A 124384-nucleotide genomic window follows, 5' to 3' on the forward strand; every position below is an offset into this window, starting at 1 on the left:
AAGCTGCAACCCAGTCTACCTAAACTATCAAAAGTTGTTATCCCCCACCTTTTACAAATGTATCAAAAAAAAAAAAAAACTCCTCTATTAAACTTTCATAAAAAAATGGATGGAAATTGGATGTATGAATCATGTGGCCTATTATTTAAAAAAGAAAAAACTCATGCTGTATTGGATTGGATCCCTACTTCCTTTTTTGCCACAAAAAAGTAGTGGCCTATTAAATTTTTTGAAATACCTAAGTTATCTGTATAAGTGCATTGGCCCTTATCTTATTTATTTGACATTTCAAAAGGAGAAAAATCTTTTCTACTCTATTCAACTATTTCTTTTACTTCTTGGCAACCATAGGTTTTTTTATTTGAAATAAATAAACTTAGGTTGTGTTTGGTTTGAAAGAGGTAGGGAAAGCACGGGAATCCTACCTTTTGTTTGAAAGAAATAGCCTTATGTTATTTCATTCAGTTTTTTTTTTTTTGGTAGAAACACATTGATCACTCTCGAAGATAGGTGGTAATAACGGGACTCAAATCTGCTATATGTGTATGCTTCCCTACCTATGGTGTATAGGTTTCCCTACATATATATGTGTATGTTTCCCTACCTTTTGTTTAAAAGAAATAGCCTTAGGCTCTTACATTTTATTATTTTATTTGAGAACAAAATCTTACCACATGTATGAAACAAATAGGGTTAATTTGATCATTTTACTTGATGTATGCTTTGAATGCATTCATAAATGTAGTGCTTGAAAGATGCTTGCATCCTTCATGGGATGAACCATATTGTTTTTATGTTTTAGTGGGAAATTGCAAGGGACTTCAACAACTGTGGTATGGCCATGGCATGGCTTTGACCACAATGCCCTATTGTGTGCATCTAGATCTACTATCCACAAGTTGCTCCCACGTATATACCTACCCGCAGAGCACCATCATGTATTGGAAACACCCATCCATGAATGACAAGGGAGATATTCTCATTGCACAGTTGTAATGTTTTGTGGGTAGATATGTGGAAATAACTCATTAGGTAGCAAAACTGAGTCTCTCTTGTGTTGTGGTTTAGACTATATATAGTTTAAAGCACATTATATCTCCTAGTCATTTTTGTTACATTTTTATGAATGAGATTATTCATACGACAAAATTTGTACCAACATGGTATCAATATGATTTGTGTCTACATATCTCACCGTGTGACTATCATGAGAATGGGACCCATCATACATGCGATGTACGTACACAAATCATGGTGGAAGGGGTTAGAAAAAATTTGTTATTTTTTGGAACTTCTAGAACATTGTTTTGAAATCATAGTAAGAATAAACAAATTTGCAATAAATAAAATATTTTAAAAGAAAAACGATAGGCTTTAAAACATGCCACACTCTCAAATGGACATCCAATGGATATCGCTTGCTTTTAAACCAATAGATCCACAAAAATTTCATTAGTCTTGAACACTACTTCAATATTTTAAAACCCAAACTAGTATTCACTGGTTCAATAATTTAGGTTATATAAATCAAACCATGACATCATCAATTATCAAGCCCTAGCATGTAGCTACAAGGGGCTCTTTGATAATAGTTGGAATGGCTATACTGAAAAGTTTATTCCTTTGTCTTTTTAATTAATGAATAAGGTTTTAAGGAGTATGCCCTTCTGAAGTTGTTCACTTGTTCAGTCTATCAACTTATCAAACTATTCATTTTGGAACAATTGAATAAATGCAATCCTTGAGGTTAAGTTATATAGGTTTTTAAATGAAACAACCAAGTACGGGTTTCAAGGCTTCTTGAAATTATACGGGTCTCAATATGAGACATTAAGATGGACTTATTGGAAAGGCAATTCAGCCGTTCAGGTCATCTTTTGCCATTTTTTAGACTACAACTTTTACACAATCAAGGTTTATGTTAAAAAAATATATTTTACTACAACCATACATGGTTCTACATGGTCTAAAGAATGTAAAGAATGTAAGACTTTCATGCATGGTTTGGATAGACTTTTATAAATTACTTTTGTAATTTTGAAAGTATAAAAAACACCAAAAGCACAAAGTCAGCTTTCCATATATACTTCGTGCTTTTGGTAAAATAATGCTTCTATTTTGTGCAAACAGTGGGTCACGTGTGACCACTATTTGAAAAAACTCTTGACCTACATATGTTCGTTGTTGCTGGAGTTGGATCATTGTCGTCAGTCTTAGACCACCAAATCATCAGAAACTATCACTAGAAGCATGAATGGACATGTATTTGTTAGATATAAAATGGTACTTTTGTTTTGGAAAACATAATTTTCAAAATATGTTATCCAAATGGTTTTTAAAGCAAAAACACCAAAGCAATTTATGTACTTTGTACTTTGGTATTTTTAAAAGTATAAAATTAGAAGTCTATCCAAACAATGCCTTAATGTTAACTAAGTGTTTTTGTATGGGTCTATGAATCATTTAAAAAAATAAAATAAAATTAGTGAAGTGGGCGAAGGAAAAGAAGTTTATAGAATAATATTTAAAATGTGAGAAGGCAAAGGAATTTAAAAACAATGAACTTGGGAAAGGAAAAGAAGAGAGGACCAAAGTGGAGATAATTTATCTATTGTAGATTCCAACCCAAGGTTCAAAATGTGAGACCCAAGAAAGAATGTTGTTTGTATACAAGTGTTTATTAATTTATTGCAAACCCTATATTGTTGGGCGTTAAAGGGCCAATCACAACCTATTTTTAATGGTTTACATCTAATAATTATATAGAAGAAATGGCAGTAGTAATTGACCATTAATGACAAACAACTACAAATATAGCATGAGCATGATATTAGGCTATAGTGGCGTTCGCCATTAACATTAAGTGACAATAATGGAAATGATGGCAACAAAAGAAGATCTCTGCTCTCCTAGTTCCACCGACGACTGAAATTGTTAAAGCGGATGAGGAGGATTCCTCGTCAATAGATGAAGGGCAGAGATCGTTAATATTCCGTGTTCTTACAGATCGCTCCATCAGCATTGCAGGTCTAAAAGAAGTAATCTGTAATTCTTGGTGACTAGAAGAAGCAACCATTCTTGACTTTGGTCCGAAGTCTTTCTTAGTCCGCTTTCCAACAAGTTTCGATCGGGATCAAGTTGTTGGCAAAGGACCCTGGCTTTTCGACAATGATCTTATTGTCACTCAAAAGGTTGAAGCACATACAAAACCAGAGAACTAGTCGCTTCACCTTGTACAGTTTTGAATCCACCTCATCGGACTACCAGTTGCTTATCTATATGTAAGTGCAGTCAAACACATTGCATTGCAGATAGGAAAGCCATTTGAACCTGATGCATGGAGTCCATTGAACTGGGGCAAATTTGCGAGAATCAAAATCCTTCTAGACGTCACTCTCCCATTGAAACAGATTGTTCCCTATACTCTTCTGAATGGAGAGACGATCCAAGCGAAAATACAGTATGAGAGATTTCCTCGTTACTGCACTTTTTGTGGCCTCATCGGACATGAATCACCTTCTTGTAGAACAAAACATAAACTGTTAACATCCATACAGAACTGCTCTACAGAGGAGGATAAAAACAAAATTTGAAGCTGTCTTCGAGACCGAATCACTGAAAACATTAGAATTGAATCAACTCTCAAAGATCCTCAAAGACCCAAGTCTGGTTTCAAAAAAACAAATCATCAACAGCACTCTTCGGCTTCACCGAATCTACGACCACCATTAGTTACTGAGCCGGCGAACTGCCATGTCGTTCCATCTTTGGAAGGCGGGGTTACACCCAAAATTCTCGGGGGTAACACCGCCAAATCAGGCAAGTTACCTGACTACTCCGCAACTTCTATCAATTCCTGTTTAAATTTGAATTCTAACGTCTCTGTTAATATGTCCACCAATAACTTGACTGTGTCGGCAAGCCAAGATGGAAAATTACTGCATGAGGCGCCATCTTATTCTCCAATTTTAACTCCAGTATTGGACAAGTTTGTACAAGGGTCCACCGTGGTTTAATCCACGCATTTGAACACAACACCTCTATGCCCCAAAGAATCCAGGTCAACACCATCTATTTTCGAAGCTTTAGATTCTGACAGCTCTTCCAAAATGGATGGCGGGATTCCTTTCCTCAACTTTGAAAGTTTTCCTGCCAAATCAGGTGTGTTACTCTAAGCTTTGAATCCAAGCTCAAACCCGTTAAAATCTGTATTAACTCAGAGTCATTCTTTGTCAAGTAGCAGAAGCGATCCCCAACCAGTGCTCATTGATTTAGAGCCATTTGATAGAAATAAACACTCCAACAAGCGAAAGAGGAGCTTTCAAGAATTCCATTTGAAGGATATTGAAAACGACCCCCAATTTACTAATGGAATCCATCCTCCAACAGCAAATAGTAGCCAAACCAGATTAAAGAAGCAAGCTCGTATCAGATCTCTTGATGTTGTTGCTCAACTGACTTCCACGGCTGAGGCAGCAAGGCCTAAACTGTCCCACCAGGAGCCATGAAAATCGTATCTTGGAACTATCAAGGTGGGGGGAGCCCCTTGACAGTGTCTCGTTTGACAAGGCTCCTCTCCATGCACAAACCTGATATTTTCTTTATTTCTGAGACAAAAAGTGGCTTGGAAAAATCACAGTGTATTCTAAAAAATCTTTCTAGATATCATATTGAAATAATTCATTCTGTTGGGAGATCGGGAGGCATTTGGTTCGGCTGGAATTCTACCCTCTATCTTGAGTTTCTGAAAATTGTTGATAATGTTGTCTACTGCACTGTTAAGAATAAACCTCATTACCAGGAGTGGGATCTCCTTTGTTTCTATGTCCCACCAACCTATGGTGATCGAAGTAACTTATTGATGAATTGAGGGACTTTTATGCTAATGCCAGTGATGTTTATTCCCAGTCAAACAACTTCCTTTCCATGGCGATGGCTGATTGCAATCTTCTTGATCTTGGTTTCTCGGGCCCCCGCTTTACTTGGTCAAACAACAAAGGTCCTGACGAACTTATATGTCAATAGCTTGATAGATTCCTGGCATCAACTGATTGGATTGGTTTGTTCCCTTCAGCTTATGTGCAACATCTTGCTCGCTATGGTAGTGACCATCACCCAATTCTCTTGCAATCAAAGAAGTGTTGGAATGCTCACCATATTACTATTCGTTCAGAACAATTGTGGATTCATGAATAAGATTTCAGTAGTGTATTCACAAATATGTGGGAATCCAACCTTAATCCTCTACATTCCAAGATCCATTCTGTGTTATCCGATTTGAAGAAATGGAGCAATTTATCATGTTGCCAGTAGACCTGTTCGTGGGCCGGGCCGGGTTTTTACTGTGTATTAACAAATTTTTTAAGGCCCGAGCCCGAGCCTGGCCCGACCATCGGGCCTACAATTTGGGCCCGAGCCTGGCCCTCATAAAAAGCCCGAAGCCCGAGCCTGGGCCCGGGCCCGAAATTTAGCCTATATTATTATTATTATTATTATTATTATTATTAATGTTGAAGCAGCTAAATAAAGAGAGAGATAGATTGAAATTATAAAGAAAAGAATAAAATATATATATATATATATTAAATTATAAATATATATTTTAATAAATTATATTATTTATATATTTTATATAATATAAAATACATATTATATATTTTATAAAATATATAATACTGAGTCGGGCCGAGCTTTTTTGACAAATCCCGATCTCGGCCCGAAACACAGTCGGGCTTACTGTGTTAAGCCCGAGGTCAGGCCCACGGGCCTAATTATATGACCAAGCCCGGCCGGGGTGCGGGCCGGGCCGGGCTGGGCCGTCGGGCTACCCAGCCCATGAACAGGTCTAGTTGCCAGATGCAACATACAATCAACCATCTTGAATCTGAATTGCTTCAGCTCTCCCTGCTTCTCCAGAAACACTTCAGGACATTTCCAGAATTCAAAATGACCTTGAATGTTGGTTGAAGTGAAAAGAACTGTATTGGAAGCAGCATGCCAAGGCTGATTGGACTTTACATGCTGAAAGATGCACTAAATTCTTTCATATCTCGGCTACCAACAGAAGAAGAAATAATGGAATTTACTGTTTTAAAAATTCTGTTGGAAATTGGACCACCAACGATGCTGAAATCTCTAAAACTTTGGTTTCATACTTTAAGGATCTCTTTACTTCTTTTATCCCAGATTTATCAAATGCCCAAGTTCCAAACGTAGGCAGTACTTTCTCTCCTGAAGAGAATGATTGGCTGTCTCGCATTCCCTCTGCTGAGGAGGTAAAGACTGCATTATTTGGGATCGACCCTTGGAAATCACCAGGGCTTGATGGAATGCATGCAGGCATCTTACAACAGCATTGGTCAGTAGTGGGCAACGACATCACAGATTGGGTTCAACATATTTTTAGAGATCCAGAGGACATTAAACATGTGAACTCCACTTATATTTGCTTGATCCCAAAGACGGAAACAGTTGAAAGTGCAAAAGACTTCAGATATTGGCTTGAGCAATGTTCTTTACAAGATTGTTGCTAAGGTAGTTTGTAATCGTCTAAAATTGATTCTCCCCAAACTGATCTCCCCATTCTAATGTGCCTTCACTCCTGGGCGAAATATAACTGACAACACAATAATCACTCAGGAGGTCCTTCACAGCATGAAGAAGCAAAAATGTAGAGTTGGAAACTTTCTTCTTAAACTCGATTTGTCTAAAGCTTATGACAACATGGAATGGTCCTTTTTGCGATTTTTTCTTCATCACTTTGGTTTCTCAGCTGAAATTAGTAACATAATTTATCAATGTGTCTCTACAACCCAATTTGCGGTACTTGTAAATGGCAAACCAAGTACTCATTTCTGTCCAAGTAGAGGATTGCGACAAGGGTGCCCACTATCGCCCTACCTCTTTATTTTGTGTATGGAAATGTTGTCCAGGCTTTTCGAATCTAAGCTTCATGAAAGGGAAATTCATGGCTTCAACTTCACCAGAATTGGTATCCATATCTCTCACTTGATGTTTATAGATGATCTTCTTCTCTTCGAAAAATGCAGCTATACTGAGGCAAATCGCTTTCTGGGTGTGTTGCAAATGTTTTGTAACTGGTCTGGTCAAGAGATTAATTTTGACAAATCAGCCATTTACTTCAGTACCAACACTCATAAAAGAATACGAATCCACATAGATAGCATTTTTGGTGTGCCTTCATGAAACAAGGAGAAAAATATTTGGGTGGACCTCTCTTCTTAGGAAGAGCTAAGAATGTTGAATGGAATTATTTGGTAAATCGGCTAAAATTGAAGTTGTCGGCTAAAATTATTTGGTAAATCGGCTAAAATTGAAGAAGTGTGCTCATAAATTCTACTCTTCACGCATTACCCCAATATGCAAACGTATCTATTGCCGACATCAATTTGTAATGAGCTGAATAGTATTTGCTGTAACTTTTGGTGGTTGAACTTAAGCTCCAATTCCTTACATCTTTGAAACTGGTCTTCGTTTATGTTTCCAAATGATTTTGGTGGCATTGGCTTCCGTGATGCAAATTTGAAGAATGCGGCTCTCATTATTAAGTTAGGTTGGTATTTATTGAGAGTCCCCAATGCTTTGTGGGCAAAAATTCTCTATGCTAAATATGTCAAGAACTCAAACTTTTGGAGACTCAAAATTAATAGTGGTTCTTCTTATATCTGGAAGGGAATTCTAAAATGCAGTCAATACCTTCTCAAGGGTTGTCATTGGTTAGTGGCTAATGGCTGGAACATTAACATCACTAATGATCCATGGTTACCTATTGGTGTCCATCTAAACTCTTCTTTAATCCAACACATGCCTTTAAAGGTGGTGGGCTTAGTTGACCATTCAACAATGACTTGGCAACGAGATCTAGTGAATCTCCTCTTTAACTCTACAATATCCAATCAAATTTTCAATATTGCTCTCCCATTCCCAAATGCAGAGATGCAAGACACTTTGATTTGGACCCTTACTTCGCACATGAAATATACAACAATCTCGGGGTACAAGCTCTTATTATCTAAAAAACTGTTACAATCCTCCGCTCATCTCTTAGGTAACGGGATCTCGTGGCATTATTTTTGGAGTCTGAAATTCATTCCTCCTAAACTATAGATTTTTATTTGGAGGATTATGCATGATGCTCTTCCTGTTAAAAGAAGACTAAAAGTGGCACTAAAACATTTACCAATTTCTTGCTCTTTTTGTGACAATGAAGAAGAATCACTTGAACACTTATTTCTCAATTGCCCTTTTGCTAAGCAAGTTTGGTTCGGTGCGTATATTTCTATCCGTTTTGACCTAAACTCTGAAAGGAGTTTGGTGGATTGGATCACATCTTGGTTTAAGCTCTTTAAATCAAGGTGCATCACTGATGTTGACTTACTGAAAAATAATTTCTCTTTTGGAATATTTGGCTTGCAAGGAATGCGCTCATCTTTAAGAACAGGCTCAAGGCTCCTTAGTTTATTGTTCATCATGCCACCAACTTAGCTCTTCACAACTTTTTGATCTTCTCTAATTATCATGATAACTTTATGGATCATGCAAGCAATAGATTCCCCCATCGGCTTTTTAAAAATCAACTTTGATAGCGCTAATTCCACTCAAAAGTCAGGTGTGGGTTTTATTGTGAGAGACCACACGAGTTCCTTCATTTTTGCACGAGCCATTCTGATCAATCTCTCTCCTCCAGTTGTGTTTGAAGCCACTGCTCTTTTGGAAAGTATCAAGTTCGCCATTTCAATGGGTTTTTCTAATACCATCTTTGAAGGTGATAATGAATCAATTATCAAACTCTTGTTGGAGGAAAACTCTAGTCCTCCTTGGAGTATCCTCACTCTCTTATCAAGTTGCAAGAGTCTCCTTAATCACCTTGATGGTTCCTCAGTTACTTTTACTTTGAGATCCAGTAGCCAAGTAGCTCACCACATAGCCAAATTTGCTCTTGTCTCTCTACTCAAACCTTGTCCTCTGCTCCTGAGTTTATTTCTATTGTATTGATCAAGGATGTAATTGAGATTGAAAGTTGAATGAAGTTGTCTAAGGGCTTTAAAAAAAAAACGAAGATCATTAATTGTTGATCATATCTGCTATCTATTGTATCTCATTTCTCTCACCCACACCCACCAAACATATCTCTTGTGCTTTATATTCCAATTAGGTTTCCATCGTCAGTAGAAATCATAAGTTACCTTTCTCTTGATCACTTTTCTTTCTATCAAATTAAAGATAAAAAAATAAAGGATTTTTGGCTTTGACAACCCTAAACTTTGCAAAAAGGCCAGTTTTGATCCTAAAGAATTTACCCCAAACTTTGGAGAAAAGGTCAACCATATGCAAAAAAAGCGACATTTGAAATGGCATTGGCAAATAATTAAATAATGAATAAAATAATAACAAAATGCTAATGTAACACTCTTCAAGTAAAAAAACTAATAAATTACAAATGGGTCCTACTTAAAACTATAGCACATTAAATCTCACACAAGAATAAAATAAAAAAATATTTAATATAATAAATATTGAAAAGAATGTATAAATGGATCCCGCTTGAGATTCCCATCTCTCTCTTCCTTTCCATCTCCTTCTCCTTCTTCTTCCTCCTCCTCCCATACTCTCTCCTCCAACGTAACCACCCACTAGAATTTGGACATACCCAATCAACATATCGTATACAAACTAGAGAAATGTGACTCTGTCACACTCTTGATTAAGGGAGTGTGACTCTTTGACTTTGATTATTCATCTTCAACCTCTCAACAACAATGAACGAGATGGAGATCTCTCTCCCTCTCAACAACAATGAACGAGGAATCTCAAGTAAGACCCAATTATATATTCTTTTTAATATTTATTAATTTATATCTTAAATATTTTTATTTTATTCTTGTGTGAGATCTAACATGCTATAGTTTTGAGTGGGATCCACCTGTAATTTATCAGTTTTTTTACTTGAATAGTGCCACATCAATATTTTTTAATATTTTATTCGTTATTTAATGAATTTGTCAACACCATTTCAAACATCGTATGTTTTTGCCTATGATTGGCCTTTTCTCCGAAGTCTGGGGTAAAAAATGGCCCTTTAAATTCTTTAGGGTTGAAATTAGCCTTTTGACAAAGTATATGTTTGGCATCAATGCTGCAGTTGTAGCACCGTTTTCTCTGCTAATGTGTGGCTTGGAGCATTGTTTTCTCATAAAACGGTGCCTTTATTTTTATTTGGAATCATTGCTACCAGACGTTTCCTGGAGCAACAACAACAACATCACTACCATGTTGGCAGCAATGAGCTGTAGCTTCAAGAAATACGAAATTTGATGTTGCTCCAAGCCCATGGCTTCTCGATATCTGAGGCATGGCTTGGAGCACCATTTTTTTATCGAAAAACGGTTCCAAACAAATGCCCATTTCTTGGAGAACCGTTTTTTCTGATGTGGCACTTTTGCTCCAAGAAATGGCAACGATGCCAAACAGCCCCAAAGTTTAAGGGTTTCCAAAGCCAAAAGACCAAAAATAAAGATATAAGTATTAGCTTTATATGATATGATACTTTGATTTAACTTTTATGATGATGTGTACCAAAATTAAGGTAAGTTTCGGCATCATGTAGTATACAATATAGATGTCTTAAATCCTATTATAGCAAAGGTTCAAAGTATTGAAATGCACAGCACAAAAATTACCTATCATGAGATTAAGAGGGGCAATTCACTTTGTTTGAAAAATTTTCAAGCTTCAAGAGTTGAGCCAAGACATCTCTAGGAAAGGTATATTATTATATTACCCTCCAAAAGTGGCCACATGTCCTAGCTTCCAATGCTTAGCAATTTGGTAGATTCAAAAACCAATACATATCTACACCAAGACGTTTGTTTGTACTTTTCTCTTATGTTATTTAGATTGAAATTTAGTTCTTGAGTGCCATAATCCAAATCAATCAGTGATTAATTAAATAAACATTAATAGTAAAAGAAAATCATAAACATATTTCAGAGTTGGAACATTTGACTTCAACTAGTAACTGGGCACATGCGTTGCAAGTAAGAATTTCAAATTACAAATACAATTATTATTATTATTATTATTATTATTATTATTATTATTATTATTATTATTATTATTGTTGTTGTTGTTGTTGTTATTTACCACACATTTTTCTTAGAGTAACAAATATATAATATGAAAAAATGAAGATGTGTCCAAACTTTCTATACATTTTTTATAATTTTTGTATTTTATATATTCTATTTTCTTTCTACAATTGAATTATAATATTATGGATTGACTTATTTGACATGAATGTTTAAATCACTTACCTAGTACCCACCACCCTAACAAAAAGGTGGTCTAATTTTTGGTCGATTTTAATTTTTTTATTTCATTTTCATTATTAATAAAAACAAGTTTTGTAAACCCTTTAATTGGTTGAGAGAATATTAATTAGGATCATAGTAACACATAGGTTATGTTTGTGTCCATATACCTCTAATAAAAGAGAATTTTACGCTCTATCTTTTCGTACATGATGTAATTTTTTGTTTTTCAATTTTGCCCTTATAAATTTCTAAAAGTTGTTATCTATACATCTATATAATGTGTCATTGAATTTCTAATTATTTACAACAATGCCATCATTTAAGATAAATGTAATCATGATACTTTCTCCCCCTTTTATATTTGTTACATGTAATTCTTTTAGTCGATGATGTAATTTTTGTTTTCCAAATTTGCCCGTATAAATTTCTAAAATTTCTTATATATACATCTATGTATCTATATAATGTGTCATTAAATTTTAATTGTGTACAATAATGCCATCATATAAAGTAAAATACAAATAATGCTTGCCCAATTCATTATTACATTTTATTTTTACTTTATTATAACACTATTTTTTTAATGTAAAGAAGGTGATTATCCACTCTTTACATTTTGTTATTTTTGTTATAATAATATTTGTACATTAATATTATGAACAAATTAATTGTTCACAATGTGACTTTTCTTCTTGATTTTATTTTAACAAATTATCTTTCATAATAATAAATTTTACTATTATATATATTTTCACATTAGATATATCATACACATGCGTAGCACTTGCCCATGCCCTTCTGCTAGTTGATAGAAAAATAAGAGAGAACAAGAAGTTGAAAAAGGAAAGTTCTAGAAAACTTGTGAAATTCCTTTAAGTTTCCTTTAATTTTCTTTTCTTAATCTCTCTTGTTTGATATCTCAAACCAAATACAACCATGAAATCACATAATTAATGTATCGTATAAACTAATATCAGACGACTTATAAATTCACAAGCAGAAAAAGTCAAGGTTGATTAACAACTGAACATATAATACTGTAGTTATAAAATACCTCCACCATCATACCAGTTCAGAAAACCTCTTATGCCATTGAGTGGAAGTCTTCATCCACTTGGGCCCCATAATTGATTATACTAACTATAAATATTGATTTTATGTGTAGAAATAAATAATGCCCACGGCCCTGTCCATATTTGAGTTAAATACTTGGCCCAGATGAAGAAGTGAAGAACTTTCCATGATGGAACATTTTGTTTATTTCCTAAATTTTGCTTCAACTGACCTTTAAGTCTCTCTGAAGTTAAGTGATCAGTCCCATCCCCATAATTAAAGATTCAACCCCCCAAGATGGAGCTCGGATCTCCTGTCCACGGAAACCATGTTCACGTTTATTGCAGCTATACATGAAGGACATCTCATCTTCTGCATAATATTATGGAGTGTGAGATCTTTTCAATTCATGGGGGTAATCTATTGTGAATAGGTATGGGCAGGAGATCTGGAGTCGCATAGACCTTATTATGCTTGGGTTCTTCTACCATGATTAGACCTGTTCATGGGCTGGGTAGCCTGATGGCCGGCCCGGCCCGACCTGCACCCCGGTCGGGCTTGGTCATGTAATTAGGCCCGTGGGCCTAACACAATAAGCCCGATTGTATTACGGGCCGGGCTTGGGATTTGTCAAAAAAGCCCGACCCAAGCCCGGCCTAGCCCGATTCAGCATTATATATTTTATAAAATATATAAAATGTATTTTATATATTATCTAAAATATATAATTAATATAATATTTATTGAAATATATATATTTATATTTTAATATACACATATTTTTTTATTTTTTTCTTTATAATTTCTCTTTCATTCTCTCATTCTCTCTATTCAGCCACTTCAACAGTAGTAACAACATGGGCTAAATTTCGGACTCGGGCCTAGACTCGGGTTTCGGGCTTTTTATGAGGGCCAGGCTCGGGCTCGGGCCTTAGAAAAATCTATTAATACAGAGCAAAAGTCCGGCCCAAACCCGGCCCATGAACAGGACTAACCATAATAGGTTTGACTTGACCCACGCGCTTGGGTTAAGAAGTTGGTCCAAATCAAAAAGAGAAGAATTCTCCAATTTCCACGATGCTTCTTTGCATGATGCGTCAACCGACCCTGCTGTCCCAGCCCATCACCCATCATCCAACAGAAACTACGAGGAGAAAAACTGGGCTTAAATCGGACTGCATGAATTTTAGTGGGCTGGGTTTTTCGACAACCCTACGTTTGACTTGACCTACGCGGTTGCACACTTACACCTCAGCCATGGTCAAGGTAACACAAGGGCTTGTTTGGGAGTAACCGAAATGACTGATAATGGTAGATTTGAGTTCTCTGGATGTTTCAAACATTTGAAAAACTAGAAGCTGATGTGCCTCAACCCTCCCAAACAGGCAATAGCTGTTCGGATCTGATCCACCACCCGATCCATCTGGGCCAACCCAAAACAAAATTAATGATTTTTTTTCACAATGATCTATGTTAATTTTAGCCGTTGGGAAATCCAAAGCCCAAAGGGTTAAGATCCACAAACCACCCCATAGATGAGCGGTTCGTGTTACGAGTTCGGATCCAATCTCTTCCCAACAAGGCGACAACATACGTGCAGTCCAACATATCCAGCTCGGATCTGTGGGCCGTGGGGTGCGTTCTATGGGCAGCTGATCCAAAAACCCACCAAGCCCTCCCCATTGGTACCGAGATTATATTGGCGCCCCATACTTAAGAATTGGGATTTTTCCTCTCACAGGGTGCCTCATACCCACCTTACAGGTACATCCTACCATGCAACAGGAACATCTCTATCATGCTTGAGATCAATTTGTAAGGAGCAGATTCGGTTTTTATACTTAATTAGTTATGGGAAATATTCCCAATACATGGGTGTGAGGTGATTTGGGGTGCGAATGTAATGATTACCCATGCGGCCATGCCTCGCTACAGTTCTCAATGCATACCAGTAATATCACGTAGGTGGGAAATCTGAATTGATTTATATCTCAGTTAAACTTCTCATACATGACGGGTTTTAATTTTAGGTCAGATTCCTACCAACGAAGCACTCCCAATAGCGTGTTGGTACTTGGTAGTATTTGATGAAGTTGAAAGGATAGTCGAACTTGGAACGCGTTTATTACTTGGCTGGACTCTGGAGATCCCAACTCTTGTGACTTATCAAGCACATCGTGGGATATCTGGTATGGCCAGAATATATTCCAATCCAACGACACATAATCACTCTTCAAATGAAGGAAAAGGAACCAATTAGTCATAATAAAAAATTTTCTCATTTATTTTTAATTTACCAAGAAAGTGTTAAAACCTGCAATTCCATGGAAAAGATAATCAAAGGTAATTAGCATTGATTAAATCAGTATTATCACAAAACATACACCTGAGAAGCTGGTTTAGACGTAGCAGACGTAACTGGGTTGGCTTTCTTTTTGGTTTCTGGTTCGCTTCAGGATAAACCCAGTCAACACCGACGGTGACTTACATCCCATCTCCTTCACCTTCCCTCCACCTCTGGTCTGCAATTATTCTCTCCAATAAAAAACCCTAAATCCTGAAATTCCAGCATAGCGAGTCAAATTAATTAAAAAACCGAAGAATGCGTGTTCTGGATTCCAAATAGTTTTGAACGCTTCTGATCGTCGACACTCGAGAGTTCTCGAAGAGATGGTGTCCGAGATCGAGGTCGTCGACGAAGGAAATAGCCGAAACCGCGAGACGAGTAACAGTGACGGTGATTCGGCGGAGACGAACGGCGTTGGCGGAGGTGATGAGAGCCTTAGGAACGATGTGTACACGGCTGCGGCGTATGGTGATATGGAGAAGTTGCATAGGTTGGTCAAGTATGAGGGATGCTCGGTTTCTGAACCTGACGGACTTGGGTATTATGCGTTGCAGTGGGCGGCTTTGAACAATCGGACCGTGGCTGCACAATATATAATCGAGGTTTGGATGCATTCCTTTTTTTTCATTGTTGGAATTTTTGGTGAGGATTTTTAGTTGGTTGTATGGCTAAGGTTTTAAGTTGTAGGCGAGGTTATCAGAAAAAAAAGTTCCTAATTAACCTTTTTATTGGAGAATTTGAATAAGTTGATTTCTTACTTCTCTGTACGCTTGCTGATGGGAATGGAATATTTATATGATTTTAGTTGGACTATGAATGTGGGCACTGTCAGTCGATTTGTTCTTGCATAACAGACATTAACAGCATGGATGAGATGGGGTTTATTTGTAATCAAATGGATGAGCTTTAAATTGTCCTTTTACTGTATTTGATTGGGTTTGTCATTGAAGCATAGGTGAAGGAAAGTTAGTGCTAAATCGATGGTTTTTTATTTATTTGCCAGCATGGAGGGGATGTGAATGTAGCCGATCACACTGGACAGACAGCACTGCATTGGAGTGCTGTAAGGGGTGCAATCCAGGTTGCTGAGCTCTTACTCCAGGAGGGTGCTCGGGTCAATGCTGCTGATTTGTATGGTTATCAGGTCTGTAAAATTGGCAAACAAACTAAGAGTCTTTTGAAAGTACATCTATAGGGACTTGGGAATGTAGAACTAAATGCATTGATCAGATGCACTCAAAACTAATTCAATGTCGATTTGTTTAGTAGTGAACTTGTCAGCATGTTTACATCCATGAACATCGATTATTTGGAAAATGTTGCCATGTGAAGGATGCTGATGTTCAATTAGGAGAATTATGACATTCAATTCTGGGGGCAGCCCTTTCAAAATTTAGGCTGCTTTTTAACATAAAGTGGTTATCCCATTCCTCAGTAAACTGAGGAGTGTGGAATAGTTCATGGTAAATTCAGTGAGGTAGGATGGCATATCGATTGAGTTGGGGGGGGGGGGCTTCCATATTCTGTTAAGAGTGGTCATAAAAGTTATCTTACACTCATTAAGGTCTACTTTCTTAAAACCCCAAACTCTGTGTGTTATACTCAATTTGTTCCTGGATGGTTATATTGTATTTTAAAGTAATAATGACTTGTCTGCCCCCATTTTCACTAATTGTTGCTTGTTGGTATAAGTTATAATTAGAGAACCACAGGGACATCTTTCATTCCACTGCTCTCTTTAGATTCAATTTTATGCGAGTGGCTTATAGAAGAACACATTATTAGCAAATGTTAGGCCATGCATGATAGTACTTTGGGGGTCATTTGACCTCAATCAACCCCATAATGCATGTCTCTTATGATTCTAATGGCCAGCTGGTAAATTTCTTTTGATTTCTTAGTTGCCTTTTATAGGTTTGATTTTGATCTCCTAGCTGTCCATGTTTGACAACCTGTGTTGTCCATATGCTCTCTCCACGTGACATGTTAGTCCATACAGCCATGTCTTTAGTACTATCACTAAAAGTTTTCCCTATTAGATGGCTTATCTGGTACTTACAACCAAAGTAGAAAGGGAGCTACTACCTTAAATCCAATGGCCATTACATGAATGAAAAAACAGAACAAGAAACTAAGGAAAATAAGGACAAAACACAAAAGAGGGAGCTGATGGAAAAGACAAAAAACCTAAATCAAGGGATGATGGGACAAAATCTCTCTACAACTCAAATCCACCATCTTTATTTTTTTTTGATAAATTTCAGTCATTATTCTTGTTTTTGCATTGAGAAAATTTACTACCAAGTGCCAGGCAGTCAGCAACCATCTAAAATTTCACCTGATTGCAGACAGCTCATGTTGCAGCACAATATGGTCAGACAGCATTCCTTTATCATATAGTTACAAAATGGAATGCAGATCCTGATGTTCCTGATAATGATGGAAGAAGCCCTCTACATTGGTATATCAAAACTGTAACTTTACCTATTTCTTTTGACTTATAGTGTAAGATTATTTCTATTATTCACAATTCTGTCCACAGATTATATATGTTAAATGTCCAAATACATAGAAAGTAATTTTTCACATTACATTTCAATCCACAACCACCACACACGTATTTATTAATATTTACCATTTGCAACAGAAGCATAAGATAACATAATAAAGTTTAACTTTTTAAAGCCAATTAGTTGACATAAAATTTCTCATTAACCAAGATACGATGGGAAATATTCTAAAGAAGTGCTTAAATGTCTTTTAGACAAGCCAAGTTAATCTTATTCTGATTAAAGATTTTAAAACAAAAAAACACCTTGAAAAAGTAACAGAAAACAGAAATGACAAGGAACAAAGTCCCAGTCAGTGCTGTTAATCTTGAGAGGTGATGCTAGTTGTTTTGACCTGACTAGGCAATGTGGTGACTATTTGGTGCTTATGCATTTACTAGTTCACCTCAAAAGATTCATAACTGTTGAATTCTTTTTTTCCTCTTTTTTGATAGGAAATGGTAAATGTCATAAAATGTATGATCAATGCCATTCAGCCATTATAAGTTGATATAAACTGTATTATGCAACAAAAAATGATATAAAACATTTAGCACATACTCTTCATTTTGCACATGCAAAAAGAAAGGCTGGGTGGGCTGAGATGGAAGTATCAGTTTTTGTTTTCTAAAAGAACGAGCCCAACCTTGGCTGTCTGATTTGATCTCCTTGTTTTGACTCTATTGTCTATATGAACACACCACCACTCAGAACATAATTACTTAGTTTGTAGGTCATTTTGTTTTTATTTGGGTTCATAGCTTGTAAGTTACCATCCTTTAGTTAACCAGGTTTGCTTTGCTAGGGTTAGGATTTTATTTTATTTTATTTATTTTGCTAAACTATTTTAGTTGGTTCAGTGTTTTAAAAGCGCAAGGGGCAATTTGTGCCTGAGGCGCAAGGCGAGGTGCACCTTTTTGAAACAAGGCACAAAAATACAAAAAAAAAAAAAACCACAATCTCCTTTTTTCCTCAATTGCATTACTTCAAGTATCTAATGGATGCCAAGGAACTTGTCAATTTAGGTGGGATAGGTAAGGAGATCTGCCAACAGTTTGGCAGATAGCTTAGCAAAGCAAGGGGTTCACAAAATAGATATGTTTTGGGCACATTTGTAATTCTTTACTGGGTCAGCTTACTATGCTGATTTCTTTTGTAACTATTGCTGTATCCTAAAGTATTTTAATCAACAAAAGTTTCAAAGTTGTTGATCAAAAAAAAAAAAAAAATTCTATGAGCAGCCTTTGTACCACGCCCCTCAAGGCAAGCCCAAACAAGTCCATGTTAGGGTCTTAAGTTCTTAATTCTCTCATAAAAATAATGATATTATAATTTTAATTTCCTTTTAAGAAGATATTTTATTAAATTGAATGAATGAACAACATTAGCAAATAAGGGGTTCTTGGAAAGGGCTGGTGCACCTTTTGAAAGAGCTGGGCAAGGTGCATACCCTAAAATGTGCCTTGTCTATGTGCCTGGGTGCGCCTGAGGCACAATCACTGAGTTGTCTAATATAAATCTCCTTATACAATGTTTTATTTGATAGAGAGACACAAGTAAATTTATTTTTGCACATGTTTTAAAATGGAAGAGATACACAATTAGATTCTTTGACCTTATGTTATCAGGTCTCTAATTAGTTATATTAGGTGTTATTACATTCATGTTTTTAGGTTACCAGTTTTTTTCTCTTTGTTTAATTGTATCAAACACTTTGAGGTTCACTTATTTATATAGTTTATCTCTATAAAGCCGCTGATTTATTACTGTAGTCCTTTTTTTGATCAATAATAGAAAATTTTATTAAGAACTTAAAAGATGATACAAGAGAAAAGGGGAGGGATAAGCTCTCTTAACCCTCCCCAACAAAATATACAAGCTTACAACAAAGCCCAAAACAAGTTTCCCCTTCCCACCCTTTGTTTATCAAGTACATCAGAAAAGGAGTTAGCACTTCTCTTCACCCATTTAAATCTCACTTCCATATCCTGGGCAGTGATTTAAAAGGAGTTAGAACCCCTTGTTGAGCAAGTACTGATGTGCCTCACATAGCCCCCAGGTGCAACACTTTCAAAAGGAATGCGCCTGGTGCACCTTGCGCTTCAAAAGGTGGTTCGTAGAATTAGGAATGCATAATGTTTAACATCACATTAGCTATTTGAAGTTATGCAATTGGAAAAAAAAATAAAGAGATTGAGAGCTTTACATGCTTGAATATGTTTTATATGTTATGCTTGATTTTATTTTTAAACTTTCATTTTAAATATGTTTTGCATGTTATGCTTATGTATCTTAATTTGGCTTAATAGTTTTTTTAAATATTTATTTTAAAATTTAAGTTTACATTTTTAATTAGTATTATGTTCAATCGTTTTTATTTTTTTATTGTTTTTTGAATTTTTTGCACTTTGCTTCGAAAAGGCGCATGCCTCGCACCTCAGGCGCATAATGCCCCTTGCACTTTTTTTGTGCCTTGTGCTTTTAAAATACTGATTTTGGGTCTGCCATTTAAACCTTCTTATTTCATTTACACAATGCAAGAACCCATATTCCTCTTTTTGTAGCCAATTAATCACCAGCATAGAGTCGCCTTAAGCAATCAATCTTCTAATATTTAGCTCTTTTTCCCTTTGTACTCCTTCCAATACAGCCATAATCTCAGCTCTAAGTTAGTCGCCTGTACCAATTGGTCCTGAGAATAATGCAATAATTTTTCATTTATCTCTGAAGACACCCTTAATACCTGAAGAACCTGGTTACCTTCACTACTCCCATCAAAGTTCAGCTTAATGAAACCTTCAACTGGTGGGGATCAAAAAAGGCCTGATTTCAGCCATAGATGCAGCTGAGTCAGCCACTTCCAATTGCTAAGTAGAGTATCTGTAGAAATATCCTCGAAAATTTCCAAGGATTTCACCCACTGCAGCACTCTGATAGTAATAACTTTAATAATTAATGCTTCCCTGCTTCCCTCCTTTTTAGAGAATATTTCAGATTTCTTTCTTCCCAGATTGTCAACAGACAGCCGTTCTAGTGCATCTCCAAAGAATTGTAGTCTTTCTCTTCCAAAGTATAAGTATCACAGTTGCAATTTGGTTTGAGTTTAACCAATATCCACAAAATTGGTATGTAATATGATTTGGGTAACTGTGAATTGGAAGATGACCTAGAAGAACTGCTTTTCCATTATCCCTTTATTGTTGCCTTCTTTCTGTTTTATGTACTCTCACTCAACAACATGCATTTAAAATGCTTAAAGCAACTGGCATACATAAAACAAAATTAAGGCATAATATATATTATCTTAAGAATTATAAAAAATATAACATTATCTTAAATGGTTAAAGATTACCATAAAATCTCGGGCTGACAGGTTTTTGTTGATCAATAACAGAAATTTTAATAAGATCAACAATTACAGATTTTATGGTCTTCAACCATAAAATCTCTTAGCCCTCCCCAAGGACAACAACCAAACAAAAATTACAAACAAGCCCACAGAGATTGAATGCTTCCCACCCCCTGTTTGGCTAAGGCATTAGCAAAGGAGTTAGCACTCCTTTTAACACACTGAAATCTCACTTCCATGCCTTGGGCTGACAAGTTTGAGAATGCAGGTTTGAGTTAAAGAGTGATAACTTTGTGCTAAAAAAATGCCAAAGATTAGGTCTTTAACCATAAACAAGTTAGATAAGGGTAATATAAGTATAATATTATATCAAATAGTTGGTAAAAGAAAGAAACACAAATAAATGTAGCTCAACAATTAAGTTGTGGTTGCATCTTGTGCGCTTGTAACTGCTTTAATCCTTTGTCAATAAAACCTATTTATTTATAAAAAAAAACAATTAATTTGTGGTTAATGAGGGTGGTATTTGGTACTTTCGTGTTGCCTTTCCCATTTTGACTCCATGTAAGCACCACATAGGCAGTTTGACTTTAACATAGCAAAAACGAATTTAGTTGGGCAGATTTAACTTAGAACAGGGACACCACATTTGCATGAGTTATATGTGCAGTTGGGGGGTTTGTTTGGGATGGGTCCCGTTAAGAAGATGAAGGGACCAGAGAAGATTATTAAGAAAAGTAACGAGGGTTTGGTCCAAGTTATTGGATCAAATGGGCAAAGGGGTTTGGGGATTTTCTTTATCAAAAGGGCTGAGAGGTTTGTTGTAACAGGGTAGTGTTTCTTTGGGTTGAAGGTTAAAAAGTTTTTGGGTGAAGGTTTTGGTTTCTTTTTATCTTTATGTATTTTAAGGTTTGTTGGTGGGGTTGGCTGGAGCTTGTCTTGGGTTTTTTTAATTGATTTTGGTGGCTTTATATCACCTTTCTTGTAATTCTCTTTTTTCTTCAAGTAAAATTTCTTTTATATTTGTTTTAAAAAAAGTGCAGTTGGGGGAAACGTCAAAAAGATGTTTCTTGTATCTGGGGGGGCGTTACCACTCCAGTTGTCCCGTGTGGCACCTAATGGCACCTACATGTTTGAAACTATATTAAGCTATTGAGAATCGTGTTTTGTCTTTTGTGCTAAAACATCTCACTTTCGCTATTCCACAATTTCATGATTCAAGCTGAAATGTTCAAGATTGAAACATCATAGTACCAAACACCATGTAGTTAATTAAGGCAAGGTTTAAAGTATTTTTTTTTGATAATTGAAAATGATTTCATTAATCAAGAGAAATAAAACTTTCCAAGAATCCCATGGAGAGGCACGAGATGCAGCCTCCCCTAAACATTACAAGAGATCAGAAATAAAGATTACAATGCTGCCCAAAATAAACGATCCCTAGTAGACCCCTGTTTAGGAAGATAATCAGCCAAGGCATTTGCCTCCCTACCCACCCACTGATATCTACATGTTATGTGCCTTGTTAAACATTTAACTATTTTTTATAAGATCCATATAACTCCAAACAAGTGAGTCTGGATTTGACAGCCAGGCCACAATTACCTTAGAAATTAGAATCTCCTTCAATTAATAGGTTCTCCACTCCTAGTTGATTAGCAATCTGAATTCCTTGTACTGCAGCCAATATCTTTACTCTTGTAGAGTCCCCTATCCCTACTGGGCCTGAGAATAAGGATACGATGTTGCCATTCTCATTCCTCAATACTTCTCCAATGCCAGATGGTCCTGGGTTTCCATGACTACTTCCGTCAAAATTCAGTTAAAAAAATCCTTCTGGAGGACTTATCCAAACTGTAGTGGCTCTAGTTTTCCTAACCAAAGTGTGTGCAACTGTGGCCCAATTCCTCCAAATGTCATCAAATGAAAAGGAACTGAAAGTAGCCAAGGATTTGAGCCAATGAATAGCCCTGGTTAAGATACATTCCTTCACTTCTGTAAAGGACCTCTCTTTATGTTGGAAGATTCTAGCATTTCTTTCTTCCCAAGTTGTCCATAAGGTGGCTGCTCTGGAACATCTCCACATACTCCCCCCTCTTTTTGTTGGGCAAGCAAAGGTAGTTGGTGAGAACAATAATTTTACCCCTACTGGTTGATTCCACATACATCTAAACAAAACAATAATCCAGTAAAGTGGTAACAATCCTCACAATGAGATTTACACAACACACACCAGTATTGACACAATACACCCCGCGTCGGGTGTATCGTATTAAGGGGTGGTTTGGATTTTGGGGTGTTTCAGGGACATGCATAATACTGACTTCCTGAAGCAATTTTGCCAAAAAAAAAAAAAAAACTAAAAGTTATTAATCATCGAAACACCCAATACTTTAAACCATGAACTAAGGAGGTGTTTGGTGTGGTTGGCATTTGTGCTGGTGCATTTTTTCTCAATCAGCAATGCAACATCATAGACATTTTGGCAATGCTTCTAGTAGAAACCTTTTTGGTCAAGATAACGATGTTATGGGGTTTTAGTGTTTAAGAGAAGATTAAGAAACTTAAAAAGGTATCTCTCTTTTAGTCTTTTAGCCATCGTTTCTTTTTTATTTATGTTATTGCTTGCATTTTGGCATTTTGTCTTTTTTGTTACTTGTCATTTATATACCTTTTTTGTAACTCCACAGTTTGGTTAGATTGAGAATCCACTTTTGTAGTTGTGTGCATTTTTCTTTTTCTTTTGAATTATAGTGACTTGGTAAGTAAGTCATATTGGAATTATAAATTGATCATCCAATCACCAAATCCCCTTTCGTTCTTCTAGGAAAAGATTTTTTAAAAAACTATGGTGATTTTAATAAAATATCAGGAAGTTTCTAATAATGTTCTAAAATTTTAAACCTTAAATGTATATAGTCTAGCATTGAAATTTGAAATAGTGCAAACATATGGGCAAAATATCAGAGATATTAGGAACAAAAATTCTTGGAGAATTTTGTATCGCCCCCTAACAAAATGGAGAGATTTCTGAGATTTTTTTTTTTTGTGGTTTCTTTTGAAGGGCTAGGGCTACACAACGGGGGGTAGCCCATCCCCCAACCCGCTGGTTGGTACCTTGCCTTTTCACCAAATCACATTGATATGGCGAACTGTGATTTAGATCATGTATTGTGTCTTGTAAGATTTTTACAACAGTGGTGATAGGTTTTAAAACTTCAATTGCTAGATCTAATCATATTATGAAATATTTCTGAAATAAAATAGAAAAAAAGAAAAATAGATGGAGGTCAGGGGAATGCTAGGATTAGGAAGGTCACTTTCAAAAAGAGAATATTAAAGCAAATGTATCCATGAATTATGGGCATTGCTGCATGGTCTTAGGCTGGTCACATCACTCCACATCAAAGATATACATGATAAGAGAAATATCAGAACTGTCTTTGGAAATTGAAGTCTAATATGGGTGGACTTCAAGGTCAGCTAACTGCCTAGCTGATGGTTTGGCAAAAAAAGGGCCGGGGTATATAGAAACTAAATGTAATGGGGTATTATACCAAGTGGAAGAAATGTGTGTGTGTGTGTGTTGGGGGGGGGGGGGGTGTTAGCCAAGGCTAACTAACTAAAAGGGGTTCAAGGCACTTAGACTTAGTAACCAAAATCTTGTTTTTTTAAGAAAGCAATAGAATTATGTTGTTACTGGTAAAAAAAGTATCTACATCCTCTAGGACATCTCTTAAGAACGGAGCAAAGTTGGTAAGAACCCTGAGCACTTATTTGAAAGTTGCAAATCTGGAAAGAAAACCAACTGCACAATCAGTTTCTAGTGAAACAGCACCCAGCCCAGACAATGGGGTAAAGGTGCTCAATATCTCTAAAGAGGAAAATAGGATTTCAAACTTATTGAACCTTAACTGTAATGACAATCTACCAGACACCACACCGTTTCTGTTGCCTTGCAAACTATATATTTCCTTTTAATGATCCAATTCAGAATCAATGGGCTGTAGAAGGGAACTCCAGAGTAGTATTGGTCTGGTTGAAGGAAGATGGTCAAGGATCTTGGTCCTACCAGAGTTTAATGAAGGGGTTAAAAGCAGTGGAAAAAGGAGGTAAACATAATGTACTCATAGATTCGTAGATCAGCAATGGGTTCGACAGACACACTCTCCAAGCAGGGGGATCAATAGATCTGAATTATTTTGTTGACTACTGGAGCATGAAATGTAGTGCTAATTTGGAGCAAATAGGTTTGGGAGTTAGGGAGATGATGGTTTAATCTAGGAAGAGTGAAGAGAAGAAGCAGGAAAAAGAAGGGTAAGGATTTGAAAAGGCCTAAAGTAGGGAGCAAACAAAAAAAGGCCTAAAGTAGGGAGCAAACAAAAAAAGGGGGATTTGTTGAGAGAAGAATAATGAAGATTATAAGTTGGAATGTGAGAGGTTAGGGTAGTGCAAGAAAAAGAAGGGTAAGGATTTTGCTTAGGAGAGGGAGTCTGGAAATTGTAATGCTCCAAGAAACAAAATTAGCAGAGGTGGATAGGAAGTGAGTTAGGAGTTTTTGGAAGGAAAGAGGAGTTAGATGGATGTTCATTCCCTCATGGCCTCATGGAGGGCTTCTGGAGGCTTAGTCACCTTATGGAGGGATGATGCGGTGGAATCGGTTGAGGAGCTGGTTGGCAGATTCTCTATATTGATAAAATATAAAAACAAGGGAAATGGACTTATTTGGGTGCTATCTAATGTGTATGGACCTAATAGCTATAGGGAAAGGAATGAGATATGGGAGGAACTATATGCAATAAGAGGTTTGTGGGATGGAGCCTGGTGCTTCGGAGGGGACTTTAATGTGATTAGGTTTTTTGATTAATCTAGTAATGTCCAACAATAGATTTCAACTAGCATGATGAAGTTTAATGATTTCATATATTCTTGTGAGCTAAAAGAGCTCCCTTGGTGCAAGCTAGGTTTACATGGTCCAACATTCGAGAAAACCCTTTGTGTTTGAAATTGGATAAATTTCTCTTTAATGTAGAATGGGAAGAACTTTGACAAGGGTTGATTGCAAGAGCTTTGCCCAAGGTTACCTCAGATCACTGTCCTATCAGATTATGCCCTGAAACTTTCCTTAGTGGTAACTCACTTGTATTTTGTACAAAAAGTGGAAAATTGGTGGAATGGGGAGTGAGAGGAGTTAAATGGAAGGGAGTGAGATTTCATAAGAAGTTGAAGAAATTGAGGTAAGGATAAAAGCAGTGCTTCTTGATATCATCAGTCAAGCTCAAGAGGCCTTTGTAAAAGGAAGACAAAACATTGATCAAATTCTGATAGCAAATGAATGTTAGACGAGATGAGAAGGTCTAGGCAGGAAGGTTTTGTGTGTAAATTGGATCTTGAGAATGCTTATGATTTGGTGGATTGGTCCTTCATTTTAGAAGTTTTGAGTAACTTTGGGTTTGGAGGGAGGTAGTGTAGGTGGGTGAATGGTTGTCTTGGTTCTTGTCACTATTCCATTTTAGTAAATGGAGTGGTAAGCGACTTTTTCCTAGCTTGTAGAGGACTTCTACAAGGCGACCCTCTATCTCCCTTCCTCTTTACTCTTGTAGTGGATGTGCTTAGTAGATTAATATAAAAGACTGATGACGAAGGCTCATTAAGAGGTTGGAGAGTTGCCAGAAATGAGGTTATATTCATCTTTAATTTGCAGGTGATGTTATAGTTTTTTGTGGGGGGGGGATTTGAGAAAGGCTAGGAATCTCTAATTTGAAGATTAATTTTGAAAAATGCTGCATTGCATGTGTTAATTTGAAGGAGAAGGATTTAGAATCATTAGCAGCTTGTTTAGAATGTCCCACTTCTTCTTGGCCGTTGAACTACTTAGGTCTTCTCCTAGGTGCCAATCTTAAGGAAAACAGCTTTTGGAATCCAATCTTGGAGAAGGCTGGCAAAAGGTTGGCTGCGTGGAAAAAGAACTATATTTCCCTGGGAGGCAGAATTACTTTGATAAAGGCTACTCTTGCCAACTTTCCAGTGTATTTCCTCTCTGTCTTTAGAATCCGTTCTAGGGAAGCAAAGAAGTTAGAGAAATTAATGAGGGATTTCCTGTGGGAACCAGGGAAAAGTAAGAAGGACCATCTGATCAATTGGGAGATGGTATGTATGAGCAAGGAGGGTGGGTTAGGGTTAGGGAGTGTGGTTCAAAAGAATGCTGCCTTATTAGGAAAATGGTTATGGAGATGGCCTTTAGAGAGGGGAAGATTGTGGCATGATGTGGTGGCAAGTATCCATGGTCGACTAGCTAATGGATAGGGTGCAGGTGTTTCTCAGTGGGCTAATTTTGCAACTCCCCGGAAGGCAATTCACAGCTTGCTTCCTCACTTTCTCAGGTTTGTCAGGTATGGTATTTGCTCAGGGAATTCTATTTGTTTTGGGAAGATGTATGGGTGGGTAACTCAGCTCTTAAAGATGTCTTTCCTTCCTTGTACTCTATTTCCTCGTATAAAGAAGAGGTAGTTTAAAAATTCCTTAACCCTCTTGTTAATCCCTTGAGTCTGAATTGGGATTTTGGCCTCCGTAGAGGATTAAGGGAGGAAGAATACTGAACTCTTGCTTTCTATTGATAATATCTGTTTGGACCCCCCTTTTCCCAGACAGATGGGTGTGGTCTCCTAACCCTATGGGTTTCTTTTCGTGTGCTTCCTTTTCAAGTCTCTTTGTCACTTCCCTAACCCTCAAGCTTTTCCTGTCATGGAAGTTTGGTGCAGGTCTATTCCCCCTAAAGTTAATGCTTTCTGTTGGAAAGTTTTCTATGGGAAGGTAAGCACCTTCAATAATCTGCAAAAACGGGCTCAATCATTGCTGATCCCTGTACTGGTGCACTCTCTGCAAATCTAATGGTGATGATTGCTATCACCTATTTATTTCCTGCTCTTTTTCTGCTGAACTGTGGGATTGGTTTCTCTCTTTGTTTGGGTGTAGGTGGAATCTCCCTTCAGAGTTACGTTTGTTATTTGACCCATCTACCTTTGTGTGGGCCAAAAAAAGAGGAAGAATAATATGGAGGTTTACAAAAACGGCTTTGATTTGGTCTCTTTGGGAAGAGAGAAATGCAAGATTTTTTTCAGGAAAAGGAAAGAAGTGTATTAGTGTACAAGAAATCAAGGAGTGTGTGATAACCAAGGTGATATATTGGTTAAAAACTATGGACTGTTTTCATCAGTTTTCCTTTGCTGACTTTTTGAGAAACTGGAGGGAGATTGCAAATAGAAGTTCTCAGAAGGTTAGAACACATTTAAATTGGACACCACCTCCAGAGGAGTGCTTAAAGCTGAGTTTTGATGGAAGCAGTCAAGGAAATCCAGACCAGTCTGGTGTAGGTGGGGTGGTGAGGAGCAAGGATGGGAACATTTTGGGGCTTTTATCGGGAACGGTGGGGGAAGGAGATTCTTCTAGAGCAGAACTGCTTGCTGCATTACAAGGAATTCAGATTGCTCACCAACTTAGCATAGTAAATTTGATAATAGAAGGAGATTCCAAGGTGGTGGTGGGAATTGGGATGGCTACAAAAACCGGATTTTGTTCCCTGGCACTACGGAGATGAAACTAAAAAAATTAAATGGTATATGAGGGACATGAATGTAAGAATACACTGGGTCAGAAGATGAACAAATTCTTTGGCTGATTGTCTTGCTAAATAAGGTACAAACAAGGATACTTGTTTGTCAGATTGGTCACCCGACTCACCCCTTCTAGAAGATTTTGTCAGATTGAACTTTGATGTAAGCAGTCAGGGCAATTCATGCCCTTCTGGAATTGGGGGAGTTTTGAGGAATAAGGAAGGACATATCATTGCCATTTTTTCTGGTCTAGTAGAAGTGGAAGATTCCATTAGAGCTGAGTTGCTTGCAGTTTTACAGGGAATGCAAATTGCATGTGAGTTAAACTTGGAGATGGTGGTAATTGAAAGTGATTCTAAGGTGGTGGTGATGGAGTGGTTAAAGGAACTGGAAGTTGTGATTTGGGGCTATAAGAATGAGATGAAGAAATTTAAATGGTTGACTAGAAACATGACTTTGAGCAGGGGCGGAGCCAAGGGGTGGTGGAGGGGAGCCATGGCCCCCCCCTATGCCTTCAAAATTCCCATAACACCCATTTAAATTCCACTTATATTTTGACTCTCTTACCCATGTTTCTTAGCTTTTGGCCCCCCTCAAGAAAAATTTCTTGCTCCGCCCCTAACTTTGAGAATTCAATGAGTGAGGACAACCAATGCCTTTGCCGATACTCTAACTATTCAAGGTGCTACAAGGGAACAACTGTATTGGGCTCGGTTGTAATTGTTTTTGTTATTTTGCTGGTTGAGAGAGGCCACACCTTGCGTCTCTCTTTGGGAAGCTTGTATTATATATATTTGTACTATTCACTCACTACTTATTCTCTTTAATAAAATTTGTACTATTCACTCACTACTTATTCTCTTTAATAAAATTTGTACTATTCACTTTATATAAAATTCTATCTAATGAAATTTGTACTTATATTTGTACTATTCACTCACTACTTATTCTCTTTAATAAAATTCTATTATCTATTCACTTATCAAAAAAAAAAAAAAACCATAGAGGATTGGGTAAATCTATTCACTTGCAAGGTTTTAAAATGCTAAAGGTGTGGTTGAGGTGTAATGGCCTAAAAAGGTGAGGTGTAAGCCCTGATGCGTTGTTAGGCCTTTTAAAAATCAATAAAAAGAAAAGAAATCCATTAGGAAGAGAACTGAGAAAAATAATAAATTTGGGATGTTAGATTTAGAATAATAAGAATGAAATCATACTTGATTTAATCAAGAGAAACTAAGAATTTGATTGGACCTTTTTTGGCATTCCTAAAACACTAAGAGAAACTAATAGAACTTGATTTGCCCTATTGGCTTTTTATTTTTACTCTTTTTATTTAGCCCAAAATTTCCAAAGTTCCATTCTCATATATTTTGAACTATAAAAATACGTAAAATATATTTTATTTGTATTAAATTACTAACTTGCCCTATTTATAAAAAAATACTAAATAGCCCTCGATTCTTGAGGCTTACACTGTTTTACACCTTAAACTATGCTTCTTTCTGACAAGGACCTAAGCCTCATATCAAAGTTGTGAGGTTTAAGCCTTGAGGCAAAATCTGTATGCTTCGCCTCAAGGCATATGCCTCCTCATGCCTCAAGGCTTAAGCCTTTTAAAACATTGTTCACTCAAACCAAATTTAGTACGAAGGCATTATCAATTACGGGCAAGACACCATCTGCATATTGGTACAGAAAGCGATGCCCTTAGCTGCTTCTGTGAAAAAGTTTATATTTTGACTCAGCTGCTAGTGTATTCATGCTTGTCATATGTGGACATACAATAGTTTGTATGGTATGCTTTCAAATTTTTCTCAACTTTACAGTACTTGTTTTTTTAAAATGTTTCTTTCTGAGGCATATGTTTAATATCAATTGGAAACTACTTGTAAGCGTTTGTAGATACTAATTTCTTCTGGCATTTGCTTCATGGTCAATAGCCCTGATGCTAGGTAAAATGTTTAGACTTGTTTTTTTGATTTTTTAGCAGGAAAGATAATTATTTATTCTTCTTTGATCTTTGTAGGGCTGCTTACAAAGGTTTTGCTGATTGTATACGCCTTCTTCTATTTTTGGATGCATATAGAGGACGGCAGGATAAAGAAGGTAATCTAGCATTATCTATTCATTGTCTGATTACTTTTGAGCACTCACTCATATATTTTGCAGTGAGTTGGATTCTAATCTTTATATTCATGAAAATATCTTGCGTGAATGTTATTTTTCATTACCTGTGTCTCTACCCTTTTCTCAGGTTGTACTCCCCTACATTGGGCTGCTATTAGAGGTAACTTAGAGGTATGCACAGTGCTAGTGCAAGCAGGGAAGAAAGAAGACTTGATGGTGACTGATAACACTGGCTTTACACCAGCACAACTTGCTTCTGATAAGAATCATAGACAAGTTGCTTTTTTCCTTGTAGGTATTCCATGACTGGAGAGCTTACTCTTTCTTTATAGTGAATGCAAAAAATATTAAGAAGAAATCCATAAAACATACCTAATCCACCTCCCCTTGGAGACCCCCCCTCCCCCCCAATATCAATCATGAAAAAATAAATACTACCCAATTAATACCCTCACCCTCACAATAAAGACCAATGAAGCAAATACAAAGACAAAAAAAGACCCCTTCCAGTCTCATTTCCAACCAAATCCTGATCCAGTAAACAGTGAGAATTTGTTATGTTGGTTCTATATGTTTCTTGCGATATTTATCAATGGTCTGATACTTTTCTTTTCATAGACATTTTTTTGTCTTAGGACCATTTTGAGTTATTTTTCCCCCTGAGCAATGCAGTTCTTTTCTGATCTTTGTTATATGAAACTGGAAGAATATCTTTAGCCTAATAACTAACAAGAAAACCCATAAAAAGAATAAACTAGCAAAAGAAAAAAACTCCATAGGGAGAGACATGTCCTTTTAGGTACCTCTCAGTGGTTCCAGACTTTTGAAATTGCTTTCAATCTGTTAAAGTTTATTCATAATGAAAATCTTTTGTTGAAGAATGAATATTTAAGTTTCCTGTACATTACTGAATTTATCATTAGAATGTCTCATTTGTCTATGTAATTAAGAACCATAGATTTTATATGCTTATAGTAGAAGTTGAGATAATACCATAAAAATTTGTACGTATTGGCATCTCAACATTCAACTTAGGCCAGTTCAGATGATGTATTATTGTAATTGGATTCAGATGTTGCAATCTATAACTGATTAATAATCGGATTTGGATTTGACCCCATTGGATCCAATTAAAATCTGAATCCAATTAATTTATAAAAAAATCTGGATCCAATTATATTATAATAATTGTTGATTTTAATATATAAAATTTATATATTATATTTAAAATTATAAAAATTATATTCTATATATTATATTATATATAAACTTATGTATATAATAAATTCAATATGTTATATTTACATTAATTTATTATATATAGAAGTTGAAAAATAATTAAAATTTTAATTTTTTCTGGTATTTAAAAAATTAAAGCACAGTTGGATTAAATCCGAATCCGAGGTCTTCAAATCTGATTGGATTTCGGACCGGATTCGGAAGCAGATTTTGCTGAATCCGATCTATTCATTTGTTGCGGGCCCGGGAATAGGATCTCGTCACGGGTCGGTCCACGGGGAAAACCTCCTGTTTTCCCTTGTTCCTTCCTGCTCATGATGAACCTATCTTGGCACCTTCGGTGATTTGTCCAAGAGATCACCAACTCTCCTAACTCATTCTTGACTGAATAATTTGATATCTCATTCAATAATGGGGTCTCCTTAAATAGGAGATTACAAGAGTCCTAATCAAAGGGAGTCTCCTTGCTGAATAGGGAGACTTCCAGTTTTATCTTGCTAAGGATAAGATAAGCTAATCCTAATCTGATAAGCTACTAACAAGATAAGATAAGATAAGCTAAGCTAATCCTAATCTGATAAGATAAGCTAATCCTAATCTGATAAGATAAGCTAATCCTAATCTGATAAGCTACTAACAAGATAAGATAAGCTAAGCTAATCCTAATCTGATAAGCTATTAACAAGATAAGATAAGAGATAAGAACAATAAGATAAGAACAAGCAAAATGAGCTAATCTAATCTAGATAAGGCTGCTGTTGCCGAACTGGGTAGGATGAGCATCACTGAATCCTTGCTGCTGCTAGCGGTGGGCCCGGGGCCTGTTGTTGCCGGCGGCGATGGTACGTCTTCCCGAGGAAGGCGTCCATAACATTACTCCCCTCCTGGACTACGAGCTTGTCCTCAAGCTCGAAAGCTGGATATGTGGCTTGGAACTCTACCAATGGGATCCATGTGGCTTCTGTTGGTGGTAGATCACACCATTCCACCAAGACTTCAAAGATTCCACAATTAAAACGAGAGCGGGTGACAGTTTTAGGCTGGGGGACCAGTTTGCCATCTTTCAAGGGTGGCAGGGAGGGAACTTGGTCCGGGGGAACACCCGTAAATGGTTTCAGCAAGGAGATGTGGAAGACATCATGAATTCGGCTAGTCTCTGGCAATTCCAGCTGGTAGGCCACACTGCCAATCCGTCGCAGAACCTTGTAGGGCCCATAGTACTTAGGGGCCAGCTTCGGGGCAGCCTTGTGGCGCAAGGAGCGCTGCCGGTAGGGCTGGAGCTTCAACCAAACAAATTGTCCTGGATCGAACGATAGTTCCCGGTGGTGCTTATCATAGTGGAGCTTCATGCGAAGCTGGGCCTGCTGTAAGCGAATGTGGACGTCGGCGAGGAGGGCGTCGCGGTCCTGTAAGGAGTGATCGATTGCGTCCAAGCGAGTAGATCCAGGCTCGTAGGACAGCAAGCGGGGAGGATCCCTGCCGTAAACGACGCGAAAGGGAGTCATGCCGAGGGAGGAATGGTAGGCTGTGTTGTAGCAGTACTCGGCCCAAGGAAGCCATTCCAACCACCGTCGAGGTTGATCACCTACGAAACAGCGGAGATACATCTCGATAGTGCGGTTAACCACTTCCGTCTGACCGTCGGTTTGTGGCCGGTAAGCTGATGAGTAGGCTAGGGTGGTGCCGTGTAGTCAAAATAACTCTTTCCAGAAGGCACTAGTGAAGACCGGGTCTCTATCGCCGATGATGGATTCCGGCAACCCATGTAAGCGGAAGATATGTGTAAAGAAGGCGAGGGAAACCGAAGTGGCACTGTACGGATGTGATAGAGGAATGAAGTGCGCGTATTTAGAGAAGCGGTCGACTACCACAAAGAGAACTGATTTGCCCCCTACCTTGGGAAGTCCCTCAATGAAGTCCATGGAGATGTCGGCCCAGATCTGCGATGGGATGGAAAGGGGCTGAAGGAGGCCTGCCGGGTGTAGGTTTTCCCATTTGTGCTGTTGGCATGTGGAGCAATTCTGGACAAAATCTCGAATAGAAGTCTTCATACCTCGCCAATGGAAATCAGTCCGGACGCGGTATAGTGTTTTTTGAATGCCCTCGTGGGTGGAGTTATGGATGCTGGTGATGATGGTGGGAATCAACGGGCAATCTGCTGGAAGATGGACTCGTCCCTTATACAGTACCAACCCGTCGTGAAGTGACCAATCGGGGTCGGCCGTGCCGGTCTGGATCTTCTGCAGTAAGAGCGACCATTCTGGGGACTGTGGTGCTGCCTTCTTAATGTCATCAAACAGAGAGATCCGAGGTTGGGAAATGCTACATAGAACCATCACGTCTTCTTCTCGCCTAGACAAGGCATCAGTTGCGCGATTAGAGGATCCCGCCTTATATTCCACCCGGAAGTCAAACCCGAGCAGTTTGCTAACCTAATGCTGCTGAGGGGAAGTGGTGAGACGCTGCTCTAACAGGTATTTGAGGCTGTAATGATCAGTTTTGACGATGAACGACCGCCCCCACAAATACGGCCTCCAGTGCTGGATGGCTCGGGCAAGGCCGATTAGTTCGCGCTCATAGGCTGGAAGCTTCAGATGCCGGTCAGCCAATCTGCTGCTGAAGAAAGCGATCGGGTGCCCTTGCTGCTGTAGTACGGCCCCGATACCCACTCCGGAAGCATCGCACTCGACTGTAAATTCGAGGGCGAAATTAGGTAATTGCAGGACAGGGGTTGAAGACAGTGCATTTCGCAGTGACAGAAAAGCTTCATCAGCTACGTCGTCCCACCGGAAGGAGTTTCTCTTCAACAGGTTGGTTAACGGGGCTGCCAACACTCCATAGTTCTGTACAAATTTGCGGTAGTAACCCGTTAAACTGAGGAACCCGCGTAAGGCCTTGGCGGATTGAGGTTTGGGCCATTCTGTTATAGCCTGAATCTTGGAACTATCAACTGTTACACCCTGCCCATGGATGATGTGGCCGAGGTAAAGAACCTGTCGCTCCCCGAAGGAGCACTTGGACCGTTTTAGGAATAAGCTGTGTTGGCGTAGGAGTACGAAAACGGTCCTCAGATGGTGGACATGCTCTACCCATGATTTGCTGTAAACGAGGATATCATCAAAGAAAACTAAAACAAATTTGCGCAGATGGGGCTGGAATACCTCGTTCATTAGTGACTGAAATATAGATGGTGCATTGGAGAGTCCGAATGGCATGACTAAAAATTCGAAGTGGCCATGGTGGGTGCGAAAAGCAGTCTTCTTCACGTCACTGGGAGCCATGCGAACTTGGAAATATCCGGACCTGAGGTCCAACTTAGAGAAATACTGGGCACCATGCAACTCGTCCAGCAGTTCGTCAACAACGGGAATAGGGAACTTATCTTTGATCGTCCGGTCATTGAGTTCTCTATAGTCAACACAGAACCTCCACGTTCCATCCTGCTTCGCCACCAACAGAACCGGCGAAGAGAAGGGGGAGTGACTTTTGCGTATGATCCCTTGGTTCAGCATCGCTGTACATTGTTTTTCTATCTCATCCTTCTGTAAGTGAGGGTAGCGATAAGGCCTGACAACGACTGGTGCTGAACCCGCCACCAAAGGAATACGATGGTCGCAAGCTCGGGAAGGGGGAAGGCCCTTCGGTTCCTGGAACAGATCTGAAAACTCGGCGAGAAGTTTTTCCATGGCTGCCGGTTCTGTCTGGAGTGCATGAACCTGCGGTGTCTTTTCTTTAACCTTGCAACCATGCCATGAAACTTGCTTGCCATTCAGGTGGAAGGTCATGGTGAGTGCGCTGAAGTCCCACAAAATCGGGCCTAGGGTAATTAACCATTTGACCCCAAGAACAATATCAAACCCATCCAATGAGAGTACAAATAAATCAACAAGAATTAGTTCAGAATTGACCTGTACTGGGACGTCCTTACAAATCCCTGGACTGTGAACTTTTTCACCATTTGCGACGGCTACCTGTAGTCGCGGCCGGAGTTCCATTGGTAGTTTTAACTGCAGAGCTGCATGTTCACTTATGAAGTTGTGTGTGCTCCCTGAATCGACGAGAATGCACACCGGCTGACCTGTGATCTGTGCCTGTAACTGCATGGTTTGAGAGGTTTTAATACCGGTGATCGCATGGAGAGAGATCTCTGGTTCGAATGTGACGGGTTCCCCTTCCTCCTCCTCTTGCTCATCTATGAGAAGGCAAAAAAGCCTCTTGCATCTATGTCCTGCCGAGTAGAGGTCATCACAGTTGAAACATTGACCTCTCGCTCGGCGCTCTGCCATTTCTGCCCTGGTCAAGCGCTTGATGGGAGGAGTGACCATGTTACTGCCTGTACTTGTCACTACTCTAGAGGTGGTGGTCGTGGGAGGCTTCATTTCCCGGCTGGTAGCAGAAGAGGGGGTCGTTGCTGCTGGTCTTGGGGGCACCCACGAGTTCGGTGGACGACCCACATTAAAAATTCCGCGGCTGAGCTGCAGCTTGCGCTCAAATGCGCGGGCTAAGTTCATGGCTGTGACCAAATTTGGGGGATTCTGCATCTCGACATCAACTCGCAGGGGTTCTGCTAACCCTGCTGTGAACATATCGACTTGCTGGTCTGGTCGCACGGAGGATGCCCTCGCGAGGAGGGTTTGGAACTGTCGCTGGTATTCAGCAACTGTTCCGGTCTGTTTAAGGTTAATTAGCTCGCCCAGTGGGTTGCTGGTCAATGGGGGTCCGAACCGAAGAAGGCAATAGGATTTAAACTGGGGCCAACTGAGCCCGGGTTCTTCTTGCTCTAACCGATAAAACCAAAGCTGTGCTTCTTCTGTTAAATGAAAGGCGGCTAGGCTTACCTTGTCCTGGTCATTTGTCCGTTGATTCCGGAAGAACTGCTTGCAGCGATACAGCCAGCCTAGGGGGTCTCCGTTGCCGTTGTACGATGGGAACTCCAGCCTGCTGTACTTGGGGATGATGGTTGCTCCATGGCCGACGGACTGCTGTTCGCCGGAAGACTCTGGCAGATTTGGCCGGCGGTCGTTAGCTGCTGTTCCTCCGTCAGAGTTCCTTTCCCTGCTGGAAAGAAACATCTCCATTAGTCGTCGCAGTTCTCGCACTTCACCTTTGATCTCACGAACTTCGGAGCTGGTCTCCACGAGTTGGTGCTCGAGGTCGTGGACCCTGAAAGGTAGCTGCTCCAGATCTCCCATGACGCCTTGCTCTGATACCAAGTTGTTGCGGGCCCGGGAATAGGATCTCGTCACGGGTCGGTCCACGGGGAAAACCTCCTGTTTTCCCTTGTTCCTTCCTGCTCGTGATGAACCTATCTTGGCACCTTCGGTGATTTGTCCAAGAGATCACCAACTCTCCTAACTCACTCTTGACTGAATAATTTGATATCTCATTCAATAATGGGGTCTCCTTAAATAGGAGATTACAAGAGTCCTAATCAAAGGGAGTCTCCTTGCTGAATAGGGAGACTTCCAGTTTTATCTTGCTAAGGATAAGATAAGCTAATCCTAATCTGATAAGCTACTAACAAGATAAGATAAGATAAGCTAAGCTAATCCTAATCTGATAAGATAAGCTAATCCTAATCTGATAAGCTACTAACAAGATAAGATAAGCTAAGCTAATCCTAATCTGATAAGCTATTAACAAGATAAGATAAGAGATAAGAACAAGCAAAATGAGCTAATCTAATCTAGATAAGGCTGCTGTTGCCGAACTGGGTAGGATGAGCATCACTGAATCCTTGCTGCTGCTGGCGGTGGGCCTGGGGCCTGTTGCTGCCGGCGGCGATGGTACGTCTTCCCGAGGAAGGCGTCCATAACATCATTCCTCCTTTGAGTCATACTCATGTGTGATTGGAATATGTTTATTCTTCTCTCCTAGTAATATATGTGTTGAAGATCTCTTTGGTTGCATTTTATTTTCTCAGTTTGAAGATCTCAGTTTTATGATGCAAAACCATCATCGAAAGAGCCAAACTGTGGATACCTCAGAATGACTATTCGTTTCTGGCATTTTCCTTGCCATATCAAGGATGATTTGGCCAAGTTGAGGGATTTTTTTGTGTAGCAGTGATATGATATCAATATAAAGCTATTTGCATGGATCCACCTTTTCTTTTTGTGCTTTCTGTCATAATTCTTATACTTCTCTTTTTTTCCGATACAAATAATGCATTATTTACTAAAAGAGAGAACAGATGTTAGCAACATACATTTTTTTCCCAACAGTAGGATGTAAGCAACAAAGTCACTGGAAGATATTAATGATCCTTCTCAAGTTCTTTGTTTTTGTTGGATAAGTAAAAAATCTGATTATATTAATGTTGTCAATCTCCTGAGCACCCGAATAATGGGTGACAAAGTAAGCTTTACCATTCAATGGAGTCATCTTACAGTTTACTTGATTTTGGTTACTTATTTATAATATACAACTTCCAGCCAACCATACCCAGGCATTGGTTGAGGAATCAAGATCAGAGTATGGTTTGTCATGGGGATATATTGAACTTATAAGCCTTTGCATGGGAAGGAGTCCATGAAATCTTGAGAACAAAATTGGAGAATCTAAGAAAAGAGGTCCATTTAAGCAGTGGGAGGATAATGGGTTTGAAAATTACCGGAGATGTGATACCCCCGGGATTGTAGTCCTCTTCCATCTTACTGAAAAAAACATGGTCAGTGACCTAGAGGAGATGGTGTGGCCTGTGGGAAGTTTTGGGCCCTTTGGCATTTTGACAATCAGCTATTTTCGAGGACTGTTTTATGATGTACAAATAAGGGAAAGGATATACACAATCTGATTTATGTTAAAAGTTATAGAAATAGGGTTTGACCGTGGTCACTTTTCGGGTTGCTTGGCAGTTGTACATACTCATACTTCTCTTAATCATTGAATAAGTTATCAATGCTCCTGGGTGACTGGGTCATCATAACGTGTGAAATAAGGTGTTAATGCCCTTGATAGTTTGGTTAGAACTGAGCTTTGATTTATTTATTTATTTATTTTTTGATTTCTTTTGAAGGGCTAACAACAGGGGTAGCACATCCCCCAACCCATAACCCCCCAACCCAGGTGCAGGTGGGATTGGATCTGAAGTCTTCGCTACGACCAGCAGGAGACCTTACCAACCCACTGGTTGGCACCTTGCAGCTTTAATTTCTTTATTTCTTTCTGTTTCTTTTTCTTTTCTATTTTTTATAGCAAGGGGAAAAACATTCATCCCTCTTCAAAGAGGTTATGTCTTCCTCAAGGCTACAAGAGGATTCTCATTGAGGAAGACTTGGCTATCACCTTAGTCTTGACTCTTGATCATGTTTCCTATAAAAAAAATTAGTCGTCCCCTTAGAGAGTTGATATTTGGTACAGACTGATCGTTTCTTTTTTTCCTTTTTTTTATTTCTTTTGGGTTCTGGGATGTGTGAACTTGGTTGCAGATAATCTTGCTCAAGAGGGTGCAAGTAGAAAGGTTTGTACTATGTACTAGGGGTCTATCTTTCTGGTGTAGGTGATTTTTCTGTATATTTGTATGGCATACCACTTCAATGTTTCAGGCTTTTGTGGCCCTATGTTCTTTTTACTCTACTGGTTTGTATCTTTGTTTGTCCCTTTACCAATAAAATAGTTTTATTAGCTATTGTATGAGACATATCAAGAATATTAAATATAAACTAATCATCTCCTAACAATTGCAAGCTACTTCCAAACCAAGATTTTAGGTGAAAATATCTTATTAATTACTATCAATATGCCATTGAGGAGTTCTCTTAATCTTTCTTCTAGATTGTAAATGCACAGTTTTTCAATTACTTCTGGAACATAATATTAGTTTCCATGTTGGTGTTAGCTTATTTCTCAATGCAATTACTGGGACTATTTATTGTCTTTGTTGCAACCGATCTCCTGTAGTGTCTTTTATATTTTCTGACATATATGATTCTGCAGGGAAATGCAAGAAGGTTGCTTGATAAACGATGTGATGGCAACACTCGCCTTGGAAAACTTTCAAAGCTAGGGCTTGCACCTGTTCTTTGGTGTATAATCCTTATATTAATCATCACCTATCTTCATTCAGTCATTATGGGTATATTACTGTGGTCCTTGCATATAAATGTTATACTTTCTCTCTAACGTGAATGTCTTATGCTTATTTCTGTTGTTTCTTTTTGACTGCAGCATCAAATCTACCAAAGTTAACAGCTGCTTTTGGCCTTTTTGCCTGGTTGGGAGTTTTCCTCGCAACTTCTGGACTGGTATTGTTTTATAGGTGTAGCAGGTATGCTGTTTGGACCTTTTCTTGATATAGGACTTTAGAAACACTGATGAAAAAAAATAGAACTTCAGAAACTAAATTAGTTTAACAATGGAAATACATAGAGAGTGCAGGTTCTATTTTGTTTTTGATTTTGTGTAGTTAAAAGTAACTCATCTTCTAGCAGTATGAGCTGGAAAAATTCCTTTGTTTTAGATGTTAGAGTAACAAAGGGACACACCCTCAGTTTTAACCATCTTATAGTAGTAAGAATCAAGGTTTTCGAACTCTTGTTGACCTGGATGGTTGGATTGTTCAGCCCGGAAACCGGTCAGGATACCAGTTCCATTTTAACCTCAAACTGTTATTTTCTCAAAAACCGTTGAAGTGGTCAGTGACCCACTGACCTGGGCAGTCAAACTGTTGACTAGACAACAGTTTTCGGGCCAAATTTTATTGTAATTATTTTTTTTTATCTTTTTAAAACATCATGGGCTGATCAGTTTGGACGAATGATCGAACCATTGGCCTGGAAACTGGTGGCCAAAGTGGTTCCAGTTCTTGGTTGGTTTTTAAAACATTGGTAAGAATTACTGATGTCTTCAATCTGAAGTTGTCTGACTTCTGAAAGCTGTCTACATAGGTTGAACTTGATCCTGTTTAAAAGGCAATTGGTGTCCAGTAACTATGTGATCTTATAGTTAACTATGCACCAGTTTATACCTATTAACCATGTGGGTTGTTAATATTATAATGATACAATAGACCTTGTCCTTGTAGGGAAAAAAGAAAAAAGAAAAGAAAACAAAAAAGTATGGTGTTTTGAGTAAGAATTTCAATATATAATCTTTCAGTAGGTGTTATCCATTCTAGCTTAAGAACCACCAAGTTATTAACATCTCTATGACACCATGGCAGGAAGCTTTAATCTCACATTTCTGTTGCTTGGTTGGACCTAAATGTTCTCTTGTTTGTAAATTTTAATTTATTGTTGCTGTTCTTGATCTTTGGGATTGTTATATTATCTCACATGCTGCTTTACAGTTTCTTTTTTATTTGTTTTTGGTTACATACCTTTTTTATTGCATGGGAATTTCAAAATAGGTATCATACCCATGTCAGACACATGTGGACACTGAAACTAGCATGAAACTTGGGGGGGGGGGGTCTCTTCTCGTTTTTATATTTGTAATATGTCACTGAAGAACCTTGATCTTTTATAGTATAACTTTTGACATGAATAGTGAATCTATTAAGTTTGTTATTTAGTATTATCAGTTTTTGTTTGCTTAACCTTATACCATGTCCTATTCTGACGGTTATGCTTTCATCCATGTAATGTAGCTCAGAAAATGTTATTGTGATCTCTACCTTGATGATATGCTAGATTGAATAAGGTGGGGCTGAGTAGGGGATTAGTGGCTGTTTTCATACCTGTAAATAATTGCAGAGATATGCAATGCAGGGGAACAAGAGATATCATTTTTTGAACATCTATACAATAAATTACTTTGTTGACACTAAGATAAAATTTTGGAATGAAAATGTTTTGACTTCTTTTCTATTTGGGCCTCATATTTGTTTATCTTTTTCTCTCACAGCAAGGATCCGGGTTACATCAGAATGAATATGCATGATTCTCAAGGTCAGAAAGATGATGTAAGTTGCATTCATAACAACCAATGTTTATCCCCATCATTTTTGTCCCCCTCCCCCCCCCCCCCAAAAAAAAAAAAAAAGAAGAATCACGACACATTTCACCTCTAATCTTTTTGTAGGAACCATTATTGAAGACTGAGTTAAACCATCCTGCTTTGATGGCTGGGAATTGGTCTCAGCTCTGTGCAACATGCAAGGTGGCATCCACTTCTGGTTCTCATTCCTGTGTATGCAGTTGGTTTCTTTGAACAGCAGTTAATTAACTTTGATAAATCTGATGTATTTTCAATTTTCTTTTCTTTTTAGATCGTCAGGCCTCTTCGTGCAAAGCATTGTTCCACATGTGATCGTTGTGTTGAACAGTTTGACCATCACTGCCCTTGGGTGTCAAATTGTATTGGCAAGGTGCTTCCTACTGACCATTTGCCTGTTCAGGTTCTTCTGAAACTTTAAGAATAGATGAAAGACAACTGTCAGGTAGGCTATCATGAAATAGATCAAAGATGGTCTGCCAAGGTCTTAAACAGCAATATGGCATGAAATGGATTTCACAAAGGTCACATCCACCCTAAAGCTAAAGTTGGCCTGTATGCAAAAAAAAGAAATCTCTTCATATTTTGGACTGGGTATAGATTATTTCTGCCTCTTTACATTTTTCCTTTTAGGATCCAACCCATAATCAGTTGTGAATGTATACGTGCGTTGGGTATGGATTTAACCTATGAGATCTGACCATGATCTGGAATCTCTGCCCCCCATTAGATATGACATTTGGCTGGTCTTCCAAATATTGGCATATTCAGAAGGTTGGACTTGTTGAAGACAATAGTAATTCCTACGTGGGATTCATTGGGTCATTATTCCTTTTATACTGAATATACATAATATGTAGGGATGGTTGGGGCGCACTGCTGAAAATCCAACTGGTAGTTCACTTTTCCTCTCTTGAGAATGAACAATAACCATCTATTTATTTGTGATGCAGAAAAACAAATGGGATTTCTTCATGTTTCTTATTCTAGAAATTTCTGCAATGCTGATTACTGGTGCAGTTGCTTTTTTAAGTATGTGTCCTACTTTAATTGATTTAGTTGGGCAACATTATTACTTATTAGCTTCATCTTCTGGGAAGAAATAAAGACTTTTCCGTGAATATGTTTCTGGCAATGAAAGAATTGTCTTAAATGCAGGAGTATTGAAGGATCCAACTGCTCCATCTTCTTTTGGAGCATGGATGAGCTACGTCAGCACTCAACATATTGGGGCTATGTCATTTCTCATTGTGGATTTCTTCCTCTTCTTTGGTGTGGCTGTGTTGACTATTGTACAAGCTTCTCAGGTATGTGCATATACGGATATACCATCTAAGGTAGTATTTTATATTTGTGGCTTTCGACACAATTGAAGTCACTGTCTTTAGTTGCATAATTCAATTCAGTTTTCATCAAGATGCAACACCAAGCAGGGTGAACTTGGGAAAATCAAATAATCATGGTGTTTAGTTAATCTATACTGAAACGGTCTTAGGCATCTATTTTATTTCATGTGATTCTTGATGCCTCTGCTTTGCAAGTCTTGTGCTAATATACAATCACTTCTGAATGGTTGCAGATATCTCGCAACATCACAACAAACGAAATGGCAAATGCGATGCGGTATGGCTATCTTAGAGGCCCAAGTGGTCATTTCAGAAACCCATATGATCGTGGCGTCAAGAAAAACTGTTCAGATTTCTTGATCAATGGATATAATGAGGACGTGGAGTTTGTTGAAGAATCAAACCATTCTGAAGAGACTGGGATGATACAAATGACAAGGTGTTCAAATTTGCAAGAGGGAGGGAATCATTCTCATCATGTCAACACCAACGGCCATGTCTCCACTGATGTGGATCCGAAGAACACTAGACCAAATAATGGCCGCATAAACTCTTCTCAGCACAATCACAATAGTCATGGGAAGGGAAATGGTTTCCCACTAGGGTTAGGTATTGGCCTTGGAAGGAACAGCGCTCTGTTGTAGTATCATGATATTAAAATTTTTTGTACACCGATAAAATCCCTATTCCATAGGAGGTGAGTTGTAGTCTTTTGCAACTGTAATTGTTTGTGTGCATACACCGATTAGTTCCCTCAGTCTTTTAGAGGTTTCATGCTTTGTGAAATTTTACTTTTTCCGTTCATAAAATTGTCTTTAGTTGTTGTAAACTTGTAATATATTCCTCAAATTGAAAAAAAAAGGCATCTCTGATCAGTGGTTGATTTATAGCCATGGGAGGATTCGTGCTAATAGAGGGCCTGGTTTGGGGGGTTGGTTTCATAGGGCCGGCCGTTATTGGGTTTCACCTCACACAACGCCCTACGTTTGCAACCAGTGCTTCATGCTTGTCCAGTAGGGATGCAAATTGGGCTGGGTTATTTCTGCTTGAAACCAAGCCTAACTTGACTTGAGTTATTGAACCCCTAACCCAAAGTTCTAAATATCAACATGGGCCTGTGTTGGTGTTTTTTTATGTTTTATTTATTTATTTATTTTTTTCAAAATTGGTTCAGAGGGGTCTGTTTAAGTTTTGACTATCTTCTGTGAAGGGATGAGAGATCTATCATATACATGATTGAACCTTGTAGAAAAGTTGGGCGAAATTTCAAAAATTTATCTCTCCTGTTTGAGAATCACATTCCCTAATTTAGAAAACTGTATTTTCAAGGATAATTCTTGAAACAAAATTGGATCAGATCTGAAACCAAAGGGAAGAGAGGGATATACCTGATACAAAGTAGTAGTAACTCTCAATGAAAGTGTTCACGCCCAAGGATGAACCAAAACCTGCTTCCACTGAAGATGACACAATGCGTAGTGAAGCAGGATCAGTAGGACGGTTCTTCAGTAAGAACTGAATTCTTCAGCAAGAACTGAATTCTTCAACAAGAATGGAGTAAATGGTTGGTGAGCACGACTTAAGATCGTTTCTTTAGTCAATAAACAATATCAAGAATTCTTCTTGATCAGTTCCACAGGTGGAGATCAAACTGGGTAGAAATAGTAAGAACAAAGGGAGAATTCTATAGATTGCTGTATGTAAAACTAAGGAATTCGCCCCCTATTTATAGTTTTCTTTGGATCTGCCTCCTAATATAATTAGAAGAGAGTTTCTTGATCCAAATCTGATATTTGGATTTGGACTCTTAAATAGATAAGACTTATCTTTCAACTAATCCTAATCAGATTATAAATCAGATTTAGCCCCTTTTAATTAACTGACTTAAGCCCAGTTCAAATTGGGCTTTAGGCCCATTAAGCCTATGTGCTCACTTTCACCTTTAACCTGCTACCAAATGAGTTTTCTTTGTATGGCGTGGGACCTTTACATCGATCTACACATCAGCCACATGGGTTCAACCCAGCCTTTGTTACAAGGACTGGCTGAATTCATTATAGGAGACAATGAACCCCTGAGTCCATTACCATGAGCTTTTAATGAGCCCAACATTTACACTAAATGGTCCTTTGGTCCAGCCACCTTATAAAAACTTAAGGACTGTGGGTAGATGCAAGATTATCCCATCAAGTATTATCCTCAATGGTCTTACACTTAACCTCTCAATTCATAATGATCAAATATTACCTAACAAAAGAGGACATCTCCTTCGGCTGCAAGGAACAATGTTGCACTCTCTACTCACATGGATCCCGGGAATTAAAACATTTTGCAAACATTTTGAAACCATAATATATATATGTATATCTCTATATAAATATATTTTGCAAAAACAAATTTCAACATTTGAAATCAATTGCTAGCAGCTTAGGTTTCCATTAGAGAGAGTGCATCCTCAATCGTTCACTTTGTCTAACAAAGGGATTGGTCATGTCACTATGATCACCCACTCAGATGAATTCTCGGACTGTCCCAACATACCCAGGTTTTGACCCTTTCTAAGGATCTCACTGATCGGCATATCAAATATAGCCCAATCCGACACCTAGTGCAGTACCATAATCAAGTGTAGGGGTCAGGTGTAACATTTCAGTTTTGCCCATCTATCTCTAAGGTATAGGGCAATACTAGAATTTCAGTTCGGCTTAGGGTTTAAAGAAAACCCACACTGCATGCACCTCAGGTCTCACCCTAGCAGTTGAGACAAGCCACTCAACCAACTTGGCATCACATCAATGTTAGTCTTGGCAGGATAAATCTCCCCAGATCTATTCAATGGCTGTGAAAATTCTAAACTAACACGAGTCTCATAAGTCACGAGTCTCATAAGTGTCCAGTTTAAGGATATTACACAGAAACATGCCAAAACACATGAATTAATTATGTACTTTTATTCATTTACAATAAATGCCATCAAGTACATCAATCTGATTGGAGCTAAGGGCATACATTGTCTAACATTCTGAACCATGGTCTGACCCGGTACAACCCCTATGAGGGCATATCTGGAAGCCATTGGCATGATACGTATTGGCCGATACGGGTTGATACGTGTCGATACTTTGAACCTTGCCCCAATCTAAACTTATGGCTTATCAATCCTAACTCAACCTGATTGGTTCTGTATTTTTTCTATTCCTAGTCTCAAAAAGATTAGGTCAATTCAGTTTTAACATTGTTATAGATAAAAGGATTTATATACATAAATACATGTTCATGGGTTAGACTTGGGCTTAGTTTTTGTCAAATTTTTAATGGGACAAGCACAAAGCTTGTGTCTGAAGTAGTGTAAAATGTTCATAGACAGAGTCCAAAGAGTGTCCCTTGAACAGGTCTAATGACTATATAATATTTATGGGAAATTTTATGATGCCGGAAAGACATGATATCAGAAAGACTTTGACCAATCAAACCCTTGGGAATTTGGATGAAAGCCCATAGTTACTTCTATAATTCCAGTTGATGGGTTATTACTTATAAGTTTTTCTAGTGTCATGTCTTTTCATCTCATAGTCTAACCCAATATTTATACATATATACATACAAATAAGAATTTGGGTTTGGGTTAGTTGGGACTTCAATCTTAATACAATATGAAGTTGGCTTCATGCTTTTCAACCCTAATTCAAACATCAATCCGGCCCAATCCAATCCAACCTTTTTTTTGTGTGTGTTGGGTGCGGGTTAACCTGGCCCAAGTTGCAGCCCATTGTTTGATAGATAAAGTTTGACTCAGATTCAGACAAGGCAAAAAATTGCCGCTGGTTCAACCATCTAATCTGGTCCACGTCTAACAGCACTGCTAAAAAACCACATGTTGCACCTTCGATCATTGATGAAGCAAATCTTATAACAAGGTAACAACGGTTTGTATCAAGAGGTGGAATATGTATGCAAATTATAAAAACAATAAATTTAATTTAATACACAATAAAGAATAAAAATCTATTGAGGGACTTCACCTAATAGCTTAATTTTTTAGGTTGAATGATTTTTGAGATGGTATCAGAGCCTCAAATGTTCTAGTGTTCAATTCTTATCGTCCTCATTATAGTTAATTAAATTTAAGCACCAAGTATGAATGGGCCTATATTTGTCTACACCTTAAACTTGATGGACTTTCACGTGATATGCTAGAGAATAAAAAGCTATTGAAGAAGAAGAATATAGGTAAGCCATTGGAACTGAATCTTTTACCTCAAGTGATGAGGGTCTGCTATCTCAGACAGGGAGACGGGGTCTATCTGTTCCATCCCTAATAATCATTGCTGTGGCCCTGGCCTGCTAGCTCTTTCATGCTGCGAGATACAGGGCATGCATTATTTTTGCCTTTGTTTGGTGGGAAGGATACAAATATCTGACAAACTTAACCCATATATCTTATTCTTGAGTCTCAAATACTTTATCAGTCTTGCAATAATGAATTTGATGAATCAACAGACCTACCAATCTTTCAACATATACAATATACAACTTGCAAATTGTTTTCTGTCGTCACATTCTTTATTCACTCTTTTATCATTATATTAAAGGAATGGTGGTACAGTACTTTTTGTTCTCAAATGTGAAAGACTTTAGTCACGAAATCACTAAAATATCTTGAGGTTTCTAGATATTTTCTCCGTCCAGTTGGAGGGTTTGTTGTGACAAATCCAAACAATTCCTCAAATGGGGAATTTTAACTTCTACTGATCAGAGTCCTCCATATAAGCTCTCTATAGAACTATGTTAAGGGGTGAATTTGGACCCCCTAAAAAGGCCATTTCCAATGCTGGCCCCCGGCTATCTCGGGTCTAGGGAGGGATAGATTGGATATGATTCTAACTTTGAATTTTTTTTGTACAAAGTAGACACTCTTGGATTTGAACCCGCATTCTCATGCTTATCAGTGGGGGCCATATGAGCCCATGAATGGAGCACCTCCTTAGGTGTCTTAATATGATCTAGATTCCATTAAGAAAAAAAGGTAAAGAATACCTTTCAAAGCATTGACCATGGCTGCTGCTTATTCTCTCATTCTATCTGCAGATCATTCCTTTCAAGGATGGGTCTTCCTTAAACTATATTTACATTTTCAAAGAAATCTCTGAACCATCATCCAATTCCCAAAGGCATGCTTTTGAAACATGGGACCACCATGAAGCTCTGATCAGGTCATACCAAGCTGGTATTTTTCATCATCCCCATTGAATCCACTTTAGCTTTTCTATTTGTTTAATTACAGAAAACAAACTTAACGGAGCTCACTTAAAAAAAAAAAAAAAAAAGCTTAACAGAGCTTGTTGATAGTTCTTTTTGGCCATGCAGAGTTGGGGTGGAGAGGATGAAGGCTGGAAACCATCTCAATTCTAGTCAGTGGGAACTAAAATCACCAGCATTACCAGCTGGGTAGGATTCCTTCTCCTAATTTGGATACAAATTTGAGTCCAATTTGTTTAAAAAGAGCAAATACTTATGACAGGTAGAGGAAGTAAAAGTCATGACTTTGGGATTTCATGGAAATTTTTGAAAACACTTGTAACCCCAAAAAAGACAATTATACAGAAGCACATTTTATCCATTGTTGGAAGAAAAGCACAACAGACAAGTGAGTTATGTACAATCTGAATCGCCTTTAAGCTTGGTTCTTGACTTCCTGTTCAAGTTTAGATTTTCTAAACCTAAGACAAACTTTGCCTAACTTTTCCCTACTTTTTGTACCATTGAAAAAACTAATTTTTCTAATTTGCTTAATTGATTAATAGAACTTCGATTAGAAGTCTGGTTTGAAACAAGCAAAGGACTCGGGGTCAGGGCATTAGAGGGTCCCTTTTTGTCAAAGTCTTAATTGAATATGAATCCACCCATATCTAATCCAATATTATTTTAAATATATATATATATATATATATATAGTTATACCTACTTAACTTAAAAAAATATGTATTATATCAATTAATAAAGCTGGCTTGAATATAATGTTGTATCTTCAGTTCTTCACTGAACAGTCACGGGTCCATGTTCTACAAATTAAAATCAATTTCAGTTTATTTTATTAATACATTGAAGTTGAATCTATTAACGATGTCCGGTTCAATATGAGTAAATGAAATTCTTTTGAAATCAAATATTAATTTAACCGTTCTATTCCATTTGCAGCGTTAAAATTTCCAACTTTCATCTAAGCCGGATAAACCCTAAATCAAACAAGCTTTATTTTTATTAAAACCACTCGAATGTGCTACAATCAATATCTATTATATCACTGACGTGTTCACTCTTGATTGGTTTTATAGCCTGTTGTAGATATTTATTTATAGCGGATCCCACGTGTTTTGCCAAGTGGGCAAGGGCAAAAAATAATCGTGGTTTTGATTTTTGAACTTTGATGATGTGTGAAAGGTGGAGAAGAAAAGTTCATAAGCCTCTTTTGAAGGTAAAAAATAAAGCCCAAATATGCTGATTTCGTGTGTAGATCTTTTAATGGGACCTTCGACTGTAATGGTCACCATCTTCTTAATATCAAACACGTGGCTAATTCCGTGGGGCCCATATCTCGAATATGCATTCCATGATCCCAGTCAGGCCACCAAACTCGCGACTCGTCCAAGTCATCATAATCAACAATTTAATTATTTAAAATAAAAAGCACGTATGAAACTTTGCGTCCCTGATCTTCCAAAGCATCACTGGGGGCGCGTTCCGCTATTAGTAATTGGAGAAAGCAAATAAAAATAATAATAAAAGCGATGTGGGACCTATTCCTCTCTCCGTTGGGCCTTATCTGATCTTCTCCCGAAGCATCAACCTGACGAACCTCTTCACTTATTAAAATCAACACGTGTCGAATATCGGATGACTCGGAGTTCGCTTCGGTTTTCCTGCTCAGCTACTTTTGCACTTTGTGACTTTCCGCTCTTCTTTTATTGTTCTCTTCCTCTCCCTCTCCCTCTCCCTCTCCCTCGGTCCCTCCCTCCTTTTCGTGCAACTTCAGCTTTCTTTCTGGGCCCAAACCACGAATTCGAATTGAAGGGAGGAATGAATTCTTTCGACCTCTCTGTTTTCATCCTCGAACAACCAATTAGAATTAGATGATTAAATGAGGCTTTTTTGGTTTTCTCCCTGTTTTTTCAGGTATTTTTCCCATCCCCTCTTCCGATTGTCTCCATTAACATAATAAACTGTATTTGATCGGGAAATGCTTTCGGATTCATTCGTTTTAGGATGTTTTTTTCTCGACGATCATCGGGTTTTCTGGTTCTGTTTTATCTTTGTTTCTCTTCCCCTGCATCTTCGTTTGTAAGTCCCTGTTAAGCATTCATCATGTGTTATGTTTTTATTTCCTATATATGTTTATTTATTTCTGGAGTAGTAACATTTCATTTGCTTTTTGTTTGGTGTTGATCGTCGGACCGTAGTGTAGTTTCTTTGTTGGTGTCTGTTGTAGAAGATTATAAGCTCAATTTTTTTATTCTGTTTTGTTATTTCGTTTGATACTGATCAGTCGGACAGTCCTAGTTCGAAACTGTATTTGTTAAGTAATAAAGAGCCTCCTTTAACTTTAAGTATTACCTTAGCTGAGGTTCTTTATGGTTTTAATAATTGCAAGTCTGTAAGTTTGGTCACTGTTCCCTTCAAATATAGAAAGGGTAGCGAATGCGTTCTGGATGGTAAAACGGATACTTTTTTTTACTCTAATGAGTAATTTTGGCAACCCATAAGCCTGAACGAAGTACAAACTACGGTCGGGATGATTTTGCAGCCGAGCTGTTGATTAGAATCTGCAATACCTGGTCCACTGGGTTTCACCTGATACGGCTATCAGCTTTGATTTTTTTTCCTAATTTCTCTTTGTTTATTATTTTTGGAAAAAAATCTGGACTTGCTTTTTTTTTTTTTGAGTTTGCCGTGAACATTTAATCCGATTTCTTTAATTTTGTATTTTTGTCTAACTCCATTGCACAAAACATGTTCTGCCCTCACTAGTCTCAGAAACATAATCCTTACCCAGTTGTTGGTTGAACTTTGTAGACTCAACATGGTTAAATGTTAATCCTTAAAAGATATTTTCTTGATGGCATCTGTAGGGAGACAACTCAACTCAAATGCTTATTCTGTTAAACTGTTTGTTTCTCTTTCTGTAGGATGATGTAGGTTGCAAGCAGTCATATCTTTGTGGATTTAAGCAGAATACATTGTTGTTTTGATGCACTTCCTGTGATATTTATTGAACCACTAAATGGGAGGAGCTTGTTCAAGGAAGAGAGACCAACAGGTCAATGAAGAGAGTGTAAGGAGAGGGGTCTCTGGAAGATATTCCAAAAGTGGAAGTTCAAAATGGTTGGTAACCTCATTTTCACGCCCTGGTGTAGATATTCAGCAGGGAAGAGGCAATTGTCCATCCCTCATGGAACTTTGTATTCATAAAATACGGAAGGTGAGTCTTTTTCTTTGCTTGTTTGTCTTAGAAACCTGAAGTTTACTTTGCGACTGATGAACTTATTTGCCTATGTTTAACAGGATATTGATAAATATAGTACATTTTCAATGCTCCCAAGGGATATTAGTCAGCAAATCTTCAATGAATTAGTGACTTACCATTGTTTGACTGATTCTTCTCTCGAATATTTTTGGGATTGTGCTCTTCAGGTAACAGTGGTTTATCTGATATTCCATCATTTGAAACATTGATTGCTTTAATGTCATGCAATAAATTTTAGAACCTGATGACTTGCATGACAATTTCTAAAAGGGATTTGTGTTGTTTTTTGCAGGATATTTGTTTAGGGGAATGCCCTGAAGTGAAGGACAGTTGGATGGATGTTATCTCTTCACAAGGGCCTTCTCTATTATCTGTTGATGTTTCTTGCTCAGATGTAACAGATTCTGGGTTGGCTCTCCTCAAAGATTGCAAAAATCTCCAATCCTTAACGTTGAATTATTGTGATCAGATTTCAGATCATGGGCTAGAACACATTAGAGGTCTCTCTCTCTCTCTCTCTCTTGTTTGCTCACTGAATCTTTTCCAATATTGCAATTTTTATGAAGAAAAAACTTCATATTCCTCTTTAATAATTGAATTTAGTTTACTGCTCTTCCAAATTCTTGTCTTTTAGAGTTTTGTATCTTTCTTGTTTACTACAGTATTTGTGCATCTTTTGTTTGAATTTTGACTTGGTTTCTTTTTCATTTGGTAAATTCTAATTCCTCCATTTGACGTCCAACTTTTTGCTTCTTGATTTTCAATACTGCATCCATCAATTTCTTCTGGCTGTTCAAGGAGAAGCTTCAACTACTAGCCTGCATAAAAAATAATGCAAGCACCATCAAAATAATTTTGGTAGATTTTCTTTCGTAATCCTCAACATTTGGGCATGAGAGGAATATTCACATTTTGGAGATAGCAGTGAAACAATTATTCTATCATATTGTGGACAGTTGGAGTTGTCATAATTAGAGCTCAGTTGTCCTTTGTCTAGGATGTTGGATTTTTGGTTTCTATGGGACACCAGATGATATTCATAAAGGGATATATTTAGCTTGTTATGGGATTGATGAGAGACAGATCATCAAAGAATCCTTGGGTGCTTATGCCAGGAAACTAGAGAGGTGAAAGTGAAATTGTAATGAGTGTGAACCTTCATTCCATTTGATCTCCAGGTTGGCTAATGTGACACTGATAAACTTGTGAGTAAGAGGGTATCTAGCAGTGAGCTAAGCACCCAAGGACTAGGGATTTAAGATTGGTCCTCTTTTTATTTGACCATTTTTTCTTTCCTATAATAAACATATAGTTAAGGTCGATTTTAAGGTATTTCATCCATGTTGTAAGATGTATATTTAGTTAGCTAGGTGATATGACAATCCTTAGAATGTTTTTATGGTCCATGGAAATAAATGTAAAATGTGTAGGGCTGCAAATGGATCGGATCTGATCATTGGATCAGATATAGGTAGACCCAAATTTGATTTGTCTGTATTCAGATTCGAATTGAATCTTACCTGTCAGGCTTATATTGGATTTGAATTGAATTCAATTTGCAATCAGCTATTATTAATAAACTAAACTTAAAATAATCAAAGTATTTTATATTATTAATAAAATGAATTTAAAATAACTTGTTTGAAATTTGAACATATGACTCTTTAGTTAAAATACAACATGCAAATAAATATGGTACACGTTTTAAGTGTATATATAGGCACATATTTTTAAATCAAATGGAATAAGATCAGATCAAATCAGATAAGGGTGGATCCATATTTGAGCCAATTATAAACTGATAGAATTTGGACCACCTTTCCACTCTGTACTAAGCAATCCCATGGACATGCAACCTGGATGTGCTCCACACATGTCTTTGTAATTTAAGAACTAATAACAACTAAACAGTTTGAAACTAATTTGACATTTCTTAAGTAATGCAGAACTTGCATCTTGCAGGCAGCAGGCCCCATTTTCCAACGATTGATATTATTTTGGATTACTTGTTTTAACTTAATGCATCTGTGTGATTTTTTAGTTTCTTATGGCCATTTAAATTCCCAAAATTTGGCATTGTAATACTGATGATCTGTCTGCTTGCTATTCTTGTAAACAATTACTTTAAGTTATTCTGATTGGATGCATGAGTTCCTCTTATTGTATTTTTGATATCCATTTCTAACCATGGGGAGATGTTACTGTTAGTTGATGTGAATATGCGGATTGCAGTAAAAAATTTTGGGAGTCAACTGAAGTTGATTTTTCAGTGGCATATATTTGGAAGAGGATGTCATACCTTTTTTTTTTCTGGATCAGCAACTGATTAATGGATATTTATTGATGAGAAAAAAAGTACAGCCTCATTGTCCTCCAAGTGGAAGGAACAATGGGGCCACATTCCCAAGGCTGATTATATCAACTGGTGCAAAAGTTTAGTATGATGAACAGTTAGCCTGTCAAGTGTGGTAAACGATAGCTGCCTGCCTTTTAAGCCCTTCTCTGGCAAGGCTGCCTGCTAGTTTGTGAATCATAAGTTGCCATTCATATCCATCTGAATGGGCAACTCAGAGAGGGGTGCCAGGGATTTGGCTTCTCTGGACTCTGATTAGGTGCCTTGGGAACCAAGGGCCTTAGGTTTGAGCCTCCATCATGACAAATTGGGAGTCTCCTTGGACTTGTATTCTGTCCAAACACAAGGCATGACCTGACTGAAAACCCTGAGCTACAGCCAAGATCTCTGCTTAAGAGACCCCTGATTGCCTATTACCATTCTTGTTTATCAAAAGACCAATTGGAACTTATTCTTTTGACCCTTTAGTTTTGAAAATTGCCAGCTATAGTGTTCTTATACAGAAAGAATAACAATTTCATACTTTGTACTGTTAGTATTTAGTCATAAGGCTCAGGATGCACTCTTTGTGGCTGCATATTTTTTATGTTAATCTTTGTTCTTCTATCTACTTTTATGCCCCCTTTGCACTAAAAGAATATTTTAACTATTTTGTTAGCTTGTATATCAGGAAATGTGCATGATCATTTGTTATCTTTTCCTTTCAGGTTTTTCAAATTTGACCACTTTGAGTTTAAAAAAGAATGCCGGCATAACTGCTGAAGGAATGAGTGCTTTTTCTGACCTAGTGAACTTGGTAAAGTTGGATCTTGAGCGATGTCCAGGAATTCATGGTGGACTTGTTCATCTTAAAGGTTTGTTGGAACAGTAAATCTTTCTTCTTGTGAAGTGGACTTTTCTCCCCCCCTCCCTTGCCATTCCTTTTTTTCTTTTCTTGTTTTGGTGCACTTGGAAGACTCTGGTACCTATGATAACTTTCTTTCCAGTTACATTTTCCAAGAACTTGTGGTTCTTGGGCAATATACAAAATAGGTTTAGTTGAAAATCTGGACAAATTGATGGTTCCACATGCAAAATTTTGTATTTATCCACATATACCTCTAGATCTTTTCATTGACATGCATCTGAAGCAGAGACGGAGACCTGGGGGTAGGGGTGCAACTTGGGCGGGTTTCGGTTAGGATTTTGTCAAAAGTTGAATGGGCCCAGTCCAAAGGACAAAGCCTGAAGCAGTGTAAAATACCAATTTGTGCCAGCCCAAGTTGCACTGTTTATTTGATCATATTAGCTTTTGCCCCCCCCTCCCCCCCCCCCAAAAAAAAAAAGAAAAAGAAAAAGAAAAAGGTCCTGGATCCGGTTAAACTTCAAATTGGGTGTGCTTAATCTGGTTGGAGGCCACCCTAGCCTGGCACTAGAAGGGTAAATGCCAACCCAAGTTGAGGATCAATCTAGGTTAACAACCTGATTTCAGCTTTAGCGCAATTTATTTACTCCTAAAATCTATGTCACAATAGTATAGTCTAAAAGGGAAAAACTCGCTTCATGAATCATGATTGCTAGCAGAGTTAGCCTTGGGTCTTCTTGTCGGGTTCCAGCCCTATAGAGTAAGAGGTAACCTGATGAAGTGGTCAGGGGAAAAATGCAGAAAGGGGATATATTGGCTTCAGTTATTTTAAATTTGGATGCTTATAATCTCATGGGAACTGTCTAGGCATCATTCTTCTTGGCATGCTTGTTTAAATTGCTTAAAGTCATGCAATTATTTGATATATTGTTCTTCTTTTTAACAGGTTTAACAAAGCTTGAGTCTCTTAATATCAGATGTTGTAACTGCATAACAGATACAGACCTGAAGCCTCTTTCAGGTACCTACTGTCTTGCATATTTCACATTTGTTGACTGAAGTGTGACTAACTTACATGCATGGAATTTAAAATAGCTTTTGTTAAATAAAGAAGCATGGTATCATTCTACTATGGAACTTCTTTATCTTTTGTTTGTTTTGGTATGGATATGCATTTCCAAAGTCATCTGTCTATTTCCAATTTGAAGGTTGTCTGTGAATCTGTGATTGTTAGATAATTTATCATGATTTAAATTATATTATGTATTTTAGGAATTTGGGATGCTCATGCCTCATGATTTACTACTATGCTCCATACCTCATTGTTTCTACTGACAATTTGAGTGCTTATTTCATGTTTGGCCCCAAAAGCATGAAGCAATACCCCATAGTTGTCAAGGCATTGTTTAGGTGCCTACCTAGGCTACTAGAAGCCTTTGGTTTGGAGACTAGTCCGAATGCCTTGATTTTCAAAAGGGTACCTGTCTAGGTAACAAAAGTCACATTGTTGACCCCACTGCTCATACTATCTGACCCATTACATGGCCAGGAATCCAGTTCTGTTTACCCCCTCAACCACTTTTTTTATTCTATTTAGAAAATGTTGACCAAGTCAACAACCCAGTGACCTGGTCGGTTGAACCTTCAATCCTAGTCAGCAGGTCATGGTTTACGCATTGGACCTCTTTCTTTTTAATCATAAAATATCCTTTATTTTTAAGAAACCTCTGCTGTTGCCTGAATCACCTATACACCTTAAAACTATGCAGTATTCTTACCACCATTGTAAAAATAATTCTTTCAGACAAGGGTTCAGAATTGGGAGGTCTGAAGGGGGGGAAACTTCTGAAGAAGTGATTGGACCATACAACAAAACCATGTGAAAGTTGCATTAAAATTATTGTAATGATGTTTGCCTTGTATACTGGTCAAATCCTTGCCATTTTCAACATGGAGATAATCCTTTCTTAATTATGTTTCAGGGCTTTCAAACTTGAAAGAGTTGCAAATTTCATGCAGCAAAGTCACAGATTCTGGAATTGCACATTTGCAAGGTCTGTGTGTGTGTGTGGAGGTTCTTTTTCACTTTCTGTAGGATTTTGATGTATACTTGGTCATTTTGTGATAAAATTATTTGTTACTGATAAAATAGGGTGCCATAATTTGGTGTACTTTAGGATGGTTCTTCTAGTTTTGGTCCTTACCATTGATTTGGGTCCTTGATTCTGGGTGAGTCTATCTTGTTTGCAGTTGCTAGATTTCATTCCTTTGCATGGCAGGTTTGCTTAAGCTTGTTCTGTTGAACATGGAGGGATGCCCAATTACTGCTGCATGCTTGGAGTCTATTTCAGGTTCACATTCTCTTACACTTTGGACTTCTTCTGTTAATCAGATTCTAAAGTACAATATACAAAATGGTAATCTTGGGTTCTTTTTAACAATATACAAAATGGTTATTCATATTTTCACTTCTTTGTAAATATCAATGTTTCATTTAATAAAAATGTTGTGAACGACACTTTTTGGGTGAGAAAAAGAAAAAACTATTTTCTTTCTTCTGACTAGAAATTAAAATTTCATTTCCCTTGCAAAATTTTTATGAATTCTGTATCTCTTTCTTTTGGTTTCCTGACTTGTGTTGTCATTTGACTGCCCAGCTCTTGTTGCTCTGTCATACCTGAATCTTAACAGATGTGGTTTATTCGATGATGGATGTGAGAAGTTTTCTGGTAAGTGATGTAAAACCTTATTAGGTAATTCAATTGTTTGTAGAAAAGGGAATGAAATACATTTTTATTTCTTTAACTGTGATATTATGACTTCTCACAATTAAATGTTGAAGGTGGTAACACTAAATTTCATGCTTGAACTTACTTCTTCTAATAATGCTCCATGCAGAACTCGGGAACTTGAAAGTATTGAATTTGGGGTTCAATAATATTACGGATGCATGCTTGGTACATCTGAAAGGTGCCCCCTCTCTCTTTGTGGATATATTTATATATGCATATTATTCAAAAAGGAAGTCATGGGTACTACTGTTAGGGATTGGACCTTTGTTTCTTCAATAAGTTTTTCCAATATTAATCAAAGTTACCATTTCCTATCCCCAAAAAAAAGAAAAAAAAACAGGAAGGCATGTGTGCTGCACTCGGAATTAGTAGTGGATGGAAAAGATAATAGGTCTTCTTTATGTAGTTTTTCTGCCTGTACTTTCCCATGAGTGGGGCATTTGCTTTATATAGTAATAGATATGTACACAGTACACATGTGATTGCATGCAGTCAAATTAGGCACACTATTGGATGTTCTACTAATCAGGCTAAATGTGGCTCCCAGCTCCCTTGTTAAACAGTTTGCTTCTCATATTGTATCTCTATAAGAAATTTCATAAGAAACATATCCAAAATATAGAAGTTGTCCATAAGAAATTCCATTGATCTATTTATGGTGCTTCTAAAGTGCCAATCCTCTTGGAGGATACCTCTCTTAATGGTTTAGTTTTTGCTTGCATTTTCTTTCCTTCCTCCTGTCTTGAGAGCTCTTCCATGTGGATCATGACATCCTTGGTCACTTTCTAAATTTTAGTAGGCTTTGAGACTGAGGCAGGCAATTGGAAAGGTCATTCTTTTTGAGGAAGAGTAATTGTGTAAGTGTAAATTTTGTTGCCTTAATTCTTGGCAGGTTTAAAAAATTTGGAAAGCTTGAATTTGGATTCCTGTAAGATTGGTGATGAAGGGCTAGCTAACTTGGCAGGTATTGAACTTTGTTTTGTTTGTGTAAATTTTAAAAAACCAGTGGTTGATTCACATGTAGGGTAAATCGTACTTATGTGTTTATGCTATGTGCTTGTACATGTATATGCCAGCTGCATGGATATGTCGATATCTATGTACATGGACACTGTGCACATCTATACATACATTAATATGTGCATATCTATTCAAATTAGCAAATTTACAATGGGATCTGAAAATTTGTGCCGTGTAATGAAGAATAAAGAGACATATAGAACACATGTATGGAGAGGGATAAGACTTGTGGAATTAATATTAGCAGGTATTGCCAAATATCTTCTTAACAATTTTCTAGGGATCCCATAAGAAACTGAAATATTTATAATCACAGCCAGCAGATATGTGACATAAAGGCAAACATCTGAAATACTTTCTAATGACACCAAAGTCAAATTCAAATAGTGGTATTTTTTTGGTAAAGATTCAAGTGCAGATTTGATATCCTATTTTACTATTTTTTTTTTTGTAAACCAAATAATTAACCCATAATTATTAATATTAGCTTCTTAATAGTTTAGTTGCATGACTTTGGATTTTAATATTGACTTTGCTATATGAAAATTTTGAAGAAAGATTAATAAAAAAGATCTAATTTTAAGGACTCATTATTTGTGAAGGGAGTAATGAAAATTTGAAGCTTGGTTCAAGGGGGTTTAATGAGTAAGGTGTATGTGAAGGAGATCATTCGTTTAATGATGTGGACTCAGAGCATCATTTGAGGCTTTGAGGAGCCAAGTACTCTTTCTTCTTTGTTGGACATGTCCTTCCCGCCCCACAGTTCAATTCAAAGGAGCATCGACTTATGACAAAGGAATTTTCTTACTATTGATGGGGAAGTTTTCCTACCTTTTGAAAGAAGCTTTATTTGGGAGCTATGGCCTATTGATATTTTGAAGGGGTCTTTTACATGTCTTCATGGCAGTTACTTTTGGTCTTCTAGTGGCTCTATTGGAGATCTAGAATTCCAGATCAGAAGCAGAGATGAGGGGGGATCCAAACGGGCCCATTATCTCATTCCTAGTTAATTCATCCTTTGTGATCAGATTATCCGATGGAGTTAAAGCATGGCCATTGGCATCTTGCTATTACCTTAATGATATCATGGGTTGGTGATGCAGAGTTGCTGGGTTCCTAGAGGGCTGAGGCTGAACTCTACAGAAAATTGTGTTGCTAACCTATGATTAACAGGGGATCCTACACATAGTGATGGCTTATTTCCTGAGTAGTTCTTCATGGTGGTTGAACTGTCTATTCATTGATCTTGTGCAGCTTTGTGTATCTCCTCATTATAGTAAAGGGCCGTTACCAAATGTTGATCTCAGCTATCTGGGGTCTTGGGAGGAGGGGTCATATCCTATTCTCTCTTTTTCAGGAAAAGATCATGTAAATAACTTATGGTATAGGAGTTTTATTGGATTTGGTAATGCCTATTTTGGGGAACTTATCCAAGGCAATTTCCATGGTAGGAATGTATCTGCACCATTTTATTTATTTGTCTTTTTTACAGACATGTGTCTTCCACCTTCTTACCTAGTTAAAGTTACATGGCACTGATTTTTTTTTCTTTCAATTATCAAAAAAAAAAACATCTGTCATTTTACTATAAAGGAGAAGATTTTAGTATTAATCAAAACAAGGAGAAGATTTTAGTTTTAGACTGAATGTTCTTGTGAGCTGTCAAAGAAGACTGAATGTTCCAGTTGCTGATGTTTGCATATTTGTGTTTCGGTTTTTGAAGCTCAGGTCTTCTGAACTTGAAAATCTTGGAGTTGTCTGATACTGAAGTTGGAAGCAGTGGGCTCCGTCATCTATCTGGTTAGGCATTCTTTTGCAAGATATGATAGGACCACTACAAGTAGACATTGTTAACACATTTAATTTATAACTGTACTACTTTTTTCTGGCTTTTGTGTGCCATGATTTTTTTAACGTTATTGATTGGAGAATGTAAACTGTATTCTCTTGAATCTTATTCTCTGTTTTGTTCTCTTATTTTAATCAATATATTATTATCATTCTTTTATTAGTAATCAATATATTATGAATTGTGATATAATCTGGTGAAACCTTTGTGTGAATGTTTTCATTTAGAATTGCAATACATGTAGATACTTTCATATTGGCACTGCCTTTGTTATGTGATTTTAGTTTTCTCTAGGACTTTAAAAAGCAAGCAAAAATCAAATTCTTCAAATTTTTTGTGGGTTATGGAGTCTTCGTATTCAGTGAGTACTTTTGATCAATAGTCCTCATGCCCAGTATTCTTCTTGAGTGATGAAACCATGTGATGTTAGTGGAGTAAAATGCTGGGAAAACAATAAAAATACTCATCTATAAAAGGGTCATGTAGCTCAGATGAGGATGTTGAGGTGGATGAGTGCCAAATGGCCGCATCTGTAGGAACTTGAAGATGGCTCCAATAGGTGACAAGTTGAGGGAAATTTTCCTAAGGTCACTTTTTGATCTGCATATAAGGCCATTGATTACAACAGTGAAGAGTGATCTAGTTTGAGTTGAAGATTTTTAAAAGGCTAGGGGAAGGATTTGAAGACATATTGTAGTAATGATAGAAGACCTAAAAGCTCACAGCAGGGTGGTGGTACTGCTGACTTAACAGTGTTTTGCTTAATCCTTGGAATACTGAATTTTATGTTAAAGCCCCTTTACCCAATCATAATGATAAAAAATTGGATTCTAGGAGAATACAAATGTTTCTAAGAACTGCTCTAAATGAAGATTAGGGAAAACTCGAAATTCTCATACTTCGGTTTAACTTTCGAAATGAAGATAGACAACCAAGACACAGAATAAACACATGAAAAATTAAATTAAAATTAAATAAAAGTAAAGGAGACATTTTTTTTGTGTACTTGACATTCTTACTACAGTTTGGAAACCAAACGAGAACATGACACCCTTATCTTAGATGCATAATGGTGCTCTGGACATGGATTTGCCTCATGAATCAGCAAATTCATCCACTACATTTAATCCTTGTGCTCAAAATTTTGGGGAAGTAATGTTTTTCTTTTACACCTCCACCTGCTGGGTTCATGAAATTAAATTTTGATTGGAGTAGTAGGGGGAACCCTGGACAATCAGGGATTGGGGGTGTCTTTAGGGATGAGAATGGGGTCATTTTTGCCTTGTTCTCAGGTCCAATTGGAGTGGGTGACTCCCTTAAAGCTGAGATCTTTGCAGTTATGGAAGGAGTCCAGAAAGCCAAGGAGATGAATATCAGAAAACTCTTAATTGAAGGGGATTCGGAGGTGGTGATAGGGTGGCTGAATGCAGACAGCAATGGTTTATGGAGGTACAGTAATCAGAGGAGGAAATTTAAGTGGTTGGTGCGGGAGATGGAAGTTAAAATGTGCTAGGTCAAAAGATCAGCCAATTCTCTAGTTGATGGTTTAGCTAAACAAGGGGCAGAAAGGGATTCAATGTTTTGGGCTAAGTTGTAATTTTTTGTCTCTACCTATTCTTTTGTTTTCTTGATTGTACTTGGAGGATAAGTGTGTTTGTCTTCCTTGTGTAACTTCTTTGGTGAATTAATGAAATTGTTATTGATAAAAAAAAAACTCTGTTGTTATAGAAATCATAGACAGGTTTACTATTACATTAGGTTACAAATACAATTTGCAAGTATGCATTAGATTGTAGAGAGGGAATTGTATCCATAGGTATTTTTTATTTGTTTAATTAAAATTGATTCAAAAATTTATTTCAAGTCATTATTGAGCTTTTTTATCATGATATTCCTTGATTATGATAATTCGTGAGGAAGAGAGTAATTCCTTTCATTTTGATGATGAAGCTATTGCTCATGGCCCTGGTCAACATTAGTAACACTTTGGAAGATTGGAAGAGAAAAAGCAAGAGGTTATAAGCAAATTTGAGAATATGGACTTGAAATAAATTATGGGTGCTTTTGAAGAAAGAGATAAGGAAGAGAGATGGTCTCTAAGGGAACAATTGGAAGATATTTTACTTAAAGAGGAGATTAGTTGGAGGCAGGAGGTAGGGATACCAAATTTTTCCATGCATTGGCTAATGGGGGAAGAAGGAAAAACTTTATTTCGAAAATAGTTGTGGGTAGTATAACTATCTCTCAACAGAAAGAGATTGGCCGAGTTTTTGTGGATCATTTTAAATCTATTTTCAGGAGACCATTGAATGAGAAAGTATGGGTTGAGAGTCTAGAGTGGTCTAGATTGTCGAAGGATTCTAGGTTTTGGACTGAAAGAAGGTTTGATTTAAGTGAAATTAAGGAGGTAGTGTTCTCTACAGGTAGATCTAAAGCTCATGGATCGGATGGTTTCACCATGGCTTTCTATCGGGACTGCTGGGAAGTGTTGAAAGATGGTCCACGAAAGGTGTTTGAAGAGTTTATGAAAGGGGAGCGATTAACCCGGGGCTCAACTCAACATTTATTGCATTGATTCCAACAAAAGTTGATGCTTTGCACCCAAAGGGTTTTAGGCCGATTAGTTTGGTCAATAGTTTATACAAAATCATTGCCAAGGTTTTCTCCTAAAGGATTAGAGTGGTACTCCCATAATTTCACCTTTCCAAGGGGCTTTTGTAAAGGACAGACAAGATCAAATCTTAATTTCCAATGAAAGTATTGAGGAGATGAAAAGGACTAGAAAGAAGGGCTTTATTTGCAAACTTGATATGGAAAAGGCTTTTGATTTGGTGGATTAGGGTTTCTTGCTTAAGGTAATGAGAAGTTTTGGTTTTGGTGATAGATAGTGTAAATGGAGCTTGGGGTGCATTAAGACTTGTCATAATTCAATTTTATTGACTGGATTAATGGTGTACCACTTTCTAGTGCTAAGAGGTTTAAGACAAGGGGATCCCCTTTCTCCCTTTCTTTTCACATTGATTGCAGCTGTGTTTGGAAGATTTGTGACTGGGCTGATGATAGGAATTTGGTGAGGGGTTGGAGAGTAGGTAGGAATGAGGTGCCAATTACCCACTTGCAATTTGCTGATGATGATATTTTGTTTTGTGACGGTGGAAACCTTGGGTAGGTAAGGAATTTGAAGATGTTGGTAAAGTCCTTGAGTGGATGTCTAATTTGAAAAGCAATTTTAATAAAAGTTGCTTTTTGGGTATAAATATGGAGGAGAGGGAGATTGTTGAAGGTGCTTAGGTTTTGGGTTGTGAGTTGGCTCAATGACCTTTTTGCCTATTGGTATTACCTTTGGGAGATAATTCGAGAGGAAGTAATTTTTGGAATCTTGTAGTTGAAATATTTGTAAAGAAGTCGACATCTTGGAAGAGGAACTACTTATCTTTGAGGGGGAAGGATTTCACTTATTAGGTCTACACTTGCCAACTTACCAGTGTATTTTTTTTTTTTTTTTGCTGTTGTTTAGGATTCCTAAAGGGGTTAACAAAAGATTAGATGTAGAGACATCCTTTGGGAGCTAGGTGAGGAGAGGAAGGACCATTGAGTAAGGTGGGAAGTGGTTAGTAGAAGGAAGAAGTTTGGTGGATTTGGGTTAGGGAACATCCAAGAACGGAATATTACATTGTTAGGGAAATGGTTGTGGAGACTTCCAATGGATAGAGATATGCTGTGGACAAAAGTAATCATTAGTATTCATGGGCTTGTGAGTAATGGTTGGGATTCTCATATTTTGGCTAGGGCTTCCAGAGCTTCTCCCTAGAAATCCATCCATGCAATTTTACCATCCTTTTTGTCATATGTTAGGTAGAACCCTTGCTCTGGAAATCTAGTCAAATTTTGGGAATATATTTGGTCGGGTAATTCTGCATTGATGGAGCAAATCCTTTCTCTTTATTTCATTTCTAACCGTAGGGATGGGCCTATTTCTTCTTTCCTAGTTCCCTTCATTTCAATGTCTGGGTTTGACTGGGACTTGGAATTCAAGAGAGGGCTACGTAAGTTGGAATTAAGTATTGTCTAGTCTTCTTCAAAGATTGGAAGGGGTTTTCTTGGATCCTACTAAAAGGGATTGTTGAATTTGGACTCTTTCTTCTTCTAGATCCTTTTCTTGCGCTTGTTTTTTCTCATCCTTAGTTCAGCCAAGGAATAGCTTGGGGGTGCCTTTTCCTATTAAGGAGGTTTGGAGCAAGCCTATCCCTCATCGAGCTGGAGCTTTCTTCTGAGAAGCCTTTCTGGAAAGAATTAACACCTATGTTTTACTTCAATGAAAAATACCTAATTGGTGCTTATCCCCCAACCAGTGTTCTCTTTGTAAGGCTGAAGATGAGTTTTTCTATCACTTATTAATCTCTTGCCCTTTTATTTCTTTAATTTGGGTAAAGCGTACAAAACTTTCTTGCCTCTACCTTTGTTAGAAGAGGGAAGATTGTTATGGAGGTGCACAAGGGTGGCTGTGTGTTGAACAGCTTGGGAAGAAAGGAATTAGAAGATTTTTCTTTATAAGGAAAGAAGTAGAGGTGCCCTAATTGATGTCATTACAATTAGGGTGATCCACTGGGTGAAGCCTCTGGATCTCTTTAAGGGGACCCATGCAGATGATTTGGTGAGAAATTGGAAGGAAGTTGTTGACTCCGCTCCTTGCAAGGTTGTTTTAAGACCAAGTTGGTCCCCACCTTTACATGGTTTTATTAAGCTGAATTTTGATGGGAGTAGTGAAGGAAATCAGGATCCTTATTGCATAGGGGGAGTTTTCAGAAATGAGGAAGGAAGAATCATTGCCATCTGCTTGGGTCCAATTGGTGTGGGAGGCTCTTTGAAGGCTGAAATAATGGGTGTGTTGGAAGGCCTCCAAAGGGTTAAAGAGCTGCATATTCATAAGCTTCTAATTGAGGGGGGCTCAAAGTTATTGAGTGGCTGCAAAAGAAAGAGGAGGCTGGATGGTGGAACTATATTAATGGGAAAAGGAGTAAATGGCTGTCTCAAGGAATGAAAATCAATGTGTAATCGGCAAAAGGAATGCTAATTCTTTTGCTTATACTTTAGTAAATCAGGGGGTGGGAAGGGATCATATGTTTTGGGCTGTATTGTAATCTTGTAATCATGTTATCTGGGTGAGGGAGAGTTGTCTCTCCCTCTATCCTCTTTGTACATCTTTCTTTAATATTTTAATGAATCAGTTTCTGTTATTCATCAAAAAAAAAAAAAAAAACAATGCTTTGGTGTCTAAAAATGTTAGAGCCCCCCCCTCCTCTCAGAGAAAACCCTGGGAACGCAAGGCAGAAACAAGGGGAGGATAAAGACATGAACATGAAATAATATCTATGATGCCCAGCGAGATGTGAATACAAACAGGGATACAAGTGTTGATTTTCTAAAATCTTGGAAATGGATGTGTTCGAGTATCTCATTTGATGTGATTTTATATGATTATATCCATGTTTTCAAGCTACGTGTCATTTCTCAGGATTTGTCTTGCCAAATTTAGTTGAACCGCTAATAATTTTGTTGGTATGGTTTATTAAAACATACCATTTTACAGATTTTAAATGTGTTACTGCTATACCATCTATCTAGAAGTGTCCATGCAATATTGGTGTTGTATTGGGTTCACACACTTTACAACTAAGCATGTATAGGTATCAATTATCATAGAGTAACATTCTTGGTATATGTTATCTCTGTTATTTGTAGTCATGTTGTTACAAATCCTTAATTCTTGCTTTTGATTATAATTGCTCCATGTTCTCTAATGTTTTCCATTTCTCAATACATTTTTTCTGGGTTGTCCATAAAACAGAGAAGCTTGTGTCTCATGTATCAGAGAGTGGGGGAAACTTGTAGGAACCTCTTAGGCATTTTGTTATTTGATATATGCCATATGGATAAGCTAGAAGTTCTGGTTGGAACCTTAGATATTGAAATTTTACATGTTATTCACTTGTTTATTTTATAGATTTTTTTTCATTGTCCTGATACTTTGCAATTTAATGAATAATAAGAACATGTTTTCTGACTGTAGACTGTAGCTGTAGCTTTCTTGTGCACCATTTGAGATGCAGAATAAGCAATGAGATTTTGATGGTTTATGTTTAACTGGGATACATAGTTACATACCTTATTCTTGAATCCTGATTATTGGCCCTTTATTTTAGGTTTGGTTAACCTGGAGAGTATAAATTTGTCGTTTACTGTGGTTTCCGACAATGGTTTAAGAAAGTTGTCTGGATTGACGTCTCTTAGATCACTTAATCTAGATTCTCGCCAAATTACAGATACTGGCCTTGCAGCTCTTACAAGTAAGCCTTTTTATATATTGTTGTGCTTCTAAATGTAGATTTTCTCTAAATCAAAATATATGTGATATGAAGGAGCTATGATGGTTGGTGTTTTTAAACAAGTATTGCATGATTTGTTTTTCAGTTTTTTATATGTTTGTGCATTTCAAAAAATAAGTATAGTGGAAATGTGAATGTTGAGATGAATGAGCGGAAAAACTAGTAAGGATGCATCACAAATGATCATATTTGTAGGAACTTCGGAAAATCTCCCAGTAGGTGATAAATTGAGAAGTAGACTAAGATGGTTTAGTCTCATGCAGAGAAGACAATCTACAGCACCAGTGTGAAGAAGCAATATGTTGTAAATTAAAGGTTCTAGGAGAGAGGGCAGGCCAAAAAGGACATGGGTTGGAGAGTGAGAAATGGTTTTGGGGTCTATATTTTAACAATGGATATGACAGTTCCTATTTGCCATATCACCTGCTCATGTAGGAAGTATCCACCTATTGTATTCTTACCATGTGTCAAATTCTAGTCGCGGCCTTGTTTTTCTCTGTATTTTTATTTAATTTTCACTGTACTATGCTACCTATACCTGTATTATATGATAAGATGTCACCGAAATGACATGTCCTGTTGTGAGAGTCTTTTAGATTTCCTTTGTCTACATTTTGTCTTGCCCCCCAAGTACAAATGGTTGGTTTGAATTTCAATACAGGTTTGACCGGCTTGACTCATCTGGATCTTTTCGGTGCTCGTATTACGGATTTTGGAACAAACTGTTTGCGCTGTAAGTCAAACTAGCAAAAATTATTTCATTTACTAGTAATGCCAACCTATTTTGATAATCTTCCCATTGAGGTCCATCAGTACCTTATTTGCAGACATGTGTGGGACTCCTGCATGGAGGTTATGTTTGAGGCTTTAGTTTCTTAATGAATTTTCATTTGAACAAGAAAGTAATGCCAACCTAAATATTGGATGCTTATTACAGAAAAATTTATCCTGTGAAAAATTCAAAGTAGGTTGAAGAGAGAAGGGATTATCTATTTGTGTTTCCACATATTCTCATCAGCTATTTGCGTGTAAGACTGGAAATCTCCACATATGTACTTTAAGTATTGCACAAGCAATCCATACTACCGTTTTGTGTCAATATGAACTCAAGTCAATATTGCTGGCATATCATATTTGCCTTATCCTTTGGGAAGGTGGTAAAGGTATTTGTCATTACGTTACAGTGGTCAATCAAACTAAACTGATTTTCTGACACCAAGAATGGAAATTGATCTTAATTGAAATTTAAGTGAACCCAACTTTATTTGTATGTCATGGATTAAACCAATGGACTAATCTTACACATTCTGAAAAGCCTATATGAGTGGAAATATTCATTTCTCCCTTTTTTTGACCATCTTCTTGTGCTTAATCAGACTTCAAGAACCTCCGGTCCCTAGAGATATGTGGTGGAGGATTAACCGATGCTGGTGTGAAGAATATCAAAGATCTTACCTTATTGACACTACTAAATTTGTCACAGAACTGCAATCTGACAGATAAAACCTTGCAATTAATATCTGGTATGTCAACTTATTTTTAAGCTGAATATTCATTCTTCATCTGCTTAGAGGACTCAAATAGGGTACCATGGTTGAAGTTCCCATTGTATGTTTGCACTATATTTGGTCTATATGCTGTTTTAGTTGGGATGTCCGCATTGATTGGGCTGGCTTGGAGTTCCCTTGGAAAAATGCTTGAGTGGCCAATTTCTGTGGGCCATTGTATTTATTAATTGCTTAGAAAGTACACAGTCTAACAATGGTAGGGGGTACAACTTGGGTTGGACCTGGGCTGAGCCTTTGCTAAAATTTTGAAGGGGTCTTGCACCTGATGCACTGGAAATTATTCAAATCGAGTACCCAATTTACATCTGTAATTTGTTCATACTTAATAGGTTGGATTTGTTCAATCAGAATTGCTTTTGGACTGGAAATCTAAGTGAAATCTATGGTCAAAATCCTCCATTGACTTGGAGTTAGGTGCTGATGCATCTTAAGTTTACGAATTATGACATATTTCTGATTCTTATATTATGTGCAAAAAAATACAGGATTGACTGCATTGGTGTCTCTTAATGTGTCAAATTCTCGTGTAACTAATGCGGGACTGCAGCATTTAAGGCCTTTAAAGAACTTAAGATCACTGTCTCTAGAGTCATGCAAGGTCACACCTAGCGAAATAAAGAAGCTTCAATCAACATTCCTCCCTGATCTGGTAAGTGTTCGACCTGAGTGATTCCCATGATAACATGAGATGAAGCTCTGTGAATATCCTGGCAAGGACAATTATGTATATAAGTATCTGAATGAGAAACAACTAAGCTAGAAAATGCTTGATGAATTGTGCATATTATGGGGTAATGTGGGAATGTGGGTATGAATGTTTGTCAAGAGTGACACAAGGCAAAGAGTGTCGTCCATATGTGAACTCTCATTCAAACCAGTGTGATTCCCAGACTGTAAATATGCTTTCCTGGCATGGTCAAGACATGCCTCTCTGGAGCATGGAAATTTGTATATATACTGATGCAAGTATCTGTATAATAGATGCTTTCTCGAGTTGCGCTGTTGAATTTATTGCTGTTTTACATGGTTCCATGTTTCATGTGGCATAATTAGCAACTTTTCTCAATTTGAATCTAATTTATATTGTTTGTGACTAACTGGTTATATTCTGTGCTGGAGAATGGAGTAGGGGCAGTAAACCAGTCTCTGTAATGTTCTGAAGGATATGTATAGGCTGATACGGGTGATATGTTTTTGAGGTTGTGGATGCATGGCATTGGGAGCCATGGTAGAGGCAACCATTCAAATTCAAAATTGTCTTGGTACCCGAAAAACAAATAAAAAATTTAAAATTTGTCCGACACTTCTAATTTCTAGAGTACTCTAATTCTGTATTCAAGCATTAGCTTCTAATTAGCTCCTTTATTTAGGGCAACTATTTAAATTTAAATTTGTTTAATCGACTTTCTGCTATGAATTTACCTTAATTACTATCACACAATTTTTTGGAATAAAAACTACAATTACGATTTGAACCTAAACTAAACTTATATTTAGTGTAATTGATATATTTTTATGGGATCTTTCGAGTTTTCTTAGCACATGCATGTCTTATTTTTGTTTTACTGCATCCAATCATATCCAACATGTGTTGCGAAGTGTCCCATAAAATTTCTTTTCTGATGGTCTTTGCATTCCCTTTGAACATTGGGTGAGGCCCATAAAAAGAGGACATGCCATGTTAGAGCTTTAGTTCTTGTGCGGAAGGCCATGATCAAATTGGATTTGTGATGATTGATAAGCATAGAACTTATAATTCTCGTGTGGAGGGCTATAAATAGGTCACCATTTCACCATCTCATTGATGCACCGATTTATTTAACAAGGGTTGCAAGACATCTCAATGTTTACTAAGAGTTAGGTCCAGACTCAGCTCAGGGATTGAAAACCCAAATGTAATTCGTGTAAAATTGTGGGTTGGATTGGATCATTTTGGGCTTGGATTCCACCTGCCCAAGTTATACCCCTAGTATTGGAAATGTGATTTTAAGAGGGGTATTGAGATAGTGGTTACAATGTATATGGCAACATCATTCCACCCATGGTTTTACACAACACAAAACTTGTGTATGCATGTTTTGATACAACTGGATAAAAAAATATTTGGGTTTCAGGATTGGGCCAGGATATCTCTAGGAAGAACAATTTATTTAGTGATTCAGTGACCTCAATATGATACAATATTCATGATATGGGATATATAATATCAATACTTTGAACCTTGCTGATCTTCAAGTAGGTTTATTTCTTTTAATGGTTACAATACTTTAAACATATGACAATTGAGGGTAGCCCATCCCCTAAACCTATAACCATCCCAATCCTGGTGCTGGCGGGATTCAATCCCAAGTCCCCACTACAACCAACAAAAGACTTTACCAACTGGCCAGTTGGCACCTTGCAACAGATAGAGTTATTAATGCCCAAGTCCAATATACAGGTTCCACCTAGAACCCAGCTTTAGTCTGAATTTGCATCACTGGGAATTTGAAGGATTCCAAATAGCATTTTTTTTCTCATCTTTGTTTGTTCATAAATCATCAGATGTAGCACCATTACTGTATCATGCATGGTTTTTTAACCGCCGTTGACCCGGATGGTCAGACCATTTGGCCCAGGAACCGTTCAGATGGTTGATTCTGTTTTACCCAAAACCTGATCCCTGGCCAAAAACCATTGAATCGGTCAATGACCCGTTGACCTGGGCAGTTGAACCGCCAACCCATTTGACCCATTCAACAGTTTTGGCCATTTTTAGTTTTCAATTTTTTTGTTATCAAAACGGGCCATCTGTTTGAACTGGACGATCGAACCATCGACCTGGAAATCGGTGGCCCAAACAGATCCGGTTCCGGGTTGTTTTTTAAAACATTGGTGTCATGTAAGATTCTAAGTAAGGCAGTGCTGATTTTACGTCTCATGTCATCCTATAATGTTTACAAGTGCAATTTCCGTTTGTATATTGGGCTTTTTAATAGATCACGGCCCTTAATTTCCTGTTTCATTGCCACAATGATAAATATTTGATATTCTTAGTAATATTCAAGCCTGATCAAATATCAAAAGAATCGTTGAAAGCTATATCCACATTTGATTCAGTTAAATATCCGGATATCTGAATTGAATTCAAAAGACACATAAGCCTATAAAGTTTGTCGTTGCTGTTTCAACCTGAAATGTTTTGGATAGATCAATACAAATTGGCAGGAAACGGTTAACTGTTATTTGATGATGTTTATAATTTAAACTTATATATCTAAAAGTACATGTATGAGACTGATCATTGACATTTATAGTTGAAATATCAATTTAACCTTTAATGCTTGAGGGGATGGTCTATTCATTCCAGATGAAATGACTATTACCAATTTGAATCGATCAATCCAAAAACATTTTAAATAAAAAAAGCAATGGTATCAAACACAACCTTGCATAAAATGTGCAAATTACAACTATATATTACTTAAATTAACTGATGTTTCCATCCACACTAATTCACCTAATCAGTGTGATTAAATAAACACTAAAAAAAGTACTAAAACTCAACAGTGGCTTTTTGCATCTGTGTACTCCCATTCTTGCAACCGTTAAAAACTAAACAAAATTGAGAATAAAAACATGACAAGTTCTAAATTACAAAACAAATATAATGATTTTTTTCATTTTAGATAAAGATTTAAGGATAATGTTGTAACTCTATGCTTGTCTTACACATGGTTTTCGAACCACCATTGACCTGGGCGGTTGGACCGTTTGGCCCAGAAACAGTCCAGGCAACTGGTTCTGTTTTATCTCAAACCCAGTCCCTGACCGAAAACTGTCGAATCGGTCAATGACCTATTTGACTCTGACAATTGAACCATCGACCTGTTTGATTAATGGTTTTTAGCCATTTTTTATTTTTTTGCCAGAACAGACCATCCATTCAAACCAGATAATCAAACTGTCAACCTAAAAACTGGTGGCCAAAACAATTCTAGTTCCAAATTGTTTTTTAAATCATTATCTTATACCATTGGTTCGAAGCCCAAACGCAGAAGAATAACATCAGGTTGGCAGCTAGTCTTAAAACTTTTGTGAAATTCTTATATGCTTACATTAGGGCATTTATGGCAAAACAATATTCACGAGCCAATCCCATGTAAATGGAAAACTGGAAAAGGTGATGATGATATAAGGATAATATTGTGACATCTAAGAGACAGCAGGGTGCATGGATGCAGTTCATCTATAGAACAAGATGAATGAAAAACCAAAAAGATAGAAAAGATAAAAAGGGAATTTTGATTGGAACAAGAGTTTCTTTATTCAAAGGAACCCAACCCTTGTACATTGACCAATGATAGATCATATTCTTACAAAGTTCCAGCACCGACGTTTTCTTGCCTTGTATGTGACTACTGCTTAACATATGATTCTTCTTACTCCTTTATTTTATATATCCTTGGCGAATTGACGTCAATAGCATGATGCATACTATGATTACGATCTAGTGAAGGGTTGCCTTGTATTATAAGACTGGTATCAGACAAAAAAATTAAAAGGCTAAAAGACTTAAATTAACATACCCTTAACTTTCATAAATTGAATTAAATAGTTGTTGGCTGATCCCATTGCACTACATACTCTTCATCAATGAAACACTACATGTGAACTCATTTAAAATTTTAAAACCCTATTTTGCTCTTCTGAAAAAAGAGAAGTGAGGTGAAAGAAGATGAAGATAACTTTTGGTTATGTTTTCTTCAGCTTTTCTCTTTACTTCCTGCCTTTTCCTATATGGAAATTGAAAGAGAAGTAGCAAAGTCTTCCAGCATATCTTCTGGAGAATGCTGATAAATACAGATTTCTATTGCTAAGGAACAGTAAGAGAGAAAGTGGCTAATGCCCTCCAACAGATTTTTGGGCCTGCATTGTAAATGTTAAGGGCAGCTTGTTTGGCACAATGAGATAGAAGGTGTATATATAGGAGAACTAATGACTATAGTTTGGTATGTTACAACTTGCTAAGATAACAGATATCCGGCAGAATTTTAGATCATTCTTTAGGGAGACAGGAGTTGGGGAAAATTGGATGGCTTCTTGGATTTTCTGGGTTGAATTTTGTAAATTTCCTTTTTCCACTATTGGTTTCATCCTGGTGGAGGCATATGCTTTTGCATGCCAAATGTGGAGCTTGAATTCCGGGGAACGGTTAAATTCTTTTTGGATGGCTTTCATATTACTTTCCTGTTGGTATGACATGGCTTCTCCAGTTGGAAACAAATAAAAATAATGACATTTCCCAAGCTTTTCAGCGCAGGGATTTTTTTCCTTTAACTAATCTATTCTCATATTTTTCTTACAACTTATATTGTCATTTAACTTGTTGATTTGTACAAAAAGAAATCGGAATTCAATTTAACAAACAAAGAGGAGATGGCAAGAAGAGATTTACAAGAAAGATTCCTCCCTTGTTCCCTCTCTCTCTCTCTCTCTCTGGCTATTTCTGTGTGAGCTCAACAACCAAAATAGCAAAGAAAACATACAAGATTACAAGAATTAGACTTGGTTTGGGTTTTCTTTAAAAGTTCTTATACCTTGAGAAAGCTTTGCTGAAAACCAACGAGCTTTAATTAGTTGGATATGTGGAGAGAGAGAGAAGCCCACCACCAACATGAGTTTGAAAAATTCATGGTAGATTTTGAAAATTTGAAAGAAAATAAAGAGTGAAAGAGTCACAAGGTACTTCAAGTCTACTTGAAAAACTATGTTTAAGTTAATTAAGGGTGACAAAAATAAGTTGATTTAAGAAAACTCAGGATATGTTTAATTAATTAGGTGTTTATAAGTTGTAACCAATGCTGTTTTCTTGAAAAACGGCACCACATCAGCGCCATGTGGAAATCCATTTTCTCAGATCATGTTTTGCTTAGTTATGCATTTTTCCGAAAATGTTTTCTCAAACCGCAAATTGGAAATCAGGAAAGGTGTAGTATGAGAGATGCCCTTTTTGGTGTTCTCTCATTTTTTTACTATTGCTAGCAACAGTATGATGACATGGTACTGAAAAATGCCAATGTGGCAGCAGCAGCAACCAGAAATGGTCCCAAACAGGGAAAAAAAATTATTTCCTGAGAAAATGGCATATCAATGCAGCACCCTTTTCTCAAAAAATACCCCTCAGAAAATAGCATTGGTTCCAAACATTGCCCAAGTCTTTTACCCGAAGTAAAAACTAGAATGGTCAATGGGTCACGGTTTTACTGGTGAACCGGGTGATTAGCCCTCATGAAAACTGTCATTTAACTGGGACTCGGAATGCCTACCAGTTTCTGGTTTTCCATGCCTTACAACATGAGCATTACATTACTCGTGGTGTGTTCCTCTGAAAAACCAAGTTGTTGAGACCAAACTTTTAGAAAAACTACTTTGATCTTATAATCTATTGATGATGCTACATGCTTCTGAGCTGGAGGATGAGACTTGAGAGATCCTCAATGAGCTCCCATTCTGACTTGTAATGTAAGGTTAGCGTATCGATGATTGTCGCCATTGTTCAGACAAGCAGTGGATTAGTGGATTCCGGATTCTGCTCTGTGTAGTGTCTTCTCATAAAGATGCATCACGTCTGGTAAAGACAGCCCCGGCCCTCTGCAAAAATAGATAATCCGAACAACATTAACAGTTGACTCCTGTTCTTCCTTGTGGACTAGTTCAGTCCCTCAAATCATCACTAATTCTATGCTTGGGCCTGGGATGTCAATGTGTCATAGTTTCATAAATAGAAGCTCGGCGTCTTCTTCTATTGCCGTGCCTTCTTCTGGTCTGGTCGATTGGTCCTTTTACTGAATTCCGTCTCATCACAGGTCTTAATCAGCATCGTTAATGCGCATGGTGTGAGATCAATCATCAATGTATGCTGGTGTACCATCAGACTTAAAGCGTTTATAACTATCAAGCCACATGCCCAGATTAGATTGCGGAAGGTGTCTCTGGCTCATATGCAGAGATGAACTCGCCCCTAAGCCACATGCCCAGATTTAGATTTACATGAAAAAGATATATTTGCTGGATCTTAAAGACATCCTTTTGAGTTCTGAGTTTGAGGATACTGGCGTTCAAATTTAGTATTCATATTCATGCATCCATAAGGCTCGTTTGGGAGGTCTGAACTGAGATTGGTTGGAGAAGCCACAAGAAGGCTTCAGTATAGTAATTTTGGGCTCTCCGGGGTTTTCACCAAACATGGCTTGGCTTACGGGCTGTCCAGGTGGGGTTCACTACTGACTACACAAAGCCAGATGCCGTTGCGTGAAAGGCCGCCTCAGTCCTCACAAAGCCAGAAGCCCTCCCAAGTGGGGCATTAAAGCTAAAGCATACGCAGCAGCCTTTTGGCTTCACCTTCAGTCCCCTCACCAGACACCATGTATGATGTATCTTTATTCTCAGCTTAACAAAAAAATTTACACGTTGTGGTAGGTAGATATAGCAAACATTTGCCGGGCAACTAAATTCTCTGGATCAACCAGGTTACCAAATAATCACAGGGAGTTCCCAATTTTGCACAGCCAGGCTGATCCAGGTTTACAAGTAGCGTGTACTGAGGTTGGCAAAGTCCCATAAACATTCTTGCAGACAAGCTTGTTATGTCCGTCCAATGTTGCACTCCTGCTTTAGCTTAAAAGACTCCGGAGTTCAGACCCAGATGGAAGATGCTAACAACAAATAAAGGTTGATGTTTGTTAAGCCATTCAATCAATCACATCTACACTAGTGGCAAAATTCATTCAAGAGAAACTGATTTTCTAAAGCACTTCAACATTAATCGGTTAGCTTCCAGAAAATCTTTTTGTGTTTCTTCTACCCAAATGTGCCTGGGGTTGAAGACTGTCGGTAACAGAAAATTACAGACTACATTGCAATTTGATACATAAAACAACGTCCACCGTCACTATCCAAGTATCCTTTGATGTCAAAGAAAAATAATAAATAAAATAAGGATAATAACAAAAAAAAAGAAACTTCTCAAAAAAAGAAAGAAAGAAATAGAAGTGACTTTACCATCACTACTGCCACATATAGCTTTATGCCAACCTTTATCCTATACGTTGAGTCTATGCTTTCTATCTATCCATTCTCGAGTAAATTATCCTGAACCTCAAGCTGCACCCAAAAAAATAATAATGAATAAATACATGAATATTGACAATCAATTCTTGAACGTACCAAGGTTTAAAATATTAATAGCACAATAAAAAGATAGCATATCATGGGTTTCTATTAGTTGATACTCCTATTAAAATTTTCTCTTCAGTTTGATATTTACAAATGGGTTTATTAGGATGGACTGTTAAAATCCCTACTCTCAGTTGAAACTGATGCAATGCAATGCGTATTGATACTTAAAACCTTGGAACATGCACAATCTAAAGAAATATACAGATCAGGGAGCATACCCAAAGTTGCAGTTAAAAAAGGTCAAATGTCATCTAAGCTACACAAATAAAAGAACTTGGTGCCGTGGAACCTCCATCATCTCTGCTGTTGATCTGAACCGGAAGCTCCAACTGCAGTTGCTGTGGGCATGCTGCTAGCTGACCCATTCTCAACAGGCGGTGGCACACCCCATTTTCCTTCGGATTCCAAGGGCTCAAAGACATGGACTCCACCATCTGTTAGTCCCAATGCAAATTGGTTTGCTTCTGATGGATGGGCCGCAATTACAAGTGGATATACATTTGGGCTGCAACCCAATTACAAGAATTAGTTACACTGACAAATCCGGAATTTTAGAAAATGGTTGTGCTGCTTGAGGTTTGTATTAATGATTTCCTAAACTTCTTTTTATTGGTAGTGGATTATTAACATACAAGCAGGAAACCTACTTGGCAAAAATCTGAAAACTCAAGTTCTCAGCAAAATCTAATCAGTAAATAAATCTGAAAAAAAGCATCAGAGGATAATGCATGCATTTGAACTATGCAAATTACAATGATGCATCATCCCCCACAATGAATTCACCACAACTCCTTTTAAAAAGAGGTAATACTCCTTGGAACAGCAATCTCAATGTCACATCACCCATGTTATCACGAGTTCTTACCAGAAAGTATTATTATGAGAAGTTTAAGATTCTCTTAAATACAGGTTATGTGGTTTTGTAATCGACTGTCAAAAGGAGCAATCCCCTCTTTTCTGAAAAGATCAAAGTTCCACCCCCTAACAATAACAATAACAATAATTAATTATAATTAACAAATAAAGGGAAACCTAACCTTCCATCCTAAAAGAAGAGACGATCATTGTCCTAGTATTCTTTTGGAGAAAATTACACGTTACTTACTATCTAAGAAAAACAAGAGGCACTTAAGTCTTTCCCCTTCCTTCTCTGTCCTCACCCTTCCTCTTTGACTTCTGTCTTGAAATTGTTTTTGCTTGTTGAAAGATAGAAGCACAAGGTTATATTTTATTCTTTTTCCCCTGCAAACCTATCTAAATTTTCTAAAAGCTGACACTATTTGTTAACAGTGGCACCATTAAAGGAACTTTCAACCCAGAGATGAAGTTTAGCTTGTAATGGTCATCCCTGCAATCTTGTGGATCCTTCTCCATAAAAGTCTTTGTTTGAAGCCCAGGATCTTCATTTTTATTCTTCTATTCTTCCACAGAACCACTTGTCCAGCTCTTGCTTGAAGACTTAGCACTTATCTTTCTATTCTTCCATAAGACCATTCCTTCCATGCTCCAGTGGCTGAAGTTGCATTCTGGGATTGATTGGAATGGTGGCATAAAGCTGTTGTCCTAGCAGCAAGTAAATTTCCAAGGATCCAGAGCAGTGCAGATTTTCATTTATTATAAAGAAATTCCTTTCCTCAGGTCTTTAAGCTCTTTATTGCTATTACTTACATTTTTAATTTGTTTATCACTAGCAGACAGAATGAGTGACTGAATGAGAGAGAGAGGGACAGTTTTTCTGGCTGCCATTTCAATTTGTGAGAAAACAAAAATGAAAGAATGGAAGAAAACCTATATAAAGTTATAAAACAACCTATTCCTGAGTTTCTGTTACACATTAAATAGAGCAACTTTTTTCCAAGAAAAATGGAGATGTTAACCTCCTCTTGATAGCGGAAAGGTTGGCGTTGCCCATAATAAATATTCCAAGTTGCATTTCCAATTTGCTACAAAAGCCCCTATACATATCAGATGGACATAAGTACACTACTTAAACAATTGGTATTGATTTATAGTTTGTCAGCTAGTCAACCCTGAAGATTTACACAGCCTACAATATTTTGAGGAACTGCATTTGGGATAAGGATATCTAGAATACCTGACATTAACTGGAAGATAAGCTGTTGGGTTAATCCGACATCGTAATCGGAGATTTGTTGCACTAAATATGCACACAGTTGCATCCAAAAAGCTGGCATATATTAACTGGCTATCACATGAGAATGTTGCATGGGAGATTGGTGCAGTAGTTGGAACCCACTGCAAAAAACATAAAAAACAAGTGTCAAAAAGTTAAAGAATCATTCAATACTTCTACAATATTCTTTTTTTTTTTTTCATTTTGAGTTGAACCCACCTGCTTCACAATCTCTAGTTTTATTGTTTCATATATGGCAAGCTGTGTCTCATGGACAACCAGGAAGTGTATTTGATCTTGGTGAAACTGCACTCGTGTGTCTGACAAAGCTGTTGGTGTTCTTCCAGCTGGTATCTGCAAGAATCTGCTTTTCTGCTTTTCCCATCCTTCAGAGTTCCACACACACAGCTGTTGCAATAAATATAATCAGAAATTTAACCTCTAAATAACAGCTCTTAAGAAATGCTTAGAGGGGCAGTTAAATCAGGAAAATAATTAACTGATATAGAACATATTCAAAGGAGATAATAAAAATAAGTAAAACTATAAGTTAAATGGTTGTCCATAGTGCATATAAATTAATTGAAGGATTAGAATCTAACCTGAGCATCAGCTCCAGATGAAACTAGTACATTCAAAACATGAGAAAAGGCAAGACCAGTGATTCTTTTGGTGTGCCCTTTAAGCTTGCTTTTGACCTACATGAAAAAAGAGAGACCAGTTTCGAGTGCTGATTCTTGGCCTATAGTGGCTTAGATAGTTTTCCAGCAATGTACCATACCTCATCTACTCGGACATTATATATTTGTATTGTAGAGTCATCCATGCCAATAGCAATTATATTGTTATCTTGAGGATGAAAAGCAAGAAATGTTGCTGCAGGTGGTGGAGGCATGAATGTTGTCATTGTCTGAGCTTGTCATACAAAAGTTGAATAAGTCAGTTGACCCCAAACATCAAGTAAAACCATACGCAAACATTTAATTCTATTGCCCATAAATCACCTTAAAGGTCATCATGTTAAACAGGGAAATTTTTCCTCCTGATGCAGACATAACGTAAGAATCATTCTTGGACAAAGCAAAACAGGGAACAGCATCTTCAGGATTGGTATCAACTATGTCATTGGTCATTAGTATACCACTTGATGGTTGCCATAACTGAGGAGCAACACTGGCTGTAGCCTGCACAATGAAACATCTATTCATAATCCATTTTCCAACCTCAAGAGGGCATGAGGATGACTTAAAATATATCAATTTTCCATTATGGCTGATAATTGACATTTGCCATTTACCTTGCCAGTTGAATTACGCTCATTTCGCTGCCATTTCCAAAGTAGATGAATGGCATTTGATGCTAATGCCAAAATGGCAGTGCCAGAATTAGTGTAAATCAACCTTGATATCTGCAAAAATCATAAAAAGAAGCTTGTGATAATCCCCTTTTCTTTTTAATTGGAAATGTTAGGCCTTCAAGATCTAGTAGCTCAAAAGTAAGAGGTGCAGTATCCCAAGTGGATGGTTTTTTTTTCTTGGAAAAAAAAAGAGCAGTATACTGTTTTCAACTAAAACACTAAACTAATACACGCGTCTCATGTAGTACAACATTTATAATATAGCATATATTGCTTTGTGGAGCTACACACCAGAAGACAATGATTTGATTGACTTTTTTCTTAGCAAGAAACGATTCACAACATCAAAGAAATGTTGAAATAGTATAGACAGTACAAGATCATATTTCACAAGTATCACATACATAATAGTCAGCAAATTTCTCCATGAAAGATAACCCGTTCATTTAAATATAAGAAAATAACATCATCTGCACAGAAATGCTAGTGATGGTTGAAAAACCATACCTTGTTTGTTCTCAAGTTATTATCAGGAAGCCTCGAAGATCGACACTGAGCCTGTTCACTAATTTCAGTAAGCTTCCAAATCTTTGATTTTTCATTGACATCTTCAGTTATTCTAGGTTTTACATCTCCCAAGTTCCGTGCATCCCCATTCTAGCAAAATCAATTGTTATGTTACTTCAGAGAATTAGCTTCTAAAATATCTTAAACATTCTGGCACAAAGGTCTACTTAATTGAAGAAATAATGATAAAAACATGGAATAGAAGCACTAAGCCTCAAGAAATGATGCCTTGGTATGGAGATATACTGAGAAATGAAAACAAAAATCTGTCACACACCATTGCAGTAATAGCAACCACAGAGGCACCTCTATCTGCATGTCCAGTAGCACTTGCAGCTGTAACAGCTGTAATCTGGCTAATTGTAGGCTGCTTGAAGTAACAAGTATTATTTATTAAGCAGAGATCAATTTTCAACAAGAGGCGAAACATCAGAAAAAGTTGCATGATAAGCTAACCTTTGTTACAGTTTCAGATACAACTCTAGGGCCATCAAAAGAACGATTTTCAAATGTTCGTAATAACCGCAATCCATCAGCATTTGCCAAGATTTTAATTCCATTGTCATTCGTAGAAACAGCCAATAACGTGCCCTCCTTGTTGAAGCGGATACGTGGACTTGCCTTTAGAAAAAAGAGGCAAAAGTGCACAACTTAGACCATGTTTCCCTTTTCTTCACCATTTTAATCACAATAGGGGGGAGGAGGGGGGAGAACTCTTTAAGAACTTACTTGTAGACCTCCATCAGCATCAATAGTTGTCAAAAGATTAACATTATCCATATCCCAAAATTTGATGGAAAATTCATCACCAGCAGCCAAATATCGGTTCCTAGTTGTATCAAATTGAACAACACCCATGGAACGTTTCCTAAATCCTTGATAGGTTCTCTTTACTGCCCCTTCACTTTCATTCCATTCAACAATGTACGACTCACCTTCTTTACTGGTTCCACATGAAAAGAGCCTACAAAATGTCAAACAAAAAGATCAGCATGCCATTACATCTGCAAAGATGGTGAATGCAAGGATGGAAGGAACATATCCAGTAAAGCAACCTTGTCCCATCAGCACTATAAGCCATTGTTGTACACCAATGACCAGGAGCTTCGTAGTCCACCCTAGAACCCAAATTATCATACAGCCATGCTTTTATCTTTCCATCCAATGCTGTTGAAAAGATAAACTAATGCATGAAAGCAAAAGAAGAAAATGTTAGGAGAAAAGCAGATTGATGCCACTGGCTGCATATGAAGAAAGAGGAAATATTCTATGCTCCAAAATGTAGTAACATAGAGGGCAAAAGAATAGGACTGAAAGAGTTGTTACCTGGATGTTTTCCTTGTAGTGAGGGCATACAGAAAAAACAGGAGCATCATGACCTTCAAAAGTATACTGTTTTGCACCAGTAGCTGCATCCCACACCTAAAATTATGAAAGTATTAACATAACTTTCGATATTCTCTATTTATTAGAAATTGTCTCACATCAGTAACTCACCTTAATTGTCTTGTCATCACCACAAGTTATAACACATAGTTGTTTATTAGGGTGAGAGAATGCCAGATCATTTACACCACCAACATGCGCATCAATCTATGCATCAAAATCAGTGTTATAAGAAAACCACTCAAAAGGACATCAAAGATAATGAATCACTACTTGAAATGAAACAGGTGCAACTCATACCTCTAGGTGCTGCCGCACATCATCACCACCATGGTAAGAATATATTTGCACAATGTGTCTTGAGTATGCAACTCCTGTGTAAAGAGCACAATTATAAAATTCATCAGCAAAAATACAGTTAATGGATTTAGACCTGTAGTTGAAGAAATATATATAAACTTACCAAACAAACAACCATCTGGGCTCCATGTTATACGGTTAACAGATACACCAGGATCTTTAACTAAAGCTGCCTGAGTTCCATGTAAAATTGACTTAGATGTTAGATAACTCTATTGTTAGATAAAACTGGGAGCACATCATATAACCTAAAAAAATGATTCTCCTCCTCATATAATAATGCAGAGCACAGATAAGAAGAGAACACACCTGAAGAGGCATTGAACATGCTCCAAGATCCCAAACCTTGAAGTTTCTTAGAACCAACCTCTCCCTAGAACCAATTTCCCAGAGTCCAATGTCCCCAACATTGGTACCAACTGAAATGCAATGTAATTAGAAGTCAACAGCTACTAGGTCAAATTTATAAATTTATAAAAAATGTCATATTATTTAAGAAATAAACAATTCTTAAAGAAAGAAAACATAAGGAATGATTAAAGTATAAATTTAAAGTAGAATGGTAAAGGACATCAGTGCACAAGAAGCTAACCCAGAAGTAATGTTTGTTGAACAGGATGGAAGTCCATGCTCATTGGGCATGACCCCTGTGTCAATGTCCGTGCAACAGTCTTAGGCAAGTCATCTGGTGTATTAAAAGCCTGACTGTGGCTCTGACCAGGATAAGTTACCGGCAATATATTAACAGGCAGATTAACCTACACAAATTGTAAAGATGGGAGTTATAGATATCACAAAAATCCAAGTTAAAAGCCAACACTTTAAAAATGTAAGGGTAGGCCTAGCAAGAGTAAATCTAGTCTACCTCATCAGAAATTCCCATGGGTCTTGTTCTTTTAGATACATGATCAGGATCCCCTGATGAATAATCGACAGCAGGATTATTAGTTGGGGGAGTCCTAGGATGCTTCAAAATAGCAGCTGCAATAGATAATGAGGAAAAAGGAAAAATGTTAAAGTCAAAAAAAATATTAACTCAAGTAAGCCATTTGGGCTTGGCTTCATTAATTTTGCCCACTCTGTCTAGGGCCACACTAGTCCTACATATTAGTTCACCATACTAAGATGATAATTCAAAGACATACTGCATGCATTACTTAAGAATTAAGACTACTACCTGGATTTGTAGGAGCACCGAGGCCAATCGGTCCTCCAGAAACTGCTGGATGAGTTACATTAGATGGATTAGACATCCAACCAGCAAGTGGGGTCGGAACTGGTGCTGGAGCAGGTTGAAAAGGCTGAAAACGAACATTTAGAGGATTGTAAGAAAATTAAATACAACTGATAAACAATATGGTTTCATGACTAACAAAGCTAAGAGGTTACCCACCGCATGTCCACCCAATGGAGGAAAGCCTCCAGCTTTTGGTATAGATCCTAGAAGAGGATTGTTTGCAGGTGAAGGGGCGCGTGCACCATTTGGTTGACCACAAGTATGGTCAACAAAAAGTGTTTTTATATCTGGGTTAGGCCTTGGGTTTTTACAAAGTTGATGCTGCCAATTCAAGCTGCAATGCATGCCCAGATCAGTTATTCAAGCATAAGAAAGTTACTATTTACCATGGCACATGTTTCACAAAAACCCATACAAGTAAGTCATTGTCAACATGAAATGCACAATTATTTTCACTGTCAAAACAGCCTTAATATATAAAGATTAAAGCAACAAAAAATGGCACAGAAATTACCTTTGGTTAATGAGGGTTCTTAGCCTTGAGTTTTTGAGACTAGGAAACTGCAATTTGTCACGGAATAGAGGATTAGCTTCAATAAGCTTCTTTAGCTCAACCAACATGATTGTTCTAGCAGACTTTGTATCTCCATATTTGGAGAGTTGCTCATTTTCCCTGTAAAGATCATAGAAATATGAAAATCCCATTAGTATTAGTATAATATCTAAATAACCAAATTAAGGTGAAAACTAGAATGATCAATATGAGAAAATAAATACCTAAAATTCTCTAATGTTAATAGCTGTGTGATTTCTTTGAACAGCTCTTCATTAAAAGAAGCAAAAACCTTCAGATCCTTTACAAGAATATCTACAGCTTTGGCGCGATCATGCCTTGAAAAAGGAAAGGAAAATATGACTTCACATAAAAAATCAGAAAGTAATATTTGCATGACAAAAACAGAACCTTTAAAATTAATAAACTTACTTATCCAATGCCTCAAGGTATTTCTGCTTCCTAATTTCAAAGAATATCTTCATTGAATACCGGTTGTCATCCACTTTGGTGAAACCCGAAAGATACCGCTCAACCTCATCCCAATTTCCATTATGAACTTCATCTTCGAAATACTTCATGTTAAAGAAGAAACCCGATTCCTGTTCAAGTCTGTTGAAAAGAAACACATTCAACAAGACCGAATTACATAAGCAAGAGAAAAGGAGTTGACCTTAAAAAATGTCAAAGAAGAAATTTTTCATAAGCAAAAAAAAAAAATACTTGTGAACGGTCTCCTTGAATTTTTCCTCATCCAGAAACTGCAATATCAAAAAGACGAGCTCTCTACTGAGAGACGACATCGCAACGGCCTCCCTGCTTCTCCAGACACTTCAAATAAACCGAAATCCGACGAAACAGCTACAGATCTTCTGCAAAAAAATCACAAACAACTCAGAGTCCTCTCTTCCAATTATCGAAACTAAAACCAACAAAACAAGCATTCACGCATCCAGAGTCAAACTAAGACCAGAAGCTTCGACTAATATTCCCCAAAACATGCGAAAAAAAAGCCCCTTTTCCATCATATCTTCAATCAAATTGAGAATCGCCGAACTAAGTAACTCAAACCATGAAACTCAGATGCAAAATTAGGGTTTTCAACAATCGGGGAAAACAAAAGCAGCTTTAGAGTATTGGAATCGAAGATGCAGAGAAAAAGGAGGGGGGAAATGAAAAAAGCAAGGTCAAGATAAAAGAAAAAGCCAACTTTAAAGGCGAAGATTCGAGCAGAACGAGAGCTACCGGAAGCTTACCTCAAGAACGAAAAACCATAGATCGATGAAGACGAGCAACAAACCACACGGTAGAGAGAGGAGAGACGACGAACTCGAACAACTCTCCTTTCTCTCTCCACTTCTCTTTCTTTCTTTTTCTCAGAGGAGGAAAAAAAATACGACATGAACTCGCAGGATAAGAGAATTTATAGGGGAGGTGAGAGAGAGGCGACAGGAACAGAAGATAAGCCGACTTGCTTATTTTTGATAAGTAGATTAACAGATCAGATCTGATAAGTAAGCATACTTTTATAAGTCCAGTGATAAATGGGCCCCGCAGAGCCGGCTACGTTTTGTCGACTTTATCGGCGCGGAATCTTGAACAGACAGCTGTCCTTAAAGCTTTAAAGAAAGACTGAAGAGAGAGTGGGGTAAATGTGAGTGATTGCATGAGAGAGAGAGAGAGAGAAAATCTTCGGGAGAGAGAGAAACTGAAGTTAGTCTCTCGTTTTTCAGATCTCCCCGAATAAACGACAAAAACCAGATGGACGAATTTTTACCAATTTCGGTCAAACGAAACTTGCAAATTACGAGATTTGCCACTGCCTGTTTATGGTAGAAATAGTATAACGTGATCCGGACTTTTCGTTTCGGCAACAAGATAATGACACATCTCGAGTTTTGCAAAATATCACCTTCTCGGATTCTCGCGATATATCGGCGCGATACAAATTGTCGGTACTCAAATTATTACGACAGTAATTTAATGACTGAATCCGATTTTTTTGTGGAAAATTAAAAAAAAAAAAAGAAAAAAAGAAAGTGCACACGTTTTATTGCTATTGAAAGGACTGCATTTTTATTGCTCCGAGTCTACAACGTTAATCCCCTTGCCCTTCACTCCTTCCCAGACCGTTCACTCCGTGGGTCCCACCACTAGAGTGATCCGTACACCAAGGCTCAGGGACATTGCACCACTCTCAGGTGGGCCCCACCTGAAAACTAACCTGACCGCATCCCCACGACCAGCGATGGAATTTCCTCACCATTCTTCGTGGGCCCCGTCATTTTAGCCATTTTTCAGCCACCGCCCCGGGGCCCCACCGTCCACGACACGGTTGTTGGGGTATCGCCCTGTACGTAACCCTAACCCACCCGTGATCCATACCCATACTCAGCTGGTTTGGATCCAGAGAAAAAGATAAATATTCCAAGTTTTCAACATAGGCCCGATCCCGTAATGTATGCAACTATGCATGTTATGGAATCCGAAACCATTTCCTCTAATCTAGGATGAAGATCCGGGTTTGATCGGATCCGGTCCACATAGGATCCATTTCATTACCATTTTAATGGGTGTACGGGTACAATCTATTTGAATTATACCCATTATAACCAAATAGTTCGAGCTCCAATTTAATTAGTGTTAAATCAAGGGACTAAGTTTGATTAATTCAACCAACAAAAATGTTCAGTTGGAAACTTCACAAGCCCATAAACCAATCATTCGGCATCATAAAGATGGTAACCAATTAAGTAGGTTTTGATTAAAATTCATGAGATGTTTTGATTGATCAAAGCCATATTTATCACATCTTTCCAACATCATATATATATGGAAATACATAGGTTTTTATCAACATTTGACAAATTTTAATTTATCAAATATTTAGTGCAACTGAGCCCATAGAAGAAAATAGAAAAATTGGAATATAAAATTATTTTTAATCGAATTAAGCTCTGTTCGATTGAACCGTAGATGGCTGTACATGGGAGTGAAAAAGTCCAAATCCCAAAGTCTACAGAGTTGCGTGTCTTTTAGCGAGCCAAAGTCTACTGGGTTACAATGAATCTTTTTTTCAGAGTGAACGAACCAAGTTTCTCGTGGTCTCAATAATTTCGGACGATGTGACTCGTCGACTTATCGGATACCGGGGGGTTGGGTTCTCCAAGGCCAAGACGACGACTATATTATATATGTATGCATGTATCATAATTATGATTTGATTAAGACGGGATTAAGGACTTTATAATAGTCGTGTTTGGCACGTATATCACGGCTTAGAAAAGTACTTTTCGCTTGATGGGATCATCGTTTTATTTTTCTCCGTTTAATTGTTTGGATAATAATAATTGGTTTATTGTGGTCAAAAGACTCAAAACGAGTATTAGTTGTTTAGCCGTTTCTTATGATACAGAATGTTATCGTGCTTCAAGGACCACAGGCAGGAGGTAGGTTGGTTGCTTGTGAAGATAATCGTGTGACACATGGGATTAAATTAAATAATGAGGGGCATGAGAGGGAGGACCACAGTGATAGGCTGTGGTCCTTGTGACCACCATTCTAGCGTCATTTCAGAAGACTGACCTTTTCCATTACAGGTGGAATACTCTGTTGGTTTTGTCGGCTACTTTTATGTCATGCATTCAAAAGCGCACATTGATTCTATGAGCATGGCCTCATGTGAGGGCTTGATTCGTAGTGATCTGGTTTTGTAAGGTCCGATTTTCCCAAAAAATCGAATTCTTTAGTTGACGGGTTGTTTTTGGATCCTGGGTGACCCGTACCGTGATGATGTGGCTATTAAGAAATTGTTTATTTATTTAAGGCAGACCGTTGAAAACATTGAATTACTGTGGGAATGAAATAAATACGACTGTGACTGAGATAAAAAATTGGTCGTCCTAGAAGTAGGAGAGCAGGGCCGCGAATTTGATGCATTAAAATTCACAATGAAATCGAATCTTATCCATCTGATTTATGGAATCGAATTTCGATTCTAATGGGAATATTAAATAGCATTAGAAAAATAAATTGAAATATTATATGTTCTTAATAGAATTAAATAAAATTACTGATATTGCATATCATGAATAATAAGGAATTGAAAATAACTTTATGGGTAACTTGAATTTATGACTCTTTTGGTAAAAATATTACATTTAAATCAATTTTACTAATAGGTATAATATAAGGTTGCATTTGGTATTCCTTATTTTAAGGATTTATATTTCTTTTGCAGTTCAAAACTACGTGTTTATAGAGGTATTTTAACTGCAAAAAAGAAGATAAGTCCTTAAAATAAGGAATGCCAAATGCAGCCAAAATTTGAGTATATATAAGTATATACATTTAAGTCAATTTGGATTACCCTTGATCAAATTCAAATTGAGTAAATGAATGTCATTTGTAACCTTAAGGCTCAGTTTGGAAGGTGTACAAGTACAAATATATACAGTATAAATGCATACAAAATAATATAAAATACAAGGTTTTGCACTCTACTTATTTGCATCTGTATTTCTTCCAAACGGAGCCTAAGGCTCAGTTTGAAAGGAGTATAAATACAAATATGTAAAGTGCAAAACCTTGTCTTTTGTATTATTTTAAATGTATTTATACTGTACATATTCGTATTTATACTCTTTCCAAATTGAGTCTAAAGTTGTATTTAGTAAGAGTGCAAATATAGAACTAAAGTGAATTTACACTCACAGTTTGGGTTTGCAGGTATTTAATGAGAGTGCGTTTTTGTACTTAAGGCTCAGTTTGGAAACAGTACAAATGCAAATATATACAGAGTAAATACATGCAAAATAATACAAAATATAAGGTTTTGCACTCTACATATTTGCATTTGTACTCTTTCCAAACTCAGCCTAAAAGTTTTTTCACTGTTATGCAAAGTAGGATAAAATTTGCTTTCAAAAATTGCAAAGCAAAATCTGTACTGAAATTTTATTGGTAATCAGACAAAGTATTTTATTAATCATAATCACTAAAAGCCAGTCAATGATACATCAGAAGATCGGAGCAAGTTAGACAACCAAGAAGGGGCCCTTTTACACAAGTATGACTAACAAGAAAATAAACAACTCTGTTTGAATCTCTACTAACATTAATAAAGATATATAACTGACTTGAACCACTGTTTCTCCGTACTGAAAAACAAGCTATCGAGATTCGTGTTTGCATCTAATACAACCACACAAGACACCTAAATTTATCGGTGTGAACCAAGTTTGTACACGGTTTCATTGCTTAAATTTGTATTCACATGAAGACATATTTATTGCATTACAAACAAATGCAGGCTAGAGGGGAGAGTGATGTTAGTATGTTACCCTTCCTATACTATACTCGTTCATTCAAGAAGTATCAATGCGTCTCTAATGGCTTCTTAGACTCTTTTTACCCCTGTTTGTTAATTTGACCCATTTTATTATGAGGACAAAATCATAATTGAAAGGATTTATTTTTCGCTTTCAATCAAATAAGAGGCATTTGGTTTAAGGGCTCAATTATGATATCAATTTAATGTTTAATTAATAATTTACTCTTAATTGTTGTTAATTATTTACTATTAAATTAATTATTCTGATTTAGTGAAATCCTTGAAGTAATTTATTTCAAGGTTAATAAAATTTGTTTTCTAACTAATAGATTTTTTAACACCCTAAGACTAAAATGGCCTCTTCAAACTTGATAAATGTTACATAAGCATGCTTTTATTATTCATTGTCTAATGGATCCATTGACCATGCCTCTAACATCGTCTTCCTTTTCCTTGAAGTGGTATTTCCATCATAGTTTAATGGCCAAATGACCCTTTTTTAATTCTTTGGGATCTATAGTAGATCTTTTTTTTTTTTTTTTTTTTGCAAAGTTAAAGAGTTATAAGAAACAAAAATCTTATGTCAAGAGGGCTTTGATCAATCAAGAATCCTAAGGATTTCGATAAATATAAAATGATTGATTACCACTTTTGTGATACTTTACTGGTTCATTGGTTACAAGTTTTTCCAATTTCCTAGTAAAACCCTTCATTAGTGGCTAAGGATTGTTGGATCTTTTTTTTTTTGCTCCTTTGCAAAGCCTTGATAATCCTATATATATATATATGGAAGCAAAAGAAAAAGAAGAAAGTTTAGAAAATTTTTCATTTTTTTTTAATTTTTGTATTTTAAATTCATGTCATTTTTTAAACAACCAATAGAAAAAGTGTCTCCAGCCCTATTTCCCACTTTTGGCCTATTGGGTGTGGAATCTTTAATTTTTAACTTTATTTCCTATTTTTTTGCTTCTATATACATATATTGATAAAGAGATGAGGATACATACATCTCATCAGCTTTGGAGTTTTCTATTTTCATTAATTGAAGCAGTTGCATTCTTTTAAAGAACTTTCTCACTTGGTACTTGGCAGAGGAAGTTCTCTTCCTTCTTATACTAAGTTTTTATCAATCAGACCTCCTGAATCTCAGCCATTGGTGGATTTTCTCTATATCAACGTATCAAATTGCTCATTCACATGCAGATGACAACACATAGTATAGCGTGAATAGAGAGAGGTTGCTAACAATCGAGGCCGTTGACATTGACATCGTACTCAATAAGGCATTTGGCGTCATCGATCCAAGTCCAACCATGGAAAGAAGCTACATGTAAGGGAGTCCGGTTATCAGAGTCCCATGCATTAATAGTAGCGGCATAGTTTTGATGAGTTTGGCAGAAGATCACGATCAATGGCATTCTGCTCAACCAAGACATTTCTTTTTGCTTTTCTGCCGAGGGATCTTCATGCATCATCTCATTGTGGTCAAGGATGCCGATGAGGAGCCGTTGCCACTTAAATCCCCCGAATTCTCTACCTCTCCACTCATCTAAGCCAGAATAAATTTATAAGACAGTTGGTTCATTCCGGAAAAAAAAAAAGATCAATAGTTTTATAAAACATCAGGAAATGTTCTGACTATTGGTTTATGGGTTGACAATTTAACCGTTTGGTTCAAATGGATGATTCATTCTGATAATAAAAAATAAATAACAGTTAAAAATCATTGAATAGGTCAACGGATTGTTAACCAATTCAATGATTTTTGACTAGGGATCAACAACGGTTCAACTGTTTGGATGATTTTTGGGTTTAGGGTAAAACATAATTGATTGCCTGGATGGTTTCCAAGCTAAACGGGCCAACTGTCCGGATCAACAGCGGTTCAAAAACCATAAAAAAAAAAACTACGATTACTTCCTTATTTTCTTCCTTTCCCTTTGCGAGGGGATTTGCAAACAAGGTAAAATAAGCACACACAAAAAAAAAAAGATGAACTAGCGTCCATTTTTATTCCCCACCTTCCATTGAATATGATTCTTTGTGAAAATTAAAAACTAAAATTGTTTTTGAAGTTTTGATTTTACAAATTTTCACCAGTCAAATAGGTTCAACCGGTGGGCTATATGTTGCATTGGTTATAACTAATCCTGGGCACTTTTGGGATGTATTGATTAGCGGGTCAAAAAAAGACAAAGCATGTAGGTTGGGTCATTTGCATATCCAACAACCCAACCCACACGACTGTTAATTACTGTTTATTTAGTAAATTTACTGTATTAAACAATAACTTTTCATTTCAAAGTTCAAACCAATCAGTTTGCAACATAACAAAACAAACCTGTAATGTTTTTGTTAATCTCCATCAACTAAATTTCTATTAATTGCTGTTAACAGTACTTCGACAACTATTATTAGTGATAATTAATTACTTAAATTAAGAGTAAACGTTTACAGTATTCAATAACTTAATTAAGTAATTAATACTTAATTGTACTTATTAGGTGGTTGAACTTAATTAAGTCAATTTCACTTAACTTACTTTATGCAATTAATTTACTTAATTTATTTAATTATTTTTTTATTTAACTTAATTTGTATGTTTTTTTTTTAGAAAAATCTATGCAACAAGAAAGACATGACATTATAAGGGCTTTGACAAATTAAAACTCCTTGTGAATTTTGATAAATAACACCTCATTGCACTATTTTTATGCTACTCGCTGATTGGTTATGTATTTTATTTAAATTCCATTAATAATAGTGAACATTAATAAAAATAAAATTTATAAAAAAAATAAAACTTGATACAAATTTATGTAATAATTTTTGGATTGGACTCAACCCAATTGGGGATTCATGAATCAATTTTTGGTGATGTATCAATTTTTTGTGTTAAGTACCTCGTCATTTGGTCTGAGCTGGGGGCAGATTAGGTGCCGAGTTAACTGGGTTGAGCTGGGCAGGTTAGGTGCCAAACTGACTGGGCCGAGCTAGGCAGGTTAGGTGTCGAGCTGACTGGGCCGAGCTAGGCTGGTTAGGTGACGAGCTGATTGGGTCGAGCTAGACAAGTTAGGTGACGAGTTGACCAGAGTGTCGAGCTGCCTATTAGGTGTCGAGCTGACCAGAGTGTCGAGCTGGATTGATGAGCTTCGTTGCTCTTTAGAGACCTGCAAGGAACCAAATGTTAGAAGACCCGGGGTGGCTAACCCAGCAAGGTCGCTCCGATGCTCAAGTCAATACTCTCATAGTAGATTGTGAGCTAAAAATCACAAAGTATGAGAGCTAGAATTTGCTTACTTGCTTAATTGCCTTGGGGTTGGTGCCTTTATATAGGCATTGTTTGGCGTGGGTTTCGCGCACCACATTTGAGATTTTCGCAAGGTCGTCTAAGTAGTCCGAGATTCCCGGAGGTAACTGCCATGCACGTTGACCACCCTCCGGATCGTTCGGCACGTGGGCCAACTTCCAAAGATCGTGGGAGTGTTGGGATATGCATGCTGAATTTGTCGACGAGCACGTCTCGCAGGTTGCTAGATCGGCACATGGGCCAAGCCACGCCAGGCCGTACCTGGGCCATGCCGCCAGTTTGGACACCATCAACTTGACAAGTCGTTGCCTGAGTAGTTCCAGGCATCACCTAATTGTTCTGAGGTGCCATGTGTCACAATGTCATTGGAGGGCCAAATCCACCCTCATCATCAGGGATGTAATAAAGCTCCTTCTGCCTCAAATTTATTTAAGAAATCTCATCTCGTGCACCACACGGGTTCCCATTAGTATAATTATATATTTGGGTTGATGTAGTTTTCTAATAGGATGATTTAAGACCAAAGTCAGTCAAATGTATTTTCTAAAATTTATTAGTTTCAAGAATTTTTATAAATTTAAATGTTGAATAGTTATGCTTATATATACCTCTTCATCATGTCCATATAAATTTTACATTTGCTAATTTCTATAAATAAATAAATAATGTGAACAGAAAATATTATTTTCTTTAAATAAAATCACATATTGACTAGAAGCAAATTAAACAAGAATTGCAAACATATTAGTGGGACAAGTGAAGTAAATTAGATTGTTGATGGAGAAGGATAATTAAGGAATAAGACAGATTAAAATGTCACCTTTCAAAAAGCTACATTTTCTTGTCTTCATATTATTATTGTTATTATTTTTGCTTTGAAATCGCCACATACGAATGCATGTGCGTTACCAGTTATATTTAAAGATGTGAAACAAACGAAAGTTTGGTGTTGACTAGACTGAATCGAAGTATACGGTGAGTTTTGGGTTAATCTGGATTACACTCTTTCAAATTTGATCCAGGTTTGAACGAGGTTATGCAAGTGTGTCAAATCCACCTGATAGAAAAGTATCGAATTCCTTCCCTATTATCCGTTGAGATGGCAATTTTTTTTCCATAAAACCAGGTCTCCATGCACTTTCTTGGTCTTAATTGGGGATGTGACAGCGACAAGGATATTTTTATTGGCCTAGATCAAGAACGGAATGGGAATGGATAGTATATAATTCTTTGAACCTGCTCTGAACTTGATGATAAATTATCATAACACCTTTAAAATTAAAATTAATTTCTAAAATACCTTTGAAATATATAAGATGATTTAGGGTGCCCATATTTCCATTTCTCAAGGGGGCGTTTTTTTTTGTTTTGGATTTTGAGGGGACCAAGAAATCTATATTTATTTTTTGGATTTATGTGGGGACGAGTGAAAGTTTATTTTCCTGGGTAAGTGATACCTATCTCTTAGGTAGGTAAATTAACTTTCCCATTTAGGAGAAAGTTGTCAATACTTGAATGGGACAAAAATGCCCCTTTTAATAATGGAATTTTTGTGGTTAAGATTGTCATTGCATTATTTACATGGTAAATAAATAAATAAAAGAACATGGGTAAATGTACTTACCCGGGTAAGTCTTTCCTAGGAAACACTTGCCCAGGTAAGTGCATTTACCCGTCGGATAAGTGACTTACCGAAAAACAAACGGGGCATAAATTCCTCAAACTTCTTTTTTTTCAAGATTCACATTTAAATTTCAGAATTTGATAAGCTTTTAAATGACTGTCTCAGAAATGGGAAAAGTCATATTCCCTGTCCCTAGTCGGAATTTGGATGCATCTTGGGCAGGCTCGGGTTGGGATTCCATCAAAATTTTCAATGGACTTGGCTTGATGCAAGTGTAAAATGCTACTCAGGCTAACCCAAGTTGCATCCTTGATGTTAACTCAGGTGTGACTCAGTTCGTATATTAGCTGGTTCATTTCAGTAGAGATGGCATGGTAGTTCGAATCATGCTACCATCAAATTTGGGGAGTAGGGGCGGAGCCAAGAAATTATTATATGGGGGACTAAAACATAAATGAAGTATGGATGGGCCCATAGGGGGACCAACCATGAAGTATGGATGGGCCCATGGCTCCCTTGGGTCCCCCTGGCTACACCCCTATTAGGGAGGGAGCAATGAAACGGTATTTGACATTCCTTCTTTCAAAGACTTATCTTCTTGTTGTAGTTGAAATGCCCCTATGAACATTGAGTTTTTAAACAACAAAAGGGAGATCTCATGGGGATGGAGTGGATGCGGGGTAGGGAATTTATACTTGCTCCATTGCCATTCCTAAGGCTGTGTTTGGTTGTAGTGCAATTTTATTTGCATAGTGCAAATGTAAAAAAAGCAAATTCTTGTTTAATTTTGTTTTAGATTTTATTTTATTCTGCTTCATGCCTTAATTTACTTCATTTGCATTGCAATCAACTAAAATAAGGCTGGTTGGTTGCAATGCAAATAAATTTGCACTGATGCAAAACTATGGAAGTGTAAATAATTCGAGTGTAAATTCTGATCTATTTTTGTTTCAAATTTTAGCTTATTTTGTTTGATTGAAGTACAAATGAAGTAAATTAAGGTATGAAGCAAAATAAAATTAAACTAGAATTTGCATTTTTTTTTTTGTTTGCACTCCCATGTATTTATACTAGTGCAAATAAAATTACACTACAACCAAACACAACATAAGCTAAAATTTGATTCTTTGAAACAAAAATAAGTCAGAATTTACACTCAAATCATTTGCACTACCATGATTTTGCTTCAGTGCAAATTTATTTGCATTGCAACTAAACACATCATAAGGCTCAATTTGGAAGCAATGCAAATACAGTATATGTAGAGTGCAAAACATTATATTTTATATAATTTTGTATATATTTGTATTTGTACTCTTTCCCAATGAGCCTAAATTGTTTAAGGCATTGGAAGGAAAGAAGACTAGGGGTTAGGGCTGCAAGTCAGGTCGGGTTAGGTTGGGTTGAGGCCCTAAGTTCTAAACCCCAACCCTAACCCTAATCCTAACTAAATTCCTTCAACCCTAACCTAACCCAACTTGAAGTCAATTTTGGGTTGGGTTGGGCTCGGGTTGGGCCCAAGCCCACCTTCTTCCCATCCTCTAAAACCTCATAGAATTTTTCGATTTTAGATCTTAACTCAACCTTAACTATATATATTAATCATATGTTTCATTATTATTTGTTTGTTGACATTATTTTTTTATTCTTTTAGTACAAAATTCAGAAAAACAACAAGTGTTAGAAATGACTATAGTTTATTATGAGTTATGACTTATGATAAATCTTTCTTGAGCGGCAAACAACATAGAGGAGATGAAGAATAAAATTTTCAAAAAATATAAAATAATGTTATTAAGGTTTTAGTCTTTTTGATTAGGATTAAGTGAAGTATTTATCTTAAAAGAAATACATGATACTATGTGGTGGGGGCTATACAAATATCATGCATCTAAACAAATCAATGTATGTTATATATTACATATAACATATATTTAGACCTGGCAATCGGGTTGTGTGTGTCAGGTTCGGGTCGGGTTGGGTTGTCAAGTGCTAGACCCTAACCCTAAATGTTCGGGTTACGGTTGACCCATGGGTCAATTTGGGTCATCCCAAAAAATAATTGGAATTTAAAAAAATAAAGAAAAATTACATGAAAAATGTCAAAATTAAAAGAATTAACCTTAAAATTCCAAATATAAATTAAAAACTTGAACATTTAACAATTTAAAGAGTAAACAATAAAAAGTAAAGACTAAATAATAAGAATTAAAGAGTGGAAATTTCTAACAATGCATAAATAATCCCAATTAGACTTGACAATCGGGTCAGCGGGTTGACCCATGACCCAACCCAACCCAACCCAGTTTTTTCGGGTTGGGTCGGGTCAAGCCATTTTCACATTCGGGTTGCTAAATATGAGACCCTAACCCTATTTTTTCGGGTTGGGTCAACTTTTTGCCAAGTCTACATATATTTATATACGACATGTACTATAGAGTCAAGTTCAGGTTGGGTTGGGTTGGCTAAGGGGTCAACCTTAACCCAACCCGAAGTAAAGTCAGATTCATGAATTTCAACCCTAACCCTAACCTGAACATCAACCAAACCCAACCTGGCCCAAGTTGCAACCTTACTAGGAGTGGCAATTTTCCTCGTCCCCGATGGGTACTCGGGCTCCCCGACCCCATCGGGTCGGGGATGAGGGGTACCTTGGCGGGGTTGGGGTCGGGGATGGGGCTACCCCTGAATCCCTGATCGGGGTCGGGGAATGCAATCCCCGCCCCGACCCATCCCCGATTAATATATATATATATATAATATTCATTTTTAAATATTAATTATGAAAACTTGAAAAATAGTAAAAGTGTAAAATGCTAAACTAAAGTCTAAAACCTTCGACAGAGAGAACAGAGAAGTCAAGAACTCTCAACTCGTCTATCTCTGGAACAACTTCGCTGATTTGCCTTCCTCCATCTTCGACTCTTCATTGCCGAATCAACGACTGTCGTTGCTGTCGCCCGCCGTTGCCGTAAAAGATTCAGAATCCTAGCTTCGTGCCTTCTCGAGTGATAGAGAATAGATAAAGAAGAGTATCAATCGTCAGTCCTTCTAACCTTCGCCTATTGTCGTTGACCACCGTCGCCCATTAGACTCTTTCTCGTCACCAATCTTAACTCTCCCAACGGTCCTCTCTCTCTCTCTCTTTCTCTCTCTCCTAGTCTCAATCTCTCATTTTCTCTGTCTCAACCTCTTAGTCCGTCGAGGATTCGGGTCTCCGATGAAGAATTCATCCTATTGGGGTCGGGGATAGAGGGGGGATTCCTTTCTCCGCCAGGGATCAGGGACATGGACGGAGGGTGATTTGAGGGTCGGGGTCAGGGCTGGGGAATGTAATCCCCGCCCCGAACCCGCCCCATTGCCATTTCTAAATAAGACCAAACTGCCATTCCTAATGACAATGATTGCCTGTCGACAAACGGGGCATTTTTTGTCAATAAAAATTTGTGAGAAGGATCGATTTTGTTATAAGTGATGCTTGTACAGTTGTACTCATAGGTGCTTCACCCTTCTCACGTTATCTCCTCTTCTTATCCTTCTATCTAGCTTTGGGGCTTCCGCTTGCCCATTAGTCATTAGATACCGAATCAGCCCCCACAACGTTTTATAGCACATCCCCGCCGTGTATCGGAAACAATGTCATCATCGGAAGATGTTTTCAATACCCGGCGGGGATGTGCCGTGGAACGTTGTGGGAACAGTCTCGTGGGGGCTGATTTGAACTCTTGTCATTGCGTCTTCTCTCCTTTCCACAGATAACGTTAAAAGTGAACTCTTCCTTGCAGAAAAAACAAAAGCCTATCTACTGCCTTGTCGATTCTGTATTTTTCGATTCACCACGCCTAGTAATCTCATCACCGTCAAAAGTACAATCAACGGCTTCTGATCATGTTGACCAAAAGATGGACACACAACGAAGCGATGGGCGACAGACACTGGATCCTTCCTTGTCAAATTAGATTTTCTTTGGAGGAGAGAGAGAGAGAGAGGATAAAACTTAAAAGAAAAAGATGCGTTAGCTTCCAAAATAATTGACGAGCGATTCCTAAATTCTAATTTCCTATATCGTGATAAAAGATAAAAGGGTAGAATGGTTGGGTATCTCCCGAACGAATCTCTCGTTAGGAGAGAAATAAATGTGAAGACTGAAGATAGCGATATTTTGGCTGGGTTTGCAGTCCCCAACGCATCTCCTATGCTATTTTTAATTTCTCTCGCTTTCATCTACTTTTCCTGGCGTAAGGTGTCAGTTGTCACACAAATGGCTTTTTATTGAAAAGTGAGGTACGCTGTTTATGGCCAGTTTTTTCTCCAAATTAGGTTTAACAAATTACTAACCTATACTTGCCACGTGGCTATAATCTATGCCCCATGCACGTGTGGGTCCAGGCGGGACCCTCAAGGGCTCAGGACGCTCTGCCTACCTGTGAAGCGCAAACGCTTCTACCTTCTCTGGGGTTTTAAAAGACAGTTAAACAGAAGTACGTAATACGTTGGCAGTAGTGGCAGGGGGTGGCAGGCCACGACCACGAGTAATAGAGCCGAGTGATAAAATACATCGAGTAGTATACAAACATTGCAGTGTTTCACATCTGTTATACTCAGCCTGTGGAACCCACGTTGAACAGTTGAATGCCGCAACTCGCAACTCGCAACCCCAGCCCACCCAAGGGGGGTCCCACACTCATTTTGAAGCTTGAATACATAAACTATGTAGATGGGGTGTTGGATGGATGGATGAGTGGAGCAGGGAGAGAGGTAGGAAAGAATACAGTGAAACGAAGGTAAAAAGTACGTGGAAACGTGAGGGAGTTTCTGAGTTGTTTCTTCACTTATTTTATCTCACCAAACTCTACCTTGTTGAGGTTTATCACTTTATCTTTTCTTCTTTCCTTCTTTTTCTTTTCCTTTCTTAAAAATCATCCGCAGTGAAGGGAAGGAATGGCGCGTCTACATGCGTATGCTTCGATCCACTTTCCTTGGTCTACATCACTGACACTCAGTCGTCTCAGACTCTCTCCAGTCTCCAGGGCCACGGTCAATCATAATAGGAAACTGTACCATTTGTGCGCATACTGTCCACCGGTCCACGCTCCTCCTGTGTAAGGGCCCCTTTGATAAGATAATAAAACCTGAATCAGCTGACTTATTATTTTGTCTTTTAATGAATAAGTCCTTCAGTACGACTGAATGGCACGTTGGGTTGATTACTCATTACTGTAACCCTTAAACATTTTATTTTTTAAAAAATGAACTAGAAGCCCTTCAGGCTTCAGCGTCGGCTGTGTTTCCATAATTCCACCGGCCGGTGGGTCCCATGAACTAGGCCCCACTTCCGTACTGTGTCGAGGAGCGAGCTGGCTCGGTAGCTCGTGGACTGAAAGTCTCAAGCCCAACTCTCGTCTCTCGTGGCTGTGGAGAGTACACGCTGCCTCAGCTTGACCGGTTAACAGTCCAATAGTGCTCACAGAGTTGCACACCTTAACGCGTGACGACTCGGTGGCGTTGAATGCAGAAGTATGTATCTCCGCTTCATGCAGCGACAAGATCCGACGAGCGATCCTCGGTGACTCAGTGTAAGATTCCACAATACAAGAAGGGACAACCCACGTTTGTCCTTAAGTAGTAGATGCCATTCAGATAATTCTTATGTTGCATCCAGAACAGAATGGGTACTCGTACATCATCAAGAGCCTGATTCGACCCGAAATCTAAACAGGTACTGTGGGTACCCGTACCCATATTTAAGTGGATCGTATTCAACAGCCAGTCTGATTCTCTGAACGTGGAAAGTCACGAGGATCCGAGCCTGCAACCGCACATGAACACATCCTTCGGCGTCCGGACCCTAATTTTACTATTCCGGGTTGTTTATTTAGGTTTGGATGACAGGGACGGTTACGCGGAATCCAACCCGATTTTGTACTAACAAGAGATAATGGCTAGCCCATGAATGTCCTCACTCCTCAGTTTGTACCTCTCACATTAATCGTTATAATTTAATAATCTGTCCGTCCCATTCTCATCCAACTGATTCTATCAGATACACCTTCACATAATCACACTGGCCATCTAACGGCCATAATCATTAAATTGGGTGGGCCATATTCGTGGAGTTTCTGGGCTAAACATCATCATAGGCTCCAGCCATAAAGTCCGAGTTAACACTTTGTGAGGGTTGTTGCTCTAAAAAGTTAAAAGACAAGGAGCAGGCGACAGAGGCGATGGGTCTCTCTCTTAAAGAGCAAACCTCGTGTTGCTCGCTAGGTGGGCCTATTCATGTAATTAATGGAGCATAACAACCCATTTACTTGGTTTGTCTCTTATTTAATCGGATCCCACGTTTTGCTAAAGTTGACCCGTATTAAATTTGTATATCTTGTTTTCTAACAATGCCCTTAGAAATATAAGGTAGGTAGAGAGTTGAGAATTAATAAATGGGTTTTTAGCCTCCATCTGGGGGATTATTAATAAGTGTTTATTACAACAAATGCTTATTAGTATTTGGTAAAAAAAGTGTTTCTTTTAAAACGATGGGGTAGTATAGGTATTTTAAAAATTATGTGGGGTTAAGGTGGTCAGAAATGCAATAAATGCTTACTTAAACAGCAATCCAAAAAAGCCAAAATTTTGAGCTTATTCAAAATAGGCTTATTTTCTAATAAGTGCTTGCGAGTATTTGGTGAAAAGCGTTTCTTTTAAATGGGGTAACATAAGTATTTAAAAAATTATATGGCAAACCAATACGGGCTAGAAGCCCAACAAGCATTTATTTTTTATTTTTTATTTATAAAAAGCCAAGAATCTGAACTTATTCAAAACAAGTTTATTTCCTAATAAAATATATATTTGGGCTTATTTCCCTTGAGTTGAGATCTATGCCTTACAAGGGGTGCCCCACAACATCCCACAGTACAAATATCTCCAGATGATAATATCAGAACCAATGATATCATCTTTTAGGAGATATGCCTAATACATAGCGGTGATATACGGACATTGTGGGGTGAATTCATTTCCCTTTTCCAAACGGGAACTTAATATGGACTTGGATATAACAAATTTGGTTTATATCCAACCCATTTCATATTCTTAATCCAACCCAATGACCCTGTTGAAAATCATTGACAATTGGATGGGTTGCAGAGTTGCAGTTGAGTGGGGCTTGAATTGATCCGTGCTAACCCAACAATTTATTTTGACCATAAAAGGTGGTAATCCAACTTCTTAACAATGTGTGTCATTTTACCTGAAACTTTTGTAGTTTATATAAGGCCACGTATTGCCATTAAACAATAAACGCTAAGTACAAAAACTACATTCATATCGATAACTTTTCAGGTTATTGAAGGGTTGATGGCTTGTGAGGAAAAGAAAAGCAGATAAAGTGAAATCAGGTTTAATTGGTAATAGATCTTCAAAATATTAACTGTTTTGTTAAAAGGAAGGTGATAATTTGAACGTGATAGTAAACACATCTGGTTAAATAAGAAAGTATGCTTTGTCAAATGCAACTGCAAATTAATGAAAAATAAGCAGATATTAATATGTATGATTGGTCGAGATCTTGATTTAACTTTGTAGCCAATATTAGTGATTTAACTTTTAAAAGAAAAAGAAAATTTCTTATGTTGCTTTTCTAGTTGAAAATGTGTTTTTAATTTAAAGTAAACTGTGTGACTACTCATATAACGGAGGGAAAAAGTGTGCTTTTAGAATCAAAAGTAGAAAGTAGAAAGGGCAATTGTTGGACCAAAGTGTTTTTCAAAGAAAGTGATTCAAAAATCAGAATGGAGCGAGCTTCATTATTGTGAACATGTAGTAAGTTGTTGAAGTGGTATCCGAGGGGAGCTAGGCATGCTAGAAAAGCATTCTGTGGTTATTGTTACAGAGAAGAGACCAGAAATTGGCAATTTGGATGCTAGCACAAAGTTCGTATATGATAAAGAAGGCTAACTAATGAGAAATTTGAACTGAGGAAGTTCCAAAAAAAGGAGAGAGGTAGCATAGTAATCCAGACAAGGTAGTGTTTGGCCACACACAACTTATCGTGAGAGGGGGGAGAGGTCCATATCCTTCACTTCAATGACAAGATAGCAAGTTTATGTGTACAGATGTCTGACCTTTTGGTGGCATGTTCCTTACCAAAACAAGTGTCATGAGATTATCCAAGGAGGAATCCACATCCACCTCCATCCATCCCAAAATACAATAATAGTAAATAAATGAAAATAAATAAAATAAGAAAAACAAAAAGAAGCAGTTGAACCCTTTTTCAGGGATTTTGTAATGAGATGCCATGGATTCAACCAGGTTAATGCCCTTTTTTTTTCCGGGGAAATAGATATTTCTCAAGTAGTTTTCTACTGATTTAAAGGCTTGGTATTGCTTGATTGTTTGCTTTTTAGGGGTACATCATGAAAATTGGTTGAATCTACACTGTCGTGTAATTTCAATTTGCCTATTCAATAATAATAATAATAATAAGAAGAAGAAGAAGAAGAAGGAGGAGGAGTTTGGTTCTTGAGTCAAACGGTTTGATTGTTCAAACCGAATGGATGGCCCATTTTGACAAAAAAATTAAAACACAGCCAAAACTGTTGGACGGTTCAAATGATTCGACAACTTGGGTCAACAGTTTGCTGACCAAATCAATGGTTTTTGGTGAAATAACGGTTCTGGGGTAAAATGGAACTAATCACCTGATCGGTTCCTGATTTTTTCAATCTGACCATCCGATCCGATCCGATCCGATCCGATCCGGTTTTGAAAACCATGCTAAAAGAAAATTAATATTGAAACAACATCAACCCTTCAAAGCGAGAGGTAAAAGAGTTACACTTAAGTTCTCTTTGTTTAAACCTAAAATGGATGGATTCTTTTTTTTTACATGCTGAAAAATTCAATCTATATATTTTCACCCCAAGTGCTTTGCTTCTCTTGTCATTTACATAAAAACAAATTAAAAGGAGCTGAAAACAAAGCTCTCAATTTAATGGGGGTGATAGCTAAAAATATTTCAGTCTGCAAAATTTTCATCCATTTTACAGGGTGAGAAGAAAGAAATAATTTATATCATCATGACCTTCTTAATTATTAGGCTCTCTTATATATATATATATATATATATATATATATATATATATTTTTTTTTTTTTTATTTTTACCTAAACAAATGCCTTTAGCTTTCAATAACTGCATATTTTTAATAGGCTACATTGACAGTACATGACAAACAATCCATACTTGATGTGCATGTGAGCTACATGTATGAAAAATGACCTTTATTTATTTTATATCCATGTGCATATGATGGAGACCTTGTACTAGAGAATCCATACAAACAGATATAACTCATCTGGTGCCGTGAACGTTAAAGCAATAAGAAGACAAGCTAGTGAAGTGGTATATGTATCATTTTCATCGACATCATCTAATTTATTCAACTCACTTTAGGGTTGAAGAATATATCAATGCATGGCTCATCGAGCTTTGAAGGTCTCTTCATTGCAAAACCATTCAGCATTTGTGATATCATCTCAACTGTTTCCTGAGAGATTTGGCCAGTCTTAGGTTCAGAATTTTTAGTAATTTAGTTGGCCCAATGAGATTAGGTTTCAAGCTCAAAACAGTTGGTGCTTTGTCAAATCCTCGCCTCTCAATGTTATCTGTTGTTTGTGGCTGTTATGAGAACACACAGACTGGTTCTGGTTCTTGTGGATGTGGTTCTTGAAAACCAAACACACCTTTTTTTTGGCTTTTTTCTTTATTGGGTGTCTGGACCCCACCTTCAATTGAACCCGTAAGTTTATGATATCCTCTATGGTGGGTCTATCATCAGAGAACGCTGCTATTAATAGCAGAAGCTATTGAAACAATCAAGTGAATTCACCAAGGATTTTAAATTCCGTGTTGATTCTATTTTAGAAGATGGAATTTTCTCTAATTGTAATTCATATGGGGAAAGAACATGAAAGCAAACTCAAAAGAAATCAGATTGCTGAACACTTAGAAGTTCAAATTATTGGTAGACCATTAAAAATGGTCTCTGGTTTCCTCAGCCATGTGGGGGGGCACATACCTTGTCCTAGTGCTTGTATTTGGTTAAATTATTTCAAATCCTCAAAGCACAAATCATGATTCATTTGAAAACCCTTGTGCTCATTTCAATTCCTTCGGATTTCTTCCCTCCAAACAAGGCAAATCCTCCTTAATCAAAGATTTAACATCCATCCCATAATTAGCAAACTCATGACCTAAGAACTAGTGCCGGTTCTAAACTAATCAGTACATACAAAGACAGGAGAATAAGATACCAATAGCTTTATTCATTTAATAAAGGCAGTCTCAGTCTAGTGCCTATCCCTGTCTGCTTTAGATGTGGAATTGGATCCGAACCCATTTCAAACCTGAACTACTGGTAAAAGTTTCCACGGCAGAATCCTTATCCGGGTCAGACCCAGATGGATAAAAAAAGGTCGAATCTGGATAGCCTAGTTTTTGTTCTATCTATTACAGAATACCGACACAGAACCCTAGAAATTTCAAAGAAAACTACCTCTTCCAATAAATGGGTCCTTCAATTTCCTTGCCTCTTCTTCATCATAGGGATCATATCAGCTGTCTGGCTCAAAGTCACCATCATCGTCGGATACAAATCCAACGGTGACACAACCCTCTTGTCATCATATACCATGTGATTGTCCCTCTCTTCCAACTCTATGACTTGTTAGCGGATACCAACCAATTAATCATCTTGTACGACTGAACCTCATTATTTTCCTGTCTCAAAATCCCCAAATAATAATAATAAATGGATATAGCCAATGAAAGTTGATCTAACAGTGGGCCTAGACACGAGGCTGAAAATGTTTTTGCCAATGGGCTGATGGGCCAGGAGTGGGGTCCATGGAAGAATGGATATGTCCATGAGATTATATATAATCAGATAAATATCTCAAAAAGGAAAAAATAAAGTAAAGAGATTATGCAGCCCACACAATGGGTGTGTGGTGGTGAGTGTTTGGTCCATAAAAAAAGTGACCACGATAAATTAGGTTGCGTATCGTGAGAAATTTGTGGAGAAGAGAAATCGAATTACGTCTCGTACGTGTGGATTCGTGACATGAAGCGAGACATCGGGTAGGTTGTAGGGATTGATGTGACATGGTTCGTAGCGTGTAGTGGGACAAGGTGTGAGAGCGGAAGGCTGAGAGGTGAGGTGAGACTGTGAGAGAGCCCTCTGTTTGCTTTCTTTTTCTTTCTTTGAAAGAATTAACAAATTCCCATCGTCACCAACACCAAAGGGATTAGTGGTGTCGTTTCTGTAATAGATTAATTAAGCTGTCGCTATAGAGGGAAGATGGGGCCCATCGTCAAGGCCCATACCAGAAAGAAATCTCATGTGCCATGTTTGACCCGATCCAAACATATAAATAAAGGGAAAAAGGAAAGAGGAACAGGAGATTCAAGATTTTGATTTTTCTGTTCAAAGTTCAAACGTCAAATTACCACCAAAATAGTTCAAACTTAAAATTAAATGGGCCTTGAATCTAGACGTAGCAAGAAGTCGATCCAACTCACAAGCCCAACTCGGAAAAAAGCAGGTTAGGGTCCCCTGTCTAGTGACCTGATCCAGGAGGTGACATGAGCCAACACAAATGAGGTTGGGTTACAAGACGGTTGAACCTATATTTTTAAGTAAAAACCGTTGACTCGAATGATAAAAAAAAAAAAAAAAATTGTTGAGTTGATTAAAGATCCGATGTCACTTTAACCCGATATGAGCCAGACCCGATTGTCAAGTATTACTTGAATCCATTACCCATAATTTCTACGGTGGTGGACAGATGAGAGCGCTCTCATGTGTTTCTTTTTTATCACTCATTGACTCCAAGGATAATGAAGGTTTTGCCTTTTTTTCTTTTCGGTGTCTGGATTACTCGGTGGGATCGCTCTCTTGAATCATCACACCTTGTTATTGGCAAGTTCCACCACTCATGATAAAGACGGGGCTGCTCTAAGGTCTGAACCAGCGGCGGGGTTCTAGGACTAGGAGCGGTCCAGTCTGATCACAACGAATACGATACTTGCCACGTGGCAAATGAAGGGGAACGAAATGTATTTATGCCCTTGATTATTGGAAGCAGATGTATAATTGGTGATGAGTCTCATTCAAAGCAGAAGGCGACAAAATCTAATCACGGGTATATGTATTAATTGGTGATGAGTTTCATTTATTTACCAAACCACCCTTTTTTTATAGTTTTTGTCGTTTTGTGATTCTAATGAGTAATGACTGGTGCAGTTAACGATTAGCATTTTTCTCGAGTGAATATACAAGAGTCTAGATCGGTGAAGACAAATCAGAACAAACAGAAACAGTCGGGTTGGTGGATTAGGGCACAGCACAACCCGTTTTATCGTTAGCACAGCAAATCTCTATTGATAAGACAAAAATGTCCCTATTAATAGTAAAGAAAAAAGTTTGTGACAACTATGAAGGCTATTTTCGTCTTTTTCAAAAAAAAGATACCTATTGGGTTGAATCTCTACGTTGAGGGCATTAGAGCAATAGAACGTCTTTAGTAATTTGGGCTATTATAAATTTGAAGCCCAATTTACACCGACAAAGGACGACCAACATTGTCCTCTAAAATGGCAACGGGTAGGGTATTTGTAAAAATTGTCCCACCCATTTCCAAATCCATTTAAGAACCATTGATTCCAAACCCGTCCCAAACTTGTTTAACTTATTCCAAATTTCCAAATCCATTAAATCCATGATGACCAGTCTTATCCAATTGTAATAATGTTCCTCTTGAACAGAAATGGCGTGGTAGGCCAACGGTGAAGACGACAAGACTTCTATAATGAAAAACAAGGGGAAGGATTTGAATCATCTCTCAACCCTTTTTACTATTATGTATATTATTTCTTATAAAATATATATTTAGTAATATACATATAGGTATTGAGAGAAGGTATCTGCATTAAATATAATATCAAGTATGGTAAGGTCAAAACTCAAACCCTAAAAAATTTTGATAAACAGATACTATAAAGATTTAAACATGTCAAGCATTGAAATTTCTGAAAACCCGATTCCTCCAAAATCATTCTCCAACAGCACAACCCACATACACCAGACGTCTCAGAGGCCCCAAAACAGCATGAAACTCAGCTGTACGCTACCCTAGGAAAGAGTTTAGAAACCATTGTGCCATATGTAGTTGAGTTGCCCGAGGAGCAGAGAAACGTAGTAACCCCAAGGATTTAAGTACATTGTTCACTGAATGAACCCATCTAGATACACGAGCCAGGTGTAGTAGGTATGGTAAATGGGATGGTTTTCTGTAATGGTCATCCTGCTACATGGTGGCAGCCATGGAAATTGGTTCTCTAAACTAAAACTCTTAAAGACTCACCAGTTTGGGGATATTGGTGTATAAATACGAAGGATAAAGGGCTTCTAGCCCTCTTCTGGGCCCTCTTAGTTCTTACAAAGCGAGGTTTTGGGATTTGCTTTACACTGTTTTAGGCTCAGGTTTCGGACTGAACCCATTCAAATTTTGATAAAAACTAAGCCTGAGCCCAGCCCATGAAGAGGTTTGCTTACAATTACAAGTGCATTGTTAACCAAAGTATCTCTTATGTACTGTTTTTTCAGAGCAACCATCTTGTGTCGTTGGATTAAAAAAGGATTACGGACAGGACATCAAAACAAAGAAAGATAGCAAAAACAGGGCTATGAATTCATTTCGTGTTACCTCATAAATTATAATGTAAGAGTTTCAGTGCATATTGGATATCTATTATGTCCGAAGTGGTACGATAAATTGATAGGCATGAACAAATATCTTTGTATCATGGCATAATACCTTAGCGAGAAGAAGTGCTCATATCGATCCTGTTTGTGTTCTCTGTGGAAAAAGAGAGATTGAAGCTCTAGAGCATCTAGTTTTTCACTTGCGGACCGAAACAAGCTGTATGTTTTGGTGAGCCTCTAACTGTTAGAACACTAGATACTCCTCAGTTCCATTCATGAAAGGTTGTCTGAATGGAGGGATATCGGCTGGCAACTCAGCAAAAAAGCAACCTTTGGGTGGATTGTTGGTTCTTGGGATGATCATTTTATAGGTGGATTTTTGAAAAGAAGCACTCCGAATCATTGTAGCGACTCAAGTGGTCAAGCCCAGTTTCAATCAAGAAATCTCTTCTTTGTGTTCAGGACGTGGAGCATTCCCATGAACCTACTATCACTCAATATAACTCGGATTAGCTGAATGCGATGGCTGTATAGCAGGGGGGAGTTATGACGACCCCTTAAATCATTAAAACAAATAGAGGCAAGAAGACCGGCAAGGTTATTTGATTGATACCAACACAATTGACATCTCTTGCATTGCTTGTGGGTGCGATCATACCAGCATTAATGCACCGGATTCTATCAGAAACCAATGATATTTATAAAATACATGAGGCCTACTGTATTTTATAACTCACTCGAGGTGCAGTTCGTTAAACAGCAAATGAGAGCTCTGCGTGGATGGGTAAATTTGAACGTTGATGGCACATTTCATACCAACAAGGCTGGTGTATGGATTTACTGACTACATCCTGTGCACAAGGTACTACAGTCACACATTGGTCCCCATAAATGACACAAGATGTTCCCGATGTCAGCTGTTGGGTCTTATGCACAACATTTTGTGGCCAGCAGATCCACACTCAACTGGTGTAGGAATTGGGTACCGTTCATGTAACTCTATTGCTCATGCAAGAGTCCAACGTGCTTGAATGATTTCTAGTGGTGTCAATTGGACTGGATTTGATCCAATCCGATCGAGTCCAATGTGAATCTATTACAAATGGATCAGGTTCAATCCAATCCAATGACTATTTTGGATCATTTTGGACTGGTCCAATTCAAGGTCTGGTCCAATCCAATATAAATTTATCAGATAGACCAGGTCCAGTCCAATCTAATAAATATTTTGGACGGGTTTAATCCAATCCAATATGTCTTGTTGGTCCGCCCAATCCGTCTAAATTGATTTTGAATTGGATGGGGTCCAATCCAAAACTGGTCCGTTGACACCCTTATTCACACGTGGCCTAGAGCTCCTGATTTTATCAATATTTACTATTTAGAGAATCAAATTCAGCATAGAACTATAAAAGAGAGATTTCAGAGTTAGAGGTTCAACTATTGTTAAACCAAAAGTCGAACCATGATGACGTAATATATATATATATATATATATATATATATATATATATATACATTTATATATTGAGTCATATGAATACTATATAATATATATTACAAGTATTATCATGTTTGAATCTGATGGATAGATGGCTAATTTTCTAATTTTTAATTTAAAACAAATGACTAGAGTTCAAGTCCTTTAACACATGTTTTCTTTAAAATGCCTGTGTATTAAAGCCATACATACATTTGAAGAGCATAAAAGAATGGGTGTGTACAAATAAAAGGTCATGGGTTCAAGTCTTACCATTGGCATTTCCAACAATCCATTCCCTTAAGCTGTGTTTGGTTTAAAGGAAAAAGTAGGGAAAGGTAAATTAACCTTAGTGACTGGGTGGTTTTATAAAACATTGACTGGATCATCGTTTCTCCAATTAACTAGCCAAATTTTGATCGCTTTTTCTTGAATTGCAGGTTTTAGGTATAATTAAACTGGCCATGGATCCAAATTATGGTTCAACGGGTCCAACTGGCTGGTTCAGTCTAGTTTTCACTTGTACCTAATTTTTTATAAATGAATGGAATCAGCCTTGTTGTTTTCAACTCAACTCACCCTTAATTCCAACTATTTGGGATCTACCACTTAACTCTTTTTGCTATGGCATTTTACAAAATTATTCATGATTTAAAATTCATTTTGGATTGACTGAGGTTTTCATGTTGACTGCAAACTTAACCTTTCACCTTTAACTGGGCTTGGGACCAGCAGTATAAGATAATGCTACTTCATAATGCTATATTGTAAAGTTAACGGGGAGAGTTGTTATCATCCATTAATCTCCTGTCCCTTTATGGCAAGCATTTGGAAATGTTTTATTTTATTTTATTTTTGTTTTTTGAGTGCAAATGGAACTTGCCAGCATAGGTGAATAGGTTATCTGATCTCATTACCTTTATGTGGCCTAAAAGGACTAGAGTCATGTGGAATGTGCAGGGGCAATAATGATATGGACCATTATAAAAAAATAAAAAAAAAAGAAATGCAAGAATTTTCTTGGAGAAGGAAAGAAGTGAGAAATAAAGCAATTCTGACTAGGTGATAAATTTGATTAAAATAGTGGATATCTTCTTCCCGTATTTTTTGGTGATATATAAGGGAATTGAGTTGACGTGACAATGAGTTTTTCAAGAAGTAAATTGGTACCCTCTTGTTGGACACCTCATGAAGATTTTATCAAACTAAACTTGGATGGGAGCTTGTAGAGTAGGGGGTGCTTTAAGAAATAAAGGTCATGCTGCTGTTTTGCTTTCAAGCCTAGTGGGTGTAGGAGACTCGATTAGGACTAAATTTCCTGCAGTAATTGAAGGGGTGTAGTCGTGTAGCTAGGTAAAATTTTGAACATGGACAAGCTAATTGTTGAAGGGATTCCAAGCTAGTGGCAGGTAGGTTACAGAAGATAAAATCTGTAATTTGGACTTATGGGGATAAAACGAAAGGATTTAAATGGCTAACTAGCTGTGCACGAGAATGAAGGATACGATCATACAATTGGTTAGAAGATGGTGGATACTCTAATCATTGGCCTTAATGAGCTAGTTATGTGAAGGTTGCATCTTGCTCCTCTGTGAGATGTTTGTACTACTTATATATATTGATGCTTTTCTAATAACTTTGAAGTTACTTATAAAGACTCTAATATTGTACGTGAAAGTTGCCGTAAAACAGAACAAAACCATGAAACTAAACAAGGGAGAAAGGTTAAAAAATTTGTTGCAAAAGAAATTGAAGTCAGCTTTTGCATCATGTCCCCAACCAGAAATCGACTTTCATATAAGTTCCTAGGGGCAAGCAATGAAACGAGAAACTACATAGTCGAAACACAGATTAAGTATACCAGCCCCTATAATTTCATCGAAATTAGATGATTAATTCTTACAACTTCAACCTTCCACCTTTGCAGCAGCAGATGCATAACTTACACTGCTATCTCTCATGGTTTTGCATTGGCTTGACTGCTCGTATCGTAGGAAATTAATCTTTATCTTTGTCGAACAGTTCCTCAACATCTGATGAATTAACATTTAGTTAAAAATAGAAAATGCTTGAGAGAAAAGAAAGGTTATAAAAAACTGCTAGCATATTTGAAAAAAAGTTTTTTTTTTTTTTTTAAATTTCTGTCCGTTAAGGAAAAAGGAAAAGTAGTAACTTACATGGAGAAAAACACTAATGGGATGTCGGCCACAAATGGTGTTGTCAAATTCTGACAGGTACTGTTTAAATTTATATGGGTCTCCGGTTTCTACGATTTCCATGCCCATCTTGTCCAAAGCTTCGATGGACTTGTAGATAGCCCCATATTTCCGGTCATAGTAGGTGTAATTGAATCTGGCACAAGCATGCGACTCAGAGGTTTAGAAGATTATAAGTTACCATCATTTTAGTCAGTGGGATTTTCATGAGTCTGTAGAATTTTCACCAATCAGAATCTCCTAGTTAGGATCCTATCATATTTGTATGGCAGGTCTGTTCACTACAATGTTGTAAGACTCAGACTGGACGAAAAACTTAAATGCTCCACGAGTCCCGGTTTTGCCGGTTAATTAGATGAATTGACTAAACATACTCGGGAGGAGGGTCCATGGTGCTTGTTTGCTGATAACATGTACTAATTAATAAAACTAATTAAAGGTTAATGCATAATTAATTTTATGGATACCTTAGTAACAAGAGGTAGGAGAAAACAGAGCATATGCTGTGCAAATTTAATAATAATAGGAGCACAGATTGAGGTGCAGTTAGGGTTAGAAACCAAGAGATAAATCAATGTGACCTTTTCTGTTATCTTGGTTTGATAATTCATAACCAAGAGATAAAATCAAAGTTTTCAAGGCACCAAGGTGAGGTTAGGCAAGGGGGAGCACCTTGTTAACTAGTTGAATCGCCTAGGCAATGGAATTTCTTACATAGAAACATGAATCTTAGGGTAATTCCCAAGGTTCCATAGCAACCAGCAACCATCTTTCATTGGCAATTACTACAAACTTCATGAAAAAGTATAAGATTCATATTAAAAATATAGAAAATTAACATATTTATGAGAAGAAAAAGAATAAACAAAAGAAAATTCAGAAAATATAGGGTTTGAGTACCTACTTTTGTCTAGGAAAAGGGAAAAAATGGGTGGAAGGAGGAGGAGCCGAAGAAGAATGTGTTGTTGATGATGATGATAAAGATAAAGAATCTGTTGATTGGACAGGATTTTAAGCTCCTTCCCTGCCCATTGATTTAGATCAAGTTTTTGAAGGTTCAAGACAGCACACACCAACATGTGTTGATTGAACCCTAATAAATAAGAAAATAATAAAAAGAAATTGGTATATGCACCAAAAAAAATCAACATTTTAGTTTATACTTATTTAATTATTATAATATAAAAAAACAAATAATATAAAAGTTTTTCAAAGAAACATGTATAAAATAGGTAGGTGATTAAGCAAGGCAACCATCCATGAGCAGTGCCTTGTTGCCAAGGTTACCTTGACAACTATGCTCATAAATTAGACTAGGATGGGAATATGGAGGGATGTATCCAAAGTCTTATGTAATAGACAAATACCACCTAAGTTAAAAGGAAAATTTTATAAAACAGTTGTAGGGCCAGCAATTCTGTATGGAGCAGAGTGTTGAGTGATCAAGAAACATGTTCAAAAAATGAGTGGCAGAAATGTGCATTGTGAGATAGATGAGTCAAATAACTAAAAGGGATGGGATTAGAAATGAAGTCATCAAAAGGAACCTAGGAGTAGCTCTAATAGGTGATAACATGAGAGAAGTATACTAATATAGTTTGGTCATATGCATAGAAGACCATTTACAACACCTGTAAGAAGAAGCAACCAATCGCAAGTTAAAGAGGCTACAAGCCTAGAAGGGCTAGGAACAAACCAACAATATCATGGGTTGAAGTGGTAGATATGGCACTAAACAGAACACAATGGCAAAACAGGACCCATATGATCGACCCCATATAGTTAGGATGGGGCTTAGATGATGATAATGAACTATTTAGTGAGATGGTAACTGCAGTTTGGCAAATTATTACTGGTATCATGCATTATAAGCCCAGGGTTGATGGTACCTTGAGTAACATGACACATACCAAAGACATGGCAGGTAATTTATTCATAAGAACACATAAAAAAAGGCCTAAAAAAGAGGAAGCCTTCATGCATCTACCCCACCTATACAATAAAAGTTTGCAAGAAAACAACTACCCAATTTTTACAGCAAATGTTACCTTTTAGCATATCAATGCTGATATATTAATGTTATTATTGTTGTTGTTATTACAGAAGCATCTAGCAAGAAAAGCATAAAAAATAACAAAAATTAAATAATGTTTAAGGGTGGATAAGTTTGAGATGCATACCGAGATCCCCAGTGGCAGAAATCTGAAGAGACAGAAAAAAAATTCTTTGGGTCATCTACATATTTAGCTAGCAACTTTCCATACATGGCCTCATTTTCTGAATTTACAGCACCAACCAAAATAGGTACAATTTTTACGGGGTAACTGCAAGAGATGACTAAAAATTAGACACAGTGATGAATAAGTACAGAATAAAAGCTTAATCTATAATAAGATTACCCATGAAATACTTTAGCAAGATAAGGCAAGTGCATCTCCATGCTGTGTTCTGCCTCATCTACTCGAAGATCCATAAGTTCAAACTTTCCTGTTGCCTGTAGCTCCTCATTGACTGGTATCCCAAGAACAATGTGTACGTGAGTTTTCCTTCAGTTTATTGAAGGACAATATGAACAACAGGAGATAAAATTATGGTACACTCTCCAACAATATCAAGAAGCAATATCATTGTAATCTCAAACTTATTTGGACTACCAAGAAATTGAATATGATACAGCTTTTATCACCCTCAACTTTCTCCTGTTAACCAACTTTACAGGAATCAAGATGTGTTTTTTTTGGATAGATCAGGCATCAAGATGTTCTCATATTTGCGTATTTAATGTCAATTAGTCTTGCAGCTATGCTTGCCAATTTTCATTATGAAACAACATAATGCCTTCAGTACAAAAATATTTCTATGAAAAAAATCAAGATAAGAAGTCTTTTAGAAAAGAAAAATAAAGTATGTTCTTAAAGTATTAGGAAAATCAAATAATTACAGGAAAATAAAGTACACTCTAGGGAAATGCAAGGAACAAAGGAACAACATATTAAAGATACATGTCTGCTTGGCAAAAATTACCCAAGGGTGTGAGAATTAAAAGAATGTCCAAAGCATTTTGAAAAGCAAGATAAAGGAAAAAAGTCCTGTGAACTTTATCAATCTCAAAAATGTGGTAAATTTTATCAAAGTTTGTAAATAGTACATAATTCATCCATAAAAAAAGATAAAATTGCAATACCTTCCAAATCAATTGGCAGGTCTCCCAAAGGCGTCTTGTAAACTGTGGCCCTTGAAAGAGCACATTTTGGAGTGTAATAGTGGTGAGAAGGACCAAGAAGGAACACCCGAGAACTGAAAATTTATGTCTGGTAACATATTAGCAATACAAAGAGAGCAATTACCGCTGTTCTCTCATTACACTAAATAGCATGGACAGCACACAGTTACAAAAAGCCTGCTATATTGTAAGATTAGAATGTGATGGGGCCATGTTAATGAAAAGAAAATCAAATGCATAGGGTATTTAAATAGCACCAACGTTCCCATTTTTGTGACTATTCTAGATATAGGATTTCATAAAAATGCTAAAAGAAAAGATCATATAGACATATGGTCATGTTAAAATGTAAACAAAGAAACCACCCAACTATGCAAAACCATGGAGGAAGGCCAAATCACCCTCATCTTTGGTTCCAAAAAAAAAATACAAAGAAAAATCTTTTAGATCAAGATGGGGATATTATTCCATGATATAGGCTCTTTTTTTATCAATAACAGAAATGATATAGGCTCATGTTACCCAGTAATATAATGGCACACATAAATTTCTCTCCTCTCTGTACCAAAAGATACCAGGCCTCTCCATGGAACCAAATTGGCTGTGTCCCCACTGCCCTTGGTGGAGCAGGCATTTCCGTTCTCCAATTTTCTGGTTGTGCAGAGCTGCTCTGCTTAAGAATAGGCAGGCAGCACAATATTGAACAATAGCCTCCTACATACAACCATTACCTGTATCACCATCCAAATTCCATACTTTATTCTTTTTTTTTTTTTTTGATTTCTTTTGAAGGGCTACACAACGGGGGGTAGCCCATCCCCCAACCCAGGTGCAGGTGGGATTCGATCCCAAGTCTCCACTATGACCAGCAGGAGACCTTACCAACCCACTAGTTGGCACCTTGCAATACCATACTTTCTTCCTACATGTGTCCAGTACAAAAATCAACCCATCCACCAATAGGTACTCTGAATATTGTCCACTGATATTTTAATTAAAATAAATAAATAAAACCCAAACAGGTTAAACAACTCTTCAGTGCCACCTATTGCAAAACTTCAGATTTAAGACTTACCATGGTATTTCATTTTTATGCTGTTTGCAGTTGTTCCTTTCAGTCCTATCCATTGAACCGAAGAGGTTCTCTCTTTTTTATAACGTATTAATAAATTCCCTTGATTGTGTTAACGAAGAAAAGGTTAAATGACCCTTATTAACAAAGTGTGCTTTATATAGCTCAACACTTGACAACTTCAAAAGAAAAAGTAGCTTAATCCTAAATCAATAACCTTCACTTTTATTAATTACAAACATAAAAAATACATACAATTTCTTAGAGATAAAACCTTTATCTCTCACCACCCCTTGTTTTGCTAAAGCATCAGCCATGCTATTACCCAACCTTTTGTACCCCTTGATACCTTACTGCCATCTCCCTATTTAGCCACTTAATTTTACTGAGTTCATTTCGATAAGAAATTTTGTCCTTTGTTTTTTGTCACTTTAGATGGATTTCTAGAAGCTGAATAGAGAGTTTGACTTTTCGGCTAAATCTGTGGTGGGGAGGGATTTACAAAGGCATTGAGGAGAGCCATCCTTTGTTTATTTTAATGAAAGTCGTCCTTTTCTCAAAAAAAAAAAAAAAGTCCATAGAGCAGCTTTACCATCCTCAGCCATTTTATTACCAGGCATGAATCTCCTTCAGCCGTTCTAAAACAATGTGCATCATCAAACAACAAAACACATTAAAATGATTAATAACCATGTCTATCTTTAAGCATATCTGGAAAACAAACACACACAATCAATGATATATGAAAATTGCTGAGCAGTAAAATGCTAAGAAAGAAAGCCTCTTGGATATCCTACCCAGTTCCCCAAATCCATAGGCAACATGGAAGTTCATCATCCACCAAATGCTAAATTGGAAATACACTCTGTCTATGCACCATGACAAATTGACAGGGCAACCTCAATACAGTAAGAAGTTAAGAATAAGGTGATAAAAGCCGCACCCACCCAGAGAGAGAGGGGGAGAGAGAGAGAGAGAGAGAGAGGAGTAGAAGAAAGTAGAAAACTTACATGTTTGTAGGATCTATGTTGCCAAATGCATATGCTGCTGCACGACCTGAGTATGAATAACCAGCATGCCTGGCATTTAAATGACACCATAAGGGCAAGGAATGCCTCAACAATTCGGGCATGTTACTAATTCTGAAACATAATGGTGAGGACCGCTCAGAATCACTTACGGAGCAATAACACCTCTTACATCAGGAGATTTAGCCAGACCAGTTTCTCTGAGCCATCCATCAAGCTCTTCTCCTAGTTTGTTTGCTATAAAGTAAAATGAAAGTGTTAGAAGCACTCCTGAGAATACTAGGACACAAATTTCAAAAGAAAAACAGGAGAACAAAAAAAACTGAGGTGAACATATAGCAGGATTTTTAATTTTTTTCCTCTAGATGATTTTTTTCCCTTGAGAGAATATTGTTGATAAAAGACATAACTAAAGAAGGTCGAAACCAGCTTTGTCTTGGAAAAAAACTATATTAAAAGTAGAACATGTAAAACATTTTGCAAATTTGGATTTTTCTATGAATTATATATGAAGTCTTTTCAGAAATAGTATAAATGGCAAGGTTCAAAGTATCGATACGCATCGGCCGATACGTATCGTGCCGATGGCTTACTGATACACCCCTCCAGAGGTTGTATCGAGTCAGCCACCGGTTCAGAGGGTAGCCGGGCCTTAAACCGGCCCCTCTGAACCAGTTTTGAAAAAAAAAACAAATAAAAGTAAAAAAAATGTACCAACACAAGCCGATACGCCCTACCCGTGTCTATATTTGGAACCTTGATAAATGGTAAAGATATCCTCTAGCTGAGAGAAATCTGAATGTGTCAAGGGAAACACATTAAGAAAAATTATGCATATGGAAACTAGTCTATATACATTATTTCTTGTTTAACAACAAACTCTCCCTGCATATCCCAATTTGCCCTGTTATCAGTCAGCACTTCTATGTCATAACTTAGATTCAGTAATATAATAGATGCATGCAGACCTGCTTTTAGTTATTCTCAAGCTTAATAAAATTATATTTCCATCCTTCATATATGTACTCTGCATTCTGAAAAAAAGAATTTATCCAATAAAAAGAAAGATATTAAAGAAATAAAAAATAAACTTCATTGCAGGCACTTATTTTTATATATCATCACCAAAGAAAAAAAAAAAAGAACCTTGTATATGCCATTCAGATTCTATTGTGGAGTATCTTTGTAAAATGACCTGATAATTCAGGATTGAGGAGGAGATTTTAAGGCTAGAGAACATAAAGCAATAATTTTTTTCTTCATCGTGTTGTTTTAATAGGTCCCATTTTCAAGTTCCCATGAAAACAATAATGAGATGAAGAAGAAAGCTCAATGATGCATTATTATTGTGTTAAAGATTATACATGAAGTCATGTTTTTTTTTCCTCAGAGCTATCATTGCCCCATCTTTTCTATCATCTTCCAAGGAATCCAAGAGCACAACATATTATTACTTATTTAAATACTGCTTTTAAAGGCCATTGCTTGGTGCAATGGTAAAATCTCAGGCCAAAAGTCATAAGAACCTGGGTTCAAATCTGAGAGTAGACACTTTGTGCAAAAGAAATTAGGTCAGTATCAAGTCTATCCCTCCTAAGACCTATTTAGAAGGGACTATTATTGGGTAATTACACTCTAAGGAGTGCATGTAAGTCCCAGTCATCATCCCTTATCCTATTGTAGGCAGACAACAAAGCAAATATCCTAGTCGTCTCGAAGTTGTTCTGTAACATCTTTTAGAGCCCTAGTATGAAGATCCAAACTTGATAAATTATTCATTTTATGCTGGGTTCCTCTACTCCATTTCTTGAATTTTCCTTGAGACAAGGAACTGCTTTTGATGTTCCAATTGACCAACTTGTTTTTCATAATTTTCATAGGTCATAACCTCCTTTCCTATCAGAAGAGCAATCTTGTACAACTACAAAAGTGACTTCTTAGGACTATTATTTTCCATTTGTTTTTCACAGGTAATGCTTGCTTTACTTTCAAACTTCAAGCCTACCAGTAAATACAAATCCGTGAAGAGAGGTGCAATACCGAGCATCAGCACAAACCAAAACTTTACAAAATCGCATTCTCTTGCAAGCTCCCAAGTGATCTCAGAGAGCATAGCCATGACCTTGTAGTTATCAAGTACTGCATCTCAAGTAATCCCATAAGCTTATGTAAACCATATAAGCTTAACAGCTCTCTATAAATTAATTCTCCAAGAACACTTGCACCACAAGCTACGACATGGATGTTAGTTTCCCCAATTTCAAAAAGTTTGACCATCGTCCAGTGTAATCAAATTCAAAGGACTAAATTGAGAGTCAATATTTCAGGTAAACAACACAAAATCTCCTTTTTGGCGCTAAATTTTTTCCTTTTCTCTCCTACCAATAAAAGAATCCATCTCAAATAAATTCTCCAACTCCAACAACCTATCCCACTGAAATTTTCACATATGGACCCACAAACGTCTCAAGAATCATCCTAAACACCAAAGAAGGACATAGACGCAGAAACAAAACAGTTTCAATGATCAATCCAAATTCCAAAACACATCATAGGCAAGCCCTACTCAAACATTACAAAGACAAACAAACCTTTAGAAGAAATAAGTTGTGAAACTAAAGAGTAAAGACACCGAGAAGATACTTATAAAACTCGAAATTGGGACTGGCTTACCGTTATCGGTGTACCATGATCCTGCATGAGATGCTCGTCTAATTTTCTCCATTAACACAAAAATTCGACAGAAGAGATCAGAGAGAAACCCTAATCGAAGCTCCTCCCTGTGAAGATTAGGAACAAACCAAACTGTGTAAAACTTCTGCCTGAACTCGTAGGCTCAAGCCACCAGCATCTTTTAAAGGAGATGGTGGTGATGGAATCTCTTCTCCAAACCTTTTCGTTTGACATATCACATGTACTATATTTGTGCTCTATTGTTTTTGGTGAATTCTTAACTTCTTACCGTACACGTGGCCAAGAAACTTCCATATTCAATATTAATGATCTGGAGTAAACATGGAGAGCTGAGTTTGAACGGTTGAGATGGATGAATTAGGATCAAAGGGTAGTCACAGAGTGAGATACATAGAGTACGATGAACGCTGGATTCATGAGATATTGTCAACTTTTCTTAATACGTTTCGTTTGGTTATGCGTTCTTTCTTTTCTCCTAGTTTCGAGGTGCGTAAGCTGTACGCACTTTCAAATTTTAATAATCGGGTTGTTGATCCGACAAAATGGATCATGTGGACCCATCATCATTAGGTCGGTGGGCTGTGTTTGATTTGAAGGAAGAAATTGGGAAAGGAAGGAAAATGTAAGGAAATCATTACAAATCTTGTATACGTTTTCCCATGTTGGCTCCATTATCACTAGTTCGGTTGGAGAAAATCAAACTATTTTTTTAAGCCAAAATTAAGCTATTTTATTAGAAACTAAGGGGATGTTTGGAACCATGGCCGTTTTTCAAAAAAATGGTGTCATATTAGATTGATATAGGCATTTCAACAAATATCCATGTATCTCATTGTTTGGTTCAGCCGATTATTAAAAAATCGGGCATGTGGATCTCACCAATACATGAAAATTCATGCATCGGTGAACCGTTTCCCCCAACGGTTGATTGATCCGATTATTAAAAAATCGGGCATGTGGATCTCACCAATACATGAAAACTCATGCATCGGTGAACCGTTTCCCCCAACAGTTGATTGATGTATATTCCATGTGGTGCTTACCCATTAGCACATACATGAAAAACGGTGATGAAAGTCATCTTACCAAACAGAATAGTATTACTCACTGCCTACATGGTAGAAGCATTTTTTTGTGAAAAACAGGTCTTAGAAATATTGACATTTTTTCTTGAAAATCGGTCCCAAAAATCGCCCACACTTCCAAACACCATGTAAATTAGACCACGTCATTCTATTAGATTTTGGTCCGATTTTTAATATGGCTTGCGATATTTTATTGGGTTTTATCTAATTAGAAAGTCTAAATAACATGTATATCTTCATAAATAATAAATACAGTTCAAATATAAATATTGACAATTGTTACTTAGTATTATCATATAAATTATATTTACACCTTTTCAAATATAAAAAACTCATTCGACATCAAATGATAAGTTAAAAATTGAAACAACCAACAATAGTGTATAAAATATTAAATGAATATATACATACATGCATATTTTTAAACATATGTATTATATATTATATACATTAATAAATATATCATAAATAATTTGGTTTAATACAATTTATGGTTTGATTTCTAAAATTTAGAAAACCAAACTAAACAAAAACAATTATGGTTTGAGGAATTATCTATCAAACCAAACCATTTTAAACTCAAAGCTGACCAAATTGCCAATTATGATTTGATTTAGTTCAGTTTCACGGTCTAAACCATATAATGAACACCCCTGTACATGGTGACGCAACTTCGGCAGGAGTTGCCAATTACAGTTTGGATTTGCTTGTCACAAAGTGTGCCTCACACCAATGTTACAATCAAGTTTCAAAATATCATACAACTTGATACGTCGATAGGGGCTTATTGGTTCAGAGAGGTTAATTTAAGGTCTACCCCCTGAACCAGGTTAAACTCCAAAACACCCCCTATAGGGTGTATTGAGAAGCCTTATTATTCAATACGTATCGACTTTAATCATAATGTTTTTGCCCATGCATTGAGAACATCTCTCATACTTGAAATTGTCATTCATAAAAAAATGTTCCCAATACAAGGCAGTGATATACTATGAGATTGGTGTGAAGCACGCTCTGCAAGGAGCATATCTGATTTCCAAACCTATACCTTGGGCCCAGGCATATTCCCAACCTGATTCAAATTCACAATCTACAATTTGGATGAGTTTGAGTTACTCAAGGAATTATTAGCGCTGTTGAAGAGTTTTTCTTGACTCTTTAAATTTAGGATGCTAGCATCCTTATGGCTGAGTTTGGAAGCAGTACAAATGCAAATATGTAGAGTGCAAAACCTTATACTTTATATTATTTTGTATGTATTTACGCTGTACATATTTGCATTTGTACTTTTTCCAAACTGAGCTTAAAGCTTTTCAACATCCACCGAATATCAACTTAGAAAAAAGAGAGAAGTTCACGGGTCAATGGTTTAACCAATGTTTATTATATATATATATATATATATATATAATAAAGAAAACCACCCTAATTGATCAACTGAACATAAAATTATGGCATTTCAAAGTTATCATTTACGTTTAAAAATTTCAAAAAATCAGGATTGCTTCAACGTTTTTTTTTTGTTGGATCATTGGCTGGTTCAACAGTTTGGGGTTTGATTGAACTGGCTAGGGGCTTGGACCGCCTGGTTCATGATTCAACTGGTCCTTCTCAGTTTTTTAAAGGGTTAAATACTTAAAAGTACCCTAATTATGATTTAGCAAATAGAATAAAACTTATCCTATTATTTAAAAATTTACTTAAAATTATCCCTAATTTTTTTGACAATAAACAATTATCAGCATCTGTTAGCGGAATGATTCTTTGGTTTCTTTTCAATAAGGGGTATTTTAAGTAGTTTTCAAACAGTAGAATAAGTTTTAGTCTATCAAGTATTTAACCCTTTTCTTAATATTGAAGCTTTCAACTATCGAACGCCTAATTAGTTTTCAGTTTGAGTTCGTCAATAGCACATTTTAAAGGATGGTTGTGTAAAATATTCAAGGAGCGAATTTTCTTCTTCTTCATATTGCGAATGATTGCATTTGTATTTCCGTTGAGTTTGTACATGAAGTCCAACTAAGCACACATAGGTGTTTTGGCTTTATCCTTGAAAAATCTTGTTTGGCTGGGCAAAATCAAGTACAACTCTTTCGCAGCCCTAATTTTACCATAAGAAAAGAAATGAATCGAAGGATTGGTTATTACTTGTCTTGGTCGTCGTACTATAACTACAGAGTTGTCCTTGCAACCAAACTTTCTCATGATAAGAGGGCGATCCTGCAGTCAGCATGAAACTAAACCATGATGGGTCTCATCGTTTGTGGCAAAAGCAGAGAGAGAGAGAATACGTGCTTTTTTTGGATTTTGAGAAGCGGGAAAGACCAAGAAACCTATGTTTATTTTTCAGATTTATGTAGGAATCAGTGAAAGTTTATTTTCTTGCATATTATTTATCCGGATAAGTAATGCCCATCTCTTAGGTGGATAAATTAACTCTCTCATCTAGGAAAAATTGTCAATACTTGTATGGGACAAAAATGTCCCTTTTAATAATGAATTTTTTATGACTAAGATGGTCATTACCTAATTAATATGGAAAATAAAAGAACATGGGTAAATGCACTTACCCGGATAAGTCTTTACTGGAAAACACTTATCTAGGTAAATACATTTACCCAGGTAAGTGACTTACCAAAAAGTGAATGGGGCATAAGAAGTTTCTTTCTTTTTTGAGTAAAAAACATGTGATGAAGTTTCAATGTACTGCCATTCCATGAATTGAACTATGAGGAGATTCATATGAATACAACGCAGATTAAGTGAATCATGATTTCCATCAAAATTCTCAAAACTGAGATGACAACAATACCAGGCTCCATGATTTTTTAAGAGAAGAAAACACGTTATTTGTTTGTAGTGCAATTTCATTTGCATTAGTGGAACAGTATTGGGGTACAAATGAATCAAATGTAAATACTGGTTTACCTTTATTTTAGGTTTTACTTCGCTTCGTTTGTTTGCAGTGCAGATGAGGTAAAACAAAACCTGAAGCAAAAGTGAATTGCAATCTTCTCATTTAAACCAGTCATCATTGCTCATCACCAGGGAAGTATTAAAGATGTTAAAAAAGGAAAAATGGTAATAACAGATAAACTTTGAGAACAGTAGGTTTAATGTGAAAGTAATAAATCAAACCCTTGATATTTAAGGCTTGGTTAACTTACACACATGGTCCCCCAAAATTTACAGATATTTCCCACAAAATATCTTTCAATGGAAATCATTTAACTAATCAGATTTTATTAGAAAAACAAATAAAATAGTACAGAAATAATAAAACAAGAGGTATTCCATAAAAACTGAGACAGAATCAGCCCTCTTGCTACTCTCTCCATACCAATATACAAGCTTTCAACCCACACAACAATCAAGTATTACCCCAGGGGATAGGATCCTCCATATGGTTCACCATGCTGCATCCCTTCTCTAGCTAGTGCATCTGTTGTTGTTATTACGACATGTTGGGACCTGCAGAAATGAAATCTGCAGGTTTTGGGCCAAGGGTTTTGT

General features: G+C 37.1%; 5 protein-coding genes and 1 long non-coding RNA gene across 22 annotated transcripts; 2 read left to right on the forward strand and 4 right to left on the reverse strand.

Annotated features, from left to right (window-relative positions):
- Window positions 1-14774: 14774 nt before the first annotated feature.
- On the forward strand, window positions 14775-43728 carry LOC104588594 (protein S-acyltransferase 24-like). The gene is given in 14 exon segments (XM_010246594.3): window positions 14775-15335; window positions 15737-15877; window positions 17082-17194; window positions 30271-30350; window positions 30499-30662; window positions 39549-39687; window positions 39780-39879; window positions 41457-41514; window positions 41634-41711; window positions 41821-41919; window positions 42500-42578; window positions 42705-42853; window positions 43126-43519; window positions 43522-43728. Coding segments are annotated over 14 exon segments (1896 nt in total). The 5' UTR covers window positions 14775-15056; the 3' UTR covers window positions 43545-43728.
- On the reverse strand, window positions 34411-36940 carry LOC148802032 (uncharacterized). The gene is made up of 2 exons (XM_088898533.1): window positions 34772-36940; window positions 34411-34709 (listed from the first exon to the last, which is right to left on the reverse strand). The coding sequence occupies exons 1-2, from the start codon at window positions 36800-36802 to the stop codon at window positions 34557-34559; spliced, it is 2184 nt and encodes a 727-aa protein (XP_088754659.1). The 5' UTR covers window positions 36803-36940; the 3' UTR covers window positions 34411-34556.
- A 6124-nt stretch (window positions 43729-49852) lies between the features above and the next one.
- LOC104588593 (uncharacterized) lies at window positions 49853-69232 on the forward strand. Of its 3 annotated transcripts, none has more exons than XM_088899433.1 (17): window positions 49853-50065; window positions 51076-51368; window positions 51452-51580; window positions 51706-51913; window positions 54474-54620; window positions 55557-55631; window positions 56593-56664; window positions 56890-56961; window positions 57268-57339; window positions 57509-57580; window positions 58295-58366; window positions 60151-60222; window positions 66342-66389; window positions 66475-66618; window positions 67319-67390; window positions 68034-68180; window positions 68711-69232. In XM_088899433.1, exons 2-17 carry the CDS (start codon window positions 51171-51173, stop codon window positions 68893-68895), a joined length of 1785 nt encoding a protein of 594 aa, XP_088755559.1. In that variant the 5' UTR covers window positions 49853-50065; window positions 51076-51170; the 3' UTR covers window positions 68896-69232. The 3 variants fall into 3 exon arrangements, with proteins under 3 accessions (XP_088755559.1, XP_010244895.1, XP_088755560.1); XM_088899434.1 differs by lacking the exon at window positions 49853-50065 and adding an exon at window positions 50107-50230; XM_010246593.3 differs by lacking the exon at window positions 66342-66389.
- Window positions 69233-74605: 5373 nt separating this feature from the next.
- Window positions 74606-85449, reverse strand: LOC104588592 (topless-related protein 1-like). 15 transcript variants are annotated; one of them, XM_010246586.3, is made up of 29 exons: window positions 85296-85436; window positions 84763-84911; window positions 84472-84651; window positions 84264-84377; window positions 84001-84159; window positions 83643-83820; window positions 83424-83550; window positions 83115-83230; window positions 82842-83007; window positions 82559-82668; window positions 82353-82422; window positions 82190-82263; window positions 82001-82096; window positions 81830-81925; window positions 81559-81686; window positions 81233-81467; window positions 80960-81124; window positions 80781-80870; window positions 80444-80593; window positions 79877-79987; window positions 79584-79763; window positions 79361-79489; window positions 79182-79277; window positions 78799-78987; window positions 78541-78701; window positions 78323-78400; window positions 76664-76950; window positions 76269-76370; window positions 75880-75922 (listed from the first exon to the last, which is right to left on the reverse strand). In XM_010246586.3, the coding sequence occupies exons 2-27, from the start codon at window positions 84840-84842 to the stop codon at window positions 76740-76742; spliced, it is 3489 nt and encodes a 1162-aa protein (XP_010244888.1). In that variant the 5' UTR covers window positions 84843-84911; window positions 85296-85436; the 3' UTR covers window positions 75880-75922; window positions 76269-76370; window positions 76664-76739. The 15 variants fall into 15 exon arrangements, with proteins under 15 accessions (XP_088755556.1, XP_088755553.1, XP_010244888.1 ...); XM_010246587.3 differs by lacking the exon at window positions 75880-75922 and adding an exon at window positions 76102-76171; XM_088899427.1 differs by lacking the exon at window positions 78323-78400 and having other exon boundaries at window positions 75631-75922.
- Window positions 85450-111286: 25837 nt separating this feature from the next.
- LOC104588591 (AmmeMemoRadiSam system protein B) lies at window positions 111287-119985 on the reverse strand. The gene is made up of 8 exons (XM_010246584.3): window positions 119766-119985; window positions 117245-117329; window positions 117075-117143; window positions 114954-115066; window positions 114169-114280; window positions 113950-114093; window positions 111731-111905; window positions 111287-111586 (listed from the first exon to the last, which is right to left on the reverse strand). Exons 1-8 carry the CDS (start codon window positions 119815-119817, stop codon window positions 111461-111463), a joined length of 876 nt encoding a protein of 291 aa, XP_010244886.1. The 5' UTR covers window positions 119818-119985; the 3' UTR covers window positions 111287-111460.
- Window positions 112203-113943, reverse strand: LOC148802033 (uncharacterized). The gene is made up of 2 exons (XR_016082629.1): window positions 112674-113943; window positions 112203-112561 (listed from the first exon to the last, which is right to left on the reverse strand). It is a non-coding gene; the product is annotated as an uncharacterized LOC148802033 (long non-coding RNA).
- Window positions 119986-124384: the final 4399 nt, after the last annotated feature.

This window comes from Nelumbo nucifera, chromosome 2 (genome assembly GCF_055504915.1).
Source record: "Nelumbo nucifera cultivar China Antique chromosome 2, China Antique-T2T, whole genome shotgun sequence".
NCBI lineage: Eukaryota > Viridiplantae > Streptophyta > Magnoliopsida > Proteales > Nelumbonaceae > Nelumbo > Nelumbo nucifera.

Bases quoted from the DNA above. Each gene is read 5' to 3' on its own strand.
- LOC104588592 (XM_010246586.3), bottom strand. From the start codon at position 84,842: ATGTCGTCTCTCAGTAGAGAGCTCGTCTTTTTGATATTGCAGTTTCTG. The intron at 84,378-84,471 runs GTAAGTTTATTA...TCCTTTTTCAAG, and splicing joins TACCTTGAGGCATTGGATAA to GCATGATCGCGCCAAAGCTG. The intron at 78,401-78,540 runs GTATTCTAGATA...TGATATGTATAG, and splicing joins TATCTTCCAGTTAATGTCAG to GGGCTTTTGTAGCAAATTGG.
- LOC104588591 (XM_010246584.3), bottom strand. From the start codon at position 119,817: ATGGAGAAAATTAGACGAGCATCTCATGCAGGATCATGGTACACCGAT. The intron at 114,281-114,953 runs GTATTGCAATTT...TTGGGATACCAG, and splicing joins CCTGCCAATTGATTTGGAAG to TCAATGAGGAGCTACAGGCA. The intron at 111,906-113,949 runs GTATGCATCTCA...TGCTTGTGCCAG, and splicing joins TTCTGCCACTGGGGATCTCG to ATTCAATTACACCTACTATG.
- LOC104588593 (XM_088899433.1), top strand. From the start codon at position 51,171: ATGGGAGGAGCTTGTTCAAGGAAGAGAGACCAACAGGTCAATGAAGAG. The intron at 51,369-51,451 runs GTGAGTCTTTTT...TATGTTTAACAG, and splicing joins GTATTCATAAAATACGGAAG to GATATTGATAAATATAGTAC. The intron at 54,621-55,556 runs GTTTGTTGGAAC...TCTTTTTAACAG, and splicing joins TGGACTTGTTCATCTTAAAG to GTTTAACAAAGCTTGAGTCT.
- LOC148802032 (XM_088898533.1), bottom strand. From the start codon at position 36,802: ATGGGAGATCTGGAGCAGCTACCTTTCAGGGTCCACGACCTCGAGCAC. The intron at 34,710-34,771 runs GTATTCCAGCCC...CCTCGTTTACAG, and splicing joins TTCAGTCACTAATGAACGAG to CAAATCATGGGTAGAGCATG.